The 144,179-nt window shown below is 33.6% G+C and overlaps 2 protein-coding genes across 10 annotated transcripts; one reads left to right on the top strand and one right to left on the bottom strand.

Moving 5' to 3' along the window:
- The first annotated feature begins 26,564 nt into the window (after positions 1 to 26,564).
- On the top strand, positions 26,565 to 84,896 carry GZF1 (GDNF inducible zinc finger protein 1). 7 transcript variants are annotated; one of them, XM_074287718.1, is made up of 12 exons: positions 26,565 to 26,629; positions 48,095 to 48,295; positions 49,347 to 50,633; positions 57,594 to 58,502; positions 59,961 to 60,055; positions 62,863 to 63,030; positions 65,427 to 65,584; positions 72,602 to 73,971; positions 75,251 to 75,345; positions 78,278 to 78,445; positions 80,716 to 80,873; positions 82,462 to 84,896. In XM_074287718.1, the coding sequence occupies exons 3-12, from the start codon at positions 49,348 to 49,350 to the stop codon at positions 82,810 to 82,812; spliced, it is 4,758 nt and encodes a 1,585-aa protein (XP_074143819.1). In that variant the 5' UTR covers positions 26,565 to 26,629; positions 48,095 to 48,295; position 49,347; the 3' UTR covers positions 82,813 to 84,896. The 7 variants fall into 7 exon arrangements, with proteins under 7 accessions (XP_074143819.1, XP_074143820.1, XP_074143821.1 ...); XM_074287719.1 differs by lacking the exon at positions 62,863 to 63,030; XM_074287720.1 differs by lacking the exons at positions 26,565 to 26,629; positions 48,095 to 48,295; positions 49,347 to 50,633 and having other exon boundaries at positions 57,613 to 57,724.
- A 2,592-nt stretch (positions 84,897 to 87,488) lies between these two features.
- On the bottom strand, positions 87,489 to 138,117 carry NAPB (NSF attachment protein beta). 3 transcript variants are annotated; one of them, XR_012486078.1, is made up of 12 exons: positions 137,863 to 138,117; positions 115,552 to 115,631; positions 112,020 to 112,136; positions 110,015 to 110,061; positions 109,778 to 109,855; positions 107,519 to 107,574; positions 107,218 to 107,302; positions 106,665 to 106,769; positions 105,345 to 105,413; positions 105,102 to 105,208; positions 104,460 to 104,510; positions 92,166 to 92,196 (listed from the first exon to the last, which is right to left on the bottom strand). XR_012486078.1 is itself a non-coding variant. In XM_074287725.1 (11 exons), the coding sequence occupies exons 1-11, from the start codon at positions 137,958 to 137,960 to the stop codon at positions 92,086 to 92,088; spliced, it is 897 nt and encodes a 298-aa protein (XP_074143826.1). In that variant the 5' UTR covers positions 137,961 to 138,116; the 3' UTR covers positions 87,489 to 92,085. The 3 variants fall into 3 exon arrangements, 2 of the variants coding, with proteins under 2 accessions (XP_074143826.1, XP_074143827.1); XM_074287725.1 differs by lacking the exon at positions 105,102 to 105,208 and having other exon boundaries at positions 87,489 to 92,196; positions 137,863 to 138,116; XM_074287726.1 differs by lacking the exons at positions 105,102 to 105,208; positions 110,015 to 110,061 and having other exon boundaries at positions 87,489 to 92,196.
- Positions 138,118 to 144,179: the final 6,062 nt, after the last annotated feature.

The raw sequence follows: 144,179 nt of genomic DNA, 5'->3' as shown, positions 1-144,179 counted from the left end.
TTTCTTGGTCTCTCATACCTTCATTGGCTTCCCCTTGCCCAATTCTAGCTTTCAAAATATTATTTTCAACTTTGAAACTCTCTACTTCTTTTTCTAGTTGGTTAATCTTTTTTCATGAGCTGCTTGTTTTTCTTGGATGGTTTTAATTTTTTTCTTTACTTTTTCTTCAATGTCTCTCATTTGATTTTTGTATCCTTTTTTAGTTCTTCTATAAATTCTTTCTGGGCAGGGAGACAGTTCACATTATTCTTTGGAGTAGAAGCTTTTTTTTTTTTTTTTTTTGACCAAAGTGTCCTCTTCTGAAGATGGATCCCAATCTTCCCTATTCCCACAATATATTTCAATGATGATGATGCCTCAAGCTTCCTTTCAGCTCTCCACTCTGACCAGTAACCCCAAACCAAGAGCTCCACCATCCAGCAAATTCCCACAGCCAGTTATGTCCCTGCCCCACTGCTTCTGCACTCACCAGGTTCTCTCTCTCTCTCTCTCTCTCTCTCTCTCTCTCTCTCTCTCTCTCTCTCTCTCTCTCTCTCTCTCTCTCTGTCTCTCTCTCTCTGTCTCTCTCTCTCTCTCTCTCTCTCTCTCTCTGTCTCTCTCTCTCTGTCTCTCTCTCTCTGTCTCTCTCTCTCTGTCTCTCTCTCTGTCTCTCTCTCTCTCTGTCTCTCTCTCTCTGTCTCTCTCTCTCTCTTTCTCTCTCTCCTTTTTTTTAATTAAAACTTTTTATTTACAAAACATATGCATGAGTAATTTTTAACACTGACCCTCGCAAAACCTTCTGTTCCAAATTATCCTCTCCTTCCCCCAACCCCTTCCCCTCGATGACAGGTAGTCAAATACATGTTATATATGTTAAATCCAATATATGTATACACATTTATACAGTTATCTTGTTGCACAAGAAAAATTGGATTAAGAAGGAGAAAAAAAACTGAGAAAGAAAACAAAATGCAAGCAAACAACAGAAAGAGTGAGAATGCTATGTTGTTGTACACAATCAGTTCCCATGGTTCTCTGGGTCTCTTCATCACTGAACAATTAGAACTAGTCTGAATCATGTCATTATTGAAAAGAGCCATGCCATTAGAATTGATCATCATATAGTATTTATTGTTGAAGTATATAATGATCTCCTGGTTGTAGTCATTTCACTCAGCATCAGTTCATGTAAGTCTCTCCAAGCCTTTCTGAAATCATCCTGCTGGACATTTCTTACAGAACAATAATATTCTATAACATTCATATACCACAATTTATTCAGTCATTCTCCAATTGATGGGCATCCATTCAGTTTCCAGTTTCTTACCACTACAAAAAAGGGCTTCCACAAACATTTTTGCATATGTGGGTCCCTTTCCCTCTTTTAAAATCTCTTTGGGATATAATCCCAGTAGTAACACTGCTGGGTCAAAGGATATGTACAGTTTGATAACTTTTTGAGCATAGTTCCAAATTGTTCTTCAGAATGGGTGGATCCATTCATAGTTCCACCAACAATGTATCAGTGTCCCAGTTTTCCCACATCCCTTCCAACATTCATCATTATCTTTTCCTGTTATCTTAGCCAATCTGAAAGGTGTTTAGTGGTATCTCAGGGTTGTCTTTGATCAATAGTGATTTGGAACACCTTTTCATATGGTACCAATAGTTTCAATTTCTTCATCTGAAAATTGTTTATATCCTTTGACCATTTATCATTGGAAGAATGACTTGAACTATTATACATTTGAGTCAATTCTCTATACATTTTAGAAATGAGGCTTTTAACAGAACCTTTGAATATAAAGATGTTTTCCCAATTTATTGCTTCCCTTCTAAACTTGTCTGCATTAGTTTTTTTGGTACAAAACCTTTTTAACTTCATATAATCAAAATTATCTATTTTGTGATCAATAATGATCTCTAGTTCTTCTTTGGTCACAAATTCCTTCCTCCTCCACAAGTCTGAGAGGTAATCCTATGTTCCTCTAATTTGTTTATAATATAATTCTTTTTGTCTAGATCATGAACCCATTTCGACCCTATCTTGTTATCCAGTGTTATGTGTGTGCCAATGCCTAACATCTGCCATAATAGTTTCCAATTTTCCCAGCAGTTTTTGTCAAATAGTGAATTCTTATCCCAAAAGTTGGGGTCTTTGGATTTGTCAAACGCTAGATTGCTATAACCATTAACTATTTTGTTCTGTGAAGCTAACCTGCTCTATTTATTTATTTATTTCCCTAAGGCTGGGGTTAAGTGACTTGCCCAGGGTCACACAGCTAGGAAGTGTTAAGTGTCTGAAATCACATTTGAACTCAAGTCCTCCTGAATTCAGGGCTGGTGCTCTATCCACTGCGCCACCTAGCTGCCCTTGCTAACCTGTCCTAATGATCAGCTACTCTATTTCTTAGCTTACTGGCCAATGGTTTTGATTGTTGCTTTATAGTATAATTTTAGATCTGGTACAAATAGGGCACTTTTATTTGCTTTTTTTCCCATTAATTCCCTTGAAATTCTTGAGCTTTTGTTCTTCAGATGAATTTTGTTGTTATTTTTTCTTAGTAAAATAGTTTCTTGGGAGTTTGATTGGTATAGCACTAAATAAATAGATTAGTTAAGGGAATATTGTCATCTTTGTTACATTCACTCAACCCAAGAGCACTTGAGGTTTTCCCAATTATCTAGAACTGATTTTATTTGTGAGGAAAGTGTTTTGTAGTTTTGCTCATATAGTTCCTGACTTTCCTTGGCAGATAGATTCCCAAATATTTTATACTATAAAAGTTATTTAAAATGGAATTTCTCTTTGCATCTCTTGCTGTTGAATTTCGTTAGTGATGTTATAAAAATGCTGATGATTTATGTGGATTTATTTTGTATACTGCAACTTTGCTAAAGTTGTGGATTATTTCTAATAGTTTTTTAATAGATTCCCTGGGGTTCTCTAAGTATACCTTCATATCATTTGCAAAGAGTGATAATCTGGTTTCCTCATTACCTAGTCTAATTCCTTTAATCTCTTTCTTACTTCTTATTGTCAAAGCTAGCATTTCACAAATTTTTGGTATGTTGTCTTGTTATTGTCATTCTTTTGGGTGAAATTATTGTGTCTATGATTTGCTGTTTCACCCATTCATTCCTTAGCATGAGATTATTTAATTTCCAATTACTTTTTGCTCTATTTTTCCCTGACCTTTCACTGAATGTGTTACATCATGATCTTAAAAAAATGCATTTACTGCATTTGATTTTGAGGTCTTTATGTCCTAATATATGGCCAAATTTTGCATAGATTCCATGAACTGCCAAGAAAAAAAGTGTACTCATTTCTTTCTGTATTCAATTTTCTCCAAAGAGCTATCATACCTAACTTTTCTAGTATTCTATTTACCTCTTTAACTTCTTATTTAGTTAGTTAGTTAGTTAGTTAGTTAGTTTTTGTTTTTGTTTTTGTTTTTTGAAGCTGGGGTTAAGTGACTTGCCCAGGGTCACACAGCTAGGAAGTGTTAAGTGTCTGAGACCAGATTTGAACTCCGGTCCTCCTGAATTCAGGTCTGGTGCTCTATCCAATACGCCACCTAGCTGCCCCCAACTTCTTTCTTATTTATTGTGTGATTTAATTTATCTAGTTCTGAGAGAGTAAGGTTGAGATCTCCCACTATTATAGTTTTGCTGTCTATTTCTTCTTGCAGCTCTCTTAACTTCTCCTTTACAAATTTCAATGCTATACCAATGATGCACACATGTTTAGTATTGATATTGCTTCATTATGTATGGTACCCTTTAGAAAGATATAGTTTCCTTCATTATATCTTTTACTAAGGTCAATTTTTGTTTTTGCTTGATCTGAGATAAGGATGGCTATCCCTGCTTTTTCTTTTTTTTATTTCGTCTGAAGCATAATAGATTCTGCTCCAGCCTTTTTCCTTTATTCTGTATGTATCGCTCTGCTTTAAATGTGTTTCTTGTAAACAACATATTGTAGGATTCACCAAGTTCCTTCTCACCCAGGGCCAAATCTCAGCAGCATAGCTGGGCCTGGCATTCCCAATTAGTTGAGACTGAGGTCCACTCAGCCTTCTTGAACTCCAACTCCAACTCCACAGACAATGCAAGAAATGAGTCTTTGTGCTTCCTGCTGAGACTTCAGCCATACCTAGCTAACCCAATGTTTCTGATCAGAGATCCAATGTTTCTGAGAAGCTAGTTAGCAAGTATTTACACTTCAGACAGCTTAATCCCCAGCTCAAGGTCTGTCTTCAGATCTTCTCAGGTTATTTCAAGAGGACCTCAGTTATGTCTCGAGTCTTTTTGATTTTTCAATAGTCTATGTTCACCCTGAGTTACAAATTTGTTCTATTTGTAGGGGAAATTAGGAAAGCATGAAATTTACTAACCTACTCTGCTATCTTCCCAGACTCCTTCCTGCCCCCCAATGTATTCGTATAGGACTGCGTCATTCCTTTGTAATTTTTCTTAATTATTTGCCCTTGGGGAAGCTAGATATCACAGTGAATAGAGTGCTAGCTCCAGAGTCAGGAGGGCCTGAGTTCAAATGAAGAAAAACAAGTAGAAAAAAAGAAGAGGAAAAAGAGGTGGAGGAGAAAGAAGAGGAGAAGAAGAAAAGGAAGAAGAAAAAAAGAGGATGAAGGAGAATAAGACATTATTTTGGATAGCAAGATGGTGTAGTAGATAGAGCACCAGCCCTGGAGTCAGGAGGACTTCAGCTCAAATCCAACCTTAGGTACTTCCCATTTACTTTGTTACCTTGGCAAGTCACTTAATCCCAATTATCTTGCTATAGATAGATAGATTAGATAAAATACATGTTCTCATTTCCATTTCTTTTTTTAAAATCTGAGTGGATCACTTAATTTTTTTTGCTTTATTGCTGTTATTCATTCATCTACTGATATTGATCTCTTTAGTTGTCCCTCTCTTTTCCTTTCTCATTAAAATGTTTTATGTTCCTTTAAATAGAAAAAATAGAAAGTAGCCCATGCCTTCTCTGGCCTGATCATATGATTTTAAGGAAAATATGAAAGGTAAATTAAGACAGAGGCCAGACAATTTTGTAAAATGACCATCTGGCACAATTCTGAAATGTCTGAAAAAGGTAAAGTCATGTGAATTAGAGAAGCTACTCTAAAAATTCCATGGAGATGTCACCATTGTGACCTCACTTATCAGAGAAAAAAGACAACCAATCTCCCTCTTCAAAGTTATTTTCAACTTTCCTTTATGTACTTCTTGACTACTGGTCTTGTACTTGAATTTTGTCTTATATAGAGTTTACTTTGGGTTTCATTTCCAAGCAACACAAACCTGAGAATACCCAATGCTCATATGGGAAACACTACTGGTCTCATACCCTTCATGAATATCTCTCAATAGTTTCAAGATGAATTAGTGTAGAGTAGTAGATAGAGACCTGGCTTGCAACTCAAAAAGACCTAAGTTCAAATGCCACCTCTAACACATACTGGCTTGCAATTCTGAGCAAGTCACAATATCTCAATCCTCTAGGAAATTCTTTAAGACTTTAAGTTCCAGATCTTTAAGTGGAAATTCTCTGTATCCAGGACTACTCCTTATCCCCAAGACAAAACAGGATGGGCAGCATAATCTGACTTTTTGGCTTTAGTGGGCTTATTATGTCTCATTGTCTTTTATATGGATTCCTTATACCTCCCTTAAATCTCTTAAAATTTGGCAAATAAATTCTGGATGCCTTTGTTTTTCTTTGTACATATATATATATATATATATATATATATATATATATGTGTGTGTGTGTGTGTGTGTGTGTGTGTGTGTGTGTGTGTGCCTCCAGATGTATGTCTAATCTATAATGTCTTTTTATTCGAGAAGCCCATAGTTTAGACCAGATGAACAGACATTCCATTAGAAATTGAGTCTTTAGGGTAGGGGTGTGTGTATGTGTAGGTATTTGCACACACACACATTGATGTGGAAAATAGCTTGGAAGGTTAGAAGTTTTCTGGATCACTGGAAGACAAAATTGTGAGTTCTTTCTCTGATTGAGAAGTACCATTAAAAGCTCTGCCCTCACATTCTGAGAAAGACCCTAAAATAACAGGATTGTTTCCCAATGAGATTCTGCTGTAGAGTGCCCTCAGTAATTTTCATTCACTCACCTGCCCCCCCTCTATCTTGCCTTGTGAAATCTGAACCTCGGTTTCATAGTCTTCAGGACCATGGCCAGAGCATGTAGTTTAGCTGAAGGTTGGAAGGACTGGAAGGAGGACAAGCCAAAGAATCAGAGAATAAAAAAGGAAGGAGAGGGGAAAGAAGGAAAGGGAAGAATCAGAACTTTTTCCACATTCTCCATTCCCAGATATTAATACTTTTATGTTGTTAAGAATCTAATGGTGGTATTGTTGTTCACACATGACTGTCTTTGTGACTACAAATGAAGTTTTCTTGGAAACAATACTGGAATGGTTTGCTATTTTTTTTCTGGTAGATTAAAGCAAACAGGATTAAGTGATTTGCCCAGGGTCACACAAGTAATAAGTGAACGGGTCTGGATATGAATCCAGATCTTCTTGACTCTTAGCTCAGTATTCTATCCACTGAACCTTCTAGCTTCCTCTAAAAATGTGATCATTAATTTTCAATAATTACCAAGCACAGTATTATCTGGTTTGACAGATGCTGAACTTAGAAACTTCTCACCCTACTTCATATTACATGTCCCCCAATCCCTTTGCTTACCCACAATCACATATTACTTTTTTTTCTCTCTCATAATTAATAGATGTTTAGTTTTTATTTGCTTCTTAGAAAAGTCTCAACTCTTTTAAAGCTTTACTTTCCTCCTTTTCCTTCAGAATTTAAGAGTATTCTAAGAAATAACTAATCTAATGTTCTCTTTTTTGGTTTTCTTGGGGTCTCTGGGAGCAGCCTTTGTTTCAGTTCAGTAATCACCACATGAGTAGCCAGGGGTTATAGTCCAAATTCTTTATTATCTCTTTCAAAGTCCTATCTCCTTTATTTGGGGATTGGCTAGTTTTCTTAGAGGCCTACCTCTCTCCTTGGTTCTGAGAGCTTGAGCTCTCCCCTGTCTTGCCTGTCTTCTCTGCCCTCTGAATCTCTCTGAATCCAAAGATTTGTGCTTCAGTCTTCAGCCACCACAAAGGTGGATAATGGAGTGTGCTTGTCTTCTCTGGCTCTGAGAATTTCCCCTCTAGCTCTCTGCCTCTCTGAATCAACCTAGATAAGGCTCCTAGCTTATATAGTCTACACTGAGTATAAACTAATCATTATATCACTAGGAAACCATTATTTGTTGTAAGATTAAACCATGCTAAACTAGATAAGTATTGTCTCTATCAATTCCACTGACTTAATGCCTTGTAAGAATCCTTTATTTCAAGTTCAGAGTTCTGGCCCACAACAAACTAAGAAAATAATAGTTTTGCATACAAAATTGTGTTTGTTCTATTGCACATGCTACACTGGGCTCTGCAGTGACTAAAATCAAGTTTTCTTGGAGTTGGTGGCAACTCTTGATAGATGAATCTAGAGGGTTCAGAGATTTCCACTTTTACTACTTAGAAGCAAAGAGAAAACAATTAACTGAAAAATCTTCTGAAAACATGATTAGTTGGGACTAGAGGTTGGTGGAATAAAGAAGGGTAGGAGAGCCAAGAATTTATTGGCATTGAAAAGGTCTTTTAGGTAATAGTTCCCCCTTTCCACACCCATGAATACATCAAAAGGACAGGAAGAAGGAAAAGGCATTTACAGGAAGCTAGGGTGCTATATTCTAGCCAGATGAAAATTCTCTCTTGGTTCCTTTAAATGACCTGGGTGTGGAACATCTCTTATTGGGTCCAATAGCTGAGGGGAAAAGGGGCAAAAACTGGTCAGAAACAGCAGGCAAGCCAAATATAACTAACCAGATTCTTTTTCCATTTTGAGGGAAAAAAGAGAACTGCATTTCAAATTATTTCAGAATGCAATAACAATTTCATGCCTTCCCCACCCATATCATTCAACTAGGGACTTTTACTTGCCCAATCAATATATCATTAGAAAATATGGATACCAAGAGGGAAAAGAGACCTTCCTTATTATAAATTATGCACTGATTCTTTATGGACTTTCTAAGCATAGGGCAAGATTCTTCATTTTTTGCATTTTTTTTCCTTTTTTGTTGTTGTTGTTCTAATGATAAAACTGTCCCTTTGCATCAAGTCACATTGGAACACTCAAATAAAAAATAAAAACATTTCATTAAAACACAGCTATTTTTGAGGAGGCCCCAATGAGCTTCTGAATCATTCCCAAAAGTGAAGTTTATGCTTTTTTAAAAGATGAGGAAAAAAAATGAATTTTTTTTTCAAAATTCCCTAAAACCCTCACAGGAAAAATCTATACTATTGTATGTACTCAAATACAAAGGACATCATAACTATCTTGAATTTGAAGGGCTGTCACATGAGAATATAATTAGCAGAGTTGTGATTAGGAATTTTTTTTTCACAAGGAGGCAAATGCCTTGAAGATTGAAGATAGGGAAGTGAGGAGGATGGGGAGGAAACTTGCTGAGGAACAGGTACAAGCCTTCTCAGGCTGGAACAACTGGTGAGTTGGATGGAATGGGGGACAGAACAGGGGAGGGGGAAAAGAAAACTGCCAAGATGGAGAAAGAACATCCTGCATGAGGGCAATGCTATTAGTACTCACTGAATTCCCCCTGAGCAAAAATCTCAGCATTAGACTTCTTGGCCCCAAAAGACAAATTTGGACTTGTTATACTGAAAATCTATTTGTTATTAGAGGTACTCTACAATGTAGTAGGCAGCACTATGGCTCAGTAGATAGAGCAGAAGTCCAGAATCAATAGGCCCTAACTTCCATTATCCAAAGAATCAGCCTGCTTATTCAACCATTAGCAATCTAAAATCTAGCTTCAAACACTTACTAGCTGTAAGTCATTTATAGCTAGACAAGTCACTTAACCTTGTTTGCCTTAGTTACCTCATCTGTAAATTGAGGTGGACAAAGAAATGTCAAACCACTCTAGTATCTTTGCCAAGAAAACACCAAAATAGGGACATGGAGAATTAGACAGAACTGAATAACAACAATATATATGTATACACCTATATGTGTATAAACTTGTATTGCTGGTACATATATACATTGAAAATATGTGCTATTCATGAACGCAAATATACACATGCACGTGTGTATGCTACTCATATATACATAAGTAGTATAGGGAGATAGATAAACAGACAGACTAAATGACAGATAGGCAGACAGACAAATAGATGGATGGATGATAGAAAGGAAGAAAGGAAGGAAGAAGGAAGGAAGGAAGGAAGGAAGGAAGGAAGGAAGGAAGGAAGGAAGGAAGGAAGGAAGGAAGGAAGGAAGGAAGGAAGGAAGGAAGGAAGAGAGAGAAAGAAAGAAAGTGAGAGAGAAAGAAAAAAGAAAAGAGAGAGAGAAAGAAAAGAAAGCGAGAGAAAGAAAGAAAGTGAGAGAGAAAGAAAAAAGAAAAGAGAGAGAGAAAGAAAAGAAAGAGAGAGAAAGAAAGAAAGAAAAAAGAAAGGAAGGAAGGAAGGAAGGAAAAAGAAAGAAAGGAAGGAAGGAAAAAGAGGGATGGAGAGATGAACGAAAATTCACAGATCCTAGGTTTAGAAAATATCATATAGTTCTGATTCTAAATATTTCCTGCTACAATTTTCTTTTAGGAAGTGAAGCTGACCTCATTTTTTCATAAGTCTGCAGTGGCCTCATGTGGACATATCCTGAAATAACAGCTGAGACATATTAGAGGTATTAAAAGAATTTGACTATTTTTGAATATGCAAAGAAAATACCTAGTTTCAAGAACCATAATGTGATTTCATCAACAGGTTAAAGTACCAGAAGCCAAGAAACATCAGCTCTGTTTTGGGCTCTACTTTTCAACAATGATTTTCTTGCACATTATAAATCTCTATGCTCTGAGGCCTTAGTGCCTCGATTTCCTTTACTAATTCATGTCTCAATGAATCCTGACCTTGAATATTTTATCTGTGACTTATTTTTATTGAAATGTGAGTATTGTGTTGTAATAAAGTTATATAAGCTTGACCCTTCAGAAAAGCAATACCTCTCTAGTCTCCTCCTCAGTTACCATATTAAAGTCTCTGTTCATTTTTTCATTCATTTCCACTGAATCTTGTAGGATATCAACTCCTGGGTCCTAGACATTAGTTTCTATTTGAACTTTCTGATGAAATGTCTATCATTGAGCCACACACATTTAGACACAAAACCTGAAAAAGATAAAAGAAAAAAACAATAATTTTTATTGCACAAAATTAAAGTGTTTGCACATCTTACAATTTAATTTAATTTAAATTAGAGGAGAATATCTGGGAATAAATCTTTGCATCAAGTTTCTCTTATAAAATATGACATCCAAGATAAAAATGGAACTGATTCAAAATATATAGATGTGTAAATATATAAAGGGTGTGTATGTATATATAGACATATATATGTATGTGTTTATATGTAAATAATAGATCATCAATAGAAAATGGTAAACAGATATGAACAGTCAGTTCTCCAAAGAAGTTATCAAGCTCTAAAAGCTACATGAAAAAAAATATCTAAATGATTAATAGAGAAATGCAAATTGTTATGCAAGAAATATCCCCTCTCTAAGTTCATATAGTGAGTAACTGCTGCCAAATACATATTTATCACAAAACAAATTATGAAGGTTAAAAACCTAGCTTTTATTCTTTTGTTCAAGCATAGGTTCAGGTCTCAGAGTAAATCTGAAAACTTTGAAAACTCCCACAAAGCTGCTTCTTATACATTAGATTGACAATTCTTTTACACATTGCAATCTTATATATTCCTCTTGATCAGAAAAGTTAAAGAAAAGATAAATCCATAATCCTATACTTCCTTCAATGTTATAAAAGTTGAACAAATTTAGTCAAACAATCAGAATCTCCTATGTTCCCTAAGGAAATAAACATCATCAAACATTCTATATGCAAATTAAATCAGGTTACAGATTTAACTGCATTTAGTAGAGTCACAAATATGCTGATTGAGAAATAGGATTTATATGTTGCAATCAACAACAGTTGAAATTCTTCTCTGGCTTCCTATTTAAAGAATTTTCTAAGACTCATAATAAATTTTTACATCCCATAGGATAGGTTTTGTTCAGGTGAGATTAAGATTAACCAAAAATTGCAGGAGGAATAAATGTAAATCAAAAATTAAAATTAAAACAACTGTAGTGTTTCATAGACATAAGATTGATAAAGATAACTTCAAAAAAGGAAGAAAAAAAATTTAAATTGTGCTAAAGGCTATGGGAAAACAGATGCACTTATGTGCTACTGGTAGAGCTGTAATTTGTTCCAGTCTAGAAAGCAATTTAGAATTATGTCTAAAAATTACTAAGCCTTTGACTCAATGATACTATTATCAGACCTATACACAAAAGGATCAAAGAAAGAAGAAAACGATCTATAGTTACCAAAAAAAAATGTAGAAGTCCTTTTTGTTATAGCAAGGAAAAGGAAATCATAGAAGGGCTATACCCTTTGACCCAGCAATACTACTACTGCATTGATACTCCAGGTGATTAAAAAAAAAAAAAAAAAAAAAAAAAAAAGGAAAATAATCCAATTGTACAAAGATATTTATAAAAGCTCTTTGGGAATTGAAAGGATGTTCATTAAATTGAGAATAGCTTAAATAGTTTTGGTATATGATTGAAATAGAATACTACTGTACTATAAGAAATGATGAAGGGGATAGTTTCAGAAAAACCTGGGAAGACACAAACTGATGTAAAGGGAAGACAGAACCAAGAGAAACAATGTAATAGCAATATTGTAAAGATAATCAAATGGTAATTCTTATCAATACAAAGATCCACCACAACTCCAAAAGATTAATGATAGGGAAAAAAAAAGGCTATTCCCCTCCAGATAGAAAATGATGGACTCACAGTGCAGACTGAAGCATTTTTTAAAATTTTCTTTATTTTTCTTACACTTTTTCAGAGCATATCAAATGCAAAAAATATATTTTACATGTCTTCACATGTTTAATGGGTATAGACTTGGTTTTGATCCCAGTAGGTGGAAGAGAAGTGAAGGGAGGGAGAGAATTTGGAACTGAACATAAAAAGAAAATTTAAAAAGAAAATTAAAACAACTTTAGGTGGTATACATCATGTAGGTAATAGCTAAAAATATATATTATATAAACATAACTGAATTTAGTTATAAGAAATGAGGGAAAGAGTTAGTTGTTTTTTGTTTTGTTTTGTTTTGTTTTTTAATCTGAGTGAAAGTAGATAGTTAATAGAATAAATGGGAGAAATACAGTTGGCAATAATTGTAAGGGACTGAAACTCTTGAGTCAATGCACTGAGGTCGGACAATTGAGCACTTGAGGCTAATTACCGATTGGACAATACGCTATAAGACTATGCTTGGAAAATGGCCCTTCCCACTATCCTGTGCTGGCCCAATCATTTGGTGTATATAGAGAATTGTGGGAGGGACTAGGAGGTGCAGTGAAACTAGACAGACTCAATCTGGGCAGTAGAAGAAAAGGTGAGGTTGCTTCCCTCCCTTTTACTTCTACTGCTAAAGACCAAGAATAAAGACTTTTGCTTATCCTGATTCTGGCTGATTCTAAGGTATCCAGGGTGCTAACACGGTCACCACGAATAATAACTGTAAAAAAAAAAATTTTTTTGAAGCAAGTTTCTCTGCACAGAAACAAGCCAAAGGAAAAGCAAAAAGAATAAAACAAGCAGGGGATTTGGAAAGTTACACTTTAATCTATTATGCAATTAAAAGGAAAAGTACTATGTAATAAGAGATTTGCAGTTTTATATATATGTGGTATGCAACTCACCCAATAAATCTCAGAGATCTCTCAAGGTACAAGGAGAAAATTCTCATTTTGATTTTCATGAGAAGGGGGGAGTAACTCTCACCATATGGAGAGGTGAAAATGAGGGATCTGATCATGGACAGAAGGGGCAACAAATAGGTCTCCCCCCACTCATCCTCACTGACTGAGAATGTGACTTTACATTCTAAGCGAGAAAACTACACAGCAAATGGGGAAGCAACCCATAGATTTAAATTTAAATGAGACATTCCTTTTTACTGACCCTGAGTCTACACTCTCCCTGACTTACTCTCCCTCCCCATATTCTGGGAACTATTTGCCAATGAGGAAAGGCAGGGGAAAACAGGAACCTGATCCCATAGCTTAGTTAATTTATAATTTGTCTTTTGAAGAAATATCACATTTTCCATTCATATATACTTCTCTTTTTTTCTGTTCTATTTTGTATAAGAATGGCTTCACTTGTTTTGTGTCTCCTAAGGCTGAAAGTCTATCTTACACTTCTTTTCTTTCCTTCCCAACATTTAGAAAAAGTTAGAAAACTGAGTCACACAGCAGTTATTTACCCAGACTGACCCATCTAAGACTGCAAGTTGAATGTCCACCACTTTATTCTCTACACCAGCTGGCTTCCACAAACCTTTGGTGGAAGCTGCAGAAAGGCAATTGGAGAGGTTTGGTGTCAAAAACCTCATCCTAACAATTAGAGCAATCCAAAAGTGGAATGAATGGCTCTTCCTAAACAGGTGATGGTGAAGATGGATTCTTCAGTGAGGTGATATAGAGGCCAGATTATCACTTATCCATTATGTTTTAGAAGGCATTGTCACTCAGGACTGGCTTAGACCAGATGACCTCCAAGGTATCTTCTAGCTCTGAGAGTTTGTGAGATGTTAAGTTTGATTAGACAATATGGATGGATATGAGCAATAAGGCTAGAAAATCATGTGAGATAGGTGAAATTGATTAGAAGGGTTTGCATCTCAATCTGTGACTTTCATGTGTCTTAGTTTTCTCCAAATATAAAGTGAAGAGTTTGGAAATCAAAGTATTTAGTTGATCCTGAGTTCCTGTGAGGTTACTACAACAGCCTAGGTGGAAACACAGAGAAGGTGTTAAGGTAACAGGTGTGCGTTGCAGTATTATCTTGAAAGAATTCAGTCTCCAGACTAAGCAAAGACATGTATTTGACATCAGGGACCAGGCAGACTCTTCTCTTTAGGGGAGGCAGCTGCCTAGCCAGGATGAAAGAGGTTCCTTTATAGAGCAAGTGTGCCCAGAATTGACTGATGATGAAAAAAAAAAAGAGGCAGCAAGCTAAAGACAGTGCACATACAACTTCCCATGGGACATTATGTTCCCCCTCAAAGGGGAGAAGACCAAAATGCTAATTATATGTTAATAAGGTGAGGCTCACTAAAAGATGGGGCACAGGCTTCAGTAAGGGGGAGTCCCTCCTGTGGTCAATATCTTGTTTAGCCATGTATCTATTGGTCAGCTCACTTCTCTGCGGGGATTGTACATTTATTGCTCATAGCAGAAAGCTCCTGCATATTTCATCAAAGAGCATATAACCTAACCTAAATGTGAGTAATAATTCCTTCTGCAACACTCTCAACAAGTGATCTCAGCCAGCTTTTACTTGAACACCTCTCATGAGGGTAAACCTGCTACCTCTAGAGCAGTTCACCCTACTTTTAAAGTATTCTAATTATTAGGAAGTTTTCCATCACATCACAGCTTGGTAGCACAGAAAATAATAGCTTTGGACCTGGAGTCGGGAAAATCTGAGTTTGAATCCTCCTGTATCTCCTCCCCCCAACCAGTCAGGACACTTTCTAGCTCTGTGATCCTGGGCAAATCACTGAAGCTCTGATTTACTCATCTATTAATTGAGAAATAATAGCACTTACCTCCTAATATTGTTGTGAAGATAAAGTAAGATAATATTTGTAAAGTATTTTGTAATCCTTAAGTGCTCTAGGAGAGCTTGTTGTGGTCATTGTTGCTATCACTATCATCATCTCTGCAATTTCTGCTCATTGGTCCTTGTTCTGCTGTCTGGGACAGAAGTAAAAGTCTAATCCATTTTTCAACACGACAGCTCTTCAGATACTTAAAGAATGGTGTGAGAGGGAAAGAGAGAGACAGAGGCAGAGAGAGAAAGACAGAGACAGAAATACATAGAGAAACAAAGACAGTATCAGAGACACAGAAGGACAGAGAGGGTAAGAGACAGAGACAGAGAGACTCACAGAGACAGAGAGAAACAGAGAGACAGAGGGAAGAAGACACACAGAGAGACAAAGACAGAGACAGAGAAGACATACACAGAGAAAAACAAAGAAACAGAGACAGAAAAGGAGAGATAGAAGAAGAGACAGAGACAGAAAGACACATTTATTATGTACTTACAATGTTCCAGGCACTATCCTAAATGCTGCAAATAAAAATACATGCAACAAAAAAAGCAGTACTGCCTTCAAAAAATTTACATAAAGGAAAACAACAGGTAAAAAGGGATCTGGGGGTAGGCAAGAGAGAAGGTACCAGAGGACCAAGGAGGGAAATTTTTGAGAATCAGAAAGAGAGAAATAAGCTACAGTTACCTCAAATGAAAGTGCAAGTTAAGGATTCCCTGGGATCATCATCTCCTTCCCTAAGTCTTCTCTTCATGCTCAATTCCTTCAACCAATCTTCATATTATGTAATTTCATCAATCCCTTTACCATCCTGGATGCCTTTTTATGGAAGTTTTATGCAAAGATTCCTAGCATGAGGTGCATATATTTGGTTTTTTAAAATATATTTTGATAATTATATTTCAATATAATTGGTTTCCTTTGTAATGTTATGTATTTTGTTTTCTTCATTTTAAAAAGAAGATCCTAAGAAGGGTTTCAAAGATTTCCCCAGCTTACCAAAGTCCATGGCATACCAAAAGATGAAAAAACACTTATTCTTTAGTTTTATGATATTCTGTCTCTAATGGGATGGCAGGAAGTTAATAATTATAATGTGTTCCTGAAGTAGTTTATTTTTTTATTAATTTTATAATTATAAATTTTTTGACAGTACATATGCATGAGTAATTTTTTATAACATTATCCCTTGTATTCATTTTTCCAAATTTTCCCCTCCCTCCCTCTACTCCCTCCCCTAGATGACAGGCAATCCCATACATTTTACATGTGTTACAATATAACCTAGATACAATATATGTGTGTAAATCCCATTTTCTTGTTGTACGCTAAGTATTAGATTCCGAAGGTGTAAGTAACCTGGGTAGATAGACAGTAGTGCTAACAATTTACATTCACTTCCCAGTGTTCCTTCTCTGGGTGTAGTTGTTTCTGTCAATCATTGATCAACTGCGAGTGAGTTGGATCTTCTTTATGTTGAAGATATCCACTTCCATCAGAATACAATGTTGAAGTATATAGTGATCTTCTGGTTCTGCTCATTTTACTCAGCATCAGTTCATGTAAGTCTCTCCCAAGCCTTTCTGAATTCATCCTGCTGGTCATTTCTTACAGAGCAATAATATTCCATAACATTCATATACCATAATTTACCCAACCAATCTCCAATTGATGGACATCCATTCATCTTCCAGTTTCTAGCCACTATGAAAAGAGCTGCTACAAACATTTTGGCACATACGGGGTCCCTTTCCCTTCTTTAAGATCTCTTTGGGATATAAGCCCAGTAGTAGCACTGCTGGATCAAAGGGTATGCACAGTTTAATAACTTTTTTGGGCATAATTCCAAATTGCTCTCCAGAATGGCTGGATTCTTTCACAACTCCACCAACAATGTATCAGTGTCCCAGTTTTCCCACATCCCCTCCAACATTCATCATTATTTGTTCCTGTCATCTTAGCCAATCTGACAGGTGTGTAGTGGTATCTCAGAGTTGTCTTAATTTGTATTTATCTGATCAGTAGTGATTTGGAACACTCTTTCATATGAGTGGATATAGTTTCAATTTCATCATCTGAGAATTGTCTGTTCATATCCTTTGACCATTTATCAATTGGAGAATGGTTTGATTTCTTATAAATTAGGATCAATTCTCTATATATTTTGGAAATGAGACCTTTGTCAGAACCTTTAACTGTAAAAATATTTTCCCAATTTGTTACTTCCCTTCTAATCTTGTTTGCATTAGTATTGTTTGTACAGAAACTTTTTAGTTTGATGTAATCAAAATCTTTTATTTTGTGATCAATAATGATCTCTAGTTCTCCTCTGGTCATAAATTCCTTCCTCCCTGAATTAGTTTAGTGACAGTGGCAATGCAAAGGGACAATGCAGAAATAAACTGAGACTCAGAGAATGGTTGATATGAGAAGCAAAGAAAAAAATCTCAGAAATGACAGAGGTTCTGAGCCATTACCAGAAACATAGGAGAAAAAATAGAGGGAGAAGTTACAATAAGTTTGGTTTGAGACTTACTGCATTTGAGGGATAGATAAAATATCTCAGTGGAAACTTTCAGCAGGCAACTAGAAATATGCAACTGGAATCTTGACAATATACATTGGAAGTACAGCCTGAAACATATGTATTTCACCCAAAGTCTGGTTTCTGACTAATATAGAAAACTGTACTAACAATTCTAAGATTAGCAGGGACTCTTTCAGAGATCTGGGGCACAGAACATTAGGCTCCAATTGACCTGCCTGAGTCCTGCTGTGGCAAGGGAAGTGGGCCAATATTTCAGAATCAAAACAGGATCAGTAAAAATGGTGCACCCTACCAGGAATGAAACTGGTACATTTTTATTAGGTCCTGAAGCAGCTGAGTCTTCAGTTGACCACCCTGAAATATGGCTCCATTCAATCCTGTACTTGATGCTCCTGGGATTAGAGGGAGGGTCAGCTACATCATTTAGTGTTTTGGTTATGCACTAATCCTCTGGGAGAGATTCTGTGGATTTGGCTTCTTTCTCAAAATCTGAATCTCTGGCATGTGAGAGAAAGATTTGTTTTTTTTTGTTTGTTTTGTTTTGTTGAAACCCATCAGAGCTACAACTGCTTGACTATTTGTGCCAATAGTTTGGCTCCAAAACATTAAGCTTCTCAGAGAAAACAATCACTGTTAGTTCCTGCACAGCCAAATAGCCATTGTTGATTTTAAAAATGATTAATCCTGTGTTTGCAGAATTAAAGATGCTTAAATCAGGTCTGTCTTCATGATTGCCAAAGAGTCATGGGGACTCAGTTTTTACAACCAGATGCTCATTCCATCTTTGGTCTGATACCAGCTTTGAAATGAGGCAATTGGTGCCAGGAGCTGCCTAAGCCCAGCATGATTTTCCAGAAGGTACAAATGTGGACCTATGGCTAAAATTCTACTGATATGTTAAGACTTAAGTCACTAGATCAAAAGCTAGTTATTTCTAAGCTTTTTGTTGATGAAAGATATAAAATATATGATCCATAATTGCTGAAACTCTCTAATTTACAAATATAGTTTTAGCAATAGAAATCCATTATACTTTGCACCATGTCATGGAAATATTGTGAAAAGAATTGTAATCAAAATTCAATGAAGTGAATCTTAATTTCAGTGTCCTAAGAGTTAAATCATCTTGTAATGCATGGGTTCTCAAACTATGGCCCCTGGGGGTGTTTATGCGGCCCGCCGGGTTATGGCAAATGGGCTGAGGGGCAGAGCCAGAGTATGAGTTTTTGTTTTTACCATAGTCCAACACTCCCACAGTCAGAGGGACAGTGAATTGGCCCCCTATTTTAAAAGTTTGAGGACCACTGTATGTAAAGCAACAAGTGACTCCTCCTATCTTCCTTCCCACAACTTTTCTCTATTGGTCTTTTGGTAAATCAGATGGTTATATCTTGATTTGGTTTAAAACAAGCTTTGCCTGTATCCGATTTCTTAGCCTAATCTAAAAATCTATGAGTGTAGGAGTGGGTAAGGGATAGGAGAAAGGGAGTGGGCTAGAGAGAAGTCCTTTTAAAAAGTGTACTCTCATGGATCTCTACTCTCAAGGATATCTGATAGAAGAACAAAAAAGTGTCCACTTCATTTTTAGAGAATGGGAAAGATTATCGTGGCCCTGTATATCATCCACCAATATATTTCTACAAATCTGTAAATCTGATTTGCAATTTACTTTCTTAGGCAATCCTAGTATTTTGTAATTCCATAATTCCTAAATCACTGAGAAATTAAGGGGCTTGCCCAATGTCATATTTAGAACAAGTCAGAAGGTATGACTATAAATCCAAGTGTTCCTGATTCCAGAGGCCAGCATTTTCTCCATGACATCAGGGTACCTCTTGCCTCACTTCAAGATGCCTACAATTTACTTTGTGCCTACTTCTATGCATAGCATTATATTTAATGGGAAATACATTGGAAAATTTACCTTATAATAAGAGGAGGGAACCATCTAGATGATCTCTAAAACACTTTCTAGTTCTAGAATCCTTCCTTTCCTTCTTCTCTCCTTCTTCTTTCCCTCCCTGTTCCTTCCTTCCTTCCATCTTTTGAAATTTGCGAAAATTTGTACTATGATTATATATTATGGGTTTATTTTTTTTCTAACCTTCTCAATGGGTAGAAAAGAGGAAGGGAAGGAAGAGAATGTGGAAAACAAAATAAAATATTTTGACATAGTTAAGTTGAGAAGATTTTAGTTGTGTTTTTAAGAATACTGAAATTGGATTAATAAATCCACTGAATTAGGATTGACAATCCAGTTGAAATAATTTAACTTTTAAAAATATTAGGTAGTATACCCAGAGAAGGAACACTGGGAAGTGAATGTAAATTGTTAGCACTACTGTCTATTTACTCAAGTTACTTATACCTTCGGAATCTAATACTTAATGTGCAACAAGAAAATGGTATTTACACACATATATTGTATCTAGGTTATATTGTAACACATGTAAAATGTATGGGATTGCCTGTCATGGGGGGAGGGAGTGGAGGGAGGAGGGGATAATTTGGAAAAATGAATACAAGGGATAATATTATTAAAAAAATATTCATGCATATATACTGTGGAAAAAAATTCTAAATATAAAAAATATATATTAGGTAGTAATGTAATTGGACAGAAAATTCAATTGGATGTGTCTCTGCTTCATGATTTCAGAAAGAATCTTCTCAACTATTTTTAGGTGGTACACAAGAAAAAACACCGAGCTTGGAATCAAGGAGACCTGAATTGAGATCTTGTATTAGATGTTTACTAGCTATGATACTCTTGGCAAATAACTTCTATTAACCTGAGTTTCCTCCTCTGTAAAATGAGGTAGGAAATAAGATTTGAATGTTATATAGTAGAAAGATAGCTGACATTTATATAGCACCTATTACATGATAATCACTGAGCTAAGTGCTTTATAAATATCTTATTTGATCCTTAAAACAACTCTAAGAAGCAAGTACTATTATTTTCCCCTGTTTTACAGATTAGAAAATGGAGGCACACAGGTAAAGTGACTTTCCCAGGGTCACACAGCCAGTAAGTGTTTAAGGGTGGTGAACTCAAGGCTTCATAATCCAAGATTGAATGCTCCATCAATTCTGCCATTTTGCTAACAAGTAATGGCATATGAATGTTATGGAATTCTATTGTGATATTAGAACTGACAATGAGGAAAAAACATTGAGAATTAAGTAATAAATGATTAGAAGAATTTGAAATACTTAGGAGGGAGATATTTAAGTGGACAGTATAATTAGGAAACATTTTAATAAGTAGGTAGAACTTGAAAAGAGCATTCAAATATTACATGTTGTGTCCAAGTAAGGACATAGTGAGGGGGAAGGAGGACAATTCAAAAGCTAAGCAATTAAACCAACATTTCAGAAAGCAAATTATTTAAATATTAGGATAGAATCTTTTAAAGTGAGTGGACTTTTCACAAATTACTTTTCAACAATGAATCTGGAGTTTTGTTTTTTTGGTCTTTTTTAATGCATTAAATGACAATTGATGATAATCAAAAGATAAAAACAGGTAGTTCTAAAAAAAATACAAGCTTCTTATTGTTGTAAGAGGAAGTGGGTGATAGAGGTGGTGGGAGCTAGGCTGTACAGTAGATAGAGGATTAGGCCTAAAGACAGGAGAATCTGAGTTCAAATCCAGCCTCTATACTTGACACTTCACTTACTAGCTGTGTGACACTGGGCAAGTCACCCTGCCCCCCCCCTCAAAAAAATTACATCCATATTTGTCATGTTGTACAAGAAAAATCAGATCAAAAGGGAAAAAAAAACATGAGGAAAAAAAACTAAGCAAACAAACAACAAAAGATAAAAATACAATGCTTTGAACTACCTTCAGTCTCCATAGTTCTCTCTCTGGTTACAGATGGCATTTTCCATCCTAAGTCTATTGAAATTTCTTTGAAACACAGCATTGTCGAAAAGAGCCAAGTCCATCACAGTTGATAATCATATAATCTTGTTATTACTCACTTTATCAACCTCCATTGTGAAAGATGAGAGTTGCTGATTTTCCATTCTGCTTTTGCCTTGAGAAATCTCCTTTATTTTTTTGAGCCAGTGGTCTTGTCCCACACAGGAACACAACTTTCCCTCCCATCATTTTCCTAGAGAATCTTGATCTTTTATTCATTCAAAAGAATTTTATAATTTTTTGCTAGCTTTATAAAATAATACTTTTGCAGTTCAGTTGGAATGACCTTGAATAACTAAATTAGATAGTATTATTATTACTCTATTTATACAACTTAGTTATGAGCAATTAATACTTCCAACTTTTAGGGTTATCTTTATTTATATTTATATGTTTTGTAGAACTAGGTTTATTACAAGAGAAATGAACATGCATGTAGAACCCAAAGCCAGAGCTCAAGAGTTTACAATCTATCCAGAAGTTTGCTTAACAGTAGACAAAGGGAGGAGGTAGCAGGAATCTTCTCTTAAAGAAGAATGGCATGGGAGAGGGAAAGATGTAATTAAACTGGAGAAAGGACAAAACCCCTCCCAGGAAGGAGGAGCAAGGCAATGGCAAAAAACTTGTGCACTTCTACACCAAAAAGGTAAGATGGTTTATTTGTCTACATGGGTCCCAATTGCATAAGCAGTTTCTCAGCTTAATATAGATTGATTGGTGCCTATTTTGACTTGCTAGAACATGGGATACAAAAAAACCAAATTATCTCAGGTGGGACTGATGGGGAGAGCTTCTTGCTTAACACATTGAGGGCTGCATACTCTGGGTCCAGTGTTTCTGGAAAATATGGCAATTCAAAAAGACAAATTTGAAGGACCCCTTAAGAGCAGTTCTATTTTTTGAAGAAAAATATAATAATGTATTAAGTATTTAAGACTCAAAGCTCCCAAAAACATTTTTAAATTTTTATTATTATTATTCTAAATCTAATTATTTCTAGCTTAAAGGAAGAAATAGTCAAACTGACATTATTCCTCATAACTTCATGTACATCTCTCTGGACAAATTAGGGCAATATTTATAGGACTCAAATTAGGAAAAAGTCACAAGATGATAAAACTATAGCTTTGGGTTAACATTTCAACTAAGAGAAAGAACTATTATAAGAAAATTTCTGGTTTAACTTTACCACCTTTTCCTTTAGATGAGCAGACATTTAACATGCTAGATTCTGTACAATCAATTTTGAGGCTAATTTCCTGTTTTCCTTGGCTACCTTCCTAGTTTTTCCCAGTCTGAATCTTCCTTTTCTGCCACTATTCCCTGACGTGTAACTCATTATCTTTCTGCTTTGTTAGCCAAAACTATAAGTTATCAAAGGAACCTCTTCCCTCTCATTAATAACTAATCCCTTCAGGAGGTGGGGGGGAAACGAGACTGTCTGTAGATAGGTCAGTGGCCAAGTCACTACTGAGGGATGGAAAAGGAAAAGACTTTTAGCAGACAAGAGGTGTCATCCTTTCTTTGTGGTTGTGGTTGTTGTTTAACTACCCTTAATCCCCATACTTGGGACTTTAGGTTTTGACCTTGACCTTCTGCACATTTTCCTAAAGGGGAAAACTTCAGAAAGGATTTTAGACTAAAAAAATTATTATTTCTTGATGTTTTCCAGTGAACTAAAAGTGGGGTTTTTAAGTATACTTTATACATTTAACTACTTTGCTTCTGAGCATGTATACTGATATCTTATATATTCTATAGCTGTTATAAATGGAATTTCTCTTTCTAGCTCTTTCTGCTTTGTTGGTTATATAGGTTTCTTTCTTTATATATATATGCATAAACATACACACATGTATACAAATGTATTTTTGCACATACATATATATATATATATTTACAGATAAACAATTTATAGTTTTCAAAACCACTTTATATCTATTTTTCCTATTGAGGTATCATAATGGGCAATAGGGGTTAGGTGATTTAGTGGTATAGTGCAAACCTTTTTAAAATGTAGGTCATGATCCCATTGCATAATTGAATGTGGGAGTCTTGAAAAATTTGGCAACAGTAAGAGGTATCAAATATTCCACTAAGATTTATCTTTGTGTAAAAATAAACAAGCAATCCATCTTATTAAGATGAAAATTTGCTTTTGTCTTTAATACATGGTAAAATCACATGTATAAAAAGAATTGTTTTAAAAGAAATGTTTTATGATTTATTTTCAGTAAATATTTTTCTTGCATACATATTTTATATTTCTATATGCCTGGGGTAACATAAAAATGTCTTGGGTAAAAAGAGGTTGCAAATAGAAAAAATTTAAGAAGCCATGGTATATAGAGAATTAAACTTGAAATCAATAAAACTTAAAAATTACTATATATATTTATCAGTTATTCAACTTTGGGCAAGTCAGGTAACCTTTTTGACCTAAATTTCTTCATATGAAAATAAGGACAATAATAGCATCTATCTCATAGGGTAATTATGAGGATCAATTTTTAAGCCCTTAATTCTTATATATTAATGATTATCAATAGGCTAGATCTACAATATTTTTAATGTCAATTCATCCTCAGAAAAATACTAGTTGTTATATTCATTTTAAAGATGAGGAAAAGTTATTGGAGGTTAAGGAGAGGTTAAATGTTCCCCAAATTCACACAGCTAGTCAACAATCAGTTTTTCTAACTCATAATCTAGTGTTCTTTATGTTTTCTTTGCCATTGAAAACATTCCAATTGCTCAAGTTAATGAATTGCCAGCTCAGATTGGTTTTATTCCCTTGTATTCACCCTAATTCGTACCTTAAAGCCCAGAATTTGTAAAGATTAACCCAAAATCCACAAATTACTCCAGAGAGATCTATTAAAGTCATCTAAGAAATTTAAAGCTAATCCAAAGTGTTTCATGAACCTCACTGGCTTCTTTGTCCAAATGTTGGCAAGAGTTGGCCTGCTGTGTTGAAGGCAACTGTATTCAAAATGCCCTGGTTTCTCAGCAAATAATGACAAGGTAAGAGAATGAGTGTAAAATCTAAGTTATCCAAGGGTTTGGGAGTGATCTCAGAACATCACTTTCTAATCCATTATCTGATTGCTGACCACCATGTGAAAGGTGCTGTTTCTGACTATTGCTCAGGCTTGGAAGGCAACGGGGAAAAGGAATTTCTGTTCTTGTAGAGATTAGATGAGAAAAAACTCTCAGGTTCCAGTGATTGCTAACAAAGGTCACAGAAGAGATGGCTTCTTTGCTTGTGGAATTTACTTTCTAAATTCAACAAGAATAATTTCTGAGATTTTAAAAGATATATTAACTTTTTAAAAATCACAATCTGTTCAGATTGATGTGGAAATATCCAGTATATTCTCTGACAGGTACTACTGCCAAACCAGAGACATTTTAAGAACCATTCTTTATTATATATACTTAAGGCAGACTCAATATTTCTTAAATGGTCGCCAAGTACAAAATGAACTTAATCCACAGTTTGCATACTTTCAAAAAAAGAAAAAAAAGAATAACCCAAAAGAGAAAGACATTTATTTCTTCCCCCCCCCCAGGCTGGTTAAGTGACTCACCCAGGGTCACACAGCTAAGAAGTGTTGAGTGTCTGAGATCAGATTTGAACTCGGGTCCTCCTGAGTTCAAGGCTGGTGCTCTATTCACTGAGCCACCTAGCTGTCCCTAAGGATTTATGTTTAAAGACATGCTTACAAATGTTATGAGAGAAATATCTCCCGAGTTCAAGTAGTGGATTAACTGTTGCCAAATATATATTTACCCCAAAGCAAAAATTATGAAGATTAAAAACTTAGGTTTTATTATTATGCTCGAGTATAGATTCAGGCCTCAGAATAAAGCTGAACAATCATTATAATCTTAACAAAGTTCCTTACAAGAAAATTAGGGCAGAGTGACGGAGAAATAGTTCATTTATGTATTGCAATCTTGCACTTTCCTCTTAGGTAATAAAAGTTAAGAGAAGATAGGATAGAAGTGCAATCCTATATTTCATTCAACGTATAAACGTTTAACAAAGTTAAACAGACTCAGAATCTCATACTTCTCCTCTGCAAACACGAAAATAAAAGGAAAGTCGCTGCGATTTTCTTTGCAAATAAAGTGGTCGTGCTGATGCCAAATAAAACAAAAACAAAGCAAAAGCATCAGAAGCCTCTTACTGCTAGAATGAAGTGTTCCCCCTCCCTAATGAACAAAAAAAAAAAAAAAAAAAAAAAAAAAGGGGATGGATGTTTGCAACATTCCTCACCTGTAGTCCCCAACCCTTAAGAAAAAATCAACAAGCGGGCCTACTATGTGCCAGACACTACCCTGATCTGAAGGAGCCCAGTCAAATGGGGATGACAACGTGCACGCTGTATTAAGCTGAGATTATCTCAGAGCCCCAGAAGGGGGGTAGCTAGGTAGAACAGGGAGAACGGTAAGATATAACCTTATTTATGTACTAGATATGTTTTCTCATCCTCATCTGGAAATACTTTTCATGGATGTTGTAAGAGTCAAAAGACTATCAGTGAATCTCTGTACATAGTAGGTGCTTATTTGGTTTTATGGGACGGAAAAGTTTTCTCTATCTGCTGGTCTGTTTCTTTCCCTGCAAAAGAGCGGCACTAGCCAGATGATTCACTCCTTTCCTAACACGATTCTCCCGAACCGCCCAGTGTCCACAACCACAGGACCCGGGTTCTTAGTTACTCCGCGACCAACAACCTTAGCAAGCCATGGCAACTCCTAAACCAATCGGAGCGGTAATTGTATTTTGCACAGGCGCAGTTCAAAGTGCACCCGCTCGCTAGGTCCAGACCTAAAGATGCACACATACCATCATCCTATTAAGACCAATGAGAGTAGAGAAAAGTGACAGCAGACTGATAGGAAGGGGGGGGGGGTGTTAGAGGGGATGCTTGTAACTGAATGTAGAGCCGGTCGCCGGTCATGTGACGCGAGCTCAGTGTGCCATGTGATCTGTGCTGTCGGCTGTTTCCGAGGCCCTTTCTTCAGCTGTAGCTGGAGGGACCGGAGTGATGGCGGCACGGAGGGAACTGTCAAACTACGAGATTCAGGCCCCTTCCAGCCCTATCGCCTTGGCTTTCTAGCAGCGGAAGCTAGAAAAACCAGGGGCGGGGCGGGGGCGGGACGCAAGGTGGGGGGTAGAGAGGTGGGGGAGAGCGTCTGAGCAGCCAATGAGCTGTGAGCGCGGCGAGGACGGAGCCGCCCAGTCCGCCCCGCCCCGCCCCCTCCCCTCGCCCTGCCAGGGCCGCATCCTGGCACAGAGCAGTACGTAGTAGGGTGAGTGTGTTTAACCCGGCCTACTGGAGCCCTGTGCCCGGCCTCTTGACCCTGCAACTCAAGGGGACACAGGGCGGGGCTGACCCGAAGGGCGGGGGGAGCGAGGGGTGCTGAGTGGGACTTTTGACTTTTCTGGGAAGCTCCAAGGGGAAAGGGAGGCGCGGGGCGTTATCTGAACTTCGCTGATGACTCTCGGTGGAAGCTCCCGTAAACTGGTTAGCGTATTTTATTTCATTTTATTTTTTGGTCTGCGCTGGATTTCGTCATTGCAAGATATTCCCATTTTGGGAATCTCCTTTCACCCTTGTGGTTTGAGTGCAGTTTAATGGTATTAGAGAGTTGCTAGAAGACACTTAAAGGCTTAGTGAGCTGTCCGTCAGCACGCTTAGGAGGCACTTGCCCCCAGCTCCTCCCGGCCCAGGGCTATCTCTCTAGCACTATGACTGCACTTCTCTGTGTTGTGACACGTGGTTGACATGTTAACACGCAAGACCCTCTCTAGAGTTCTGTATGAATGCCAGGTATTCTGTATGAAGGATAACAAGTATCCATGAACTGTATTCTTTGATATGTTATGCCAGTGTGGACATTGAGGTTGCACAGAAGGCATCTAGGGTGACATGGGGTGTCATGGTTACATGAGAAGGATTAACTTTCCAAATGAAACAGATCAAGCAGAGCCAGCTCAGGACGAGAAAATTTGAGGGAAATAGCATGAAGCATATTATGAAATGGAACAAAAGGAAAAGAAGATTGTTGCAAAGTGCTATTCAGGTATCCATTCCTAACATTTTCTCAGGATGCTTCAGAGCAGTCACGAAGTTCCTTAGGGAGAAGGATTTGAATTTGGACATTTTTCTTCTAGCCTTTTGAGTGATTTTTCCATAGATATTTGTCCAATTTCTTTTATGAGATGGTAAAATCACTGCCCTAGAAGAATTTACATTCAGTTGAGCACTTACAGAGAAAGGAATTTGGTTCTGGGCAGTCACAGGAATTATGAGAGGAGCATAGGACAAGTTAATAGTCATTCACTTTTGGGGAGCAGTGGCAGCCGAAAAAAGCCAGAGGCACTGTGCTGGAAGGTGGTAGAGAAGAGGAGGGGCAGGGAGAAAAATAATGTTGGTTTTCTGGTGAATACCGGGATAACATGATCTGGGGGAACTAATTGTCAGCATAGAGTGTCAAAATTGAATGGCTTACCTCCCTTTAGTATAGCCAGATAATAGAATGCTATAATTAATGGGGATCCTTCTGCTAGAAAAATTTAAGAATAAAATAGTCAGCTGTTTATCTGACTGGTTTAGGTACAATTCCATTTATAAGCAGAGGAATAAACTAGATAGATAACTTTCCTAAATCTGTGATTCTCCTTTGTTGCAAGAATATAGCCTTATGACAGTGATGCTCTACCTTGTTTTTCAACAGTTCTTAAACAGTTCCAATTGTAGGAAAGGGTGTTAAAATTTTACTTGTTTTAATTTCAAAGCCAAATTATTTTAAATTCACTTTTTAAAACTTGAAATGTGTTCTAAAGCACCTTTAGAAGGAAAGAATTGGAAAGTCAGAATGATTACAACCCCTTTATGGGATTTGGAATTAATGCTTTAACTTTTTTTTCTCAGAGATTTTAATTGGAAATGAGTGGATGAGTAGATTTTGCAATAGTGATGGTAAAAAAAAAAAAGAAGTGGGGAGACAGAGAGAGAAGGATGAGGGAGAGGGAGAGAGCTTTTGTGACATTTAAAAAATATACAGCAGTATATTGTCAAGCAATACAGATTAAAATATTAATGTGTAGAGTTTATCATATACTTTTGTTGGGAGGGAAGCAAGTGTGAAAAGCAAGAGGACATCCATAATTACTTAGTGAATTATCTTTTGTATTATACTGTGGATAGTAATGTGTTTAAAAAGGTTTTATTTTGAAAAAAAAAATATTTCTTTAAGCATCTCAGTTTTTGAGTTTAGGAACATTGCTCTTGCTTTTGATTAAGTGATATAACTGGCTTTAGTTTCTGAAATGTGCTTTTTTTTTTCTTTCTCCATTTCAAAATTTGGAGCTAGTAAAATAGATGATATATGCAGTAATCATTAGAGGATACTGTTAAATCAATCAGCGTGGCCATAAAATTGCCATACGAACATAGTGAGAGCTAAGTAAATTACTCTTTTCAAGAATGGATGTTAAACTTATTTGAAACTCTGCAACCCAGCTGCTGCTTTGTAGTGTTATTTTCAGTTTTTATTACTATTTCAATAAATTTTTCTATTGCTTTTATTTCTAGAAAAATATATCTATCTATATTATTCTAAACAGTTAAATAAGATATTGGATAAATTTAAAAAATTTTTCACAGTGCAAAGAGATGAAGATGAAACATCAAGACAAAGTCAAATTTATTTTTGAAAATTATGTTATTGGGATAGAGCACCAACCTTGATGTCAGGAGGACCTAAGGTCAAATTTGATCTCAGATACAACACTTCTTAGCTGTGTGACCCTGGGCAAATCACTAAACCCCAAAAACCTCAGGAAAAAAAATTATGTTGTTGAACTTATGTATATGTGTGTATATGTAACTTATCCATATATCTGAACTTGGCTTCTATTTGTGAACCTCATGGTGTATTTTAAAATCTTTAAGAAATGCAAAGCTTCCTCAAAATTAGGCTACATGTGTTTGCAACATTTCCATTCTTCATGAGTTATGTTTGCTTTTTTGTTTATTAATTAATAAATTCATTAAGTATCTACCGAAGATTAAACAGAACTTGACCGAAAGGAGTTTAAATGGTGATATGGGGGTGGGTAGGAAAAACAACATGTTAATGTATATGTGGATACAAATTTATATATAATAATTTGAAATGGGTAGGGGAGCTAAGCATTGATAATGATGATGATGATGATGATAGTTAGCATTTGTGTAGTGTTTTAAGTTTTGCAAACACTTGACAAATAACTGCTGATGCTCACAACCACCTTGAGAGGTAGAGGCAATTATTTCTAAGAGGTGGAGATAAGAAGTGAATACATTTCAGGCATGGGACAAAAACAGATAGGAGATGAACAACTTGTTCAAGAAATATAAAGAAGGTAATGTTGACTGGACTAACATTTTGTGTAGTATATAATAAGCCTGGAAAGTTATTGTGGAGCATATTTGTAAAAGATTTGAAATGCAAAAACATTGTGGTGGCAAGGAATTGGAATTTGAGTGGATGCCCATCAATTGATGGATGGCTGGATAAATTATGGTTTATGAATGTTAATGAAATACTATTGTTCTATAAGAAATGATGAACAGGCTGTTTTCAGAAAATCCCAGAAAGACTTACATGAACTGATGCTGAGTGAAGTGAATAGAACCAGCAGAACATTGTAAATAGTAACATTAAGATTATGTGATGATCAGTTAAGATAGACTTAGCTCTTCCCAGCAATACAGTGATTCAAGACAATTCCAAAAGACTGGGGATGGAAAATGCCATGTCCATCTAGAGAGAGAACTATGGAGACTGAATGAGGATCGATGCATACTATTTTTACTTTTGTTTTTCTTTGCTTTTCCTCTCTCATATTTTTTCTTTTGTTCTGCTTTTTCTTTTAGAACATGACTAATATTGAAATGTTTAAAATGATTGCTCATGTATAACCTATATCAGATTGCTTGCTGTCACGGGAAGAGAGAAAGTAAGAAAAGAAGAGAGAAAAATTTGGAACTCAAAATCTTACAAAAATGAATGTTGAAAAATATGTCTACATATAATTGGAAAAATAAAATTTTGTGGATTCAAATAAAAAAGCATCAGAGATCAGTTTTTATTTTATCCCAGAAGCAATGAGGCTTACTTAGCAAGGCTTACTGAACATAATCTGACTTGTCTTTTAGAAGTATCATTTCATTAGCTGTGTGAAGGGTAGGGATTAGAAAAGGGAGAAATTTATGGTAAGGACAACAATTAGAAGGGTCTGAATAAGGATAGTGGTTATATTAGTGTAGAAAAGTGGAAAGACATAAGAGATGTGGAGGTAAAAGCCTCACAGACATTTAAGAGCTAGTTTTCAATAATAGTAGTATTTCACTAAATATCAGCTTTTCCTGGTGAAATTGTATTTTTTTGGTGTGTGAGCATATGCCCAAATTGAAAAAAATTAATTTGATCTAGAAATATTGTAAAATAACCAAAAAAAGAATTCCAAAGTAAATTTTCACATCCCCATCTCTAAACTCTTCCTGTGTGCTTTAGTTAGGCATTCAGTTCTATAAATGTTGTTAAAACTAATTTGATTAAAATTTAAAAATCTGCAGCACCAAAAACATACTGCAATTCTTTATGAATAATAAAGTAAAGTAAAATCTTCTTTGACTTGTAAAATCAAGTATACGTATAAAAGCAGGATCCTCATTCCAAGGAAATTCATTATATCAAATCAAAAACTTTTCACTAATTTAAAGGTATTTATGGATCTGTATATAAAAAAGAGTGTCTCCCACTGATTATTTAGGGTTATTCAGCCATTGCTAGTTAACTTTGACCATTTTATTGACTCATGGCCTACAAAGTTTATATTTAAATGTCTCTTCTTTACTCTAGTGTTAAAGGTACTGTAGTTCTCTCTTTTTATTTGCTCCAGTCCTCTGACAGATAAAATGCTTCTGGAAAAACATCTAAATGTTAAATTTATCCCTTTCTTTTTTTGGGAGATTCTTCCTTCAATTGTCCTCCCAACTTTATGCCCAATAAGTAAATTCACTGCTTAGAGAGATTTAGACAACTGCTATTACTTAGAAATGTTTAAGAAAAAGTAAATATTTCAAACAAAGCTAAGTAAACAGATTTTCCTATGCCAAGAGAAAAAGAAAGAAGAGAAAAGAGGTACAGATTATTGTTTTAGGATATATACTGTAGGAAGAATTTCATTAGCATAGTTTCTGTCCTGATATACTTTGTGCCACTTGGCCCTCAAACTGGATGTCAGTGACCTCTATCTGGCTTTTATTACCCTAATTACACGCATATTCAGCCCTAGGTTCTTCTTCAAAAGTTTGTTTTCTGGATTTAGTGAAATGACTTTTAAATGTCTACCCTGAATTATACCTGACTGGCTGTGTTGCTCAAAAGTCAAATGGACGCTTTCCCAAAAGACTATTTTATGGAAAAGTCACACAGAGCAAGTGTTCCTGTGGTGGTCAGAAAAAGTGAAACGACACTTTCAAGGAATCTCTTAATAACTTTAGAATGATTGCACCACCTAATATAGTATGCCCTCATCAGAGAAGTGCTGTGCTTGGAGCAAAACACAACTGAAGTAGCTCAGAAGAAACCTGAGATACACAAAGTTAGAGAATCCACCCTAATTGTTCCCTTGGACTGTTTGGCCTACACCTGTGGCAGAGCATTCTGAGCTCACGGTCCTCTGATCAGCCAGTTGGACACTTTGTAACTTGACTCTAACTTTATGGATGTCATTTTGGTCTTCTTCAAGGACAAATGGCAACAACCAGCCAACCACTGTTCTTCATCCTAGACAGTTGGGGTTTTTTTCCTTCTGATTCACTGAAGGGACCATTTCTCATTTCAAAAGGATCGCCTGTTGTGATTGTATCATTTATTTTTAGCCCAACACTTCAGTGTTAGTAAATTTTTTTCCTAATGTGTGAGTAGGTTCTGGACATTTCCCCCCTCCAGTAAAATATTTGCTGTTCCTAGCAAATAAGGCAGGGTATCTGAGCATATTTATGTTTAATCCTGAATGCTGGATTTTTCTCTAGTGACTATGGTGTAAATTACCTGCAAGACATATTCTATCAGTATGTCCTATAATAACAGATGCACATTAAACAAGTATAAATATACACAAAAAGGAATGTAGTAATAATAACTGGTCTATACAGTTAGATGTATAAATAGCAATATCTGTGCAAAAAGCAAAAAGAAAATTATGTATAATAAAGTTTTTAAGATATGCAAATATACCATAATTGCCATATGCACCAATGAGCAAAAGCCACACTTTACAAGTAAATACTAGTATAGTCTAACTACATGTGTAAACAGTTCACTGGTTTTCCCTGTAATATCTTAAGTCTCTTCACAAATCAAATAAATTGTACGTCTCCTGTGACCTGCTAATCTTTCTGTCTATATGCTGCTAGTTGATGAAAATTCTTATCAGAATTATAGTTTTATATCCCTAAACCTAAATCTGTGGAGAGGTCAAAATAGCTACTCTCCAACTCTAGTCAGGAAAGATGCTACTTCTGGGGTTACTCCCCATTTTGACTAATGGATGTCATCCAGGGCCATCTCCAGCCATCTTAATCTATATCTGGCCACTGGACCCAGATGGCTCTGGACAGGAAAGTGAGGCAGGTGACCTTGCACAGCCCTCCCTCACTTAAATCAAATTCACTTGCATGTTAAGGCATCATCTCACTGATGTCTTGGTCCTCTTTGAGAATAAAGGACAAACAACAGCCTCTGTTATGGATTACAGTACTCTAAATCTTTTTCACTTGAAAAGTCTACTTCTGAGCCATTTTCTGGTTCACAGAGTCTTTGAAAAATTAGAGACAGAATAGTTTTCTATTAATTCTTTGTCATGAGAACTCTAAATTTCTTAGTAAAATTTTTTCATGTTGAGGGGCTGAATAATGAATTCAGATATCACACCACCATTTATTTCAGTCAGTGTATTTGAGAGCTGAAGTTGGAGCTACATGATGAGTTTCTTTCAGCTTTTTTCTGGGCTGAGAATAAAATTGTGAAGATTTTCAGTTTTTACATTTTCAAGGTCTGAGAAATACAAATTGAGAGGAAGGCACAATACTTAACCAAACATCAGTAGGTATTGTGCAAATCCTGTGGTTTCATTTATGATTGAGTTGTCTATGTTTACTAGGTATGCCTTGTGTTGCCTCTACCAAAATTCCTGTTATGGTATTGGGTGTTTTGAATATGTGGTGTAATTGAATTGTTTAATTTAAATGACAAGTGGGGTGGAGCCAAGATGGCAGAGAAGATATACGCAAATTTGTAAGCTCCCTTCTTCCCTCAATACCAACTAGTTAAATCAGCCTCAAAAATAACTCTGGATTGATAAAAACCACAAGGATTAGAAGCACAACTTACCAGCTGAAGAGAATTGGAAATTTCAACAGAAAAGGTCGGTTCTGAGGGGAGGAAAAAAAAGATCAGCATGGACAGTGCCAAACGGGGTGGGGAGAACTCTGGGATCAGAGAAGCCACTGAGATAGAGGAATCTGGCACAGGCTAATAGCTCTACTCTGCTTATAAAACAGCAGATCAGAAGAGAAATCAAGCTACTTTAAAATATAAAGCCAGATCCTAGAACCACCCCAAACTGGAAGTGACCTAATACCAATCTCCACACGGCTGTACAGCTGCCTTCTGCTGTCCGGGGCTTTTCCTTGGGGCAATTAAGAACTTGAACAGCAGGGGACACAGCCTGGGGCAGCCTCTACTCCACATAGTGCTGGGCTCAGCCTGAGGCAGTGGAATTCTAGCAGCAGCAGAACTCTCAGAGAAGCAGAACTTCCGCAACAGGGACCGTGGTTTCCAGGCAGACACTTCCTGTTTGAGTGCAGGGGCTTTTTGAGTCAGCTGCTGATATCCACAACCCCACGGGAGGCTTTGGCTGGGGTTTGTGACTCTTTCACTGTTCAGTCTTAAAACTCAGGGCAGTCGCTAGGCCACATAGTGGGGTTCCTCACTGGGCACTCCTCATAGTGTAGCCGTGCTAAACACCTCTGAGGCATTTCCGGGGAGGGGAGAGGGGAACTCTCTCCCAGAGCTCTCTCTTAGCCCAGACACAGGACTGATGCATCCATCCGGTCTTGGAGGAAGCTGATAAATTTCTTACCCCAAGGGCAGACCCCCCACAGAGTGTTAACAATGAGTAAGAAGCTGAAGAGAAGGAGTGACACCTTCTATATAGAGAAACAGCAGGTATTCAACCCCTAGGAGGCTAACAGCAGAGAGTCTCCAGATAACACCCTTAAGGGGAATGATATCTGCCCCCCATCACATAACTCTGCCCTAGAAGAGACTATTAAAAAGTTAAGAGAGTTTGAAGAAAAATGGGGAAAGGAAAGAGAAGCTATGATAGAGAATAACAATGTCCTGAAATTTGAGTTGGAAAAATTAAAGAATTCACAGGAAGTGCAGGGAAACAAAATTTGTGAATTAGAAAAGGTTAAAAAATCGCAGGAAAGTAGGATTTCTGAATTGGAAAAGATAAAAAATTCCCAAGAAAGTAGGATTTGTGATTTGGAAAAAGAAAATAACTCACTAAAAAAAAATTAGTAAAATGGAAAAAAATTCAACAGAGCAAAATAATTGATTTAAAAACTCAATTGGACATATACAAAAATAACTAGAAAATGGGAATGAAGAAAATAACTCATTAAAAATCAGGACTGACCAAATAGAAATGAATGATTCATTGAGAAACCAAGAATCAGTCAAACAAAACAAAACAAAACAAAAAAAATCTGGAGAATAGCGTCAAATATTTACTGGGAAAATCCATAGATCTAGGAGAGATAATCTGAGGATCATTGGATTTCCCAAAAATTATGATGAAATAAAGAGCCTAGATTCTATTTTACAGGAAATCATCAAAGAGAACTGTCCAGAGATAATAGAAACAGAAGGGAAAATAGGCATTGAAAGAATTCATCAAACACCTTCTGAATAAGACCCTAAAAAAAGAACTCCACATGGAGTGGCTGCCTCCACATTAAAGGATTGAAGGGCCTGGAACCTGATATTTCAAAAGGCAAAAGAACAAGGATTGCAACCAAGAATAAACTACCCAGCTAAATTTAGCATTTTTTCCATGGAAGAAGATGGTCATTTAATGAAACAGAGGAATTTCATTTGTTTCTTAAAAAAAAAAACCCAGACTTAAACAAAAAATTTGATCTACATCCACAAGACTGAAGAGAAGCAGAAAAAGATAAAAAGAACTCTTGAGAACTGTATCTCTGTTGTGGATATACAGAAAGTCAACATGGATAATTTGATTTTACTGATATAACATAAAAAAAGAAGTAGTAAAGAGAAGGGGATAGTATCAGAAGAAGGGAAAGGAGAGATAAAAAGAGGGAAACTACATCCCAGGAAGAGGCATAGAAAATCTACTACATCTGAGGAAATTTAGAGAGGGGGAGAAACATTGTGTGAATCTTACTCTCATCAGAGTAGGCTCAAAGAGTAAATAATTGGCATATTTGTTTTTCAGAGAATTCTCTCACCTCATTATAAGGGGGGAAGAGGAAAAGGGAAAAGAAAAGGGGAATAAGGGAAGGGCACAAGAAAGGGGAAGGGACTTAAAAGGAGGGGGGAGGGATACTAAAAAGGGAGGGCTGTGCAATACAAGTGGGGTCCATAAATTAAATACTGGGGAAGGGGTTCAGGGGGGACAAGGGGAAAAAAAGCATAATCAGGGGATAATATGATGGCAGGAAATACAAAATTAGTAATTTTAACTGTAAATGTGAATGGAATGAACACTCCCATTAAAGGGAGGCAGATAGCAGACTGGATCAAAAGTCAGAACCCTACAATATGTTGTTTACAGGAAACACACTTAAAGCAGAGAGATACATACAGAGTAAAGGTAAAAGGTTGGAGCAGAATCTATTATGCTTCAGGTGAAGCCAAAAAAGCAAGGGTAGCCAACCTTATCTCAGATCAAGCAAAAGCAGAAATTGATCTAATTAAAAGAGATAATGAAGGAAACTATATCCTGCTAAAAGGTAGCATAGACAATGAATCTATATCAATACTAAACATATATGCACCAAGTGGTATAGCATCTAACTTCCTAAAGGAAAAGTTAAGAGAGTTGCAAGAAGAAATAGGCAGCAAAACTATAATAGTGGGAGATCTCAACCTTGCACTCTCAGAATTAGATAAATCAAAGCACAAAACGAATAAGAAAGAAATTAAAGAGGTAAATAGAACATTATAAAAACTAGGTATGATAGATCTTTGGAGAAAACTGAATGGTGATAGAAAGGAGTATTCTTTCTTCTCAGCAGTTCATGGATCCTATACAAAAATTGACCATATATTGGGACATAAAGATCTCAAAATTAAATGCAGGAAGGCAGAAATAGTAAATGCCTTCTTCTCAGATCACAATGCAATAAAAACTACATCCAATAAGAAGTTAGGGATAAATAGGCCAAAAAGTAATTGGAAACTAAATAATCTCATCTTAAAGAATGACTGGGTGAAACAGCAAATTAAAGAAACAATTAATAATTTCACCCAAGATAATGACAATGATGAGACATCATACCAAAATTTGTGGGATGCAGCTAAAACAGTAATAGGGGAAATTTTATATCTTTAGAGGCTTACTTGAATAAAATAGAAAAAGAGAAGATTAATGAATTGGGCCTGCAACTTAAAAAGCTAGAAAAAGACCACATTTAAAAACCCGCAACCAAAAACTAAACTTGAAATTCTAAAATTAAAAGGAGAAATCAATAATATTGAAAGTTAAAAAAAAAAAAAACTATTGAATTAATAAAACTAAGAGTTGGTTTTATGAAAAAGCCAATAAAATAGATAAACCTTTGGTAAATCTGATCAGAAAAAGGAAAGAGGAAAATAAAATTGTTAGTCTTAAAAATGAAAAGGGGGATCTTTCTACCAATGAAGAGGAAATTAGAGAAATAATAAGGAGTTACTTTGCCCAACTTTATGCCAATAAATTTGATAACTTAAGTGAAATGGATGACTACATCCAAAAATATAGGCTTCCTAGATTAACAGAGGAGAAGGTAAACTGCTTAAATAGTCCCATTTCAGAAAAAGAAATAGAACAAGCTATTAATCAACTCCCCAGGAAAAAATCCCCAGAACCAGATGGATTTACATGTGAATTCTACCAAACATTTAAAAAACAATTAGCCCCAATGTTATATAAACTATTTGAAAAAATAGGGGATGAAGGAGTTCTACCAAACTCCTTTTATGACACAGACATGGTAGTGATACCTAAATCTGTTGAAAACTGAGAAAGAAAACTATAGACCAATCTCCTTAATGAATATTGATGCTAAAATCTTAAATAAGATATTAGCAAAAAGACTTCAGAAAATCATCCCCAGGATAATACACTATGATCAAGTAGGACTTATACCAGGAATGCAGGGCTAGTTTAATATTAGGAAAACTATTAGTATAATTGACCATATTAATAATCAAATTAATAAAAACTATATGATAATATCAATAGATGCAGAAAAAGCATTTGATAAAAATACAACATCCATTCCTACTAAAAACGCTTGAGTATAGGAATAAATGGACTATTCCTTAAAATAGTCTGGAGCATATATTTAAGACCATCCGTAAGCATAATATGTAATTGAGATAAACTGGAACCTTTCCCAGTAAGATCAGGGGTGAAACAAGGTTGCCCACTGTCACCATTACTATTCAATATTGTATTAGAAATGCTAGCCTCGGCAATAAGAGTGGAGGAAGAGATTAAAGGAATAAGAGTAGATAATGAGGAAATCAAACTGTCACTCTTTGCAGATGATAGGATGGTATACTTAGAGAACCCCAGAGATTCTAATAAAAAGTTATTAGAAATAATTCACAACTTTAGCAAAGAGGCAGGATACAAAATAAATCCACATAAATCCTCAGCATTTTTATACATCATCAACAAAATGCAACAGCAAGAGATACAAAGAGAAATTCCATTCCAAATACATGTCAAGAGTATAAAATATCTGGGAATCCATCTACCAAAGAAAAGGCAGGAATTATATGAGCAAAATTACAAAACACTTGCCATAAAAATAAAGTCAGATTTAAATAATTAGAATGACATTCAGTGCTCATGAATAGGCCGAGCGAATATAATAAAGATGACAATACTCCCCAAACTAATCTATTTATTTAGTGCTATACCAATCAGACTCCCAAGAAACTATTTTAATGAGCTAGAAAAAATAACAAAATTCATATGGAAGAATAAAAGGTTGAGAATTTCAAGGGAATTAATGAAAAAAAAAAGTCAGATGAAGGTGGTCTAGCTGTACCTGATCTAAAGCTATATTATAAAGCAGCAGTCACCAAAACCATTTGGTATCGGCTAAGAAATAGACTAATTGATCAGTGGAACAGATTAGGTACAGAGGACATAATAGGATATAACTATAGCAATCTAGTGTTTGACAAATCCAAAGATACCAACATTTGGGATAAGAATTCATTATTTGAAAAAAACTGTTGGGAAAACTGGAAATTAGTATGGCAGAAATTAGATATGGACCCACACTTAACACCATATACCAAGATAAGATCAAAATGGGTCTATAATTTAGGCATAAAGAATGAGATCATAAATAGATTAGAGGAACAAAGGATAGTCTACCTCTCAGACCTGTGGAGGAGGAAGGAATTTATGACCAAAGGAGAACTAGAGATCATTATCAATCACAAAATAGAAGATTTTGATTACATCAAATTAAAAAGTTTGTGTACAAACAATACTAATGCAAACAAGATTAGAAGGGAAGTAACAGATTGGGAAAAAATCTTTACAGTTAAAGGTTCCGATAAAGGCCTCATTTACAAAATCTATTAGAGAACTTCTAATTTATATTCCTAATTTATAAGAAATCAAACCATTCTCCAATTGATAAATGGTGAAAGGATAGACAATTTTCAGATGATGAAATAGAAACTATATCCACTCATATGAAAGAGTGTTCCAAATCACTACTGATCAGAGAAATGCAAATTAAGACAATTCTGAGATACAACTACACACCTGTCAGATTGGCTAAGATGACAGGAACAAATAATGATGAATGTTGGAGAGGATGTGGGAAAACTGGGACACTAATACATTGTTGGTGGAGTTGTGAAAGAATCCAGCCATTCTGGAGAGCAATTTGGAACTATGCCCCAAAAGTTATCAAACTGTGCATACCCTTTTATCCAGCAGTGCTACTACTGGGCTTATATCCCAAAGAAGTACTAAAGTTGAGAAAGGGACATGTATGTGCCAAAATTTTTGTGGCAGCTCTTTTCCTAGTGGCTAGAAATTGGAAAATGAATGTATGTCCATCAATTAGAGAATGGTTGGGTAAATTATGGTATATGAATGTTATAGAATATTATTGCTCTGTAAGAAATGACCAGCAGGATGAATACAGAGAGGTTTGGAGAGACTTACATGAACTGATGCTGAGTGAAATGAGCAGAACCAGAAGATCATTATACACCTCAACAACAATGCTGTATGAAGATATATTCTGATGGAAGTGGATATCTTCAACATAAAGAAGATCCAACTCACTTCCAGTTGATCAATGATGGACAGAAACAACTAAACCCAGAGAAGGAACACTGGGAATTGAATGTAAACTGTTAGCACTACTGTCTTTCTACCCAGGTTACTTATACCTTCGGAAACCAATTCTTAATGTGCAACAAAAAAATTAGATTTACACACATATATTGTTTCTAGGTTATAATGTAACACATTTAATATGTATGGGATTGCCTGTCATCTAGGGGAGGGAGTAGAGGGAGGGAGGGGAAAATTTGGAAAAGTGAATACAAGGGATAAGGTTATAGAAAAAATTACTCATGCATATGTACTGTCAAAAAAATTATAATTACAAAATTAATAAAAAAAATTTAAATGACAAGCATGCAACAAGGTATGTGACTAGCCAAGTCAATTACTATTTCTCATTTCAGTTTTCTCATCTATAAAATGGGAAACTACAATAGCACTTCAAAAAGTTGCTGTGAGAATAAAATCTAATGATATGATGATGAATGCAAAATGATTTCTTTGCAAATCACAAAATATAATATAAATGTTACCTATTAGTTATATATATATATATATATTTTTATATATATATATATATGTATCATTATTATTGATGAAGGGAAAAAATCTACACCAAATACATATGCTATTTAAAAACACTGAGATCCAATCTTTATCAGAATCCAAACTTTATCAATGGATACTATTGAATTTTTTAGCATACAAAACTCCTAGAAATAATAGAACATTCAGTTTGAAGGAGATAAAGAAGATATATCTGTTAGTAAGTGGAATTCTGTTAACAATGAAATTCTTTAGCACTTTTAGAGCAATAAAAGAATGATTCAAAAAGGGTTTATCAATTTTTTTTAATTTCAGGACCCTTTGAACTCTTAAAACTTCCTGAAGAGTTTGTGGGTTATATCTATTAGTATTTGCTGAATTAGAAATTAAAATGTTTTAATATTATTATGAAGTAGTTTTGACCTTGCAGATTTCCTGAAAGTTTATAAAGGACTTCTAGGAGTTCCTGGAGTACTTTCTGAAGACTGAGATGCTAAAGGAATGGTGAAAAAGCTAGGAATTTTTTTTGTTTTGCTTTATAATAAGATTCTTTAGAAATCTTTGCCATCAATCACCACTATAATACGCAGGGAACTATAAGTTACAGCAGTTGGAGAAATTTGGAATGCTGTGGATAAACTCACTTAGGACATACTTTCCAGGGATGTCCATGATCATTAGGTTGGTGTTAGCTCAGTGTTTGAGAAGCTATGAATAAAAGTGTAGAAGAGAGGTATTAGACTGCCTATCAAACTGAAGAGCTTTGTGCTGACCTCATTGTTGTATACCTGTGAAACCTAGAAAGTCTATCAGCACTATGCCAAGAAATAGAATCACTTCCATTTGAGTTATCTTACAAAGATTCTGAAGATCACCTGGCAAGATAAAGTACAAGCTAAACTGCCAAGCATTCAAACTTTACTGCAAAGAGCACATATCTCATGGGCTGGCTGCACTGTACAAATGTCAAATCTATGTTTACCTCAAAGTTTGTTTTATGGAGAACTCACACAAGGCAAGCACACACATGGAGGTCAAAAGGAGATCTTTTTCAAAGACACCCGTCAAAGTGTCTCTGAAGAATTTTGGGAGTGTGAGATATGGGAAATAATAACAAAGGAGACAAACTCAGCATGACGTGCCTGCATCAAAGAAAGCATGTGCTTCACAAGCAAAGCAGAGTTGTAGTCGTTCAAAAGAAGTTTGGCAAATTTAGGGATGTCTCTGTGTCAGTTGTTCATGTGGACTATTTGTACCTGACCTGTGGTACAGCCTTCCAAAATTGAATGTTCTGATCAGGCACAATTGGATACACTGTACTTTGACCCCAGCATAGGGGTGTTGTTTAGACTAAATAGTCACTAAAGTTCCTTTCAGTCAAAATTCTTTGGCTTTATGATGTTGTGGTTCAGTTGTGTCAAATTCATATAAAAGTAAGGATCCCTGTAGACTACATATTGATTTAGAAAACCACATACCGACATTATCTGTGTTCTACTGTATTTTTGTTAAACATTTCCTAATTACACTTTAGTCTGGTTCTGCAAGTTTGATATCTCTGCAATGATTGATATCAAATCTAACGTTATCAATAAAATTTGAGTTGAAATTGGTAAATAAGATCATAAGATAACTGTTCATAATTTTATTTGATTTGTTCTTTTGATTACCTCTAATAAAACATGTAAATAATTTGCTTAATTCACTTTGTCTTAAAGATGTGTATCATTAAAGGTACAATAAATATACCAGCAGCTCCTATTAAGAAAAAAAATGTTCAAAAAGTTTGAAGATTTTTACTAAAATTTTTATATTTTTCCTAAAGAAAACTAAGGTCATATCAATCTCTCAAGCAAATCTTATGTAAAAAACCAAGTTGACCATTGATAGTAGAAAATAACAGTACTTTTATATAACAGGTTATATAATAGCTATATATACCCTTCCTTGAAATTTCCCTATTTCTGTTGAGAACATCATCATCCACCCAACTAGGTTTATAACCTCAAAGTCATCCTTGAATCCTCCCTCTCTTTCATCCTCATAGCTAATCAGTCTATCTTAACCCCATAAGATTTCTCACATTCATCCTATTCTCTCTGAATATATAATTATTACCATAGGCTATTTCTTTATTATTTCTTTATAAATGATTGCAATGGCATTTTATTTTATCTCTCTGATTTGAGTTTCTCCCATTTCTATGCAGAAACCAAATATAATTTGAATGAAACACAGATCTGATGATTCTGTTTTGATTGCAGAGAATATTAAAATTCCTCAATCTACTACTTAAAAGTCCCACATCTTTCCAATGACAATGGGAGTAAAAGAAGACAAAAGATCTAGAGTTGGTTTGGTTTTGTTGGTTGTGGAAGAAAAAAAAAAGGGAGGAAAATAGGCATACTCTATTAACCTCAATTTTAAAATCCTTTATTTGGTAGAATGGCTTGTTTATTCCTTCTTTCCTCTCACATCACAGCCATTCTAGTGCAGAGCCTTATCACCTTACACCTGGTCACAACCTTTTGGTTGAGTTTCCTGCTTCCAGTTTTTCTCCACACAAGTCCATTGTCCATTTATCTGTCAAAGTGATTTCCCTAAAATTAAAAGCAAATTAAGAATAAGGTAGTTATTCCTCTCAGTTCTTGTTTATAATGCCATCCACCATGAGCAATGGTTCTTTGTCTTTTTTTTTTTACTTTTTTTTTCTCAGTATTACTAAAAAACAATGAAATAAAAACAAAAAAAATCTGAATGTACCTTTTGTTGTTTTTAACTTTCTTTGTCAACTGTAGTTCATTCTGAATTGTAATGTTCTTAATAGCATTCTTCCAGGATTTTGCTACACTTTTATATTCATAATTATTATTCATCTTTATGTTTGCTATATGTGATTCTTAAAACTAATGTTATTCTGTATGTATATGTTGTTCTTCCCTGTTTTTTAAAGATAAGTTTCTTGGAAGAAGGAATTGTTTTATTTTTGTCTATTTACCTTTTGTATGTTTGTGTGGCATATGTGTGTGTGTGTGTGTGTGTGTGTGTATCCAGTGAACTCACAGAATATGAACTCTACCAACAATGCATTAGTGTCCCAAGTTTCCCACATCCCCTCAAACATTTATCATTATCTTTTCCTGTCATCTTAGCCAGTCTGAGAGATGTGAAGTGGTTCCTCAGATTAGTTTTAATTTGCATTTCTCTAATCAATACTGATTTGGAACAATTTTTATATGACTATATATAGCTTTAATTTCATTATCTGAAAATTGAAAATTGGGGAATAACTTGTATTCTTATAAATTTGACATAGTTCTTTAAATATTTTAGAAATAAAACCTTTACCAGAAACACTATAAAGATTTTCCCCAACTTTATATTTCTCTTTTAATCTTGTTTGTGTTGGTTTTATTTGTGCAGAATCTTTTTAATTTAATATAATAAAAGTTGTCCATTTTGCCTTTCATAATGTTCTCTAATTCTTCTTTGCTCATAAATTCCTTCCTTCTCCAAATATATGAGAGGTAAATTATCTCTTGTTCTCCAAATTTGTTTATGTTATCATTCTTTATGCCCAAATCATGTATCCATTTTGGCCTTATTTTGGTATGGGATGTGAGATGTAGGTCTAGGTAGAGTTTCTGACATACTATTTTCCAGCCCAGTTTTCCTACCAATTTTTGTCAAATTCCAGAAGCTGGAGTTTGGGACTTTATCTAATCCTGAATTGTTATAGGCCTTGATTATTGTGTGGTGTGTATTTAATCTATTCTCTTGATCCACAACTCTATTTCTTAGCCAGTACCAAATGATTTTGATGACTGTAGCTTTATAATATTGGTTTAGGTTTGTTACTGTTACCATCCTTTGTTTTGTTTTGTTTTATTTTTTTAATTAATTTCCTTGATATCCTTGACTTTTTGTTTTTGCTATAATTTTTTCTAGTTCTGTTAAATAATTTTTGGCAGTTTAATTGGTATGGCACTGAACAAGTAGATTAATGTAGGCAGAATTGTCATTTTTATTATATTAGCTTCACTCACCCATGAGCAATTGATATTTTAACAATTGTTTAGATCTGACTTTGTGTGAGAAGTGTTTCATAATTGTATTCATATAGTTCTTTGGTGGTGCAGCAGTTTTCCATTCTTCCGGTGTTGATCTTTCTGGGTAGCTTTGCTCAGAACTTGACACATTCAGCTCTGCTGAGTCCTTCATCTCACCTCCTGATAAATGTGACACCTATTACCTTCATACCAGAACAAATGGTAGTTTTTGTTTCACCCCTGATGTTATTGGGAATGTGTCCAGCATTTCTCCATTACAAATAATGCTTGCTGTTAGTTTTAAATAGATATTACTCATTATTCTAAGGAAAGCTCCTTTTATCCCTATACTCTCTAGTGTTTTTAATACAAATGAGTGATGTATTTTGTGAAAAGCTTTTTATGCATCTATTGAGATTACAATATGATTTCTGTTGGTTTTGTTATTGATATGATTGATTATGATTATATTGATTTATATACACACATATGATTATATTGATATGATATATAATTCCTCATATTAAACCAGTCTTGCATTTCTGGTATAAATCCCACTTGGTCATATTATATTTTCCTGGTGATAAGTTGCTGTAATCTCTTTGCTAATATTTTATTTAAAAATTTTGCATCAGTATTCATTAGTGATATTGATCTGTAATTTTCTTTATATTTTGCCTCTTCCTGGTTTAAGTGTCAGTACCATATTTGTGTCATAGAAGGAATTTGACAAGACTCCTTCTTTACCTCTTTCTCCAAATAGTTTATGTAGCATTGGAATTGTTTTTTTTTTTTTTAATATTTGGTAGAATTCATTTGTGAATCCATCTGGCCCTGGAGATTTTTTTCTTAGGGAGTTCATTAATGGCTTAGTCAATTTCTTTTTCTAAAATGGCTATTTAAACAATCTACTTCTTCTGTTAATCAGAGCAATTTATATTTTTGTAAATATTCATCCATTTCTGTTAGATGGAATTGTTGGATTTGCTCCCATAGAATTGGGCAAAATAGCTCCTAACTGTTGCTTTAATTTCTTTTTCATTAAGTTTACCCTTTTTATTTTTGATGTTGGTGATTTGTTTGTTTGCTTTTTTCTTTCTTTTTTCTAATCAAATTAATCAAAGGTTTACCTATTTTGCTGACTTTTTCATGAAAACAACTCATAGTTTTATTAATTAATTTCAATTTTATAAATCTCTCCTTTGAGTTTCAGAATTTCTAATTTGTTATTTAGTTGGGTGGTAATTTGTTCTTTTTTTTAATTGCATGCTCAATTCATTTATCTCCACTTTCTTTATTTTATTCATGTAGCTATTTAGAGATATAAAATTTCCCCTAAGAACTACTTTGGCTGCTTCCCATAAATTTTGGTATGTTGTCTCATTATTGTTATTGTCTTGATAGAATTATGCCTTGTTTCTGTGATTTGTTGTTTGACCCATTCATTCTTTAAAATTAGATTGTTTAATTTCCAATTGGTTTTTAGTCTATCTTTCCCTAGCCTTTTATTGAAAATAATTTTTATTTCATCATGGTCTCAACAGGAAGTATTTATTATTTCTCTGCCTTTCTGCACTTGATTATGAATTTTTATTCCCTAATACGTGGTCAGTTTTTGTGTAGGTGCTATATACTGCTAAGAAAAAGGTATATTCCTTTCTGCACTTTAAAAGTTTCTGCCTGCTGGACCTAGAGTCAGGCAAACTGATCTGCCTCTTCCTGAATTTGAATCCAATCTCAAATATTTACTAGCTATGTGACTCTGGGCAAGTCGTTTATTTGCCTCAATTTCCTTATATATTAAAAAATGACCTAGAGATGGAAATGGTGAACCACTCCAGTATCTTGCCAAGAAAACCCCAAATGGGGTCACAAAGAGTCTGACACTATTGAAATAACTCAACATTACTAACTCAGATCTTTGTTATTGCTAGTTCTAAAATATTATAAACCCTTAATCTTCTTTCTCAGTTTTCATCTAATAACTTCTATATTTCTAATTATAGATAGCAATTATGGCTCTATAGTTGGATTAATCAGGTTTTTCCCCACAGGTTTGTTTTATATTTGTTGATAATCCTGAGCTAAACCTTATTCCTGCATTCTGATTACAGTGTGTGTGTGTGTGTGTGTGTGTGTGTGTGTGTGTGTGTAGATAGATAGATAGATAGATAGATCCATCTACAATGTGCTACCTAACATAGGGTCATATACCTTGAACTAGAAGGAATGGTAGAAACTATCAAGTCCAACTCCCTCACCTTACTGAGGAAACAGAAGCTCAGAGAGAAGATAAGTGATTTTTCTAGCATCACACAACTGGCAATTGAAATCAGGTTCAAACTTGGATTTTCCTAACTCCAAGTTTAGCCTTTTCTTCATTATATCACTTAACAGCCTCAGTCTGGTGCAGAAATTTCATCAGATTTCAAAAGAAGCTGAAGATGAAAAAAAGCAAAATTGCTCTTCAATCTCCTATTTAATAAGAGTTTTGTATTTATTTTAGGTATGGTTACCTTTGGACCATATTAATAACTCCATGAGCTATTTTTAGCAGCAATTGTTAGCAACAAAATGATTGACTAATTGTGGGGGAACAAAGTCCTCCATTGTTAAAATTAAGCTTTTATGAATTCTACTGAGCTAATATAAAAACAGACAACAGAAGAATTTGTTGGTATGCCTACTAAGAGTTGGGGATTACTTGTTTTTAGTGAAAAATCTTTATTTTGGGAAGCAAAAAGACTTCCTGAGTGGGGTCAAAGAATAGATTCTCTATTCATGGGAGCCTAGTTCTTGTTTTTGTTTTTGTTTTTGTTTTTTTAGCAACATTTGTATGCATAAGTCATAATGCTGCATTGAGTAGCAAATCTCAGTGTGAAAATACTTAGAAAAAGTAATTTAAAGAATATTTATTTATGAGAGAGTTTAGAAAAGTAGTTATAATTCAAGAGTATAGCTCAGCTTGATTGGATGGAATGGGCCATGGTTATTCTGTAACCCTGGGAAAAATATGTGCAGAAGTTGAAGTATTTTAGAGGATTCTAAAAGAAATTTGAAAGTAAACAATTTTTAGAAACATATTTTATTTGGATTTTCTATTTCTCTATGGTGATTTTTGTCCTAAAAATGATCATATTGATTGTTTATCTGCTACTTTGGTTTGAAACAGAAGATAATTATTTCCAAATTAATAAATTCGGAGATGTTCTGTGGATAAATCACCTGATTTATGTTTGTTTTGCTTTTCTCACATGAAAATGAGAATAATTATAGGATCTGCTTCTCAGGCAAATCTGATCTTCTCAGAATTTACTTAAAGTTATAAAGTCACTGCAAAAAACTTAGACCTTTAGTTTTTCTTTTACTATTTATAATATGGCAGTTACATAGTATTTTACAATTTTCAAAGAACTTTGTATCATTCTTTGATTTTCTCTTTTGATTTTTCTGTGCTGTTTTATTTTTATAATGATGTATTATTTTCACTTTCTTAATCAGGAAACTAAGGAACAGAAATGAAGAATACAGTACTTGTCTAAGATATAAACTAACAGTGACACAGAAGGTATTGCAATTTTGGAAGATCCAGTGTTCTGTATTCCTTGTCCAACTACCATTCTGTTCTGGAAACCTACTTTAATAAGTGTCTGGATTTCAAAATTTTGTTCCTCCTGCCCCCAAGCCGAAAGAAAATAAATAGTGAGTAGAGATGTCAACATAGCAATTAACTCTGGCAATTGTGACTATCCTAATAAAAATTTCCTTTTTTTCCCAGATTCTTTATTTTATCCATATATAGCTTGTAGTAGTGTTGTGGCTGTTACTTAAAACTTGGCTAAATTCCTTCCAATTAAACTGATACAGTTGTAGGTGAAACAGTGTGCACTTAGTCATTCACTTATCTACATTTTCTCTTCTCTTTCCTTATTTCCTATGTGCTATATGCCACTCCTCACACATAGCTGTCTTCATTTTACTTAGTTAGACCTTCTCTTTTTTTCTTTATAATTTCTCTCTCTTAGTAAATTTATCAGGCTATATAGGTTTAATTATCATATCTAAGCTAATAATTCCTTGTTCTATAGATATCTGAGCTCCAGCCCAAAACACTATTATACATCTCAAACTATATGTTCTATGGAGTTCTCAAATTCATTATATCCAAAGAACTTAAGTACAGCCTTCTTCTAAACATGCCAGTTTCTGTTGAGGTGGCTCACCTCTACCTCTTGGAATCTCTCATTCCTTTAAGGCTCAGTTTAAGTTCTACTTTTTATGTAAAGCCCTTCCTGATTCCCTAATCTCTTGATCTACTAATGCTCACTCAAATTATTGTGTATTTATTTCATAAATTTATTTCGTAAATATTTATGTATGTACATGGATTTTTCCTTGTTCTCTTATATTTCACTTAAATCTTTGTAACTATATTTGTAACCTAGTTTCATAAATGCTTGTTGATCAGTGAATGCTTTTGCCCATTCCTTAATGGAATGTTGATACATGCCAAAAATATGATCAACCATCAATTTAATAAATATTTCTAAATAACATTAATAATGTTTATAGAAAAACTATATAAGCTACTAGTAAGGTACTAAAGGCTTAGTGTTTTTGAATATACTTAACAATGGAAAAGTAATTAGTATCAATCTCATGAGTTATCTGGCTCCTAAAAAGGGACAGTGAAACAGATATTATTGTGGTTAAAAAGCTTTTTCTAATTGTTTTATCTTTCTCTTAATAACAGAATGGAGAAAAAGAAAATCTTGATGAGATCCAAAGTGGCTGCTTCAAACCTTCTGAGTGCCTTACATTCTCTCTATCAATTTGGTCATTTCTGTGATGTAACTGTTCATACAGTACATCTTGGAATCCAGGAAGAGTTTTTGGTACATAAAGCAGTCTTGGCTGCTTCAAGCAACTATTTTAAAGGTCTTTTTCTAAGTGATGAGATGTCAGACATTAAGAGGTGCACTGTTGTTTTAGATGACATTTACACAGAGGAATTCACATGCTTTCTGGAATTCATCTACACTGCAAAAATTGAGATTGAACCAGAAAAACTACATCGAATGAGAGAGGTGGCAGAGAGACTTGAATGCAAGGACCTGCTTGACATTTGTGAGGAAATGAAAGCAGAAAATAAAATGGATAGCTTGGATTTAAGTCTCCATTTGAAAACTCTGGTATGTGAAAATGGTGGAGCTTCATGGGTCTGTGATCAGCATGCTCATCAGACCAAACTCAGTGATTCTCCACCAATAGTAGTGGCACCTGTGAAAAGAAAACTCTGGGATATGCAGAAACACAGAACATTGTTAAAAGGCAGTTCAGAACAAGCTTGCATGGTTGTAACTGATGTGAAAACTGGAATAGCTAAGATAGTGAAGCAAAAAAGAATAAAGCCCACTGAGAATTATACCACAGAAGTAATCAATTCAGAAGGGCAAAAAAGCAACTCTTCTTTGTGTGGGTTGGAGGCCAAAGAATCTTGTTTAGTCATCAGGAATGTATTATCTGAGCAAGATGAGGATGAGAATTCTCATATTTCCCAGCCTCTGAGCTCAAATGAATGCAGCAACACACAGCAGGATTTGTCTGAGGTGTCTACAGAAACCTATGAGTGTGAAAAATGTGAACAATCTTTCCCTTTCATCAAATCATATCAATCACACATGGATATTGAACATGGGATTAATGTTGTCATCAAGTACAGCTGCAATGTGTGTGACCAGCTTTTTTCCAATCGTCAGAACCTCCGGCAACACCAACTCACAGTTCATAATGATGAACGGCGTTTTCCTTGCACATTTTGTGACAAGAAGTTTAAACGTCAAAAGGACATAAAATGTCATGTACGAAGAGTGCATGAAAAGAAAAGGAATCCTCAGGCTTGTCCCTACTGTGACAAGGTCATCTCTTCCAAATGTGGCCTGACTGTTCACATTAGAACCCACACAGGAGAAAAACCTTATAAATGTGGCTATTGCCCTGCAAGTTTTGCTCAGAGGTCTGCTTACAATACTCATGTAAGGTACATTTTGTGTATGTATGTCTGGAAACAGGTATTGACATGTGTGCCCAAGATTATTTAGTTATCTTTATTTTCAATTTATTGCATTATTTGTCTTGATCATGAGAGATCTCAGGTGGGAAAGATAAAGAAAGAATTAAATATCAGATATACATTTTTAGAGTTAGGGAAAAGCCTATGATAATTGTCTTCAGTATATATTCATTGTAGTCTTAGGAAAAGATTTAAATAAAGATGTATGTTTAATCATATAAGATAAAAAAATAATAAATTTTATTTTAGCCTCTGTACATTGAAATTATCTATTGATACTGCAAATAGTAGGATAACTTAAACCAGAGCAAAGTATATTGGATATATCACCATTAGACTTAGACACTTCTTAAATGTAAGCTATTCTGCACGTCACATTCAATTCATATTGAGTTTGTAATTCATAAATAATACATAAAATCCCTCAGATCTTTTCCAAACTATCAAAACATACATCTTTAATTTTTTGAACCCAAGGGTTAAGACTTTATGAAGATAGAAGAGCTTGGCATGCTATGGTCCATGAGATTATGTTTAGTTGTGATTGAATGACTGAACAACAAGAAGTTAGATTTTACCCATACTCATCTTCTCATATTTGGCCCAAATGTTATTTTAACATTTTCAAATCTTTCTGAATTCTGAGTTATCTAGTGTATTAGCATTCCTTATTGGCTTTATTTCATTGGTATGTCTGACAGACATATTATCTGTGCCTTTAAGTTACTCATAAAAACATGGTAAACAGTACAGGGACAAACATATCCCTCAGGCACTCCACTAGAGACCATAATCCAATATGAATTGAACAATTAGTAATTATCGTTTGGAAATTGAACTAATTTTGAATCCAATAATATTCTCTACTTCTTCCACAAGCATAGTCAAAGAAGCTTTACCAAATGTTTATTAAAATCTATATAAACTATAGCACTTTCCTGATCAAAAGGAAATAAGGTAGTCTGGCATGATCTAGAATTTTATCAAGGAAAAAGTCAAGGTCACTGGCCTAAGTTTTGTAGACTTTACTTTGTTTTGAAAATTGGGGAAATATTTACCCTTGTCCAGTTTTCTAATCTCTTTTCCATTTTTCTTGATTTTTTAAAGATCACTTTTAAAAATCATATTTACCAACACTTTTAGCACAATAAGGTGGCATGAAGCAAGAAATAGAGATTCAGATTTTTGTTCTTCTCTCTGCACCACTCTTCCTGATACATTAAGTAGCTCTCCTTTCTTTCCATAGTGGCAGGGAGGTAGCACAGTGAAGCTGGGCTTGGAGTCAGGAAGATCTGAGGTCAGATACACTCTCACATACTTACTGGTTCTATGACTTTGGGCAAGTCACTCAGCTTCAGTCTTTTTCAGTTTCTTCATCTATAAATGGATATGACAGTAACACTGACCTCCTAGGGCTATTGTAAGAATAAGATATTTGTAAAGCATTTAAAAAACCTTTAAACATTATATAAATATAGATGTTGATATTTTTACTGTAGAGTTTATCTGGACTACCATATCCTGATCCATTAGTATTCTTCTCTGATTATTCACATCCTTTATTTTCATATTGAACCTCTTATTTTTTATTAATGGAACACTTCCTTTGCTCGCTCTCTCTCTTTTTTTCTCCTTGAGGCAATTGGGGTTAAGTGACTTGCCCAGGGACACACGGCTAGGAAGTGTTAAGTGTTGGAAGTCAGATTTGAACTCAGGTCCTCCTGACTTAAGGGCTGGTGCTCTATCTACTGTGTCACCTAGCTGTGCCTGGAACACTTCCTTTTTCACTTGATAACCTTCAGAGTAAAGAGGCTTCCCCTTACTTTCTGAGAGAGGCTAGGCTGCACTTTGAGCTTAGATAGCCAGTGCCTTGGCCTTGGCAGATTCATAGAATTTGAGTTGAGAAGCAGAAGCCATATAGTCTAAACTCCAAATCATACTCAAAAGTGATTCATTTTATAACATGTATGATATATGATTATCTACTCTCTACTTGAAGAACTCTATTGAGGAGGAAAACTCATTATTTCCCAAGGCATCCTATTTCATTTTGGAACTGTGCAACAGTTTTTGACTTCAGGCCTCGCTGACCAGGTAAAATTAAAGGGTCTGTTACTTTCTTATTCTTAGAATGATTTAATTCAGCCTAGAATTATATTAGCTTTATTGTCTGCCTCGTTGTACTGCTAATTCACACTGAGTTTGAAGTCCACTAAACTCTCAGATCTTTTTTAGACAAACTGCTGTTTAAACATATCTCCTTCATCCTATACTTGAGATGTTTATTGTTTGAAATCAAGGGTAAGACTTCACATTTATCCCTATTGGATTTCTTATTAGATTCAGTTTACTGCTTCAGCCCATCAAGATCTTTTTGGATTCCTAATGTCACTTAGTATGTTAGCCATCCCTCCCACCTTTGAGTCACTTGCAAATTTAATGAGCATATTATCTACAATTTTATATGTAATTAATAAAAAATAGCACAGGGCCAAGAGCAGATGCTCTTCCCAAGAGACATCCTGATATCTTGACACTGAACCATTAACAGCTAATCTTTGAGTCTAGTCATCCAATTGATTCTTAATCTATTTAAATATACCATTATGATATAACTGGCTAAAAAGCTAATGTGATATTAATATAATATGAACCCTCAGTTAGGTGATGTGATGGATCAGTCCTGAGCCTAAAGTAAGGAAGACTTGAGTTCAAATCCTGCCTCAGATACTTATTAGCTGTATGACCCTGTTCAGAGGACTAATTTTTTTATAACTTTTTATTGACAGAACATATGCCTGGGTAATTTTTTACAAAATTATCCCTTGCACTCACTTCTGTCCCGACTTTTTCCTTCCCTCACTCCACCCCCTCCCCTAGATTTATACATGTTAAATATGTTATAGTATATCCTAGATACAATATATATGTGCAGAACCGTACAGTTCTCTTGTTGTATAAGAAGAATTGGATTCAGAAGGTAAAAATAACCTGGGAAGAAAAACAAAAATGCAAGTGGTCCACATTCATTTCCCAGTGTTCCTTCTCCGGGTGTAGCTGATTCTGTCCATCATTGATCAATTGGAACTGAATTGAATCTTCTCTTTGTCGAAGATATCCACTTCCATTAGAATACATCCTCATACAGTATTGTTGAAGTGTATCTCCTGGTTCTGCTCATTTCACTCAGCATCAGTTCATTTAAGTCTTTCCAAGCCAGAGGACTAATTTTTAAGAAGGACATTAGTGAGTTAAAGATTGTCCAAAGAAGGGTAGCTAGGATGGCACAGAGCCTTTAAATCTCAACATCAGCTGGACAATTACTTGTTGGAGAGTCAAATAAGGGAACTCTTGGATATCAGTTAAGACTGCTGTTTCTAGGGTCCCTTCAAAATCCAAGATTCTGTGATAGTTCTCAAAAGTTTTTAACATAGCACAAATGAAATAGAGAGGAAAGTAGTATAAGTATTATTCCTATTTCATTGGTGAGGAAACTGAGACTCTGAAAGGTCCAATACCATGTCTGAGATCACATGCCTTATAAATATCAGTTCTGGAACTCAAAATCATGTCAGACAACATGTTATTTCCACATACTATTTTTGTAATCTTAATTATTCTATTAACGGGTTTTGCTTTAACTTTTTCTCAGAAAAATGTTTTCTCTAAACTGAGTTGAAATAAGAGAAGGTGAGTTCAAAAAACATCTGGTAATCTTTATTCAGCCTTAGGCTTCCAGCTAAACTTTCCTCTCTTTTATTTCACTTCTTGCTTGAAACAGGTCAACTCCATACTCTTATATACTCTTGAAATAATAGCTGTGTCCTACTGCCACTCAAGCACAGCCAAATCCCAGCCCCTGACTAACTCCCACCATCTATTTCTTTGTTCTATTCATGTGCTACTGAATGGAAATGGAAAAAAAATCACAAAACTTTGCTAATTGTATTCATTAACATTTTTAATCTAATTTCAAACTAGCCCTCATTAAAGCAAGATATTAGTTTTGTTCTTCCCTTAATTTGCTTCCTTGATTGCTATAGTAGTTGTTTCAAACATTCTTCTCTTTCCTCAAACCTCCCACTGTATCTTCTTTTTACATCCTCTAAGCTGAGGAACTCAACTCATTTTTAGCACTTAAAAATGTGAGGTCTTGGGAAAGAATTCCTTCTTCTTCCTCATTCACCTCCTATAATACTCACATACTCCATTATTTTCTCTTTCACTCCTGTTTCATGCCATTCATCTCCTCTTGGCTTCTCCCAGAGACTGCTTCTATTAGCATTCCTACTTCATTTAATATTTAGTCTCTCCCTATTTAATAGCTTCTTCCCTTTTGCCTATCAGCATATTTATGTTTCTCCCATCCTTAAGAAAAAACAAAACAAAACAAAAACAACTCTCTTGATCTGTTTCCACTAGTCATTATTCTCTTGCTGCTACTGCTTCTCCTCCTTTTCTTCTTTTTCTTCTCTTCTTTCTTCTCCTTTTCTTCCCCCTCCTTTTATGCCTCGCCCTTCTCTCTTCTCCTTCTTCCTCTTCCTCTTTTTCTCTTCGTTCTCTTCTTCCTCCTCTTCCTCTTCTTTCTTCTTCTCCTCCTCTTCCTCCTTCTCTTCCTTTTTTCTTCTTCACTAGATTCCTTAAATCATCTAAATTTGCTGCTCTACGTCCTCTCTTTTTTTTTTCTAATTTCACTGCTTTCCAGCTTCCAACATCCTCATGTAATGAAAACTATTCTCTCCGAAGTTACCAATGCTCTCAGAATTAATTATTAAATCTAAAAGCCTTTTCTCAATGTTCATCCCTTTGGATCTCTCTGCATCTTTGACACTGCTGATCACCTCTGTTCTTGTAGAATCCATATGTCTAGGTTTCCATGACACTGCTCCTTCTGGTTTTCCTCCCACCTTTCTCACTAACCCTTACTCTCCTTTACTGGATTTTCATCTGTGTCATGGCTGGGTGGCTCTCAGAACTCTGTCCTGTCCTCTTTTTCATTTGTACTATTTCAGTTATTGAGTTCATTACCTTTCATGGGTTCAATTATCATCTTTATGCTGACAATATCTACATTTCTACCCCAGTTTTCTCCAGAGCTCCAAATCCAATTGAAGCTGTTCCATAGACATCTTAATCTTAACATGTCTAAAAGAGAACAGATTATCACCCCAAACTCCTTTCTTCTTGACTTTTTCACAAGGAGGGGAAAAAAACCCTAGCAAAATCTTTTCATACAATAAAAATATCTGATATTATAAAAATGTTCCACACTTGTGGATTTCTCATCTCTGCAAAGATTTATAGGAGGAAAGTAAATAATTTCTTAACTCCTCTTTGGGGCCAAAGTCATTCTTTATACTTTAATAATATTACATTTTGACTGCCTTGTGATTGGTCTTTCCATTTGCATTGCTTTGGTCACTGTGTATAGTTTTCCCTCAATATTAGGGTTTCACATTTGTGGTTTTGGTCACTTGTGGGCTGGCTATAATTGTGAATTTTTGGATATCTATGGCATACTAGGGAAAATCACAGATGACATAAGTATGTAAAGAAAACTAAAAAAAGTAAGTCATAAATTCATTAATACTGTTTATTAATCTGTTTCAGTCATGTATTACCATAAGTATACATACATAAATTTATTATATTAAATTTTGTTAAAAACTTTCAGCACACTAAAGAACTATAAGCTGCACACTTTCTTTGGGAATGCTTCCTTTTTGTCTCTGCTATTTAGACTCAGTCATGTGATTTTCTCCTGCAGTGACAGTTATATCTTGTACTTTTTAAAAAAGGAAATTTGTGAAGCACTTGCTGCAGTTATGCTGGGGGCTCCATATGTAGTATATAAGATACTAATCTGCATAGTATATGAGATACTAATGTGTCTTGAGACAGTAGAAATTACAACTTTTTAATGGGTGCATTGTGTTATTTTACTTGTTTTTTTGTATTAAATAAAATGATCAGAATTATTAAAAATAAAAGTTGGGGTGGGACCTAGAATTATTTGTGATTTTTCACATTCGTGGGAGTTTTGTATCCCAACCTCTGCAAATGCTGAGGGATGACTGTATATTGTTTTCCTGGTTCTACTTACTTTATTTTGCATCATCATATAAATTTCTACATAAATCTGTGTTCATCATGTTAATTATTTCTTACAAAACAACAATTTCCCATTCAATTAATGTACCACAATTTATTGAGCCATTCTCTCGTTGATGGGCATCTATTTTGTTTCTAGTTCTGTGCATTACAAAAAGTGCTGTTATAAATACTTTGGTATGCAACCCTATTTTTGTCAGTGACTCCTTGGAGTATATGTTTAGCAGTGGGTCAAAGGTTATAGATATTTTAATCCCCATAATGTTTTATATCAGTTGACAACTTCATAAAGATCAGTCTTACTGATTTCAAGCCTAGTATTCTATCCACTGTGTATAGCTATTCACCTGGTTATACAAGATTACTGGGATTTGAACCCAACTTGCCTTATCCTAAATGTAACTCTTTCGCTATGCAGTTATCCAAAATAACACACTTCATCAGTATTTTAGAATCCATGTGACCAGACTTCTAGTCCATAGTTTTCACTACAAAAGATTTTTGTAGAGGAATATTGCCATATTAGTCCAATATTCCTACTAGTTTTCTGAGATCACTCACTTTCCTATTATTTCATTGTTATGGATAAATGGAAGACCATTAAGAAAAGAGATATTCTCTTTTAAAGTAGGAGGAAATCATTTTAACTTTGTAGGGCACTGTATGCTAGGTTAGAATAAAAAATGTTTTAAAACAGTCTCTTCAACTATTACAGAATTACTTCCATAAGTTAAGAGATAGCTACTTACAAGATATTCATGTAAATGTGTTTTATCTACTATAAGTTGCATTTTGTTGTGTTCTTTTCCCTTACAGAAAAATACATGAATCAAAACAAGATAGAAAAACTATGCCAGTATACTGGATGGTTGTTCCACCTCCTAGCAGATCAAAGACAGCAGACTATGAAATAGATTTCACTAAAGAAACATGGGAACAGTCTTCAGGTAATAGTGTACCACTGGGAACCAGCAACAAAGACACCCTCAACTATGAAGGTGTTGGCAAGTCATCTAATGCAATTGATTCTAGTAATGAAGCAGAAAAAAAGGAAAATGAAAAAAATGACAGAGAAACTGAAGTGAATAAAAGAGATGAAGATGAAAAATCAAGTGTTAAAGGAGAAGAGGAAGGAGATTATGATGCTGGTTTTTCTGAAGTAGAAATGAATGATAGCAAAGATAATGAAGTTGTCTGCACAGATGATGACTTTTCAAATGAAAAAGATGCAGAAGATAATGAATCAGATGAAGATTTTAAGATAAAGAAAGTAAATAATATGACAGTAATGAAGAAGACAACTTATGTTATAACTTGTGATAAGTGTGATCAACAGTTTGTATCCCGGAAAAAATATGTGGATCACTGTAAAGATGTACATCAGTCCCTTCCTGGGAAAGTCTATCAGTGTGAAATCTGTAGCAAGTCCTTTGCTAGTTATAATAGTTGTAAAGAGCATCGAGCTTGTGTGCATACAGAAGAGAGGCAGTTTGCTTGCACTCTCTGTAATGCTACTTTCAAACGAAAGCGAGATGTTAGAACGCATTACATGCGAAAGCATGAAGGAAGAGTAAAACGACCACTTTGTTCAGTGTGTGGCAAAATTTTGAGTTCTAGAACAGCACTGGTATTCCATATGAGAACCCACACAGGAGAGAAACCTTATGAATGTGGTGTCTGCCATGCTAAATTTGCTCAACCATCCCAACTTAAAATTCACACAAGGTTAGCCTTTGCAAACCCTTCTTTTCTTTAGTCACCTGTTCCTGCCTCCATTTTTCATGATTGTTTTTCTTGAGTTAACTTGCAATATTGGTATAATATTTTTATCAGTGCTGATGAATTAAAAATAATTCTTTTTTTTTCCCTGAGGCAGTTGGGGTTAAGTGACTTGCCCAGGGTCACACAGCTAGGAAGTATTAAGTGTCTAAGGTCAGATTTGAATTCAGCTCCTCCTGACTTCAGGGCTAGTGTTCTATCCACTACACCACCTAGCTGCCCCCAAATAATTCATTTTTAGTTGCCAAATATAACTATAAAATTAGTTTGTTAAAATGGGAAATTTAATAAATGAACGCTTTTTAGCCAAAGTTGGAATCAAACAATTTAAAGCATATAATTTTAAATTGTTATTCTATCCTTCTTAAAAATTCAACTTTATGATATATTCCTGAAAAGTTACATTTAAAGAGATAATTTTTTGGATGTTCTGTATGCAGTATCTGTTTTTCTGCCTGTAATCTTCAAGAGAACATTCTGTGGAATGCAAAGATAGGAAATAATCCGTTTTTAGATTTAATTAAATGTGGTATAGCAGATTTGTTTTTTGTTTCTTAAAATTTGGCACTCAATATTATCTAGCATTAGTTTTTAACTTCCAGTTGCTTTAAAAGAAAAGTATAAAAAATCAAATAAGAATGTATTTTCTAATATAGGCATACTGGGGTTATGATAATATTACATTAAACCTTTGTCCATATCTAAACATCCTCATTTGATTCATTCTTAATTTTCTCAGTCTGCATAATCAAATGTAGGACCCAAATTCTAAATTACTAAGGATGATGGAGGTGTACTTAGTCATAGGATTTAGATCTTTAAAGAATCTTAGATGTCTTCTAGTTTTTCTTAAGATGTACATGAGGAACTGAGGCCCACAGAGGTGAAGTACCTCATCTAAAATGAGATAAATCATAATCAACAAAGGTCCTCTAATTTCAGTTTTGCATATTGGCAATTATATCATGTTGCTTTCCTTAAGAGTTAGATGTAATGGTTGAAATTTGAAATATGCATCAACACCTAAATAGGATAATCTGTGGATTGTATTTTATTTTCTTTTATGTTTATTTTTATTTTCTTTTACATCAGAATCATATCTAGATAATTCCTTCTCCTACCCAGGAAGCCATAATTTGTAAAAATAAATTAGTAAAAAAAAAAAAATCAAGTCAACAAAACTAATCAATCTATTATCAACAAAATTTGAAATACAACATGCCAAACAATAGTTATATTCACAAATTAGGAAGAAGGGATATAAATTATTTTTATAAATCCATTATAAATTATTTCTACATATAATATGTTTTGCTCAATAAAATAAGTTCAATATAAAATAATTTATAAGTTTTATGCAACTATTGAAATCTGCATACTTTTTTCTTTACTTCTTGGATATAGGTCTCATACTGGAGAAAAGCCATATATTTGTGAGGATTGTGGAGCTAGCTTTGCAGATAAAGGAAAATTAAATGGTCACAAGCGGACTCATACAGGTTTGTATTTAAAACCATAGGCTTATAATATCTTCATGTATAGCAAGAACCCTAACTTGATATCTGAAAATATTCCTCTAGGTATTCAGGTGATGAGATTAGAAGTGATTTTCACCACATATAAAAATTGACATACTGGGATTTATCAAAAGCAATATGTTATTTACAATAAAAATTCTGCCTTACAAGTTGAAAATTTATATACAATTTAGGACTAAAAGCTAGGCCTGGCATATGTTTTTATGAACTACTTTTTGGTTGATTCAGGAAGTTTATGCCAGAATTGGTAAGATGTGATAATTTTCTTGAGCTTTCCATCATTACTTTTTATTTGAAGTAGAGAAGTATAAAAAATTTAGAAAATTAAATAGGATACATTCTAGATTAATCAAATATAAACCTTTTTTAGTAATTTAAAATACTGTCTAAAAGGCACAACTATTTCAATTATGCAAAAATTATCCAACATTTTAAATGCAGGAAATCTTATAATATAAGCCATGATTAGAATAAGCTGAATTAAGTTCTATATTGTCTTCAAAAAAATTTCAAAACTCCTGAAATGTTATTAAAAATTAATCCAGAAACAAATGTGTCTTCTGAATATCACCAATTTTTTTTTTTTTTTTTTTTTTTTTTTTTTTTTGCTGAGGTGATTGGGATTAAGTGACTTGCCCAGGGTCACACAGCTAGGAAATATTAAGTGTCTAAGACCACATTCGAACTAAGGTCCTCCTGACTTCAGGGCTGGTGCTCTATCCATTGCGCCACCTAGCTGCCGCATGAATATCAGCATTTTACTAAAGTTGTATAGGGGCAAGCCATGAAGCAAGTTGATGAATTCACAATGAATAACAAAACGGAGTAGTTAAGAAGGACATTTTGGGTGTGAGCAGAATATAACACATAACAGGTGAACCAAAAAAAACCCCCAAAAACACAAGTAAAGAATTTAAGAGATAATTTAATTAAATGTGATAGAAAAAAAAACATAAATTAGTTATTAGTAACAAAGATAATGGATGACATGTGAACAGTTTAAGTATTCCACTGAGATGCTTGTACTATGTAGAAAAATAATAAAGGCTTCCAGCACATTGAGAATGGTGGTGAATTTATAAGGGGACACTTGAAAAATGGTAGCATTTGTGATATATCCACTTTTCTAGTTTCAGATAATGATTTCAAAACATTTCAGCTATTGGCATATGCCTCAGTGCTCCTTTAAAAAGTGGTCATATGTATACATATATTGTATTTAATTTATACTTTAACATGTAACATGTATTGGTCAACCTGCCATCTGGGGGAGCAGATAGAGGAAGGAGGGGAAAAATTGGAACAAAAGGCTTGGCAATGGTTAATGCTGTAAAATTACCTATGCATATATCTTGTAAATAAAAAGCTATAATAAAAAAATTTTTAAAAATAAAAAGTGATTAAAAATGTATATGCTATTTATCTTACTTAGACATTTATTGTGATACTTTATAATCACAATTAATGGCCTTGAGAAAGTGTTTTATCAATAAAGGATTTGTGATCTGTAATGAAAACAAATAATTTTTATTGATTACTGAAAATGTTGTGATTACATAAATAAGTGATCAGAATTTAATTTTTCTTAAAAAATAAGTAGAAATTAATGTTTGTAAATGACAGTGACCATTCAATCAATTAACACTTATTAAGCCTCTGTTATATTCCAGGCACTGTTAAGCACTGAGGATACAAGAGGCAGGCAAAATACAATCCATGATGTGCTCATGGAGCTTACTATTTTGATGAGAAAAACATGTATAAACAAGATATAAACAGGATCAATTAAAGATAACCAACAGAAAGAAAACACTAGCATTAAGAGGGATCAGGGAGGACTTCTTATAAAAGCAGGGGTTTTTTGGGGACTTGAAGGAAACTAAAAAGTGAAGATAAGGAGGAATGTTGGGATATGAAATATCTTGTGGAAGGACTAGCAGGGAGGCCAATGTCACTACATCACACACTATTGAAATGAGAAAAATCCTATGAACATTGGAAAAATAGGAGGGGGGAGGTTATGATGGACTTGGTGGCAAAACGAGGATTTTATATTTGATCTTGGAGATAGGGAGCTATTGGTGTTTACTGAACAGTAGGTGACATGGTAGACCTGTGTTTCTAGAAGCTCAATTTGATAGCTAAGTAGAGGATGGACTGTGGTGGTGAGATGTGAAATGGAGATAAACCAATAGCTGTTTCAGGTAGCAAGTACTAATAGGTGCCAAGTGTTTATCCCAGGGTAACAGCAGTCAGATGAGAGGTAGGGGCTTATGCAAAAAATGGCAGTAGGACTTCGCAAGAGATTGGATTTAGGAATGAGATACATAGAATAAAGATGATGCCTTGATTCTAAACTTGGATGATTTATAAGATGGTGGTAAGCTTGATAGTCACAAGTAAGAGGAAGATGACCAGATAAGACATTTCTCTTCCAAGCACAGTATGTGCTTTACAATATTAAAAAAAAAATCTTTGAAGGAACATTTAGTATATCATTCCAGATTCTGCAAAAAATGTCTTAGGAATGCATAAATAAAAGTGATTAGTTATCCTCATGCCTAAATGGAGAATAAGAGAAACATGAACAAAATTGCAGTATGAAAATTTTACAGTAAAAGAGCACAGTAATTTAAAAGCCAGAGAAATGCTATTTAATATATGAAGGTTAAAGATACATTTCAGCTCCTGAATTATGATGAAATATACAATGACAGAACTGTTTATAAACACATTTGCAAGTCCTTGACTTTATTTTATAATTTTAGGAGAACGGCTCTTTAAATGTGATGTCTGTGGAAAACATTTTGCCACCAATGAATACTTAAAATGCCACAAACGATGTCATATGGGAGCTAAGCCTTATAAATGTGATGTGTGTGGAAAAACATTTGGATTGAGAGCCTCCTTAGCTCAACATAGCAATGTTCATGCAGGTAAAGATATACTTAAAGAAAAAAGCAAATAAGGTATTTCTTTTAGAAATCAAGTTTTGATATTTACTAAAGCATTAACATTTTTCTTATACAGGGTATTCTAAGAGTTTTTGTACAGTTTAAATTTTTTTTTAATTTAAAACTGTACTGACATCTTTAAAGGAACTTTTAGCTAATGTAACTTAATAGTTCTAGTAACTTAAAACTCCACTAAACTTTTGAAACATCTTATCTTCCTTAATAAAAGCACACATTTTCACACATTTATGTAAATTGTAATGTACTTAGAAATGCTTTTGTTTTAATTACTTGATTACAATCTGCATCAGGAGAGGGACTAAGTCTATAATCTAAACTTTGAAATACTTCCAATGCCTAGTCAGACACTTTCTACAAAGTTTGTACTTTAAAAAATTTACTTTATTGAATTTTCATGGCTGATAGATAATCGTAGTCCTCATTCTACAGGTGAGTAAACAGAAGCTTTGAAAGATGCAATGAGCTGTCCTATTTCATAACAAGGCTCACAACCTAAAGTTTCTGATTGAACCATGATCTTTCTACTACTGTATTGTAATACACTCACACTACCTAAATTCCTAGTTTCCAAATTATTAGAGCCAATGCTTAGAAGGGAAAGTATTTAAAACTAAAGAGGGAGGCCTATTTAAGATAACTGGAAAAATATTTATTGAACATATATTAAGTGAATATGAAAGAAATATAATGCTTGGCCCCTGTCCTCTAATAACTTACAATCAATTTGTAGTGACAATATATGATCATAAACAGTCAAAATGCAAAATACCATATGATTGGTGTTTTAATACTTTACCACTTATATGTTGCAGAAATTGAAATAGGAACATCAATGTGGGGGCATTATATCGCATTTGTATCATTTTTCAGGAATTCAGGACACCTGAGTTTTAGACAAGTAACATAGCATCACATTTTAATTCATCATTTTAAAAATAAAGAGGGCTAATGATTAAATTACTTCCAAAAGCTCTCCTACTTCTAAAATCCTATAATTACTAATTTAAGCTAGATCAGATGTAGCATTTCTTAGTTCGAAGCTATTTCAATGTAGATTTAAACTTACCCCTCCCACACACAAACACAATTTTCTATTAACATCCTTTTCTAAGTCCTGTAATTTAATATTTTTGATATAAATGTACATCATATATATAAATTTGAATAAACAAAATTATTAAGTTATTCACACTAATTTCAAGCAAATGAATATACATTCAAACTATGAAGAATCAACTTACCGACACATGTCTCAACATTGACTTGTCTGTAAAGGTTATATTCAAAATTACACTAAATTTTTATTGTCTCATAACAAAATCTTTAAAATTATCACATTAAACTTTAAAATAAAATGAAAAGGAGTGAATAATAGGCTATACTCTTGAGCTGAAAATGATGGTGACAGAAGCTTAGTAAACATGGTTTCAAATCCAAGATTACAACTTGTATGCCAGATTTTGAGAGTCAGAAATTATTCAAAGTGGGAAAAAAATTTTATCTACTGAATTCATAGGATTATTTGGAGTAAAGGGCTTATTGTTTGCTACACAGAGAAGAGTTGGTACTTTAACTCTGTTCTTAGTTGTTGGTTTTGAACAAGGCACAAGAAAAAAAAAATGACCATATTTTAAAATGTGTTTTTATTTCAGTCCTGTCTGTACAGTCATTCCTAATCATGCATATCTTCATTCATAAAATGAAACTTAAGCCACTTCCCCTGATATAAACAAAAACTAAAACTAGAAATAAGTTATTAAAATTGTTAAACTTTATGCTACATTATTAATAATACAATTGACAGCATTGTGGTGCACAGGAAAGGATGTATAATTTAGAATCAAGTTTTAAATTCTACACAAATCTAGAATAAAAATTATCTTTGAAAATTATTTTCCATTTACTAGTTTTTTGGGGAAAAGTGTTTCAAGAATAACAATTTTCCATAGCTCAGGTCAATAAAACAAGTTTTCATACCTTTTTTTTTGTCATAGTTATTTCTCTACCCTTTCCCTTTCTGGACTGATGATCATGTCAGACAGTTAAGCAAAGATCACAAATACAAAATAATACATTAGGCATGACCTGTAATCCCCTACCTCACTAATGAAAACAGGGAATAGATTTCATTATCTATATTACAGGAACTATTCTGCATCAATTTATAGGAGATTTTTCAGATTTAAATTTCTCTTGTTATTTCTTACTATGTAACAATATATAATGTATAGCACATTGATATATCAATATGGTTAGCCATTAGCCAAATAATGGGCATCCAGTTTGTTTGCAGTATTTTTCTGGCAGTGCCAAGTATTTCTTTCATTTTTTTTTTTTTTTTGGACATTTGTTTCCAGAGACTCGTCCATATTTCTGTGAACAATGTGGGAAAACTTTCACTCAGCAAGGAGCTCTCAGACGCCATCAGCGCATTCACACAGGAGAAAAACCATATAAATGTCGAGCTTGTGAGAGAACATTTACAGACATGTCGACATTGAGGAGGCACGTATCGGTAAGTTGATTCTCCGTAATTTAAATATATATTCATTTGCTTGAAATTAGTGTAAACAGCTATTTTAGTTTTATCTAAATTCATCAATTTATTTTTATTTTTGGCCTTATCTAAATATGAAGACAACAGAACTGGAGTAATATGTGCTCTGGATTGTTTTTTCTAGATATGTCTTATAGAATTGTGCTCCTTTGCCATTCTTTATGATGAACAGCATACATTTATTAAGTGGCTTCTGTCAATGAAACAGAACAAAATTACTGTTCCACCTAGCAATCATATTTCATTAGGACATGCTTAATAATAGGGGTAACTGGTCTTGCGATTCTGGATAGCAGTGTTTTCTTGCGTATTATTTCTACAGGGTTTTTAGATAATAAGTGCAAAAAATCAATTTTTTGTCTTTTGACAATGCTAGTTAAAGTGGAAGATGGCATAAATCAAATAAAAAGTATTATTACTGGGAAGTCAATAGACTTGTTACCCTCCCAATCTTTCATGTAATATTGCCAATTGTATAACTTTTGAGTTTCCCTATTTGCAAAATGAAAGTATTTAAAGAAAATAAAATCCTGTCCCCTACATTCCATACTGGGATGTTTTCAGGAGAAAATGGAGAATATCTGTGCAAACATTTCTAATAGTTACAGCCAATAGTTGTCAATAAACTTGACAATAACCAGGAATTATTATTATAGGTATCCAATCTGTTTTATAGGTGAATTTGATATTTAGAAATTATGATTTGCCCATGAAGCTAGTAAGCATTAGAAATGTGATGATCACTCTATGCAAATCACTCTGTCCCTTATTTCATGCTGCCTCGATGTATTTATAGTCTTATCTTTTACTGTTTATATTTTTATTAAATAGGTATATTTTGCTATATAACCTTAAGTATTTCATTGACTTGCACTTCAATGGTCTTTCCCTAGCATTATAAAGCATACAAGGAACACAATTCTATTAGTCCAAAGCTAAATCTGGATTGATTATATAGAATATAATGGGTATTATATGCACAAGTATGTCCTGGGTTTTTTTTTTGTTTTGTTTTGTTTTGTTTTGTTTTGGAGATATGAGGTATATCATAAGTGTAGAGGACTGAAACTTTGAACAGGTGTACTTGAATCTGAGAATGCAGAGCACTTAAGGCTAATTACCTATTCAATGCGAGACAATGGCTTTATTAGAATATATTTGGATCATGGCTCTCCTCACTTTTGGTACTTGCTCAGTGTTTGGTAGTAAGATAATTGTAGGCAAGGATTGGGGGGGTGGGGTGAGAGAAGTGAGAGGCACTTGGCGGCAGGACAAGGAGGAGAGAGGTTGGTGACTCCAGACTCCAGAATCCAGGATAGATCTTTGGCAAGCCTCATGGCAGCTTGCCTGCCTCTTTTACTTCTCCCCCTAAAGACCAAAGCCTTTGATTTATCCTGACTCTGGCTGACCCTAAAACCTTCCAGGGATCTAGCCCATACTCTACAATAAGAACTACAAATTAACAAATATTTCTGAATGCCTAGAAGGGCTTTTATATTAAATTCTACATATCATTTACATAAACTATTACATTTATGTTTATACTTATATTAATCTAATTCTAGGGGACATGATATATTATTAGTCAGTGACTAATTTTTTTGTATTTATTATCATCATAACTTTATTAGGATAAGACCATGGAGACACTTTTTAAACTCTAAGAAGGGATGGCAGAGATAGTATAGTTCAGTTTCATCATTTGACAGATGATAAAATTGTAGCCAAGAAGAGTTAAATAATTTAACAAAGTCATAAGGCTAATATCAGAGATAAGACTAGATTTCCTTACTTTCAGTCCAGTAAATTGTAATAAAATCTAATTTAAATGATTCTTTAAAATATTTCAAGTAAAATAATTAAATAATGAAATTTATTCAGATTGTAATCAACATTTTTCAAAACTTAATACTAGAGGCAACTGAATGGGTATTATTAGCCCATGGGGTGTCAGCAGTAGTAGTAAACAGTAAAAATCAGTTTCATAGCATGGATCGAATTTTAGTTAGCATTTTGATATTAATATGTCACTGCTAATTTTAAAAATCTATTACCATGATTTGGGATACTTATGATTTCTACATACTGGTTTTTCTCAAGAGCATTTTTAACCAATGCTCTTTTTTTTTTTTTTTTTTCTTCTCCCATTTCTGTTAGATCCATGATCGAAATGCACATTGGAGAAGTTTCCTGATAGATCTTACTACTAAAAAAGACCACAACTGGTCAAAAATTGAGACCTTATCTGATATGTGTATGGGTGAGGAGCCAACACCTGAAATTTGGTCAGTTGACCAAGGTAGACTATATAAACCAGAGGATGCAGTTGTGAAAACTGCTAATGTTATAGCCACTAACATAACTACTAGTGCCAATAACCACTCCTTGATATATACATAAAAATAATACCTATCTTGATAAAGCTGTTTACATGGTACAATCACATAATATGATCAAGAATTTAAATCTTAGTTCAACTATAGATATTTCATTTTGATTACATAGCAAGCCATCTGATTTTTTTAGAAGTGATATATGACTTATCAGTAAAAACAAGTTTGTTTTAATAGATTTTAGTTCCTAGAACTTTTATTCACATATTATAAATGCATTATGCCATTAGAAATCCTTTATATTAAATTCTACATATCATTTACATAAACTATTACATTTATGTTTATACTTATATTAATCTAATTCTAGGGGACATGATATATTATTAGTTACACAGTGACTAATTTATTTGTATTTATTTATAGAATAGTTTTTAGAAGCTTTCTGAGTATAAAAATATGAAATCATTCACGCAATGGTAGGATTTAAAGGGTTTTTTGAAATGAATAAAAATGGGAAATGAAATTTTACCTTTTACTTGACTGATATTGATGTGGCTGTTTTATATTTTATAAACATCTTATTTGATTCTTTAAAATAAGCAAATAGTATGGTCCAATTATTATGTATATTAGACTACCTCTTGCAATGCAAACTGATGCTATATTATAGAAATTCATGAATCTGTAGTTTTGTAAAACTTACCAGCAGTTTAGGAAATCACAAAAGAAAATACAATTTTAATGTCACATTTGTATTTTACCATTTCTTTAACATAATCTGAATCATATATTAAGGTTTATCTAAATTCAACAGGGAAACTGCAGCTTAGAGCCTTGCCAAAGGTCATAGAACATTGAAACACATATGCAATCTACAAACATTTAGATTGCCAATAGTGTTCATTTATTTTTATGAAATCTTTCTGCTCTGATTGAATACCTGTTTTAGAGCTTTGGGAATGACTATTTTCTTCTTTACTGAATAAGATGTTTTTCTTTAAGGTTACAAGCCAGTAGCATTCTTTGAATATAGTAATGACTTCAGGACAGCATGACAGTAGCAAATGCCTTCATTTTTTAGCTAGGTGATATTTCTTGAAGTTGTATTGCTAACTGTCAAAGGATCAGGCAAATGATAGTTATTGCTTATGTCTAGAGGAAACACTTGAAGCAAAATGAATTTCATCCTTTTATATAGGTAAGACTAATCCACTGCTTAACTTTAAACAATAACTTTTCTAAGCTGTTAACTATGGGAATCAGCATTTAAAGCAAATACTTAGGTAAGATGCAAAGCCATTGACAAAGTTTGTCATTCAATCATTTCAATCCTGTCTGACTTCATGACATCATTTGGGATTTTCCTGGTGAAGATTCTGGAGTGATTTTCCATTTCCTTCTCCAGCTCATTTTACAGATGGGGAAACTGAGGTGAACCGGGCTAAGTGCCTTGCCCAGTGTCTGAGGCTGGATTTGAACTCAGGAAGGTGAGTCTTCCTGACTCTGTTACTCTATCCACCGCGCCACCTAGCGGCTTCTATTGATAACGATGTGGTGCTAAATTATAAATTTTTTTTCTATTAAAAAAATGGAGTTAGCACCAATTTAAATGCAATGACATCCTACAAGCACTGAAAACAAAGCAAGTGATTAAATGAAAGCAGTGTGGAGTACGGTGCTGGTCTCCAAAGTTCCAAGGGCCCAAGATCTCAGTCCATTGCCAAAGGTCAGGACACTACCATTTTTCCCTTTGTAGCCCAAGAACCTAGCACAGCTCTCTGGCCTTACACTTGAACAATGATTTTTCCCCACACTTTACTCCGGGGTTCTATTTCCATGCCTCAGAGACCTTTTAGTACTTGGCATTTACACTCCTGCTCCTTGATTTTGACTTACTTTTAACTTTTTGCATTTCCTTGTTATCTTAGAATTAGTCTAATATTCCCTTCCTATTAGAGAACAGTCTTCACATGCAGAGAGAAACCTTTAAGTAACTAAGGCTGGATTTGAACCTAGCATTCTCTCCACTTTCCCAAGATGTCGCACACTTACACTGTGGATGTGGAATAAAGATTGGATTACGTATTAAAAGGGACCCGATGAAGTGATATTTGAAGGACTTTGAGGATGGTTATCAAATTAGGGAGCAGCCCGCACGGAGTGTTCGGCGTTTCGGCAGGGGCGGGGTTTGGTGACTCGGGGATTATGGGCGCCCGGACTAGAAGAGAGCGTTAGTTTGGAAGACAAGACTTTGCAGAAATGAGAAATGAGGCTAGAAGACATTTAGTAAAATATCATGTTTGCGCATTTGAGAGCTCCTCCGGGATCGCCGCGGGGCCGAAGGAAAGGAAGCCCATCTGACCTCTTCTGTTAACCGCATCCTGTACCTGCCTCTTGGGCAGGCTAGAAGGGAGCTGTAATGGGAGCTCCCGCCACAGAGGCAACTACTCGGACATCACCCAGAAAGCCATTCGAGGTAGCAAAGTACAACCTAAGCTAGTGATTCTGCTGGGTACCCGTGACGTAATGAAGTGCACGTCCGCCACGTGACCCAAGCGTGGTCGTGCCATATGACCCAAGATGGCGGTCCCGAAATCGCTCTGGTAGTTGCTGTGGGCGGGCGCCGTAGGAAAAGGACTGGGAAAGCGCGCCCCCCAACCCCCTCCTCCCTGAGAGGAGTGGGGAGAGGCTGGGGCAACGGCCGGTGAGGGAGGGGCGCGTGCAGTGGAGCTGGGGGTGGGGGGTGGGGAGGGAGGGAGCGCCCCAGCAGCCAATGAGCTGCGAGCAGAAGAGAGGCGAACTACCCGGGTGGCCGCCTCCTCCTTCTGCCCCTTTCCCTTCTCCCCACATCCGTACTACCCGGACCTCGTCCAAGCAGATGTTCGGCGCCGGGTGAGTGTCCCGGCCCCGACCTCTAGAGCAGCGTCCCAGCCGGTTCCGAGCTTCCCCGTAGCCGTGGCTGCCCCTGATCCTTCTTGGCCCGACTGTGTGGTGGAGGCGCCCCCGCGGGCCTAGGTGAAGGGGCTTGCGACTTGGGGGCCCGGGGAGCCGGCTAGTGAAACCGTCGGACGGGGGTGGGAGGGGCCCCAATAAGGACGCGCGGCACCCAGTGAGGGCAAATTACCCGGGCTTGGGGCAGTGCCCTCCCCTCGCCCTGCTCGCGGCTACCCTATTCCGACCAGTTTGGGCTGGGCAGCTCCTTGGCCCATCCTTGGGCTTCATGCGGTCCGGGATGCGAGTCAGATGGCCGGCCCCCTTCTGTAGGCAGGTGCAAAACCTGTCCTTAAGTAAGGGAGAAGAACTGCATGGTGTGCCGTCTTCCAACTTTGGGAAATCAGAAGTCCCTTTCTCCCCTCTCTTTTCTCTGCTATGGTGACAGGAGACAAGTACATATGTGATCGATTTAGTTTTCTTTCCGAGATTCTAATAAGCTTGTTAAAAACCCTGAAATCAGGTGGCCCAGCCAAGTCTTAATTAGAAGGATTTCGTGATGATTGTTGTATTTACATTAGATCCACTGATTGATTTTCTTACCTAATATCAACAAATAACTTTTGTTTTTTGTACCTACTGTATGTAAGGTGATACAAAGATAAGTAAGAGAGGTTCCTGCTCTCAGGGACCTTAAAATCTTACTCTGGAGGTCAACATACACATACACAAATAACAATAAAGTATCTTAAGCTAAGTGACTTGAGTGAGGCTAATTATAGGGCTATCTGGGAATACGTCTTTGAAGGTGTAAGACTTGAATTGGAATTGGAAAAATAATAACACATGAAGAACTGAAAAAGAACTAGAGGAGCATTCTACAAAGAGCAAAGAAATGTTATAGCATGTTACCGGAGGTAGACACTGATGGGCTATTTATTACGAAAGTAATAGAAGAGAAATATTGACATCAGATTTATGAATTACAGAGTTATGGGTAACCATGAACAACAGATTAAGGATTTTAATTCATTAGTATTTAGAAACCAGTGAAAGTTGTCATAGGAACATTATTCTGATATTTTAAAATTGTAAGTAACTAGGAAAACAATTATAATTTAATAACTTGAAAGTAGAAAATAATTTGGGTAGAAGGAATATTATTTTCTTCAAGGTATTTGAAATACATACCTGGAATTCAGTTTCCATTGATTCAAATAATTCAAGTGATAATATTGTAGATTAAAACATTTGTTTCAGAAATTTATGCTCTAATAGGGAAACACAACATAAAGGGATGATAGAAAGCACGGGTCAGGTGCAGGAATTTTGGTATGCTCTAAAGATGGCCTGGGGAATGAAGGTCTGAATCAAGACAAAACAGAAGCCCACCTATCAGAGCCTGCTATAGTTATAATGTAGTTATAGTTCCAGGGGTGGGGATGAAGTGTTTATTGGGATTGAAGCTCATGGGAGTCATCTACACATTGAAATCCTTTAGATGAGTTCTTATAGAGAATAGAGAAAAGAGTAGATGGGGCTAATCAACCAGGCTTTAGAGTTATGCCTATATTTAAGGGAGCAGGAGAAGGCATGACTAAACATTGAACTTTTTATATTTCCCCAAAATTAAAATAATACATTTAATTGTTTAGTATTTCAGTATCAATAGTTGATGTTATTTTTAACTAACTTTTTCTTTTCAAAGCTGTTTTCAGAAAGAAAAAAGATGGAAAGTGGTGCAGTTCTACTACAGTCCAAATCATCGCCAATTAATCTTTTGAATGAAATGCATCAATTACGTCTTCTTGGTCACTTGTGTGATGTGACTGTTAGTGTGGAATATCAAGGTGTACGAGAAGAATTTGTGGCTCATAAAGCTGTACTGGCAGCCACAAGCAAGTTTTTTAAGGAGATGTTCCTTAATGAATCGAACATGGATGGAACAAGGACAAATGTATATTTAAATGAAGTACAAGTTGTTGACTTTGCTTCTTTCCTTGAGTTTGTCTATACTGCAAAGGTCCAGGTAGAAGAAGACCGGGTACAGAGAATGTTGGAAATGGCTGAAAAACTTAAATGTTTAGACTTATCTGAAACTTGTTTTCAATTAAAGAAACAGATGTTAGAATCTGTACTTTTAGAGCTTCAGAACTTTTCAGAGTCTCAAGAGCCAGGAGAGAATAATAACTCTCAAACAAATGATGTTCTACTTGATTCTAAGGCTAGTATAATGGTAGAAGTCCCTAACACTGATAGCCTTTCTGATTCTTCAGATTTTCCTGTTGAAAGAAATAGCAATGGTTTAATACCACAGACACCACTGAGAAAGTCAAAGGACAAAGTAGAGAAGAAAAAAGAAGTTATGAAACCTCCCTATCCTAAAATTAGAAGGGCTAGTGGAAGGCTGGCTGGTAGGAAGGTATTTGTGGAGATACCTAAGAAAAAGTATACAAGAAGACTCAGAGAACAGCAAAAAAGTGCTACAGATGATGTTAGGGAGAACAAATCCCCAGAAGACCAAAGCATACTGGATGTGGAAATGGTGATAGAACCAGTGTCAAAAAATGTGGAGCCAAAGAATGAGGAATGTGATGCTGGCTTTGAGTTAGAGGAAGTTTTGAAAAAAGCTGAGGAAGAGGATGATAAGAAAAAGAGCAATTTTAAGTGCACCACTTGTGAAAAGGAGTTTCTCTATGAGAAGAGTTTCCTAAAACACATCAAACACAATCATGGCATTGCTGCTGAAATAATTTATCGCTGTGATACGTGCAGCCAGACATTTGCCAACCGCTGTAATTTGAAGAGTCATCAGCGTCATGTTCATAGCAGTGAGCGCCATTTCCCTTGTGAACTCTGTGGGAAAAAATTCAAGAGGAAGAAAGATGTTAAAAGGCATATTCTTCAGGTTCATGAAGGTGGTGGGGAGCGCCATCAGTGCCAACAATGTGGCAAAGGCTTGAGCTCCAAAACAGCTCTGAGGCTTCATGAACGAACTCATACAGGGGACAAACCATATGGGTGCACTGAGTGTGAAGCTAAGTTTTCTCAGCCTTCTGCCCTGAAAACACACATGAGGTATGAATAGACTTCTCTGTACTTGTAGAAAATGGAGACTCACATAACACTTTGAGACTTTAGAAGGAAACATCCTTGTAAAGTGCAGTCTTTTATTTGCAGAATAGTGTTTTCATGCTTTAAACCATGACTTTGGCCAGATGGTTTATTTTTTGTTTTGTTTTGTTTTGTTTTGTTTTTGCCTATATGAATTAAGACTTTTTTTTAAAGGCTGAAAGAATAGACTTCTTCTGGAATGGAATATTCACCTAGAAATTGCAGGACTTAATTTGTCATTTTTACAAGTTTAAAGCAGAATTTCTTAAAGTAGGATCCATGAATTTGAAAAATATATATTTTGATATAGTTTTCTTAGTACTCTTGTGTATATTAAGCATTTAAAAACATTATTCTGAGAAGTGGTCCATCGACTTAAGCCAACTTCCAAAGTGGTTCATGACAATATAAAGTTAAGAATTCCTGATGTAATTGGTTAAATTTAAACTAGTTGCTCCTATCTGATCTGAAGAACTTATCCGTGTTGGCTGCAAGCTACAGTAAAGGGCTTGGATAGTTCTCAGAACACTTGTTTGTAATACAGCACTATATAACTAGAAGATCTGTGGCTTAAGGGTTGCTTCTCCCTTGTTTTCTAAAGTAGAGTTGAAATTTATTCTTCTAAAATTATTAACAATCAAGTATGAAGAGATTGCAATGGGATACTTCATCCACGAGGGGGCCCCCCAGCCCGTATACCTGAAAACTTTTTAACAATTCCATTTTTGAATTTTAAAATACTATTAGCTCAGTGCCTACACTTAGGAAGCAATTAATAAAGATTTGTTACTTGCTTAATTATGCAAGCTCTTGTACTAGGAAGGGAAATGGGATAGGTTTTTCTTTGTTTTTTTAATGTCATCTAGTTGAGTTTGTTAAAAGTCACTTAATAAATTATCATAGCAATCCCTTTAAGCATTTTTTAAAATAATCTGAAGTTTTTCTAATGCATTATATCTGGAGGTGAATTTATAACAATCAGAACTCTTGTAAATTATCAGGGTCTCCATGAATCTACCTCTGAGGCAAAAAGAATTTACAGAGTCGTGTTAGTTCTTGAGGTTTTATTTTGTGAAGATGATAACTCCATTTATTTTAAACTTTTCATTGGTCTGTTAAAGATGGTTTTGATCAAGATTAATTGATTTCAAGAAAATTAGAATGGAGGGCACTTTTCCTGGAGAGAGTCAGGCCTGAAAAATTGAAGTTAAAAGCATTCTGAATTTTACTGTTGTAATTTCAGAATTCATACTGGTGAAAAACCTTTTGTCTGTGATGAGTGTGGTGCAAGATTCACTCAAAACCACATGCTGATATATCATAAAAGGTGTCATACAGGTAAGTATGTTGTTATCATACCTCTAAAAGAAAAAGTCACAGAATTATTAATGCTAGAACTTAAAAGAAATTTAGAAATGTATAACATCCCTTAGTTTTACAGATGGCCAAAAGAGGCCAACATAATTAAATGAATTTCCTAAAACTTGCACTAAGATTCAAATTTATTTTAATGACAGTAATAACTTTTAAAAACAGGACTCATTTGATATATATGTTGGTTTAGTTTTATTTGGTTTTGGAATTTCATTTGGTTTATGATATCTCTTTGGCTATAAAAATGAGATTCTTAGTGCGAATTTTTTTTTTTTAATGTATAGTTTTAACTTTATTTTCAAATTCTATGAAGTGTTTACCTAAGCTTCCTTCTAGCCTGTCTTCTGTTCCCAATAAATTACCAAATATTTTAATATTCTGAAGTTACTTGTGATGGAATTCTATCTTTTCCAGCTAGGTTTTATTGGTAGTATACAGAAATGCAGATGTTTATGTTTTTAAAATGTTTCTGTCTCTCTTTCTTTGTTTGTTTTGAGAGATGTGTGGAGGCTGTCCAGATTATCGCCTCATTCCCTCTTTTCCTCAAGAATAAAAGAAAAATTCCTTCTCTTCCCTTCTTCCCTTCCTTCCCTTTTTTTTCCCCTTTAAATCTAGAGATAGTGGATTAGATTCTCTGCTGTCTACCTGCATTCCTCAAGGATAGCAGATTCTCCTTGAGGATAGAATACAACAGTGATGACTATACCAGAATTGAATTCCTAAACTTAACTCATTACAAGCCAGCTAAATTTTTGAATTAAGTTCAGAGATAAAACTATGACATAAGGTAGTTATAGAACAAAATCAACTGATTTTGAGTAGGATCAGTTTAAAAATGATATGGAATCAGTTTAATTTCTTTTGCCATTTTACTTCTTTCTCAATTTGATGGTGTGAAATGGAACCTTAGGATTATTTTAATCCTCATTTCCCAAATTAGTAGTGATTTTGGAGCACTTTTTCCAGTGTGACTTGATTTTTTTTGGATTACTTCCTTTGAAACTTATCATTTGGAGAATAGCTTTTGTTTTTACAAATTTGAACCAGTTACTTGTATATCTTGGATATGATACCTTTAGCAGAGAAATTAGCTGCGAATATATTTTGCCACTTAATATTTTTACATGACAAAATAAATTTTATATAATCTAAAATTCCATTTTTCTTTTATCACTTGTTTGGTCATAAATTTTTCTTCTATCCACAATTGTAAAAAACATTTTCTTCCTTTCTCCTTTAATTTGCTTAAGATATCATCTATTATGACTTAAGTTATGTATAGCTTTAACACTCCTTGATAAGCATTTGTTTTTCTAATGAGATATTTCAATATTTTTTCCCATTCTTTTAATTTTATTATTTCTTGGTATCTTATGAAGTCACTAGCTTCCCCTTGCCCAATTCTAAATTTTAAGGAGTTATTTTCTTTGGTAAGTTTTAGGTTCTCCTTTTTCAATTGGTTGACATTATTTTCTTGATTTTTTTGCATTACTTTTTTTTTTTTTTTTTTTCTTAACCTCTTTTACTTGACTTAAAAATTACTTTTTGAGTTCTTCCAAGAATGCTTTTTTGGGTGTGTGACCATCTTATATTTTTCTTTGTAGCATCCAAAGTAATTGTTTTTGACTTCATTGTATTCTGAGCTTAAACCCTGTTCTTTATCACCTAGTTATCTGTGGTTGGGCTCTCTCTTTTGCTTACTTATTATTTTTGGCAGCTTATTTCTTGGCTTATAATTTTATTTTTAAATCAGCCTCTAAACCCAGGGGAAATAATGTCTCAGGCTTCAAGTTTTTCATGCTCTTGTTTTCTGAACTCTACTTGGGCTCCTGATCTCACTTACTCCTTTTTAGCTGTGATCAGTGTCCCTAGCAATATTGTCACTCCAAGTGCTATTGCTTCCCCTGGTCTCTCTTCAAGGGCTACAAACTGCAACTCACACCCTTGCCCTGGAAGTAGGGACTCTACTGTCTTGAAAGTGACCACAAATAAGAGAGTCCTTCACCATCACATTCCACCTCTGATCACCATATCTGGGCTCCAATGTTAGTTTAGTCACTTCGTTCTTTTCTCAGTCAATTGTCTGACTCCTACACTGTGAGGCAAAAATTTCTGAAGCTGAGACTGCCACCCATAGTTCCCCTTCCTCCCCATTCCTTGTTATTTGGGGATAGGGATATAGCTTCACTTCATTCAGGCCAGACTCTTACTCAGGTCAGGTATTTCTTAATTTCCTTTCAATTTGTCTTAGACTGGAAGCTGTTTTACTTCAACTTTTAATTATTTCTGCCACTCTGCTCTAAAGTTCACTTTAAGGCATAAAATATTTTAAATTGTTTGTAGGGGAATTTGGGAGAGTCAGATAAATACCTGTGTTATTCTGTCATCTTTCCAGAATCTTTTTTTTTTTTTTTTTATAATTCTTTTATTCAAGGGAATACATAAAAAGTTAAGAAATTAAAACTATCTAAAGCAGTACTTCTACTTGAAGTGCAGGAGTGCTTAATCCAAAGTCTGTGAACTTATTTTTTTCTATAATACTTGATAATTGAATTTCAAGATCATTAGTTTCCTTTTTTTTTTTTTTTTTTTTTTTTTTTTATATATTTTATTCCTTTTAAAACATTTGGAGAAGTCCATAAATCTTCAGACTGCTAAGGGAGTCCATGACAAAAAAGGCTCTTTAACTATAGAATCTTAAATAGGTATGGAAAATTTTTACACTCTAGCCTTACCATGTATCAGCTCATTTACTTTTAATTGTTGTTATTGAATTGATAATAGGTTATTGGCAGTGATGATTTACCAATATACATGTTGATATTGATACCATTTGTTTCTGTTGCTACTTTATATTAGTATACGTTTTTGTTTAAATTTGTTTTGTTTCATTTAGGGGAAAGACCTTTTATGTGTGAAACATGTGGCAAAAGTTTTGCTTCTAAAGAGTATTTGAAACATCATAATCGGATTCACACAGGATCCAAACCCTTTAAATGTGAAGTTTGCTTCAGAACATTTGCACAGAGGAATTCACTTTACCAGCATATTAAAGTCCATACAGGTATGACTTGAACTATTATGGAGAAGGCACTCATTTTGCAAGCAAAGTATCCTCAATTTACAAATAGGTTACATCCCAAAATATGTGTGGAAATCTTTTTGTGTGTGTGTGTGTATGCCTTAGAACATTTTCTCACACGAACAACAATGTTCTTTTTTGTGTTGTGGTTCTCAGTGCATCTACTCTTAAGTGAGCTCCAGGTGAGCAAGCATACTTCTATTCTTTCCCCCTCAATAGGGGCAGACATAACTTTTTCTTTAGTCCTTTTTATCTATTAAACAGTCCAAGGCTCAGTCTAAGGTTGTGGGAGGATGGGGAATGTGAAATCCCCAAAGATTTTCCTTTCTTTTTTGTTCCATTGGTGCTACTTCTCCTGCACTGTCACTAGAGTTTGAATCAGCATTTCTTTAAGCTACACAGAGTTGGAAAATGGTATCTCTTGGGTTTTACTGCCTCAGCAAAGGTTTTGATCCTTTACTATTTCAAAACAATTTGATTTATTACTAAATAAGTAACTGTGCATGAAGAGTGGAATTTTCTGGAGATGGTGGTGGGATACTAGAACCTAAACTTCATCATCATTGCCATAGCCAGGCTTATCAGTCATACTTAATATTTAAAAATTACGTTTATGTGAGTTTTTAGCTAATGGAATAGCCTGTCTTATTTGTAACCTGAAAAAATACTGTATTATTTCAGTAGGAGTATTGATTATGGTTTCGGGTCTAACCAATGACTTCATCAGTCTAAAAAATTCCCAGTGTGAAAACTCTCTCCACCAATACAGATTAACAACTTATTGGAAACTGAAAGCTTTCAAGGGTTTTGGGGGGGCATTGAGAGGTTGTGGTTGTGTTCATACTAAGCTAGGATCTCTCAGAGACAGGACTTTAACCTTTGTCTTCCTGACTCCACAGTTGACTCTGTTCACTAAGGACAAAGGGTATTAAAATGTTCTTTTTTTTTTTTTTTCATTTAATGTTTCCTGGCTGCTAATGTAGCTGGATGGAAATGGAAGAATCAAACAAAATAGCAACTAATTAAACCTGAAAATGGAAATTAAGCATTTTTTTTTTTTCTAGTCATCATGATGAGAGACTATGCCCTTATGTGTTTAAAGTTGGTTTTTGGTTTTGTTTTGTTTTTTTGGCTAAGGCAATTGGGGTTAAGTGACTTGCCCAGGGTCACACAGCTAGTAAGTGTTAAGTGTCTGAGGTCATTTTTGAACTCAGGTCCTCCTAACTTCAGGAGGAGACTGCAAGGAGACTTGGCAGTGTTTGAAGTTTTTACCAAGTATCAAAATAATGAGATTTTTTTAGTAGACAGAGGCCTATAGAAAAGAAAATGTTAAAATTATAGGTATATCCATCTGTTTTCTATCTTTCTGTCCTTCTGTCCATCCATCTATCTAGGGTTTGGACCTGTGATTGTACCAGGCAACACCCTGATGAGTAACCTCTTCTACAGATTGGCACAAAGTCCTTGGGTGTTGCCTAGAACACGAAAGGTTTGAATTCCCCAGAGTCACACAATTAATATGGGTGGGGAGGAAAGGGACAACTTAAAAAAAAAAAAAAAAAATATATATATATATATATATATATATATATATATATATATATGTATATATATATATAAAATAACCTTTTTTTTTTTTTTTTTTTTTTTTTTTTTTTTTTTTTTTTTTTGCTAAATATGTAAATATTCATGGTATAGGGAGGGAAGAACTACTCTTGGACCTTCCAAGTCTTGGATTCCTGCAAACTCTTAACGATGATTTGGTTGATAGAGATAATGTTACCTGCAAGTATGCCATCTTATGGCATCTGTGGCCCTGGTTCAATTGGTATAATTTTATTTAGAAATTGGAATGGGTCAAAAACCTGTCTTTATTCAGTGTCCCTTCTGGACTCCCATAAATCCCTTTCATTCTGTTCATCCTCCTTCACTGTGTTGTGTTGGCTTTGGATTTAGAAAATAACTTCCATGTTGGGAATTAAGTGCAAACTTCTCTCCTTCTCCCACCATGAACTGGAATTCAGGCTTTCTAAATTTACCCTGGACCAACAAGTGCCTGACCAAGATGGCTTGGACCCTAGGACTTGGGCCTTGGTGTGACTGAGGAGGCCAATACCAACAGGCCCCTTTCACTTGCCCTTTCTCTTCTTAATGGTGTCCTAGAAAACGGCATAGTTAAGAGAATGCTTATGAAATTGTGGCTGTATTTGGCAGCAGAAATCTTACCAATAAGTAATATTTCTTTTTTTCAGGTGAACGTCCATATTGTTGTGATCAGTGCGGTAAGCAGTTTACACAGCTTAATGCCTTGCAGCGTCATCATCGAATCCACACAGGAGAGAAGCCATTTATGTGCAATGCATGTGGACGCACCTTCACTGACAAGTCCACTCTCCGGCGGCACACTTCTGTAAGGGGGAATCCATGGTTTACATGTTCTCTTTCACGTGTTCTCTTCCCCTTTGAAATGTATTTTTTACAGTTCAGTGAGCCAGTGCATTAGAACTATAAGTAAAGTCAGATAGTTTTGTTAAGTACCAGAAGTCTTTTTTCAATTTTTTTATTTTTGTGAGAGGAATAGTGGTGTGATAATTCCTAGGGCAGGAATTGGTCCAGTATAAACTCCACCCCTGAAAAGAAATCACTTTGAAAGAAAAAATATATAAATACATATATATTTATGTGTGTGTATATGTGTGTATGCTCAGAGAAATTACATAAAAGCACCACATAAAAGTATTGGCCTATTTGAACTCTTTGTTTTTCTAGATTGCACTGGGGCAATTTAGAATAGTGAACAACAGAAATTGAGAGTGAAAATATGAGAAGTATTTAAAATCTTAAAACATCTAACACAAAAACAAGTTATTGACTTTAGTTTTTAAGTTGCAATTTATATTTAATGCAGTTTTATGTAATATATTACAGTTGTTAGATTCCTCTGTAGTTTGCATTTGTATTTCAAATGAGAGCCTTTTAACAACTAGTAAAATAGGTCTGTTTGAAATTTTCTTAATTCTATTGTTTTCTATTCTATTTTGATCAATGTTCTACCTCAAGAACAGTCTGTTCAGATTAAGTAACAATTATTAACAATTATTTCTCATCAAGCCAAGGGGATGCTAATATCATGAGCTTTTGGAAAGAAGTATCATACCAGTTGTCTCTCTTATGGCCTCCACATGTGATAGCAATGAAATAAACAGATGGTACTCTCTTCCTCCTTTCCCCTCCTCTGCTCTCCAAATCCCTTTGACAATTCCATGCCATCTATTATTCTATTCATCTATTATCACTATTTTATGTTGGCTATAAGTTTAGAAGGTATTTTCATTCTGGGATTTAGGCATAACTTATATCTCCTCCATCTTGAACTGGAATTCAGACTTTCTGAAGTCTAATCTGAACTAAAAACTTTCTAAGATTACTTAACGTTAGAGGATGCCTACATAGATAGGTTACTCTCATTCTCCCTTTCTCCCTAATATTACCTCTTGCCTCTTATCACCAATTTGTGTGTTCTATGATACTAAATTACAATTTCTCTCCCTCTCCAGCTTCTAATAGCAGCTTCAGGACCTATAAGTAGGAAAAAAAAGATATAGCTTCTTTGAGTAAGAGTATGCCATGGGTTTCCTCCCATCATCTTTCCCTACCAAACTTTAGAAATATAATGATGTTTATGGTTGATACGATCTTTTAAATTTATACTTATGGTTCTTGGCTTATATTTTAATGTAATTTCATTTAAATTTCTGTTACCCTTTTTCTTATGACAGATGAATTTGGATAATTAATTTCATTTCAGTTCCCAAGCAAGTTAACCATTTTCTTTTCAAGGATTCTTAAGCATTTTCCAATTATCTTAGTACTAGATCCAGTTTTGTAGAGATAAAGCCTAAAGTACATAGAACCCCAGTTTAAGCAGAAGATACACTACTAATTTAAATCAAGAGTTCTTGAATCATTTAATGATGACATTTGTCTTTTATTTGTAGATACATGATAAGAATACACCATGGAAATCTTTCCTTGTTATTGTAGAAGGTTCACCCAAGAATGAAGATAGCCATAAAACTGAACAAATGGATGAAGACTATCCATCACCCAAAATATCTGAAAAACTGCTCTCATTTACAGAAAATGGCCACTTTCAAAATTTGACTGCAGTCCAAGGAGCTCTGACTGCTTTACATGAAAACAGTCCTACCGATTTAGACTGTAAATCAGATGATCCTGTAGTCCCCCAGGAAGCCCTCATAGCTACCACATTAAGTGATCTTACAGTACTTCATACACAGACAGACTCAATTCAACCATCACTTCATGCTTTGTCAAACATAGAATGATTGCTTCAAGTGTTTGCTAAGAAAAATCCAATATAGGAGAGATTTCATTGAATACACATTGCCTGTGCTCAGAACCATGCCAATAGCATAGATGTAAAATTTCCAGTGGGCACAAAAGAAAAAATGGGCTTTTATGAATGATATCCTCAGATTTTTCCTGAAATCCATGGTACTTGAACATCTTTAGCGAATTTAAAAATCTGTTTCCAGAACCTGATCTGCATGATGTTGTTGGCTACACCTTCCTCAACAATTAGAATCCTACTTTGAGTAGATCTATTGTTTTTATTGTAAGGCTTGATTATTTTTTAAAAACATTCAGATAAGCTCTTTTGAACCTAGTTTTTTTACCCATTATCAATTCACTCTAATTTTTTGTGAATATACCCTTTGCAATCTTCTCATTGCCTCAATCCATACCAGCCTTCTGTAAAGTTGTATTTATGTGATAATCTTAGGATATTTTTCCAGTTGAGTTGATTATGTTGGGACCATATTTTGCCAAGTGTCTTCCCTTATTAATCAAGCCAAGTAATTGAAGCTTTAGGATCATTATAATGAGACCCTTTTTCATATTGAAAAAGTTTATTATTGAGCTCATTTTTAGTATCACTTAGGCACAAAAAAAGGACCAATTAAGAATTTTTAATCATAAATCCAATAATAATCTCAGTAGCTCTACAAATAAGATTACACATATCTTAGTCATTTCTGAAATTCCAAGCCTAATTGTTACCAAAGAATCCAGCAGTAGTAGTTCAGTTTTTGTGATAAGGTGCTAAAAGATTATGCAAGAATTTGAGAATTTGTAGATGGGTGCAGTAGCTTTATTCCTCTGGCAAAATGTAATGACTATGTAAATATTTGGAGTTCATTGTAATAGCTTTGGCTACTACTAAATTTTCCTGCCTTCTGATTTATTGCTACTTTTGGATAGAGGCATAATTATCCAGAGTTTATTATTTAAAAACAGAATTTTATTGTGACAAGCATATATTATTATAGAATTCCAAATATATGTTTACTTGAGATGTTCTAAATGGTCACAACTCTAAATTTTTAGTACCAGGTTGTATTTTGATAATTAAAAGATTTCAGCAGATATTTAAAATTCCTAGTATAATTATATTCATTGAACTTCAAAGAATATTGCTTGTTTTTATCTTGTGGTATCCCTTGAAAAGTCTCTTTTGTGGCACATGCTGCTGGTATTCTTTTAACTAACAAAACAAACGTACTTACTTTTGCCAAATTTGAGCTCTGATGAAAGTTTGTTTTTTGAACTTGCTGTATTTTGGTGAAAAGCTTTGGTTCAAATATGGTCCTTAGTGAAAATCCATATGTTCATGTCAAATATTTTAACCTATCACTTGTGCTTCCTCTAAATTTTATTTTGCTAAATTTTCTATGAACAAAAATTGTGTGGGGTAGATTGTATTTTGTTTTTAAGAAATCACTGGAAAGTGCTTTATGAAAGGTTTCTCTGAGGGAAAAAAAAGTCTGTTTTACTCTTTTGGGCAGTAATTTGACCATTTCCTATAATAGTTCACACATTTAACCTATTTTTAGTAAATTCATAGTGACTTGAGTTTCACCATTACAATTGCAATTTTAAAAAATTACATTCTAGCTCTGTATCCAGAGTAAAAAAATGCAGGCTGTTTTCTCTCCTCCTGAAGGGTTTCAGCTTTTTTTAAAATCTTTTTTTTCGCAAGAGGAAAAACCTATATTTAATCTGCTTTTTCTTGAAAAAACCAGTCACTCGGAAAGAATTTGGATGCTAGATTTTTATTTAATAATTAGTTTGATGGTCTTAGATTTTTGTAACTTTTCAAGGAACAATAAAATTTTACCTGTTCAATCTTTTGATGAATGAATGTTTACTTTAAGTTCACAGTGCTATTAACTATTAAGTTCTTTATATTTAATATTTTAATGAAATCTAGACTCAGATAAAACCTGAGTTGTTATTATGACTAAAGCACAATCAACTATCTTTAATCGTGTAAACAATTTATAAAATCAATGATATGTAAGCTATTTTGTGGTATACTGTTGAAATTAAAATACTTTTAAAATATATATTTAAAATGTTAAAATAGTGTTTTTTTTAAATAACTTGATTCCTCAACTGTATAAATTTTTAATCTATTTTAATACTGATAAATAACAGTATTGTCAGAGAAATTTATCTTGGTTATAACTATCATAAGTTTGGAAAATGCCAAATTTGCAGAATGATCACTTCACCCTCAGTACTGATATAGCTGTTGGAAGTTTGTGGGAATTGTATATAAAAAACAGGGAGTATGCTATATCTGTTAATTTAGCAAATTCTTATAGTGAGTTTTCCTCTGTTCTATGGGATGTAGTTGAGAACTGAGGAATCTTTAGTGTTCTATGGGAATCTCAAACTCAACATTTCCAAAACTGATGTTATCAGTTTGCCTCACCTCCAACATTATTTCATCAGGGTACTACCCACCATCTTCCACTTAACTGAGTTCAAAACCTTGATAGAATTATCAGACATGATGAGGGAGGAAAAGACAAGTTGTCAACTCTTTATCAACTTTCACATTTTTTGCATCCTTTCCTTTTTATACTACTATTCATCTGGAGTACCAATTTCAATGTTTCTGCATTCTGCCTTGCCTTCTAGTCTTTCCCTTCATGAATCCTAACAAGATAACTAACTGCCTGTGTTGATTTTAAAAGGTTTAGTTTGTCAATTTTAGGGAAGGAGAGCCTAAGGACTAAATTATTTTTAGGACCTTTATTTAAAGAAAACAGTTTTAAGTAGCCAACCAAAAGTACATGGACATAACTTTAGGATGGCATTTGGGGCTGTCATAGGAAGAAAGATACTGAAGAAACAGGATGAAACAGGGCATTAGTTATATTCAAGTATCTGAAAAAGCTATAATTAGAAAGATTAGATCAATTGGACCTATCCAAAAAGGATTCTTGGCTTCCATGAGAGATAATAGATATTATTCCCCCCCCTCACTAGTTTTCACGCAATGTTGCTTATTAAGGCATGGGTTGGACCAAATGGCCATTAGCAGCTAGGTGGCACAGTGGACAGAAAGAATGCTGAGCAAGCAAGTCAGAAATAATGGAGTTCAACATTTATTTAGCAGTATGACTGAGCAATTCATCTAACCCTATTTATCTTATTCCTCACCTGTAAAATGACATGGAAATCACAAACCATTCTGGTTTCTTTGCCAAGAAAACTCCAAATGGGGTTACACAGAATCAGAACTAAAAACTTTTCTAATGATGATCTTGAAAATCTGTCATGTAATCAATTCCTAGAAATGAGGTATCTGCACTTTGACCTGAAAATAGTGAAATCTCAGGATAAATTCTGTCCAACATTCTCATTGGGGCATCCTTTCATTGAAAATTGTCAGAAGACATTCATTCCCAATGTATATCTAAAGGTTGATGTGCAATTGCTACCTTGCAAGGAATACTGTAAATTTACTCTATATATGTCCAACAAGTCAGACATATTTGACCTAAAATTTTGGTTGGCAGTATATCTTGTATAAATCAATGATGCCATTTAGTTTTGTGTTAACATTTTATAACTTGTACCCTAAATATCCCCAGGTAGCTAAAAGATACCTCCATAACTATCTGGCTTGAGTTACAGCTTTCAAAAAGCCAAGTTATTCCCTGCACTAATACGCCATATATGTCCCTGTGATATAGGTCTGAAGAAAATTTGAGAACTTGAATGCCTTGGCAACCTTTTTTGGTCAAATCCTACTCAAAGTACTTGAGTTTACTATATAGTGAAAAAGTATTAGTAACTTAATAGTAAAGACAAATGCCACCTTGGGCATGTATGAGATCTAGTTGTAGGACATTAGATATGTGACTACCGTATCTCTAAAAGTTTCTTATTCATAAAATTATATTTGCATTATATACTTCAGTTTTATGGAGAAAGTACTTTGTAAGCCCTAAAGCCCTATGAAAACATGAATTAGAAATCACAAAACACCATACAAATAAACTAATTCACACAAGTACTGATTGCTTCTCTCTTTGATTCAAACTAAAATCATGTGTTCAAAATATGATGATATCAGGATCATTTTATTTATAATGTTCATAAAAATGTATAAAACAGTATAATTTAAAACCCTTAGTGAAACCTGGATGTATCACATTTATTTTGAGGAGAGAGGAAAGATGACTTATGATCTTAGACTAAATGAGCAGTATGATAGTAAAGTGCAATTAATCTAGAAGTAAAACGGCAACATAGAAAAAAAGTTACTATAGTTATCCCAAAATAAAATGATTTGTGAAGGTTTCATGAATCAAATGTGTGAAACTACAAATGGCAAACTGGGAAAAAGCAAAATGGAATCTCCTGTACTTTCTGTTTCTAATTCCCTAAGAAGGAAAGTTATTTAGAAAGATTCTAGAGATTTAACTGACTATATAAATCTCAGCTAACTATTAAATTCATCGCACATTTTTAGATAGGAGAAATTTCATTATATTAAATTACCACTGAAGCCTCAGTAACCTAACTATAAGAAATCAACTTGGCACCTTAATTTATAATTTCAGGTTTTAAACTTAATGGGTAGATTATGTATGGTAAGGAATCTATCTCTTGTAAACAACAGTAAGAATTATTAATCATAACATTAATCATAATTTTGACTTTATTACTATACAAGTTCACACAAAACATACACAATCTGTTCCTGCTAAGGCAGAGTTGTTACTAATAGTTTTCATGATGAGTTTTCTGACTTAAGAAACTGATAGGAGGAATTATCAGCAGCTTTATTATCTGTATTTTACATGATATGAAAACTGCTACTATCACCATTTATAACACAAGCAAATTACATTATAGTTGACATGCTAGCCTGCCAAATCTACAAAAATCACAATGTTTCACATTTAGACAAATATATGTGCACAACAGCAGAGAAAACACTGTGAAATACCACAAAAGCTAGGGCATATAGTTGGCAATACTATCAGAGTCATTTATGCATATCACAATTGTGCAAAAATACTATTTTCATATCATTGGATAAATAAAAAAGTAACCACAAAAAGGAAATTAAGAGACAAGTTGTAAAAACATTTCCACAAAAGCAATGCTTTTCTGTAAGAAATTTTACCTGTTACTGTCATCTCTGATCATGAATAACCAAGTGCAAGCTTTCTCAAATAACTTGGTTGGTCCATGGAAAAATATTTATCATAAATAAATATCAGAATTACTAAAATACAAAAATTTTAACATAACTTTCACAATTATTAAGTGTCCTTTGTAAAGAAAATTTTGTGAGCCTTGAAAACCTAACTCCTTAGCTTGTTGAAAGAAATATGGCACTATTCCATTATATTGGGATAGCAATTAAATTTATATTCACTCTATTTTTTGTTTTGTTTTGATTTGGTTTGGTTTTGGATGAATATTTTTGTTTTGTTTTGATTTGGTTTGGTTTTGGATGAATATATGTCTTTGTCCTCTGGTTAGTTTGTTACATCAATAAGAATTGTTATTTTCCTATGTTTCTGGGCAACAAATAGCTATTAGTTCTTAACAAACACTGATTAAAAAAAATAAAAAAAAATAAAAAAAAACAAACACTGATAATGTGTTAAAACAATATTTGTTGCAAACACAGATTGTGATACTGACCATTTAACATACCTGAATACTTAAAGCAAAGTTATCATGTCACTTAAATAGTTTGTGGTGAACTGACAGTGTTGGGTCTTAATAAAGAAAAATAAACAGAACTTTCTTAAAAGAAAAAATCAGTAATCAAAATCATCTTTACCACATATTTTTCCTCTTGAGGCAATTGGGGTTAAGAGACTTGCCCAGAGTCACACAGCTAGGAATTTTAAGTGTCTGAGACCAGATCTGAACTCGGGTCCTCCTGACTTCAGGGCTGGTGCTCTCTCCACTGTGCCATCTAGCTGCCCCATCTTTACCACATCTTGAGGAACGGAAGATTGGAGAAAAATGTGTATATTAGCAAGCAAGGGGGAAGGAAGCACAGTCCCTTTGATAAAATTCTATAAGGACAAAAAAGTATTATTCATACTGGCAAATGGATAATAACCTAATTCTGATAATTTTTTGGTAAATACAGTAATATCAGACCATCACAAAAAGTGTTTATGTAAATTGTCTGATTTATGGAAGTTTATTTTCCTGCACAACCAGGCATTACAATAAGCTGACTTTCTTCTTTGGTTACCTTGCCTATAGCCCAATGAAGTTTGAGGAAAGATCATTTTTAAAAGTTATTGCAAAGGAAAGTGACAGTAGCTTCTTGAAATATTGTTTTGTGTTCTATTTCAATTTCTAATTTATATTATACTGCTCTAAAAAATATTCTGGTTTCATAGCCCACCTAAGTAAAATTTTCTCTTCCTCAGCCCTTACAAGACATTTTGTTTTCCAACTGCAGGTACTTATCATGTAATATTGCATATTATATTTATCTGCCATATCCCCAGCATCGACTACAGAGTTCTGCCCACAGAAGGTACTTACTAAATGTTGATTTTAGATTTAACTGTTAATTGTATTTGCAGAATTTTAGAACTAAAATACTCAATCAAGGTTTATCAATCAGTCCAGAGATGTGACTTCTTCCTTTCTAGCCCAACATCCTATTTGCAATATTTTGATATTACCAGCTTAAATTACTGCAACAACCTTAAACCAAATTCTCACAATAATCTGTAAACAAAATTCTTGATGTTTCTGGGCATGTGATTTCAACACTCATTACATACACATTTCATGATGACATCATGTAGCTTTCTAAAAACTGAAAGAGAACTGCCAAAACAATATTTGAAAAACTTCTAAATCAGGGTTTATTTTTCTCATTTTCTCCAGTGTATTTTGGAAAGGGCAGTCCACTGGATTTTCTGACTCCAGATTCCCTGTGATACAACCCAATTATAGGTGTAGACTAAAGGTTTATATAAACCAAAAAAACAAAACAAAACAAACAAACAACAACAACAACAAAATCAAAACCCAGAAATAGTATACAACCGTGTAAACCTAAAATTATGTCAAAATCAATTAACTTTGTTCTTTACTTAATTACCATGTGGATAGAAAATAGGCAGGAAAAAAACATACCAAGTAAACACACTTAATATTGCTTTGTATAGAAGAGACACCTGTTTACTACCATTATTTATAACCAATTCTACTAGCTCTTACATCTCCATTTTTTGACATTATGAGGCTAATGTACTATTCTAAAATACATCATTATTTTAGTCCAAAAAATGATTCAGATAACTTTTAAAAAAAACAGTGATTATAAAGGGATCTTTTAAATTAGGAATATCCACAAAACAGCATATAATACATTTATTAGTACTTGTGATTGCTCCATTGTCACCCAAAACATCTGTCTTTAATAGGGCAAAATAGTTTAAAACAAGATATCAGATACCTCTTTATTTTTATTCTTAATGTCTAAAAAATATAAACATGACCATTTCAGTCTATTATTAATAGCAGCACAGTGATAGGCTAGTCTACCTACAGCATCTGTTTAGTAACCTAGAACTAAGATTAGTTGCATATGAAGACTGAAAATGCCAACCTTTCAAATATACAATCATCTGCTGAGAGATTCTTAATGGTCCCCCTACTTAGTAAGTAAACTTCCTAACCAAAAGAATAAGCATGGGGGAAAAAGAGCAACATACAACTAATTAAAAACAAATGAATTCATATACTCACTGCCAACAGTCTTTAAAGACTACCTTTTCCTGACACAGAAAAGAGTACAACATCTTAGCAGAGTTAAGTGATATAGAAAAAGTCAGAAAAACATATTTTCTAATCAAACCCTTTTTCTGTGATTCCGGAGATGGAAATAATTTCTACCAAAAATTAAGAATGAGAAGAATTTCCTAATGAAAGAACTATTTCATATAGCATTATACACATACTTTATGTGTATACAAAGTGAGGAAATGGAAATATATTATCTACATTTAGTAATTTATATAATAAATAACAGCTAGGAGTGTGAAATATTTTTCTGTGTCTATTATATAAACATTTGTTTAGAAGTTATAGAATATTTCAATTATTATCACATTGTAAGTACAGTGCACTTACTTTATTATCTGAAAAATGTATTAATACTTCAAATTAGAAAAAAATGAAAAAAGATATACTGTAACAAGTTTTGTAAATGCTTATATAGTTGCATGGGAATAAATAATAATAATTGATATTTTAAAATGTAATTAAAAATTTGCAAAATAATTCATGAACATTATCTCATTTTAAGGGTTCACAAGAAACAGTGTGAGGAAGTACCACTGGTAGTATCACTGTTTTACAGGTAAGGAAACAAATTCAAAGATTAATTTAAGCTACTTGACCATAGTCATCAACTAATTAGGTGCCAGAAACTGGGTTTGAACTGAAATTTTTCTGACTTTTAAATAATTTAGCCCATAATGCCAATCTCTAAAAATCTTTGCTCTATGTTCTGTTCCTCATTAAATTTTTCATTAATATATATGTGTATATGATAATGATTGAATTTGATTTTAATTTCCTGGCATGAAAAAAATAAACTGTTAGCTGTCCCCATAGTCATAACAAGTAACAGCAACAGACCCAGATCACTATACAAATTCTTTTTATGACCATAAACAGGGTATAAAACAAAGGAGCTAATCACTAGCATCAATAAGATAGTTTGTAATAACTAAAATAAAAAGCATAATTTCTAACAAAAGGATAAACTCATTCCCAACAACTGCCAATTATACACATATGTTTAAATTTAATATAGATTAAAATGCTATTATGTGTATTCCATATGCATAAAGCATATATTTACATAATTGAATTGGTGCTAAAGCCTAAGGCACCATACAAAAACAAGCAAAAATAAAATGTCAGTTCTTAAACATTGAAAAGGAATGAAAAATATATTATTTTATGAAGTATTTTTTCCAGAGATCTTAGAAATCTGACAAATATATACTATTTCCAAATCACATACAAACAACATTGGAGGACCCTTATTCATCCATTTCATCATAACATAGACACAAGGATCTTAAAACAATATGTAATCATCTGGTTTATATGCAACAAAAATGAAGCCAGTAATGGGAAATGGGATATCCCGTAATGGTCACTGACTATTAACATATATATATGTATATATATAAATAGGAGTTAGGCTGCATGCCACAAAGATTATAGGCAATTCACTTCAGGTCTCCGTCCACTTCTCCATCTCCTTGAATTGACTTTTTGATACGAAGTAACATAGTAGTAAGCCACTGATCCAGGCGAGATATTGAGTCAAATTCTTTAACCTAATTTAAAGGAGTTAAAAAGAATTAAATTGGTACAAGTTAAAATGAAAACATACGATATACATTCTATAAAGCATTTTAATACATAGTGTACCATCTATTGATTTGGAAAAGTATCTACACAGTGTTTACAAAGAACCAGGCAGATGAGGATACTCTGATAATTTATTAGCAAAGTGCCATCTCTGTCAAGTTCTACCATTCAAGAAAGTTTCACACACAGTCCTAATTAAAAAGCATATCACCAGAGGCTGGACATTAAATGAATTCTCTGAATTGACAATCCATGAAAGCCAAAATTATACTGCAGTTCTATTTGGCTCTTTCCACTTCTGCAATGATGGAAGCAAAGTGTTCTAAATTGGTACAGAGGATTCTAATTTGCTTATTTAGAGCATATTATTGTTTTTAGATTATCTAGAAATAAAACAACTTGATATTCTAAATGTGAGATCTAATGTCTAATGATTAATAGAAATACATATTATTGGAGAAATATTAATTACTTTTATATCAATGAAACCAAAAGCAAAGAAATATACAGCTCTTTATATTTCTCCCTCTTTTTTTAATTAAAGCTTTTTATTTCTCAAAACATATGCATGGATAATTCTTCTACATTAACCCTTACAAAACTAAAACTGCATGTTCTAATTTTCTCCCCTTCTCCCAACCCCTCCCCTAGATGGCAAGTAGTCCAATATTATGTTCAACATGATAGAAATATGTTAAATCCAATATATGCATACATATTTATATAATTATCTTGCTGCACAAGAAAAATCAAATCAAACTGGAAAAAAAATCACCTTAGCCAATCTGAGAGGTGTGTAGTAGTATCTCAGAGTTGTCTTAATTTGGATTTTTCTGATCAATAATAATTTAGAGAACCCTTTCCATATAACTAGAAATGGCTTCATTTGTTTATCTGAAAATTGTCTATTCATATCCTGTGACCATTTATCAACTGGAGAATGGCTTGAATTCTTATAAATTTGAATCAATTTTCAATACATTTTAGAAATGAGGACATTATCAGAACTTTTGAATGTAAAAATGTTTTCCCAGTTTATTGCTTCCCTTCTAATCTTGTCTGCATTAGTTTTGTTTGTACAAAAACTTTAACTTAATATTATCAAAATTATCTATTTTGTGATCAATTATTATCTTCAGTTCTTCTTTGATCACAAATTCCTTCCTCTTCCACAGATCTAAAGGGTAAACTATCCTATGTTCTCCTAATTTGTTTATATCATTCTTTATATCTAGATCATGAACCCATTTCGACCTTATTTTGGTGTATAGTGTTAAGTGTGGGTCTATGCTTACTTTCTGCCATATTAGTTTCCAATTTTCCCAGCAGTTTTTGCCAAATAATGAATTCTTATCCCAAAACCTGGAGTCTTTGGGTTTGTCAAACACTAGATTACTATAGTCATTGACTATTTTGTCCTGTGAACCTAAGCTATTCCACTGATCAACTTCTCTATTTCTTAGCCAGTCCCAAATGTTTTGATGACCATTGCTTTATGTTATAGTTTTAGGTCTGGTATAGCTAAACCACTTTCATTTGCCTTTTTAAATTTTTTTTCATTAATTTCCTTGAAATTCTTGACCTTTTGTTCCTCCAGATGAATTTTGTTATTTTTTCTAGGTCAGTAAAATAGTTTCTTGGGAGTTTGATTGGTATAGCACTAAATAAATAGATTAGTTTAGGTAGTATTGTCATCTTTATTATATTTGCTCAACCTATCCATGAGCACTTGATATTTTTCCAATTACTTAGATCTGACTTTGTGTCTAAAGTGTTTTGTAGGTTTACTTATACAGTTCCTAACTTTTCCTTGGCAGACAGATTCCCAAATACTTTATAACATCGAGAGTTATTTTAAATTGAATTTCTCTTTGTATCTCTTGCTGTAAAATTTTGTTAGTGATGTATAAAAATGCTGATGATTTATGTGGATTTATTTTGTATCCTGCAACTTTGCTAAAGTTGTGAATTGTTTCTAGTAGTTTTTTATTTGATTCCCTAGGGTTCTCTAAGAATACCATCATATCATCTGCAAACAGTAATAATTTGGTTTCCTCATTACCTACTCTAATTCCCTTAATCTCTTTTTCTTCTCTTATTGTCAAAGCTAGCATTTATAATACAATATTGAATAGTAATGATGATAGTGGGCAACGGTGTTGCACCCCAATCTTACTGGGAATGGTTCTAGTTTGTCCCTGTTACATATGATGCTCAATGATGGTTTTAAATAGATGCTACTGATCATTTTAAGAAAAAGTCTTTTTATTGCTATACTCTCTCGTGTTTTTAATAGGAATGAGTGTTGGATTTTATCAAATGCTTTTTCTACATCTATTGAGATAATGATATAGTTTTTGTTAATTTGGTTATTGATATAGTCAATTATGCTAATAGTTTTCCATTATTGAACCAGCCCTGATATAAATCTTACTTGGTTATGGTGTTTTCCTGAGGATGACTTTCTAGAATATTTTTGTTAATTTTTATTTAAGATTTTTGCATCAATATTCATTAGGGAAATTGGTCTATAATTTTCTTTTTCTGTTTTCATCCTACCTGGTTTAAATATCATTACCATGTCTATGTCATAAAAGGAATTTGGTAGGAATCCTTCTTTCCCTATTTTTTTCAAATAGCTTATATAATGTTGGAATTAATTGTTTTTTAAATGTTTGGTAGAATTGACATGTAAGTCCATCTGGCCCTGATGATTTTTTCTTAGGGAGTTAATTAATAACTTGTTCTATTTCTTTTTCTAAAATGGGACTATTTAAATAATTTATATCCTCTTCTGTTAATCTGGCAACCTATATTTTTGTAGATATGCCTCCATTTCACTTAGGTTATTAAATTTACTGACATAGAGTTGGGCAAAATAACTCCTAATTATAGCTCTAATTTTCTCTTCATTGATAGAAAATTCTCCCTTTTCATTTTTGAGACTAACAACTTGGTTTTCCTCTTTCCTTCTAATTCAATTAACTTTTAAAGATTTATCTATTTTGTTTTTGTTTTTTTCCTTAAAACCAACTCTTAGTTTTATTTATTAATTCAATAGTTTTTTAAACTTTCAATTTTATTAATCGCCCTCTTATTTTTAGAATTTCAAGTTTGGCATTTAATTGGGTTTTTAAAAATTTGTCCTTTTTCTAGGTTTTTTGTTGTTGCAAGCCCAATTCATTAATCTTCTCTTTCTCTATTTTATGCAATTAAGTATCTAGAGATAGAAAATTTTCCCTTATTACTGCTTTGAGTATATACCATAAATTTTGATTATGTTGTCTCATTATTGTCATTCTCTTGGATGAAATTATTGATTATGTCTATGATTTGCTGTTTCTTCCATTCATTTTTTAGGGTTATAGTATTTAGCTTCCAATTAATTTTTGTTCTATTTTCCTCCGGCCTTTTATTGAATGTAATTTTTATTGTATTGTGATGTGAAAAAAAATGCATTTACTATTTCTGCCTTTTTGCATTTGATTTTTGGGATCTTTATGCCATAATATATTGTCAGTTTTTGTATAGGTTTCATGAATCATTGAGAAAAAAAAAAAATGTACTCTTTTCTATCCCCATTCAATTTTCTCCAAAGATCTATCATACTTAACTTTTCTAATATTCTACTTATGTACTTAACTTCTTTCTTATTTATTTCATGGTTAGATTTATCTAGTTCTGAGAGCAAGGTTGAAATCCCCCACAAGCATAGTTTTGCTGTCTATTTCTTTTTGCAGCTCTCAACTTCTCCTTTAGGAATTTAGATGCTATACTAGTTGGTGCATATGTGTTTAGTATTGATATTACTTCATTATCTCTGGTATCCTTTAACAAGATATAGTTTCCTTTCTTGTCTCTTTAGATCTATTTTGCTTTTGCTTATTCTGAAATTGCTACCCTACTTTTTTTTACTTCACCTGAAGCATAACAGATTTTGCTCCAGCCTTTTACTTTTACTCTGTATGTATTACTCTGCTTTAAATGTGGTTTTTTTTTTTTTGTAAACATTATTTGCCTTAAATTATGCTTTTCTATTTCCTTTCCCCCTTTCTCTCCTCCTCTGTATTTTGCTTCTGACCACTGCTTTCCTTAAGCAGTCCTCCTCTTTTATAGCCCCTCTTCCTTTCTGATACCTTTCCCCTATGATTTCTATTTTCCCTTCCATTAACCTCCCCCTCCCTGGTTTTTTTTCCCCTTTCCCCTCCCACTTTCTTATAAGGTCAGACAAGTTTCTCTGTGAATCCAAATATGTCTGATATTCTCTCTTTGAACCAAATCTGAAGAGAGCAAGAGTCACACAATGTTCATCCCCCTCCCTATTTTTCCTCAATTATGATGGGTTTTCTTTGCCTTTTCATGAGATGTTTTTCTTTCATTTTACCTCCATTTTCCCCTTTTTTCCAGTACAATCCCCTTTCCACCTCTATTTTTTTATATATTATGACAACAAAATCAAATGATAGCTAAACTCTCTATGTATACCATATTTCTTAAGAGTTCTTTCCCTTTAACCTTTTTATGATTGAGTTCTATATTTAGAGATCAAATTTTTTGTTCAGCTGTGGTCTTTTCATCAGAAATAAATGAAAATCACCTGTATCATTGAATGTCCATCTTCTTTCCTGAAAGAAAATGCTCAATTTAACTGGTTTATTCTTGGCTGCACTCAAAGTTTCTTTGCCTTCGGAATGTCAGATTCCAGGCCCTTTAATTCTTTGAATGTTGGAAGTTGTTAGGTCCTGGGTAATCCTCATTATGGCTCCTTGATATTTGAATTATTTCTTTCTGGCTGCTTCCAATATTTTTCCTTAGTCCAATAGTTCTGAAATTTAGGCATGATATTCTTTGAAGTTTTCATTTTAGGGGTCTCTTTCAGGAGATTGGTGAATTCTTTCAATCACTATTTTACCTTCTGATTCTAGGACATCAGAGCAGATTTCTTTGATGATTTCCTGAAGGATAACGTCTAGGCTCTTTTTTTCATATGATTTTCAAGAAGTCCAATAAATAATCCTTAGATTGTCTCCCCTAGATCTATTTTCCATGTCAGTTGTTTTCCCAAGTAGGTATTTTACATTTCTTCTTTTTGGTTTTGCTTGACTGATTCTTGATTTATCATTGAGTTATTCATTTTCATTTGTTCAGTTCTGATTTTTAGTGAATTATTTTCTTCAATTACCTTTTTTTAAATTTATTTTGTACTTGCCCAATTGAATTTTTAAATGAGTTGTTTTGTTCTATGGATTTTTTTTTTCCATTTCACAAATTCTGTTTTTAAGGAAGTTGTTTTCTTTTTCCATTTTGTCAAATCTATTTTGTAAGGAGTTATGTGCTTTTCCCATTTCACGAAATCTAATTTGTAAGGAGTTTTCTCCAGATAACTTCTGAATTTCCTTTTCCAAACCTTCTTGGCAAAGTTCTCATTTTCTTTCCCCATTTTTCTTCTAGCCGTCTTTTAGGATTCTTTTTAATTTCTTCCAAGAGAGCTTTGTGAGATGGGGACCAATTTATATCACTCTTTGGGGTTTCATCTAAAGATGATCTGCTTTTAGTGACCTTAGGATTTGAAATCTTTTCTTATCTTTCACCATAAAAACTATCTATGGTTAGAGTTCTTTTTTGCTTATTTATTTACTTTTAAAGTTGAGGGCTACTTCTAGTGAAGGGGGCAGACTGACCAAGCTTCCTCTACAGGCAACAGCGCCTGCTCTGGGTCAGTGCTGACTGACTTCCAGTGTTGGTTGACGTGGCCAGGTCCCATGAAATTTTGGCATTTGGGGGTTCAATATCTGTCTTTTGGTGCACAGAGTTCACATTGCCCTGGGAATGTAGTGGCCTGAATTCAGCATCTGTGCTTGGCCTATCTGTGCTTGGCCTACCTCCCTCCATGCCCAATTTGAAACAGAGCTTTTTTGGAGATTTTTGAAATTATCTTTTGCTGGTAACTTGTTACACTCCCAATATTCATGGATTCTGTCACCCCAAAACCAGTTCAGAGGCAGGATTTACTGTTAATGTGTCATGAGGAGAGCTCAGAAAAAGATGTGTCTTCTCTCCACCACTTTGGCTCTACCTCCCAAGTTCCTACATTTCAATAACTTAAAATTGAACTAAGACTTCTGAGACATCTTGTATAAAACTGGAAAAGGAAGTGGTGGTAATATTATATAGGAAGAACAAAGGTTCACAAATGCGAAATTTTCATCTTCCACTTACACTCACCCAATAGCAACAGATCTAGAAGAAGGCCTTCCCCTTCCGTGCACTGAGTAGAACCTCTGAGGAGGACATGAACAAGAATCATCAAAATGAATAGCTATTTCTGGAATGGAATTATAAATCATTATCCACGTGGATCAAATAAATTATGACATGAGGAAAGTATGTCTCTGACAATAACTTGTCTTACTTTCATAAAAAGCCATGTAATGTGTTCCTTTTCCCATTCCTTCTCATGACATGAAGGTATCTCTGAGCTGTTGAAGTTTCTAATAGCAGAAAAGTATATTCTGGTAAATCCAACTGGAAAGGCTTTTGTGTATAGATTTCATAGTGACTATTATTGTAATCTTGAAGACCAACATACACATTTTAGATAAGTTAATCACAATTGCTGCCACCAAGTTTTAAATATTTTTAGTCACAGAAACCATTTACCAAAACAAGGAAAACTTATAATTTTTAGTGAAGGGATCACTCGAGATAAAACAAAGGGTTTTTGATCTACTAAAATATAAAAGTACATCCTAATTATTTGGGAGGGTAATCAATATTACATTCTTAACATTTGGTGGAATCTATTTGTTTTCTAGCTTATTAGAATATTTGATGAATATAATAATAATAATCAGGGCATAATAAATTTTGTCAATTAGAATTCACAACACATTTCATTATTTTCTCTACTACTTCTCTTAAGGGAAGTAGGTTTCACCATCAGTTCATGAACCAAGATTGAGTATTATATATATTCTGAATTCTGCTATCATTTAACATTATTTTAATTTACAATACAGTAGAGACAGTGTATGTTATTCTTCTAGTTTTGGCTTCTTTAGTCTCCCTCAATTCACACATATCTCCCTTTTTTGTTTCTTAATATTCATATATGACAAAATAGTATTTCATAGCATTCACATGAAATAATTTGTTCAGCTACTCTAAAATTCAAGAGTACTTCCTTCCTTGAGTTTATTTTGCTATTACAAAAAGGATTATAATGGTTATCTGGATATATACAAGTTTGTTTTTTTTTTTTTCCAATCAACAAACACTTATTCAACGTCCACTGTATGTCAGATATTTTCTAGCATTAATCTCCTTGGAAGTTTCCAGGGTTGGTATTATTGGTCAAAGAATAAGCATCCTTTAATCCTTTCCCTCACAAAATTCTAAATTATTTTCCAAATTGACTCCAACAATAACATATTATAGTATCTCACTACCCAGAGACAGTTGAAGACAATAACCTTTTCTGCCATAGCTAAGTTCCAGAGAGGTTGTTGATTTGCATTAGCAGAGGGAGTTTACTCATACAAGAGTTCTTTATATCAATGAAATAATAGGTTTGGTTCTGATCTGATTTCATGTATTTTTGTTATTTTAAATATATTTATGTACATATTATTTGCCCCAAGAGAATATAAGCTTCTTGAAAGCACTGTTTTGCTTTTATCTTTTTATTCCCAGAACCCAGTATAGTCAGTGCTCAATAAATGTTTCCTTATTAATAACTCTGCTTTTCTTTTTTATTTTTATTTATTTGGAGCATTTTCTACATGGTTATCAATAATTTACATTTCTGAAAGCTGCTCATGTCCTTAGAACACTTGCTTTTGAAGAATGGCTCTTACTTATATATCTATATCTACTCCATATATATGCATGTATATGTGTATGTATATCTGTATGTGTGTTTGTAGGTATAAATATATATATATATATATATATATATATATATACATATATATATATATATATATATATATATATATATATTTTCAGAGATATTTGAGGCAGAAGTTTTGTGCCCTAATTGATAGTTTCTTTTTTTTTGGGAAGGCAATAAAAGTGGCCAAGGAAATGGGTTTTTGCTGCAGAGAAGGCATGTAGAGCATAAGTAAAAATTTTTCATAGATCATATTATAAAACACTTATATAGCACAAATAAATCTCTTCTGGATGCTGCTTCAGTTTCTTTATCAATGAATAGGCTGGACTAGAGGGAGTAAGATCTTTTTCAATTCTACATTTATGATCATATAATCTATAATATTATAAATTAGAGTTGGGTAATGGAGAACAATGGCATTACCTTTTTAGCTTTTATTAACATATTGAAAGAGAAAAGAGTGTAATCCCAGGTCAGATCTTTAATTCTGAGGGCTGAAATATGAACCCAGACACAGGATTGAAAAGACATTCTTAAGAGGGCACTCTGGCCTTTTCTGGATAAGACTCTATTGGCTAAATCCTAGTGGAGATGGCAGGTGGGCAGCCCTGAATAAATAAGCATAGAAGCTAGAGGGAAGAAACAATACCTCAAAAGTAATAGTTATCAGTCACCAAAATACATTGGAAAACAATAGAACGGGAGCCCCGCAGAGACTGCTCAACTGAGCAGCCACCACAAGACCAAAAAACAAAGACCCAACACTAGTGGGGGACCTATGGATATAGGTGAGATATCAGTGATCCTTTTGCCCTTCTTTGTGTGTTTCTATGTAATAATTATGCATTCCCACTTTTCCAACTTATGGTTTATACAATAATCGAAGAATATACTCTGGTAGGGGATTTAAGTAAAGAATGTGATACTGCATACTTTTCTTATTATTTCATTAAATCCTCTAGTTTTGAGGAACTCACTTTGATCTAAAGTATAACTTGCCAATCTAAAACTATTTTAAGCCAAACTGCTTTACAGTTTTCCCAGTAGTTGTCAAATAGGGAATCCTTTTACTATCGTTTCTCTTCTTGGATTTACTGAACACTAAAATACTTACTGAGTTCAACTGTTTCCATGTTTTTCTTATGTAGTCTTTTCCACCAACTTACTGCTCTATTTTTTGACCAGTATCATATAGGTCTGATTACTGTTTTACAATATAGTTTTGAGATTTGGTAATGTTAGATGTACTTTATTCTGACTTTTAAAAAAATTGATTTTTGCCTTTTATTCCTCTAATTGAGTTTAGTTATTATTTTGTTTAGCTCCATAATGTAATACTCGGTAAAGTTAACTGTAATACACTAAGTCTATTCATTAATTTAGCATCATTTTTATTAATATGGCATTATCTAACCACAAAAAAAAATTACTACGTTTACAATGACTTAAATTTCCCCTTATTTCAGTAATGAGTGCTTTATACTTGTATTTATGTCATAATTGTGTCTTCATTATTAACTCTTAAATGACATTATACATTTTATAGCTATTTGAATAGGATTGTGCTGTCTCTTTTTAAAAATGAATAGTGAGTTTAATTTAATGAAATGTCATGAATTTCATTAAAATGAATTAATGAATTTCATTACAAATGAAAAAGGAGCACAGATGATTTTTGTGCCAAGTTTCTTTCTGAAGAAGATATTCATGTTAAATTCTTGAACCCCAGGTAATTATTTTCCAGTTTAATTTTCATTGCCCTCCCTTCTATCTACCTTTGTATTAAAGATATCAAGTATAAAAGAATATATAGATTTAATCTGGATGGCCTTATAAGCTCTTCATGGAATTTCTCTATATCCTTATCCTCGCCAATAAATAATATATAAATTGTAATTATTATCATGGTGGTTCTTCATTTGTATAACACAGCCATTTAACATTTTCCTATATAGTTTTTTGGAATCACATCATAAACAGTTCTATACCAATCTTTCTCTTAAAATTACCTAATTACTAATAACAACCTTAGAATACAGTTTACGTTTCCACATATAAAAAAATAAGTTTTTAGTTACTGAGTCCCTTGTAATTAATTTAATCTTTGATGTTTACCTTATATTTCTTTTGGATTTTGTATGTCAAATCTTTTTAAGTTCAGGTCTTTCTGCAAAAAAAAAAATCCTGAAAGCTGGAAATTCACTGAATGTCCACCTTTTTTTCTCATTCAAGATTTGCTGCATATGTATGACATGTTTGGCTGCAACTCCAGTTCTTTTGCTCTTCATTATATAGTGTTCCAACACTTATGGTCTTTTAATGTAATCACTGCTAGGTCATGTGTAATTCTAATTGTGGTTCATGGTATTTTCTCCTAAAGCTGAGGATTTCAGAATTTGATTATATCACTGTAGATTTTCTTCATAAGTTTTTGGTGGACTTTTTCTATTCCTACTTTCCTCTTTGAATACTTCAAGGCAATTTAATTATTTCTTCTATTATTGTATTCTTTTCTCTTTTTTTGAACATAGCTTTTAAGAGTCTGATGATTATTGTTTCCTTTTCTTGATGTGTTATCCATATCAGTTGTTTTGCTTATGAGATGTTTCATATTCTCTATTTTTCATTCTTTATATTTTAATTACTTCTTGATCTCTCATAAATTTGTTGGCTTTCACTTTTTCAATTCTAATTTTCAAGATTTCCTTCAAATTCTGGATCTCCTTTTCCAATTGGTTGAGTTTCTTTTCATAATCTTGTTTTTCTTGGACTTTTTTTTAATTTTTCCTCAATCACTTTTATTTGATTTTTAAAGTCTTTTAACTTCTTCTATGCATTCTTTTTTGGGCTGGTGATCATTTGACATTACTCTTTGGGGTAGGGAGAGGCTTTATGTTTCAGTATCCTCCTGTGAAGATGAAACCCAGTCTTCCATAGTAACTTTCTACATTTGGGTTCTTTCTCCCCCCCCCACCCTTTTTTTTTTTTTTTTTTTTAATTATAGAAATTTGTTAGTGCAATCACTTCTAGAGTGTGAGAAATGGTGCCTCCAGCCTCAAATTCTCCTTCAGTTCAGCCCCAGAACTGAAACCAAGAATTCTGCCGTCTTGTAAGTGCCTGCAGCCAACAGCTACTCCACCCAGGGCCATATCTCAGATGTGTCCATTATTCTTTAGCAGCAGAGATTCCCTCAATCTTCCCCAACTCAGATGCCTACGTTATTTGGGAGATAAGAATTCTTGTGGCTGGGCCCAAAGGTACCTCCCAAAAGAGTCAGCCTCAGGGTTAGCAGCTAGAAGTTTCAGGAGAGATAAGCTAGAGGTATTTACAATTCAAATGACTCAAACCTCTTTAATGCTATCTTTATTTAGATCTTCTTTGGTTGTCCCAGGAAGAACACCATTCTGCCCCAATTCTTGTGGATTTTTACAGCTTCTACATTTGCCTTGAGGTGCTATTTTGTTTTGTTTGTGGGGGAATCTGGAGAAATTGGAATTTTCTCACTTATTCTTATCAGAATACTTTCCTTTGCTGGGTTGTTTGTTTGTTTGGTTTGGTTTGGTTTTTGGTTTGACCCATATTATGAGTATTCCAATCAGAGATGAAATGTTTTTTGGTTCTTTTAGAAACACAGTAAATCCAAGACTACCAATTTCTCTTATTTCTTTTGTTAAGAACTTGTGAGATAGTTTTCTATTTAGCTACAACTTTTATCTCTTGATTTCATTTACAGCAAGAATGTCACTATTGACATGATTCAATTCACTTAGCAATACATTCACTTCTTACTGGGCAAAAATCATAATTTAGAATAGCAACATTTAGGTTAATAATGGTCATAAACAGACCAAAGTATTTTTTGATTTTTTTGTATTTTTCTTGATTCTTTGCCATGGTGCCATTATTATTGCAGAAGTAGAAAGGGTTTGAAAAAAATGAGTAAAAAAACTTTATCTTCATAGGTCAAAGAATTAATTATCTAGAATCACTCTAGTAGTGAAGAGCTTCTTTCTTTCTAAATTAGGCTGTCCTCAAACAACAGAACTAGTCTGTCACTAAGATTGTATTTTAAGACTGACTTTCTTGGTAGAATTTCAGTAAAACTAGATCATTACATTCAGTTGGCATCACCCTAAAAATATGAGTGACTTCTGTGCCTTAAATCTAACATTTATTGAACCTAACTAGATATTTCTACTAATATCACATGATGCATATATACTTTGGGAAAATAGACACATTTACAATCTAAAAATATGAAAAAAAATTATGCAAAATAAATCTTCAAAAATTCTATTAGAGTTATGTAAGTATAAAATGGCATGTGCTACTTACTGCTTCAGTATAAGCTTCACTGTTCTGTTCTTCATGAGCTTCTAGCAGTTTCTGACAATATAAAAATATATATAAAAAGTATTGGATTATCCCAGAGTAGAAAAGCAAATCACTTGTCACTAACCTTGGGCAATCTTTCTGGGGCTCAATTCTTTCATCTATGAAGTGGAGGGACATTATTAAGTAATCTTAGAGGTTGGTTCTTAGAGATTCTATATATGCTAACATACTATGTAAAGCAGCTTCAAACTCTTTACTTTGTAACTAAGTCACACAGATATAACTTTAAGAAACAATCACTTAATATTGTTGCTGTTTCTGAATTATTCTCAGAAAATGTCAATATCTCCATAAATTAGAAAACTTCTCTTCAGTAAATCTGCAATATTCAGGTCAACATTCATCTATAATCTTGGTTCCAGTATTTTCATTTTCTGATGTCTTAGGAGTCCATGATATTTCTGTTTACTACATTATGGCCAATATAAATGACTATAAAGTTCACAAAGTGTCATGTCTCAAATAGCCTGATAAATTCCATACTGATATCTGACACTAAAGGATCAATGTGCTATGTGAAAAAGAAAATATATATTCTCTAAAGTGTGCATTACATACATACACATCTTAGAGGATATTTACCTGGCATTCTAAACTCAGACTCAGACAAAATCTGAGATCAAATCTCACTCAATAATTACAGGCTTTGTAAATTAGGCAAATCACTCTCCTTAAGCCTGATTCCTCATCTGTAAAAAGGGAATAATACATATTAATATCTAGATCATATGAGTGTTTTGAGGATCAAATAAAAGAAACTGCCTTAAAGTGATATATATGAGATTAGCTAATATTGTTGTTGATAAAAGTGCCAATTTTACTTACTTTTAATAATTTGCATTCCCTAGAATCAGTAAATGCTGGAAACATTTCTTCATATTTTTCGAGAGCAAGCTAAAATTGAAAGATCATTTTATGCTTTAGTCATGAAAATGTTCATTTTTCTATAAAATTTAATACCATTAATAAGTTTCCACTCTTGATATATACAGTTAAGAAACATTGCAAAACCTAAAACTTATCAGATGAAACCTTATTTGTTTATTTTTATAATATGATCTTGGAAATAAATAAAAATACATAAAAATGAGAAGTCCTGTAAGAAGGATGAAATGAGAGCTAATACAAAATTAACTTGAAAGTTCTCAAGCTAAATCATTTTTGCTCTACCTTCCCAGACACAAAGCTGAGGGAGAATTAATTAGCTACAACATTCATCCTTTGCTATTTTTTGGTTATAACCATGAAAAGAGAAAAGATAAATGTTCTTTCTCAGAGTACAGTAGTGGCAGCAAACTCAAATAGAAAAAGGACCTTGCATGCTTCATGTTGACTTAGAAGACCACAAATTAACACTATGAATATCACATTGTATTTCTGCAATGTTATAGCATATTTTAAAATATATTTTGTTAAACCATTTTCCAATTATTATTATTATTTTTTTTTTACCTGAGGCAATTGGGGTTAAGTGCTTGCCCAGAATCACACAGTTAGGAAGGGTTAAGTGTCTGAGGCCACATTTGAACTCAGATTTTCCTGACTTCAGGGCTGGTGCTCTATCCACTGCACCACCTAGCTGCACCCCACCCCAACCTCGGCCAATTTTTAGTCTGGTTCTTGACTTACTTAAGAGTACATCTCTACAGTACAGAATCAAAATGAACTTAATTTAGGATTGATATATGAATTTAGAAGACAGGGATATTCTGTGTGTAGCTTACTTACCTTTGTTTCCCAAATCTGAGATGGTACAAACCTATCTAAAATTGTTCTAATATTCTGTTCTTAGCCAATTCCTTTTCTTTCTTATGGATTCCCCTCTTCAACTTCCCCTCAATTTTTATTCTCTACAAAATTCAAACATTTCAATTAACCAGGTATGGATCCTGGTCAGGATTCAAGAGATAGGTATTTAGTCTGGTTCCTTTTTGTTTTCTATGAAAGTCCAGACATAATAAAACCTTACTTTATTTTTTAGTAGCCAAGAATAAAATGGAATAACTTATGAAATTCAGTTGTAGTAGGTCTTTTTTGGTAATTTGTCCACAGGCCTAGAGATTATCTATATTAATTAGGTTGGGAGTGGCAAAAGTTTGTTTTGGTTATCATATCAGAAAAAAATGTCCCTTTAAAACTACTAACCTTAGCATTCAATTCATCAACTATGAAGTGACAAAGGGCTGCTTTAAAGAAGTAATCTTTTGCACTGTACTTCAACAAAGGATTGTCCATAGTGTTTGCCCCAACCTAGTAACAGAAATTATTTGGTTAGTAATGTTGATACTACCATAATCCATGAAGGTAAAAAGGAGTATCTGTTTTACGTTACCCAATATACAGTACTCACAGGATCATAAATCTACAGCAGGAAAGGACTTCAAAAGCCTACTTCATCTCACATAGAGGCCCATGAAGATTAGGTGACTTGCCCAAAAGTCACACAAGTCTTCTAACTCTAGTGACAATGGCATATTAAGTTTTGAAAACATTTCAATTAAGTAATCTTTCCTCCTTAGTCTCGTGTAAAGAAATAATAATAGAAAGAGAGACCAATATCATTGATTTATAGCAAATTACACATGTAACTACAGAAAAAAAAATCAATAAAACTTCACTGATTGAAAGAATCAACAATTAATTTTAAATTGATCCAGAAAGGCTTATATTGTAAAGTAATGTCTATAAATGTACTAACCTGCTCATAGATTTCAATTGCTTTCTGGTACTGTTCTAGTTGAGCAGCATAAGCTGCAACTTTCAGAAGACACTTGTTGGCTGAACTAAAAATCAAAAATCAGAGTTAAAAAAAAATTTTTCAAAAAGAAAAAGGGATAAGCTGTAGTTATATTTCCTAAATAAATGTTTTATTTCATTTCAACTTATAAAACTGACCAAAACCCGAACAACTATAAATTTTGGAACATGCATCAAAGACAAAATACAAATTAAAAAAACAAACAAACAAACAAAACAAAAACAAAAACAAAAAAACTTGCCTGTTTGATTCTTCTCCTTTATAATAGTCAGCTGATTGTTCATAATGTGCAATAGCCTGAAAGCAAAACAAATAAACTTTCCTCTTAAAGAGCAATGTTTAACTGTGACATTTTCATTTAACAATCTTCCTCCCCTTAATTTATTTTTCATAACCTTAAGATACCTCTTCAGACATTAACTTGTAGTACTATCAATGAAATAATATATTCTGGTTCCATTAAAAAAAGTACATGTTATCATGTCAATACTACAATTTCCAGAAAGAACAAACATATTTTTTAAATGTTATATATTGTTGGCTTTTGCTTTAACACCACTATTATTTCTTAATAACTATTCCCTCACCATCTTCCATAAATAATCATTTTATCCAAAAGAAAGTTTAAAAAAAAAAAAAGATATAGACAAAATTCTCTATTGGGATGCTTAAATATTTCATCACAGATCTAAGTGGATGTTAAACTTCTTTATGGAATATATCCTATCCAGGATATCTGTCTTTTGCCTACTACTATATTGTCTTGATGCCATTTGTCTGTGCTGCTTCCTTCCATTTGGAATATTTCCTAACTCCATTCCAGGACTATATAAGATATGGTTTCTAAGATCTTGCCCATTCTATAGTAGTTTATGCCAAAGTAAATATTGAAGATCAAAAGTTGTATCATCATTCTCATTTACTCTTCTATTAAGCTGAATTGGTTTTTTGAAGACATCAAAATGTTATTTCATATTGAGCTAGTAATCAAAGCCTCTAGATTTTTTCATATAAACTATTGTCAAATATGTTCTCAATCTCTTAAAATTGATTATTCCAGATCCAGGTATATTTCACATTAATCCTTATAAAATTTCACCTTGTTAATTTTGACATCTCTTTCCAATATAATCTTTTTGAATCCTAATTTTGTCATTTAATATATTAATACATTAGTTCTCTTCAAGCTTTGTATTTCCCACAAACTTGATAAACATTCCTTCTATGTATTCCCTCGAATTACTGAATAAAAGATGTGGAATAGAATGTTACCAATGGTAGAGCACTATGGCACACCATTGGAGATCTCCCTCTAGCAATGATTTGTAGTCAATGCCTTCCTGGCACTGAAAATAACTATTCAGTATATATGATAGTCACTTGCTCTACTTATCTAAGGAAGTTAGATTAGTTTAGCATAACTGGTTTTTAATGACTTCAAGATAGCTCCTAGTAACAGTGATTTTGAGAATGCTCACAAAACATACTTAATAATCTGTTCTAGAATTTTGCTTATTTTTAGTCTCTATAATCTACTCTCTTGCTTGTCTGAAACTCAGAAACTATATCTACCCATTCCTAGTCTTCTGGCAATTTTCTAATTAACTATGATTTCTCAAAGACAATGATTCTTTATGTAATAATCTCCACATTCTTATGCATGAAAAAGTATAAATATTAGATATGAATCATTCATACCTAAAGAATAGAAAAATATTTTAAACATCTATGTATTCCCAACAGATTTCAATTCCTCTTAACCATACTACATCTATAACTTTACAGTGTGCAGATCATGTTGTTTAATAAAGACAGAAGTAAAATGAAATGGGTTTCTCTTTTGAAGGCTATGATGACCCCTGAAATTAATTTCATATTCAAATGATTATCTAATCTAAAATGACATTTTCAAGGAAAGCTAGAATGGAGTTTATAACCTAGCTGTCCTTGAAAGCAACACCTGTTGCTTTCCCACATACTGCTGTCCCATGTCTATGGAAGCTTTAATGAAGTAGTTATCTCCAGGTCTCAATGTCCCATCATCAAAGCACTCCTGGGAACATGGCTTTATGCTACCTCCTTGAAGAGAGTTTGATATAAGTTAATAAGATAGAGTTTTTCCCTTCTGGGATTTTCTATCAAAAACAGATATGTTGATAATAGTCATCTACATTCCATATTCTTTTGTAGCACTTTTCATTTTCACTGATAAAATGAGTTACAAGAAAATTTTGACAGACTTCAGGATTAAATTCAATAAATTATCACTTAGATGGCTATACATTAAAAGATAATAAAATAATAAAAGACATTTATAATAATACTCCGTGAAAGACCTTATGAAAAACAAATAACTACCACCAAAAGGTAAATCAGCTTGAAAAATGCTGGCTTCCTTTAGTAAAATTTTAATGGGCTAGTAAAATGCTCTCTTGAAAAAGCTAATCTTATCTATCATTCTTTAGATCAAAATTTTACACAAAAGCTATCAAAAGCTTACCTTTTCAATATCTACCAGCTCAGTTTCATATATTTCAGCAATAGTAATGTGATGCTTGGCTGCAATTGTAAATCTTCCCTGAGAACAAAAGAAAAAAAAAAAAAAAAAAAACCAAACTGATTTATCATATCTATTTTTCTACCAAATCAGTATGGTTGAAAATGTGAAAAAAGAGTAACACTTCAACACATCTCAATGGTAACACCCCAAAGACGCTTAAGCAATGCAATTTCTTACCATGTCTGTGTAAATATCGATGGCTGCATTTAAGCAGTTGATAGCCTCTGAAGCGTAGGCATTTAAGAAAAACAATGAGAAATCCTTTCAGTCAAATAAGATTAAAGTGAAATTTTCTTAACGGCTCTTATTAAACTATTAATTAGATATAATTTGGGGATGGAAGGTGGACAGGGAAGTTAGTAAAAAGCAAACACAATCATGCAAAAAGTCCAGTTGTAATAGCTTGGCTTTGTTCCCAGCAACTACAATGTAAATTAGGGAATTATAGCTTGTGCTAGCGTATTTGGCTTATTTACTTATAACCTTTAAATGAGGATTCCATCCAGATGAAAGACTGCATCACAAAGAAAAAAAAAAAGCATGGGGCCATTAATATTAAGTTGGGTGAAATATAATTTAAAACCGCAAGCAGAGTAGAAAGACTGTCCTCTTTTGCTCTCATATGGATCATAACTAGAAGACACAGCATCATCCCTGCCATTGAGACACAAAAAAAGTAGGCACTACAAGTTCCATTCTTACAGCTCAACTCAAAAAAGATTTTAATGAAATTCTTTAGACAAGTAAAGCCAATATTTTCTAGCATTCTAAAGAAAGAGCATTGCTGTAATTCTATTAAACATATCTACACAAATAAGCTATGGAAATGTGCTTAAAAAGTACACAACTTCACTAATAAAGGCTATTAAAAAAAACTCTTCCATGTCATAAAAGTGGTTCAGCATGAAAAAATACCCTAAGAATAAAAAGTTAACTCCATTCTAGACTCTTATTTTAGTTATCTAAAATGTACATTTCTAAGTGAGACATTTATTTCCCAATTAATTTGGTAATGACTTTTTTTTTTTTTAAACTTCAAGTATATATCGATGGAATGCATACATAAATACTGATGAAGAGGACATACTAGATAGGGGACATTCCATACAAGAAGAAAAATTAGAATCAGGGAACTTTTGAAGAATAAAATACAAATTTAAAAATTTTTCACATGTAATAGGTATCTCTGGCTGCATAATATATGTATATATGTTCATATATGTATAGATTTATATATGCACACATGAGTATGTACACATATGCTTCACACATGGTTATGTTATTAAAGATTTTGAGATTTTTCTAATATTTTAGAGGAAAAAACTATAACTAGCATTTAAAATATTCTCAATAAATCTACTCCCTTCCTGTAAAACAGTTTTGAGAAGCAATGCTCTAAAGAAGTAGAGGAAATTACATCCATTAAAAGCACTATGAAGACTTTAAAGTAGTGAAAGTGAAAGTATTTACTATTAGTAATAGTATTAAAAGTTAATAAAAGGACAAGAGTAATAATAATTAATACTTTTATTTGCCAAGAGCATTAGTAACTTTTAAAAAGGCCTTTCTTATCTCAAGAGTACATTAATTTTAAAATATTTCACCATGTGCACCAAATAGAAAAATCAAAATATCTTGAAAACTCTTTTTTCCAAATCTCTACCCTGCCATTTTACAATCTCATTTTATAACTAGAAGAATTTTTATAAGAATTACAAATGAATTTTAAAATGTTTCAACCTTATGTAAAATGTAATCTAGAAGAAAGGACAATTTAAAGATGAAGTTAAAGCCCAAAATAAACTACTTATATATTCAAAATGTAAACAGATTAAAGCACCTATAAAAAGACAGTAAGAACAGACAATACATATATACAATCAATATCACTAATAACTATGGATAGTTGCAGCAACCTTGTTCATAATTATACAGTAAAATTCATTTACTCTTTATATATATACTACTACTTGTATAAGTAAATAAGCATCTCCTAAACCAAACTATGAAAAACAATTCAAATATTCTAAATTAGGTTATAATATTTCCTTTCTGTTAAATTGATCAAAATAAAATATTGCAGCAGCCTATAAAAGATCTACATAAACAAAAATCTGAAAATATGTAAACATTCACCACAGTTAAACAGATTGTGCTGACTACATAGCATTCTGGATCTTACCTTGTGGATCAGCCTTTTTGTAAGCATTTCCAGCATCCACAAAACTTGTAGCAGAGTCATGTTTGCTCTGTAGCTGCATATGCAGCTTAGCCGCCTGACAAAATGCATTTCCTGCAGCTAGGGGAAAAAAATGGTATTTTTTTAGATCTACTTTCATCAAAGCATAATTTCTAGTCTGGTCTATTTGTTTAAATCATAATTTCAATGAAAAATAGCATTCCAAGTCAGAAACAAATAGATTCAAGAATAAATATGCCCTGGCAAAATTACTTAATTCTTTGCACAAAAGAATGTTAAATGAAGCAAAAACAATGTTTTAGTATGGCAGTTAGTTCTATAAGCAACACCGCTAGCTGGAATAGAGGCATATGCTATTATAGTGGGGAATGTACAGAAATTGCTAGGAAAGGAAAGCCAGGATTTCTCCATATCTGCGGAGGTGTTCCTCTGGGATGTTGTTATGTTGTCCTTCATTCTCGAAGAGATCCATGAAGATATCAGGGAGAGTGACACCATGACATGCAAGTGAATTAAATTTAAGTGAGGGAGGGCTATGCAAGGTCACCTGCTTCACTTTGCAGGGTCAGCTGGGTCAAGTGGCCATGTATAAATCAAGATGTCTGCAGATGGCCCTGGATGCAGTGGGAGACCTTGCCTTTTTAAATCTAAAGTCTAGGGTACAAAAGAAATCAAGGAATAGGGTAACTGGATCAAAAGCTAGTGATGCTGATGTCAGAAGAACTGCACTGAATTGTTATAGTGAGGTTTGATCACAAAAAAACTTCACACAGTTGTGGGGATCAAGCAGAAATAAAATGCATGTAAAGTGTTATTAACTTTAATTTATTAACTTTAAAATGCCATAAAAGTTATTATGCTATAGTGGAAATAGCACTGAATTTGGAGTCAGAGATAATGGGTTTAAATTCTTGCTTGGCTATTTACTTACTACCTGTATGAAGATGGGCAAGAAAACTCTGCATTCATATTCATTGTTTGTAAAGGGAAAAGATTGTCTCAAAAAAAAAAAAAAAAGGTGGGGGAGGTCGAGGATTTTTAAAGTCTTTTCCAATTCCACATCAAAAATTTTATAATTCCTATAAAACCTATAAAATACTAAAAAAGTATTATTTTAAAATATATGCATTGTTTATCATACACCTATACTAATTTTTAGTTTTGAAGGGCACCTGTCCCTTTAAGTATGGCAGCTCACAAGTAGCAACATTTATTTTAAAAAATTAATACTCACTATAGCTCAACTCCTTTGAATTCAACTTTTTTTTTTTTTTAAATAATGGAGTACTAGAGAGCCCAGACACTAGAGAGGACACAAAAATAGTACAAGATATTTACAATCCCTGTACTCAAGAAGTATTTTTAAATGATTTTATGACTATAGCAGAAGTAATAGAATTCACAATACGTGATATTACTCAAGAGGACAATAAGGATGATTATATTTATGTGCCCCAATAGCACACAGGTGCTATGGTATACCAGAAAGAAAAAGTTTCGTTTAATTAATACATACAGAAATTGCTAAGAAAAGTTTTCAGGTAAAAGGTTGGATTTGAGATTGGTCTGAGAGGATGAATAAGATTTATACATACAAGAAGAATTGGGAAAAGCACTTCCTAAAGGGGCAGAACATACCATAAATTCATGCAGATTGAAAAAAAAAAACTGACAATCTAGAATCAATGTAAAAAATATCTGGATTATAAAGGTATTTATTATATGGGAATGCAAAAGAAGATAGCTGCTTCTTTCAAAAAAGTTGTATTATACTTATAACTTCTTTATGTAGATTTTCAATTATTTGGCTACCCATTTTTTATTTAATAGGCTCCCTCGTTAAGGATAACAAAGAAAAACATTCAAATAAAAGAACTTAAACAATTAAAAGTACTAATGACAAACATCTACAGAATGTTTTCGATCTATGAATAATATGTTCAATAATAAATGTCTCAATACACCTCAGATATATGGGATTTTTCCATTTGTCTCTGTTTCTCCAAAAACCCATAATGTACAGACTCTTAAATTCTGCATATTTGCCTTTCTACATTTAAAAAATTATTTATTAAATTATATTATTTGTAATCATTGCCATATAAATCCAAGTGCAATCTATCTAAAATTCTACAGAGTCAGAGTATGTAATTTATAATTAATCAACTTAACTAATTTCTTTAAATATAAATCAACATAGGCTTTAAACAACTGAACTTTATTTTCTCTTATTATGCTATTATCTTTTCAGGCTCATAATGCACTAATATTCTGAAATGAGCAATTCATAATATTCAGTACTTTTATTATCTATGTCTATTTCTTTTTGGAGGCAGCAGTCCAAAAAAGTATCAGAACTTAGGTAAATGGACACAGAAATCACCAGTTTGGATACCTATAAAGTATGTAATATGCATCTAATGTTAGTTATTCTTTGTTAAATAACTTTATTTAAATAAATTTAAATAACTTTTGTTAAATAAAAATAATTTTTAAGTTTAAAAAAAATTTTAGATTTAGAAAATAAAATTAATTTTGTGGACAAATAAATTTTAAAAGCTTGGTTTCACATACATCCATATTTTGAGAGTATAGGAAACCAAAGTATGCAGTCTATGTGAACTGAATTTAAAAGCCTTCCCAAATCCAAAATATGGTACTAATATTATTTAAGAGAAATTATATTTAATAAAAAGTTACAGTACTACCTAGTTCAAAAACAATAATCATTTTGTTTCTACTTTTTAAAAAATGCCTAATCTCCTTTAATATGGAGATGATCTTAAAGAATATCTTCTTTAATATGAAGATACTAAATCCTTCTTTAGGAGAGAAAAATTAGGGTTCCTTATCATTATTTCCCTTTAATGCTAATTAATAAAAAGAGGCATTTATTTAGAAAGAGTAATTCATTTTTAGCAAAAGAAATAAAAGTTAATTTTATTTATTAACTTCACTATTTTTGAAACTATCAATGAAGAAGTGTTTTAAGGAAAAAATTAGGGCTGATGATTACATTTAATTAATTTTACCACAATTATAATTCCCAAAGAATTCTTACCTAATGGGAATTAATAGTGATCAGAGAGAGACTACTGCTGTTTCATAGTAAGTAGACATTCTTTAAACTGTTAACATAAATGTTTACATTTCTTTAAAGTATTTTAAAATACTTTTTATTACCTCTGTTCATACCATTTTCTGATATTCAGTGATAATATGTTATTCTTTCTTAGCTTAATTTTTATTATAATAATCATCAGTTAACATTTAATGAATGCCCATTATATTAAATGGTTTGGAGAAAAACTGAGTTTACTTTTTGGTTATGTTTATTTCTTCACAAGGACAAGATTGTTATATTTGTATAGGGCAATTTACTATCTATGTGCTTTATGGTGTTTACAATGTGGAATTTAAGTGGACAAACAGTTCTTTTCTCTCAACAGTCTTAAGGCAATGCATCATTTTTTGCTTTGAAAATGCTAACATAAAACAAAAAGCCCATACATACCACTCCAATTTTTGGCCATCTTGAACATGTTTGCAGCTCTCGTATACATTTCACAAGCCTCTTCTATTCTTGTATTTCCTCTAAGGAAATAATTTTTAAAAAATAGAATTAAAATCATCATTCTTACTTAAGTCTTTCCTGACAATTCTCTTCCTCTCCACTCTATCCCTAATATATTTTCATTTTTGGAAACATTGAATAGCAGTGGATGAGCAGGAATGGATGCATATGATATCACATTATCTTCCCCCTCTTCCTTCTCTCCCCACCCTGCCCCTCCCAGCCCAAACTACCCTTTCTTCCACATTTCCCCGTCGTTTATCCAGTCTCTTGGGGGCTATAATATTACTCCTGACTCCTCACTGCATTGAAAAGCTTCTCCTTTCAAAGTTACTTGTGATCTCTTTGTTGGCAAATCAAATAGCCTGTTCTCAATTTTCATTCTTTTTAATTACTCTGCAGAATTATATACTATTTATTATTGTCTTTTCCTAGATAATTATTCGTTCCTGACTTATGAAAGGGTTTTCTTGGTTCTCTTATCTCTGTGACCATTCCTCCTTATTTCCTTTTTCTGGATAATCATCTAATCATGCTCTGTACTTGGATCTCTTCTCTTTTCCCTGAACACCCTTTAACATGGTAACTTTTTTTTTCATAAAACAAATTCAGAGTCTCTTTTTTAATCCAATGATTTTCTTACATTAAAAAAAGACCCTACATCCTATATTTTCTAAATCAGTTTTTTTTAATGGCATATTTAAATTTTTCTTCTATTTTTCATTCTTTTAATTTTTATTTCTTTTTGTTCTTAGATGAATTTTGAAGGCATTAGCTTCTCCTTGTTAAATATTAGCTTTAAGAAGTTACTTTTTTGGTAAGTCTTTTGATGTCCTTTTCTCATTTGCAGATTTTCTTTTCATGCTTTTCTTGCTTTTTTTATATTATTCATTTCTTTTTCCAATTTTTCCTCAACCTCTCATTTTATTTTAAAGTCTTTTTAAAGCTCTTCCAGGAATTCTTTTTATGCTTGTGATCATTTTTCACTCTTCTTTGAAGCTTTACAGGAAACTATTATATTTTCTTCTGAGTTTCAAACCTGACTGTCTCTATGTTTGGTTGTGTTCTTTCTCTGTTTTTTACTCATTAAAAAAATACAATTAATTCTTGATTGTTGTTGTTAACATTAAGATATGATCCAAAAATGTGGGGGATAACATCTAAGGCTTCAGGTTTAATTTATCCGCAATCACCTTATTACACATTCTTTGACACTGTGGTTCATTAAATTTTGACATATTCTTTAATTCATCATGAATCATTTTCATCAATTGGAGAACCTTTGATGAATAAGTATTGATTTTAGCACATATGTTTTCAAAGGGATTTAAAATAGGTGAGCTATTAGATGATTAAAGCATTTTATCTCTATCACTCGCACACATTTCTTGAACCTCCGTATAAAAATAGTGCAACATCATGTTGCAAGATTCCCACTCTTTGTGAATTTATTTCCAGAACAACTTTGCATCTCAGTATATCAACATATTAATCAGTGTTTATCATTACCTAATGAAAGCAAGACTAGCAGACTTGCTCAAAGTGAAAATCCACAAAGGAGATGGGAGATGTTTTACATCTTAAAAGATTTACCTGGAATTCTTTCAACAATAGTTTTAGTATACTCTGAATGAAAAAGTGAGTTTTCATTAGTCTTCAGTATTCCATATCTTTATACTATCTTGCTAATAGCAAAAAATTTTTATTCTTAGTCATGGTCAACAGCTTTTTTTCTTTTTTTTTTAAACTAACCTTCACACTGTCAACTTCAAGAAGCCTATGCTATACTGCAAAAAAACATTAATTCCTCTACCTCCTTGATCCTTCTGCAGAACTTTGGAAGTTTTCTGAAAATTAATTTAGCTATTCTGCAGCAAGTTTGTTGTGGGTGTTTTTGTTTTAACCTGGACTTTCATTTGCTTTTTTGGTATAACTGATTCTATTTCATCATGGGAATGAATGATCCTTGAAATGCTTGACTTTCCTAAATCTCTATCCCAAAATATCTCTAAATAGTCATTCAAATGTGCTCTTTAAGAGCTACATATTTTTTCAATTTCCTTGAAATAATATCCATTCCTAAACTCAAAATTAAAAGCACAACAAATGAGACTAATAAAATGGGTCTAAATGAAAGATAATGAAAGCTACTCAATTTGGTTTTGTATTGTCAAGACTAATATTTTGAGTTAGCCTATTGAGAGTAGAAGCACGTATATATTTATCAAAATAAAAACATATCAAAAGTATTGTTTTTTTCCAACTAATTCACCGAGCCTTGTAATAAGTAATTAAATCCTTTTATATTTTCTTATAAGGAAACTTTTTTAAACCAAATTTCATGTTCACAAGTATTTCCTTGTGTTCAAATACTGAGCCTAAATCACTGCACTGACATGAGTTAGTTCTGACTTAGAGGAGAATCTTGTCTCTTTTTTTTCCTTCCCAAAGGAAATCAGTTAGCATTCAAATTTAAAATCCCAAGGAAAAATTTGTAAAAACTTCAAAAGATATTTATTTTTTCAACTAAGAAAACCAGTGGAGCACAATCTCTTGTCAACAGGTCAAGTAATTAAGAGATGTAGACTCAGGGGTTCTCAAACTAAGGCCTGCAGGCCAGATGCAGCCCACTGAGGGTGTTTATGTGGCCCACCAAGTTATGGTAAATGGGCTGAGGGGTGGAGACAGAGTGTGAGTTTTTGTTTTTACTATAGTCTGGCCCTCCCACAGTCTGAGAGACAGTGAACTGGCCCTCTATTTAAAAAGTTTGAGGACCACTGAGTAGATCATTCTGAGAATACTAATTTCAAAAATAATTGTTCACTGACCTTGTATATGTATATTGCTTTAATTACTTCTCAATATTTTTTCTAATATTACTAAACTGAAACCAATGACAATTTCTGTTCCCAGAATTAATAAGTTAATGGAAATGTGATCATTTGGCCCAAAGACCATTATTGTGGTACCTGAGATCATATGCAATACCTTCTCATCTCATCTCAATCGATTACAAGATCCCACAAATATATCCCACATATAGCTCCAGAAAAAAAATAACACTTTGATTCCTTATCAATCACTGTCCTGGAGTCCCTTAAAAGTATGGGATCATACCAAACATATTTCAGAAATAGAACTTTTCTTGTACAAAAGGAGAAAGCTAAGAAGACATATACAGACCTATGACCTCAATCTAGACAAAAACTTGGGAAGATCATAGCAAGTTTGCTACCTCCAGCTAATGATGAAGTGTAGAAGATGGAACTTTGGAGAAGTATACTTCTTTCAAATATCTTAGAATATCTAATTTAGACATTCAAGTTTTGTGAATGGGTTTTCTCTCCCCCCCCTTCCAACTAGGAATGTTGATTTAAAATATAATCGCCATTTGGAGGGACCTGTACCACTGTACCACTAAGTATAGGCATTCAAATAACTAAAAAAAAAAAAAAAAAAAAAAAAAGGTGTTCAAGCCCATTTAAAAATGTGTAGAATTCAAAGAAATATTTCTCATTCAAATTGCTGCAGGAAGTGACATAGCCAAGGGACAGATATACATAAAGCCCATGAACTGGAAGGAAGAATTCAAATTAGACTAAAAGAAAAAAGAAATAATAAGAACAAAAGGAAAAAAAAAAAAAAAACTTGGAAAAGGATACAAAGTACATTACTTATAAAAAAGTGAGGTTTGAATAAAAAGAATTTGAACCACATGTTTATCTGGATACTGAAAAAACAAAGGTGAAAAGAGAAAAATAAAAAAGATAATTAAAAATTTTAAGCGAAATGAACAACTTATTCAACATGGGGCACAGTGGACCTGAATTCAAAGCTGACCTCAGACACTTAAAACTTCCTAACTGTGTGACCCTGGACAAGTCACTTAACCCCAATTGCCTCAGAAAAGAAAAATAAAAAAAGAAAGAAAGAAAATAGATTGACATAAGAGTAAAATATAAGAAAAACTGAACACTGCAGAAAAAAGCACTGATTTCAAAGGGAAAATGAATAGAAATCAATACAAAAGATCTAGTAAAACAGAAGCCTACCTTTGATAACCTTAAATGTGAATGAATTCAACAATAAAACAGTTCTAGAATGAATAAACAAAATCTTTTTAAAAAATATATATAAAAAATAAACAGATACTGGAAAAAATTTTGCTACTATGCATAAGGTAATTCAAAAAAATTAGAAGCTGCAATCAAATAAAATAAAAATTCACAATTATCAAGAGATAAATAAGGAAACTACATCAAGCATAAAAGAGCTATAAACAATAACAATATTAATTATATATGCACATATATCATCTATATAAGGGATAATAGGAATAATAAAAAGGAAAAAAGTGAACTATTAGAGACGTTAAATCTGAAAGACATGGCATTTGATAAATGGAAATATTAAAGAACATACATATGCATATATATTTTTTTTCAGCACCACATGAATTATGGAAATAAACCATAAGCTAGGGAACATAAAAATAATAAATGTACAAAATTTAAAATTTCAAATATCTTTTACACACAATAATTTGATGAAAATAGTGATTAATAGTGATTTCCTGTGATTAACACAGGAAATACAAACTAAATCATAATGCTGATAGAACTATTAAAAATGCAATTTGGAATTATGTTTAAAAGTTACTAAAATGTCACTTTTGACCTAATATGCCATTTCTAAATATAAATCCTATATATATATATACAAATATACAAATAAGAATACCATATCCAACAAAATGTTCAATAGGGCTTTCTGTGGTAATAAAAAATAGGAAATAAAGTAATTGTACATCAATTGAGAAATGCCTAAACAAAACTGTGGTAGATGAATATAATGGAAGATTGTTTTGTTTTATGAAATGATTCTGAAGAATTTAGAAACGAATGGAAATTGACATGAAGCAATGTAGAGTCAAGAAAACAACATAACATTTACAATTATGCCAAATAAATGGAAATCACAAAAATATAAACCTAAATTTATTATAATTACATTGTCCAAGCTTGGCCCTAGAGAAGAGTTAAAAACACAGCAGAAATAGAGGGCTATAGTAACAAAAAAAGCATCTAGATGGTTCAGTGGATAGGCACCTGAGCCTAAACTCAAGAAAATAAGTTCAAATCAACTCTCAAAACACTAGCTGTGTAACTGTGGGCAAGTGCCTTAATCTCTGTTGCCTTAATTTACTGGAGAAGGAAACTGAAACCAGTATCTTTACCAAGAAAACCCTACAGACAGTATAGTCATGAAGAGGTAGATATGACACAAAAACAATAATTACAGAATCTATACTCTCTCAAGAAAAACATTTTTGGTTTTTTTTTTACCTAGGGGAGATGAATAAGAATAAAAAGTAAGAATGATGGAACTAAATTAAGGCTCTGCAGAGTTTTCCCAAAAAATATAGTAATAAAGTATGAATATTCCCCCCAATAGGAATACATAAAATTTATATGGCACTTTAAGTTTATAAAGAACATTAGAAATAATAGCTCATTTGATCTTCACACCAATTCTGTGAGAAAAGTGCCACTGTTATCCTCATTAGGAAACAAAGCCTGATAAAGGTTAATTATTTTAAAGCTGTACATTGGGAGGAGCAAATAGGTGGCACTGGCTTTGGAATCAGAAGGACCTAAGTTCAAATGAGCCTCATATACTTGACACTAGCTGTGTGACACTGGGCAAAACACTTGATCCTGTTTACATAAATTTATGTAGCTCTTTAAGGTTTGCAATTTCCTCATTAAATCTCACAACAACTTGGTCATGTAAACACCCCAGATATTAATACTGCCCATTTTACAAATAAGAAAACTGAGGTTCAGAATAGTTGTGACTGTTCCCATGACCATCACCCAAAGCTAGCACATATGAGGGAAAAAGATTTTAACCCATTACCCTCCTAGATTCTGAAGCTCTTGAGGGCAAGCAATAATGCTTAGTGATCTTTGTAAACCCCAAAACACTTTAGCTTGGGCATAGTGATTTAGAAGAAAAGATGCCGTCATTGAAGGAAGAAAGGCAGAAATAGTAAATGCTTCCTTTTCAGATCACAATGCAATAAAAATAATATTCAATAAAGGGGCAGGGATAGACTAAAAACTAATTGTAAATTAAATAATCTAATTTTACAAAGTGAGTGGGTCAAACAACAAAACACAGAAACAATCCATAATTTCATCCAAGAGGATGACAATGAGACAATATACCCAAACCTATTGGATATAGCCAAAGCAGTTATAAGGGGAAATTTTATATCTCTAAATAGTTACATGAATAAAACACAGAAAGAAGAGATAAACTGAGCATGCAACTAAAAAAAAAAAGCTAGAAAAAGAACAAATTTTAATAACCCCAATACCAAATTAGAAATTCTGAAACTCAAAGGAGAGATTAATAAAAATGAAACTAAGAAAACAATCAAACTAATAAATAAAACAGATTTGATCTTATGAAAAAAAAAATCCAACAAAATAGATAAACCTTTAGCTAGCTGTATTAGAAAAAGAAAAAACCAAATCACTAGCATCAAAAATAAAAAACCAAATCATCAGCATAAAAAATAAAAAAGATGAACAAAGAAATAATTAGGAGCAATTTCCCCAACTGTACAGTAGCAAGTCTGAAAATCTAACCAAAATGGATGAATATTTACAAAAATACAAATTGCCCAGATTAACAGAAGAGGAAATAAATTACTTAAATAGTCCCATTTTTGAAAAAGAAATTTAACAAGCCATTAATGAACCCCTTAAGAAAAAATCTCCAGGGCCAGATGGACTCATAAATGAATTCTCTTAAACATTTAAAGAACAATTAAATTCAATATTATGTAAGCTATTTGGAAAAATAGGTAAAGAAAGAAAACTCCTAAATTCTTTTTATGACACAAATATACTGATACCTAAACCAGGAAAGGCCAAAACAGAGAAAGAAAATTATAGATCAATATCCCTAATGAATATCAATGCAAAATTTCATAAATATTAACAAAGACATTATAGAAACTTATTAGCAGGATAATATACTATGATCAAGTAGGATTTATATCAGGAATGCAGAGCTGGTTTAATATAGGAAAACTATTACCATAATTGACCATATCGATAATAAAACCAACAGAAATTATATGATAATCTCAATGAATGCAGAAAAAGCTTTTGACAAAATATAGTACCTATTACTATTAAAAATACTAGACAGTATAGGGATAAGAGAGATTTCCTTAAAATAATAAGCATTTTTAATGGAGAGAAGCTGGAAACATTCCCAACAGGGGTGAAACAAGGATGCCCACTATTATCACTATTATTCAGCATTGTATTAGAAATGTTGCCTTTAGCAATAAGAAAAAGAAATTAAAGGAATTAGAACAGGCATGAGGAAATAAAACTATCACTCTTTAAAGATGATATGATATACCTAAGAGAATCCTAGAAAATCATCCAAAAATCTACTCAAAACAATTAACAGCTTTTTGCAGGATATAAAATATCAGCATTTCTATATAATACTGACAAAGTCCATTAGAAGAGATGGAAAGAGAAATTCCATTTAAAATTACCACAGACAAAATACTTGGGGGAGGGTCTACCTGCCAAGGCAAACCCAACAATTATATGAACACAATTACAAAACATTTCTCACACAAATAAAGTCAGATCTAAACAACTGGAAAAATATCAACTTTCATGGACAGGCCAAGCTAATATAATAAAAATGATAATTCTGCCTAAATCGATCTACTTTTTCAGTGTCGTACCAATCAAACTGCCAAAAGATTATTTTATAGAACTAGAAAAAATAACAAAATTCATCTGAAAGAACAAAAGGTCAACAATATCAAGGGAATTAATGAGAAAAAAAAAAAAAAAAGACAAAGAATGGTGTCTTAGCAACACCAAACTCTTATAAAAAAGCAGTAGTTATCAAAAGCATTTGGTATTGGCTGAGAAATAGAGCTGTGGATCAGTGGACTAGATTAAATACATAAGACACAATAATCAAGATCTATAGTAATCTATTATTTGATGAACCCCCAAACTCCAGTTTCTGGAATAAGAATTAACTATTGGACAAAAATTTCTGGGAAAACTAGAAAGAAAATATGCCAGAAACTTGGCATAGATCCACATCTCAAAGCACATAACAAAATAAGGTCAAAATGAGTACATGATTTGGGCAGAAAGGATACCATAAACAAATTAGGAGAGAGGGAAAATTTACCAATCAGTTCTTTGGAGAAGGGAGGAATTTATGACTAAAAATGAACTAGAGAACATTATGAAAAGTAAAATCAACAACTTTGATGATATTAAATTAAAAAGGTTTTGCACAAACAAAACCAACAGAAACAAGATTAAAAGGCAAGTACAAGCCTGGGGAAAAAATCTTTACTGCCAGTGTTTCTGATAAAGGTCTTATTTCTAAAATATATAAAGAACTCTGTCAGATTATAAAAAATATAAGTAATTCCTTGATTGATAAATGGTCAAAGGATATGACCAGACAATTTTCAGATGACAAATTAAAGCTATCTATAGTTAAAAGGAATCACTAGGGATTAGAAAAATGAAAATTAAAACAACTCTGAACCATCTCACATCTTTCAAATTGGCTATGATGAAAGAAAAAGATAACAATAAATGTTGGAGGAGATGTGAGAAAACTGGGACACTAATGTATTATTGGTAGAATTGTGAAATAATCCAACCATTCTGTAGAGCAATTTGGAAACATGCACAGAGTGCTATAAAACTCTGCATGCATACCCTTTAACTCAACAGTGCCATTACAGGGTCTGTATCTCAAGGAAATCTTGAAGGAGGGAAAAGGACCCACACAATAACAGTAAGAATGTTCAATGATCAACTATGAAAGACTTGGTTCTTTCTCAGTGATTCGGTGAACCAAAGTAATTCCAATTGAATTTGGACAGAAAATGGCATTTGCATTCAGAAAAAGAAATGAGACTGAACATAAATCAGTATATATTATGTTCACTTCTTTTTTGTTTTTTCTCTCTCCTATGTTTTTTCCCTTCCAACATGATTCATAAAGCAATGTGTATTAAAAATAAATAAATTTACTAGATGCAAAAAAACAAAACAAAAAACCCAACAACCCATATATGGGATTACTTGCTGTCTGGGGAAGGGGTGGGGAGAAAGGAGGGAGAAAAATATTTGGAAAACAAAGTTTTGCAAGGGTAAAACTATCCATGCATATATTTTAAAAATAAATACATATGTATTTTTCCCCACCAAAAACATATAAAGACATTTTTAACATGTTTTTTTCTTCTTTAAGTTTTGAATTCCAAATTCTATGTCTCCCTGAGACAATAAGCAATTAGATATACATTATATGTATACAATCATGTAAAACATTTCCATGTTAGTCATTTTGTACAGGAAGACTTGAATAAATGAAAAAGAATGAAAGAAAGTGAAAAATAGCATGCTTCAGTCTGTATTCAAGCAGTTCTTTCTCTGGAGGTATGCAGTATGCTAAAATCCTCTGGGATTTTCTTGGATTATAACATTGCTGAAAAAAGTTAAGTCATTCACAATTCTTCATAGAACAATATCACTGTTACTGTGTATAATCTCCTGATTCTGTTCACTTTGCATCATTTCACATAAGTCTTTCCAGGTTTTTCTGATATCATCCTGCTTTGTCATTTCTTATAGGACAATAATATTCCATTACAATTCCCTTACAGCTTTTTAGTCATTCCCAAATTGATGGGCAGCCCTTCAGTTTCCCATTCTTAGTCAGCAACTACAATAAATATTTTTGTACAAATAGGTCTTTTCTCCTTTTTTGTTTTGTTTTGTTTTGATATCTGGGAGAAGACTTAACAAGGATCTTGTGGGATCAAAGGAGATAACATAGTTTTATAGCTCTTTGGGCATAGTTTTAAAATGCTCTCCAGAATGGCTGGATCAATTCTCATTTCCACCAATAGTGCATTAATGTTCCAATTTTCCCACAACTCCAGTTCAATAATTTTCCTTTTGTGTCATATCTGCCACTCTGCTAGGTGTAAAGTGGACTTTAGAGTGACTTTAATCAGAATTTCTCTAATCAATAGTGATTTAGAGCATTTTTTTCATATGAACATAGATAAACTTGTGTTTTCTTTGTCTAAAAATTTTCAATCTTATCTTGAAGAAATGAAAGTCTCAACTACTATGAAGATAATGTTAATAGGTCTCATAGAAAACCCAAATCTGAAAATGAAAGATTTACTATATTCTAAGTCTAATGCAAGCTCATTCTTCTTGCTGTATTATAGTTGGTGATCTATACATTCACACTACTTGAAGGAATCAGTGTGAATGAATCACATAAATTCAACTAGATCTATAAGCAGATGAGTTATTCCTTTCTTGTATTCTATCTCCAAATATGCATTATTTCCAAATAGTGGGAAAATTTTTAATATCCCCAAAATATCGCATATTATTTTTATATTAACACATAATAGATATTTGCCAGAAAGGTGACAATAAATGAAACAGAAATCAAAGTGTCACTAAAGTCACAGGACATTTAAGACATCTAACCAGAAGCTGAAAATGTCAAAAATAACACTGATAGTGCTGAAACAGAAAAGAAAGAAAATTACAAGAAATAATGGAATAGAAAAAATCCATTGCAGACAATCATAAACTTGGTTAAAGTCAAAGCTCTCCTATTTATTACTTGTGTTACTCTGGGTAAGTCATTTAGCTTGTCTGAAATAATTTTGCATATTTTCCAAAGTAAAGTAATAAATTTCAATTTGAAATCAAACAATTTGAGGAATATGAAGAAATAGATAATACACATTAATGATCATTATATTTTAAAAAATAAAGAATGGACATAAAATCCTAACAAGAGATTTAGAGGGAATGTGTAATGTTCAGACTAGCTTTCTGGAGGATCTCTGGAGGAGCTTTAGTCTGAGGTGGAGGAGGGATGGAGGAGGGATGAAGGCAGGAGAGCAGAAGGATCTGTTTCTGTCTCAGTCTTCTGTGTCTCCTCAGTGAGTCTCTCCTCTATGTGTCAGAGTTTGAGATCTCTCTTCAGTCCTCTCAGCCCTTAAATACATCAGTATGATTATACCATTACATCACACTAAAGTATATGCCAACTAGAATGATTACATCACTTTATCACACTAAGTATATGTGAACTAAAGAACCATTATCTCATCAATCACACTGATTAAGTGCTTACTATAAGCACCCTGTGTAAGTATCCTTGCTTCAAATAGAATGTTCTCTTGGTTCTACTCACTGATTCACTTAGCATCAGTTCAAGTAAATGTCTCCAGGCCTTTCTGAAATCACCTTGCTGATTATTTCTTATAGAACAATAATATTCCATTCCATTCATATATCATAACTTGTTCAGCCATTCTCCCACTAATGGACATCCACTCAGTTTCCAGTTTCCAGCCACTACAAAAAGTTCTGCTACAAACATTTTTGCACACTTTTGCCTTTTATGATCTCTTTGGGATATAAGCCCAGTAGAGACAGTTGGATCAATATTTATTTTCCAAGTTTACTGCTTCCCTTCTAATCTTGTCTGCATTGGTTTTGTTTGTACAAAAACTTTTAACTTAATATAATCAAATGTATCCACTTTGTACTCTATAATGTATTCTTTGTTCTTCTTCGGCCACAAATTTCTTCCTTTTCCATTCATCTGAGAAGTAAATATTCTCTGTTATTCTAACTTGTTTGTAATATCACTCTTTATGTCTAAAACATGAACCCATTTTGACCTTATCTTGGTATAGGGCATTAGGTGTGGGTCAATACCTAATTTCTGCCATACTAATTTCCAATTTTTCTAACAATTTTTGTCAAATAGTAAGTTCTTATCCCAGAAACTGAGGATTTTGGGTTTATCAAACATTAGATTATAATCACTAACTAGGTTCCTGTGTCTGGTGAACCTAACCTATTCCATTGATTAACTACTCTATTTCTTAGCTAGTGCCAAATGGTTTTGGTGAGCACTGCTTTATAATATAGTTTTAGATCTGATAGGCCACCTTCATTTGCATTTTTCATTAATTCTCTTGAAAAAAAATTTTTTTCCCTGAGGCTGGGGTTAAGTGACTTGCCCAGGGTCACATAGCTAGGAAGTGTTAAGTGTCTGAGACCACATTTGAACTCCAGTCCTGAATTCAGGGCTGGTGCTCTATCCACTGTGCCACCTAGCTGCCCCCAATTCTCTTGAAATTTATGACCTTTTGTTCTTTCAGATGAACGTTATTATTTTTTCTAGCTCTATAAAATAGTACTTTATGGTTTTTTTCTTTAACTCATATTAAATCTCCCCATGTTTTTATGTACTCATCATATCTGTACAATGCATTTGTAATATCCTATTAATTCATGTATCACAATTTGTTTAGCAATTTCCCATCTATGGGCACCTAATTTGTTTTAAGTTCTATGCTATTATAAATATTTTGATGTGTGTGTGTGTGTGTGTGTGTGTATACACACACACACACCAAAATTTTTATATATATATATATATGCCTGTATTTTTTATCATTGACTTCTGAGTAAAAATATCAATGGAATCTCTGCGAAACAAAGTTCAGTTCCTATCCCTAACATGATCCTGTCATATTATGGATTTATTTTAAGGTTCAAGATACCAAAATTCAGAACACGGAATCATAAAGCACATCAATGCAGAAAAAGTCAAGCTAGGTTTACTGAGGGAACATACAAAAAGGTAGTCATAGTGGATATAAACAGATCAATTCTATTAGGCCTAGTGAAAATGGTATCATGTTGGGAGTCCTGGATGAAAATGTACCAAAACCAAAAAAGATTAATGTGTTTTTAATGGGTTCTTATCTGAATCAAATAGGACCTGGCACTGGGGAAAAGAAACTGGGATCTGGTGCTAATTCATGCTAGTTGGGGGAATAAAAAGAAAGCAGAGAAAAGAAGACTCCTAGGGAATTGGTAGCCTAGTTAATATTCAAAATTCTCACTGGTTAGGGAAGGGGCTCCTTGCCTTATTTTGAATGTTGAGCTTCCCAGGTATTTCTTCATTCAATGGACTGGGGAGGTTAATGAGGTCTTTACATTTTCCCTATAATTCTAAATTGATTTCCATATTGGTTGGAAATATTAATAGTTCCATCAACTGTATATAATTTCTCTTTTTGCAACTCCTCAAATACTAATCATTACCTTCTTTGGTCATCTTCATCTTTTTAAGGTGTAAGATAAAGTTTTTGAATTGTTTTATTTCTATTAGAGATTTGGAGTCTTCACCAACTTTAAAAGTGTTAGCTGAATCCTCAGAATTAGTTAGTTGTTTCTCTTATTATTTTGAAGCTTTTCAGATGGCTAATAAATGAAAAAAATAAAATTATTTTATATCATGTAATAATTGATTCTAGTATATAATTGGTCCTATTTTGCATATTTCTCGGGTTTTGGCTTAAGCCCAGGAATGCAGTTTTCCCTCTGTATCAGCTTAAAGGTGTGTGACAAATTTGCCCATCTAAAGTATAAGCATGAAGCATGAAGCTTATAAAAACAAGAGCTGGCCTGACTTAAGAAAACCTGGGCTTAAATACCACAAAGCACACCAGCTATGTGACTATAATAAGTAAATCTCCAAATCTCAATGTCCTCAATTTACTATAAGTAAATCACTAAATCTCAAAAGCTATTAGTTTACAAAGATGTTAATTTACATTAATAAAGGAAATTCCTTACAGAGAGTACTATTTACATTAATGAAATCACACATATCCCCCCAAAAAGGAAAGAAAAGAAAAAAATCAAAAACATTTTTGTGACCATTTGGAATAATCTTATAACATTTTAGTCACCTAGATGTTTACCCATCTGCATTTCCTGATTTTTTCATTTCTGGATCTAGTTTTCTCATTTCTAGTTCTAAAATGTTATGTCTTGTTTACATGGAAATGGAAAATAAAACTGTCTTGCCAAACAGAAGAAAAAATGTTTATTCACTTTTGAAAAGGATTCTCACCTTTCTTCAGTATAAAGAATTATTCCTTCCAGTGCTGCAAACCAGTGCTTACTTTGTGACTTAGACTTGGTTGTTTCCCTGAGTCACTAAGAAGTGACTACTTCCTCATGGTCAGACAGCTAGAGTACTTCAATTCCAAGACTCCAATTCCTGCTATCTTTCTCTGGTCAATATTATTTTCTTGAAACTAGCCACAGTATTTGAAATGTTACTTATGGTCACAGAAAACTAATAAACGACAAATTAATAATTTATTGCTGAGAGCCAAATTAAATGAGTTTTATTCTTTCTATCTATTGTTCTTCTAGGCTTAGAGAATGTAATGAAACAGGGCAATTAATATCAGGAGCATTATTATTTCATCATTATTTCTAAAAAGCAACTTACTTGGAGTGTACTATGTCTGTACAAAGTGCAGTGCAGTTAAAAAAAAAAGTGCAGTGCAATTGTGGTATTCTAGCAACTCAATAACTATGGAGAGAAATCTCTATGGCTCAAAAGCCACTATAATGAAGAGAGTCTGCATCAAGCCAAAATTCCCGATTTTTAAAGAAAAATTTAAATATATTTTCTATACTTAACTTCTAATAAGCTAAAGGCACTTTAAATGAACTCTCCACAGACATATGCATATATACAAATATATATTACAATTATTATATGATCAAGAAGGTACTTTATTTAAAAATTCACCAACTTAATCAATATGTAGTTCTTTATATTGGAAGTCAGAGAAACACTGCAATAATATTATTTAACACAGATCCAACCTGTTAGGTTCTTACTAAGTGCTAATGAGATAATGAGATGATAAGTTCTTACTAAGTGCTGAGTCGGTACTTGACAATTCTCTAGTTCTGGCCTTTACTGGGAGTTTTACTTCTGTGACCTCCTGGGGAGGAGCTTGCATGCTTAGGAGGAACAAGTTCATTGGTTGAAGTAATTTTCCCCAGAAGCCCATTCTCTGGGAGGATAAAAAAGGGCGGCACTCAAGAGATAGAGAGAGTCTTGTCTGGACCAGACTTGAGGCGGCTCTCTGGAGGAAAGAGTCTCTGCTCTAGACCAGAGAGCCATTGGCAGTTTCTGAAGACAACAGCACATTACACCAACCCAACAGTTATTTATCAAGCATTCACTTCATGCAAGACGGGCAAGGAATGCTACAAATATGACCACAAAATGAAAAACTGTCTTTCCCCTTCAGTAGGTTATATTCTTCTGGCATGAAACATGTAAATATGTCAATAATTCATCACTATTTGAAAGTGAAGATAGCAAGAAAGTGTACATAGAAAGTGACATGAGCTGAATCTTCACATTACAAACACATTCTACAAGGCAGAATGAGGAGAAAATCCTTTGCAGCCATAAATGAAAGTCTGTGGAAAGACATAGAAGCTAGAATTAAGAATGCCAAGTTTGGAGAATAGTAATTAAGCCACTTAACCTGTGATAAGCAAATGTGGAGGAAATTAATATGAAATAAACCCAAGGAAGTAAGCTAGCATCAGTTTGTGAAGGGTTGAGGAGTTAGTCTTTTATATTTGATGAACTGAACAGGGAGCCCCTGAAGATTCTTAAGAAAGTGACATTATTAGGTTTGTGCTTTTAATAACATTATTTTTGTATATGCAAATACGTGATATGTACAGATGAATTACAGAAGGTAAAAATTGGCAGTTAGGAAGTCCAAATGGTAGACTGCAACAATAAGCCAGGAAAGAGGTAGTAATAAGAGTGTAGCCATATGAGTAAAAAGATAAGAATGACACTGAGGCAGAACTGATAGCTGGCAATGGCTGAATAAGGGGGTGAGTAGAACATGAAATAGGGAAAGAAAAACAATTATGCTGAGGTTCTAAATTCGAATAATTAAGGTAGTGATGGCGTGCAATAATAATGAAGATGTGTGAAGGAGGGGTGCTCTCCCTTCCTAAGCACTTCTTATGTATTTACTCTATTTATTCTATATAAACAGAAAAAAACAAGTCTTTGTGCAGTTTTATTCTCTTAAAGCTTCTTGAAGCTAATAAAGTTATTAAAAACTTTTGAAAGAACTTGTACTTATATGCTTATATACCTGTACTTATATACCCCAATAGAATATAAGTGCTTTGAAATCTTAAAGAAGGGAAAGAATGTGCAAGAATGTTTGTGGCAGCCCTTTTTGTAGTGGCCAGAAACTGGAAACTACATGGATGCCCATCAATTGGATTATGGCTGAATAAATTGTGATATATGAATATTATGGAATAATATTGTTCTGTAAGAAATGACCAACAGGATGATTTCAGAAAGGCCTGGAGAGACTTACATGAACTGATGCTGAGTGAAATGAGCAGGACCAGGAGATCATTATATACTTCAACAACAATTCTATATGAAGATCAATTCTGATGGATGTGGCCATCTTCAACAATGAGATGAACCAAATCAGTTCCAATAGAGCAGTAATGAACTGAACCAGCTACACCCAGTGAAAGAACTCTGGGAGATGACTATGAACCACAACATAGAATTCCCAATCCCTCTGTTTTTGTCTGCCTGCATTTTTTATTTCCTTCACAGGCTAATTGTACACTATCTCAAAGTCCTATTCTTTTTATACAGCAAAACAACTGTTTGGACAAGTATACATATATTGTACTTAATTTATACTTTAACATATTTAACATGTATTAGTCAACCTGACATGGGAGGGGGGGGGAGAGAAGGGGAAAAATTGGAAAAAAAGGTTTGCCAATTGTCAATGCTGTAAAATTACCCACACATATATCTGGTAAATAAAAACTATAAGTAAATTAGGGGAAAAAAAAAAAAAGAATATAAGTGCTTTGGAAGTAAGGATTTTATTCTCTTTTTTTGCCTTTTGACATTATATGCCAAGGTGTAGCAGAGTGCCTGGCACCTACATGCTTAAAAAATGTCTGATCATAAAAAAAATTATTTTAGGACATAAACCAGACAATTCTGTTATACCTTGTTTAACTTAATGGAATAGGATAGGTGATTTAATGAAGACATTGAACCACCAATAGATGAAACTTCTTTTACCAATGCAGATTAGCACATTCTCTGCATTACTAGTCTTATACAGCATGAAAGAGCCCTGAAAATTTAAGCAACATTCCCAGGGCCAAATAACCAGCATTTTTCAGAGGCTTAAAACAAAAACAAATGAAAAAAATTATTTGTCACATTGGAGTTTTCATTTTGTCAATACTGTATAGTGACTATTACATTCTTAATTAAAGAAACTCAAAATGCTATATTCTCTGTCTTCATAATGAATGATCCATTAAAGAGTTATTAAAATTCCTGAACTTTACTCAGTACCCATATTTTAACAGCTATTATATAACTGAATGATGTAATTTCCTGTGTATTAAAAAGAGAACTGGCATAAAGATGTCATCAAAGAGATTTAATATTTAAAAAGGTGTGTCAGGCAGGTAGTAAGTGGGAGATATCAATGGACAGCCCACATGTTCCAGTGATAGCCACATAATGCCAAGAGATTTAGAACAAAGTTCCAAGACACTGGATGAACCCTCTGTGAAAGTATTATGGAAAGACTCACAGAAAAGAGTAACAAAACAAAAAAGGCATGCTGTATCTTTGATGTGATTACACACATCAATTAGATCACAGATTCTTCTAAATAATTAAAGTAAATCTATTATAATGTAATTTTAATTATTTATACTGTCTTACTCAAATTCCTCATAATATGGAGTGATAGTGTGAAAAATTTGGCTGCAGATTTGGTAGATCTGCCTTAGTTTGATTATCACTTCCAAGAACAGGTCCAGTAATGAAGTATGTATCTATCACCTGAAGATACATTTACTTCTAGAAAGCTGACTTGAAAGGGTTCAACTGAGGGTAGTGAAGTAAGCAAATTCATAGCATCTCATGAAACTAAGTAACTCAAGTGGTTTGCAATCTGCAATAATAGCAAGCCCTTAAAAACCAGCATCAGAAATTCAGCTACTTTCTTAATATATTTTCAGTAGCTTCTGGTGGGAAATTTAATTTGGCTAGAAGGATAACAATATGTGCTGTTTCCTGAATTCAACTGCTTTTGAATTTGTGAATGATTCAACTATTTAAGGTTTAAAAAAAAAAAAGGATAAAATTTCCTCACTCTTGTTAAAAAGGAAAACTCACTTTCCTTTAATGAAGAAGCAATGACCTCAGTGTTTTTTAATTCTAACAAACTTTTTAAAAATTCACAGGAATATTTGGAATATTGGAATATTTTATAGTACGTGGTGGTAGGCTAGTAGTTACATAGCAGACTTTACAAAATTATGAATAATACCTTAAAACTATTCATTAGTTTTTATTTAGCGCTTATTACAAAGTCCAGTCCTACACAGTAAAGAAAATAGAGAATTATGGCACTGTTATTGATCTTTATTAAGCTAAAAATCTAGCAGGAACTAGGTATGAGTGACCAAAGTAATATAAAATATATAATAAATTAAATAAAATAAAATACGATTAAAGAGGTACAAACTAAAAGCAAGGATGAAGAAGAGAAAGAACATTTCTGGAGGTGAGATAAGAGGGAGGGCTTCAGAGATGATTTCAAGGAACAGTTATCACCTAAGTTGCATTTTGAAGGATGGCTAGCAGCAAAGGGAATAAAGATTGGGAGAAGCAAGAATTCTTTCATAAGTAAATGTAGAAACAAAAAAATCATTGGACTGTACAAATAACAGCAAGTTGTCAAGTTCAGCTGAAGCATACCACATGCAGTAAGCAGAAGTAACAAAGTGTAAAGAAGCAGGAAGGTATCAGGTGTAGAAAATATTGAATTCTATGCTAAGGAGTCAACTTGAATCAAGATTAGTTAGACTTGTGCCTTTTGGATCTACACAGAATGACTGCCTCTATAAATCTTCAGATAATTCAACAGAAGCCAGTTATCAAGCTTGTGTTCTTCAAATCTTCAGTTTTTCAAATCAAATATTCAACTTCTCCTAATTATTCAAATTCAGCAATTGAACTAAAAAAATTTAACAATTACTTATTGCACACAAGAAAAATACTCAAAACCATTCCTCATGAAAAAATGAGCCCTTCACTAGATAAATGATTATGTTCTTCTACCTCTGATCCAACTTATTAATGTCCCTCAAAATGTAAATCCCTGAAACAAACATGGTGCTCCAGAAGTGGTCTCTCTGGAGAATATAGTGGAACAGTTTCATAGTTATGGGCAGTATACTTTTATTTATACTGGCTAAGGTTGCATTAGGGGTTTTTGGAAGCCAAGTGATTCTGCTGACTTAAACTGAGGTTATATAGTGTATAAAAACTTCCAAAGTATTTCTCACATGAACTGCTATCAACTTATATTCCTCAAATCTCCATTTGTGTTAAAAATAATCAACTGCATTCCTATTTAATTTTATCTTTTTAGAGTTAACCCACCTTTTGGGGTTCCTAAATTTCCTTCAAAGTTTCCACATTAATGTCGTCTTTAAGATTTATGACATACCATATGTTTTTTAAAGAAAATTAGTGGTTCAATCCAAAATACTGTATGTTCACTTAATTAGGTGATCTCAGGAAAGTCATTCTAATCTTTCTAGCCTTCATTTACTTTATCTGCAAAATAACTATCTTAGTTTCCTGAAGTAATGGGATCAGACTCTAGGAACTCTTGGGAGTTTTCTCATTCAGATATATGATCCTACTGTTTACTGACAGAGGAAACTTTAGGAAGATTTATAATTGTTACTGGTTTTTTTTGTTTTTGTTTTTTTCCCTCATGAGATCTGTGATCTTCTGAATATGTATGTGAATTAAATAGGGTCAACAGAATTCGATAAAAATTAAAAATGTGAACTTAATCTTACTTTAAAACAAAAACAATCCCTCTATTTTGGGAGGGATATCTTGAGAAAGGAAAAAACCAAAACAAATGAATCTCCAAATGTCCTTTCAGGACAATGATTTATATGTCATTCAAGAGTTAGCCTAGCTCTTTTGGGGGAAAAAAAGTATATTAAGAAAAAAAATTCTTAAAAAAATCCTTAATAATAACATTTTTCTTGAAAAGAATTCTTATGCTTTTAAAATTAGATATATAGATTTGATATATCATAAAAATGATTTCTCCTACATTGGGTGATATTTGAAATTGAAAATGATCTTAATATTTCTTTTAAATAAATTTTATTACATTAAATAAAATTAACCTGAGGTTAAGAAAAAAGGTCTAGTAGTATATCATAAAAGAATAATTCTAGATCACAAGGTACTCCACAATTATAAAATATTTGTATGCATATTACATACAGACATACATTTATATACTTTGTACATAAGATCACATGAACATCATAAGGCTTACTTGCTAGATAATCAAAGTATTATCTTCATTTTATAGATGAATAAACTGTCTTAAAGTTCTTCTAGTTCTATTCTAATGCTACTTTTATTACAGTAGGCTGCTTTTTAAAGTATACTATTAGAGCCAGCTAAATATCAATAATTATTAAAAAGAAAACCCTAGAAGATAGTCACTAGAATTTCAAATTCTGTGTCAAAAAAAAAAAAAAATGGCAGTAAATGATAAATCTACTAGCAATGGGTAAACTCCCAGAGGCAAGAGCAGTGTCTAAGTCAATTTGGTTTCTTCTAAAAGCACTCTCTCCTAGGTCCCTTTTCATCATTGAAATTCTATGACTATTAATTTAGAATGACCTAATTAAAGAAAATAAAAAGTTGGCTTAACAAAAAATAAACCTGTTACATGCATATTTTTTTTTACTAAGATTCCAGACTAAAACTACAGAAAGAAAACTGTATAACAATAAAGTACTATAAAATATACCTGTAAATTTTAATATACCTGTAAAATTTTTTAAAAGTTTGTTAGAATTAAAAAACACTGAGGTCACTGCTTCTTCATTAAAGGAAAGTGAGTTTTCCCTTTTAACAAAAGTGAGGAAATTTCATCCTTTTTTAAAAAACCTTAAATAGCTGAATCATTCACAAATTCAAAAGCAGTTGAATTCAGGAAACAGCAACATATTGTTTTCCTTCTAGCCAAATTAAATTTCCCACCAGAAGCTACTGAAAATGTATTAAGAAAGTAGCTGAATTTCTGATGCTGGTTTTTAAGGGCTTGCTATTATTAAAGAAATGAGCTACTTTTGGCTTATAGAACAGGTTTTTGGAAAAAGAAATGAAACTTATTTAAGCAATTTATTCAATTCGTCAAAGTTGAGTGCCTTAAAATGGTTGTTATGCAGTAACTCTGTAGCCACAAAGCACTAAGCAAATGACTAAAATCCGGGAAGAATTCATCCATTCTTCCTTCCTAAATCTCTAGTGATAATATGGCCACAAGCCAGAGCCAAAGGATTAATAACAGCTAAAGCTCTGCATCATATTCATACTATATTTATTACATCAGTAAAAAAAAAAAAAAAAAAAAAAAAAAACACTACCATTGTCCTCAGACACAGGAAGACGTAAATTCGTTATCTGAGCTCCCAAATGGAGATTTAATGACTTTTAAAATTCAAAACAAAAGTCAAGATGGTCCCTAAATTAGCATCCATCAGAGAGAGCTCCCAATCGACAAGAAACAAACGCGGGCATGGGTGTTCTGCGGTTAGCAAACGGCAGGTGGGGAAATGACAATCTGTTGCTTGTCTGTGTGCTTCGGTGTTTGAGGGGTGAGTCCTGAACAGGGGCTAGGGCATGTTAATATCGCTCCATAATTAGGAAATGCTAGATCCACGGGAGGCTGGGGAGGCTGGAGAGATGGATGGGAGGGTGGGTGGATGGGTTAGTAGATAGGATGGCGGATGGGGGGCGGACGACTTGTTTGTCCTTAACCACCCTGCAGAGGTGACAGTCACCAGGAGGCCCGGGGATTGGAAATCCGGTAGCCTCCCGAGAGGCCTGCAGTTTTCTCCCCGGGGCAGTAGGAGAGCTAAGGGGGCAGGAAGCTCGCTATCCCACCGCCCAATCTCCATCTCGCTCCCGTGGGGAGCTGGAGGTTAGGGAGGGTCCGGGTTTCTCGCTACCGCCCACGCGGGGCGCCAGGCCCACTCCGAGGCCAGAGGGACGCAGGGAGAGCAGGGGCGGACGGCAGCTGAGCCCCGGGAAGAGCACAGCAGGGGGTGGGGAGGGAGGAAGAAGAAGCTACCCCGCAGGACTGGCACTCACCCAAACAACCCTCTCAAGAACGAGTGGGAGGACTTCACGCGTTTCTCGGCCTCCGCCATCAGCTGAACAGCCTCCCGTTCCTTGCCAGCGTTATCCATGTCCGTGGCCTTTACGCTTTTCGGATCCGGGATGGAGAATAAGGAAGTAACGGGGGCGGAGGACGACTTCCAAGCTTAACGGAATCGCCAACCACCGGCTAGCGAACGCGCCTCTAGAGTTTCTCCACCGCGGAGGTGGGGGGAAGAAGGAGGAGTGAAGGAGGGCAAAATCTTGGGTCAGATCACAAGGCATTTCGGGATATGTAGTCCATCTTCTCACTTCAGTCTCAGAGTCAGAAGAGATAGAAACTACATTTCCCAGAAGAAAGCAGAGACCGGTGCAGTGCGCGGACTCTCTCCCTTCCGCCCCCTGGTGGGTCAAACCTGTAAACTGAAGATACTGCATTTGGGGGTGTGACCCGATATGGGAGGGGTTAGGAGTCTGCAAGTTAAGGAGTCGCCCGAACCTGGCAAGAGTAAGGGGCTACATTATGATTAGCGATTTAGTTTGTTCGCCAAACCTTTATCAAGGGACTATTCTGATAGAGATCTCTGTATTAAGACATGGACAAAATAATAAAATTTAATTAAGGTGATGCCCTCATGAAGCTTGAAGTCTAATGGGGAGAAACAGGGCATATACGCAGATAATAGGATACAATGTTACATTCCTGGCTCCCCAGATGCAAGCTTTGTTTTCTCTTCATGGTCCCCTGAAGCTTCCACGAGATCGCGGGATTCTGCTTGTAATTGTCATTGACAGGTCATTAATCACAGGTTGGGGCGGGGAGGGCTGCAAGGTGCAAAAGAGAAAGTCCTGCAGTCAGGAGATGGGAGGTGTCAGAGCTACAGTTTGACACTAGCTTTGTGTGAGCCTATGCAGCTCAGCGCTGACAGCACTGAGAAGTGGAACTCTGCTCACCTGTGATCTAAGTCTCAGTTTCCTCATCTAAAAACCAAAACAAATTTTAAAAAATAATAAAAAAAACCAGACTATTCAACTAACTGAATAACTCCTAAAGTTCCGTCTAAATGTAGATTTATAGCCTGATTTCCATCTACAAAAGAGAGATCCTGGCTCTGGCTCCTGATTCTGTTCAGCTCTTCTTCCACCAGGCTGCAGCAGTCTTTTCATCTTGGACATTCACCTCCGTCCCACCTGACACCCTGCTTTTTAGCTCTTTTTAGGTGTCTTCCTCGAATTAATATGTAAGCTTCCTTAGAGCAAAGACTATGTTTTTTACTTACTTGTACTCCCAAATTTAGCGCAGTGCTTGGTTTATAATAAGAGCTTAATAAATGCTTGTTGACTTCATTTGATTTAACTTGATACCTATTTCTCAGAGTCTTTGTGAGGAAATCACTTTATAGATCTTAATGCACTATGTTTTAAATGTGAGTATACAAGATGTCCCAAAAATCCTAATGCAGTTTTAGGCTATTGAGACTTAAAACTGCACTAACCCTTTTGAAGTACTATATATGTAGACTACAAATACGTTATCTGAATCAACATCTCATACATATACACATACACATATGTTGTATATATACATGTTATACATACATATGCATCATACATATATACATATAATTTCAGCGGGGCATTTTTCCCCTTGGAAATACCTAGACCTCAACTGTACGCTGCTCTAACTCTTCAATCCCTTGACCAGCTATTTAAATAGTGATTAGAGAAACAATATTCATGTCAGTCCCTGAGTTTCTCACTCAGAGTATTGCCATAGACTTTTCTATTATGTAGAATTAAGTAGAAGAGTAAGACTAGTCCAAGGTCATACAGTATTCTTACTATATGTCTCTAGCTAATTAGTGCAGCTAGTACAATATATGTTAAACAATTATAAACACTTTTGGCTATAGATTGAAATGATAGCCAATGTGACTGGTTAAAAAAGGAGAGAGTAGTCTCCTGGACATTCATTGTTAATGTTTTTTGTTGATATAAAAGTCCTGCCTGAAACTTTAGGATAAAAATCTAATGAATGTCATTACAGTGGAGAGGGTAGCACATCTGGAATCTCAGCTTGCTAGCAAATCAAAAGTACATCTGATTTCTATCCTCACCATCTCTTCCAAGAATCATTTGATATTCACCCATCTTTCAAAAGAAAAGCAATAACTAAGAAGTCATTTAAATTATTTCTTAAGAACAATATAATTTGATGGAATATGAAAAATGAATCACTATTTCCTCTCTATCCACAAGCCAAATTCATTTTATTTATTTTTTAAATAGTCTTTTATTTTCAAAATACATGCAAAAATTGTTGACATTCACCTTCGAAAAATCTTGTTTCAAATTTTTCTCCCTCCCCCCCCAAACTCTTCCCCTAGAGAACAGCAAGTAATACAATATAAGTTAAACATATGCAATTCTTCTAAACATAAATCCACACTTGTCATGCTGCACAAAGAAAACCAGATCAAAAAAGGCAAAATGAAAAAAAAAAAAAAAAGATGAAGATACTATGATGTGATCCACATTCATTCCCCATATTTCTCTTTCTGGGGCATTGTATTTTTTTAAATTTTATTTAACATTTTATTTTTCCTAATTATATGTAGAAACAATCTTTATTTTCAAATTTTGAGTTCCAAATTTTTTTCTTCCCTTTCCCCATTGGATGATTGTAACTGTAGATCTTTTGTCCTCTTGAATATTATATTCCAAGCTCACTGCTTCTTTAATATAGAAACTGATAAAACTTGTGTTATTCTGAAAGTGGCTTCACAATATTTCAGTTGTTTATTTTTGGCTGCTAGTATTTTCCCATTGACCTGAGAGGTCTGGAATTTTTCCTATTGTTTGCTTGTTTTCCAGCCTACTTTTTTATTTTTAACTCTATGCTAAAGTGGGGCTCTGCTCTACAAGTTGAGGGGGCACCATCCCAAGCTTCACAGTTTTTTTACAGCTGTAATAATTCTGGAAGTTTTCATTTAGAAATCTCTTTCAAGAAGTGATTGGTGAATTCTTTAAATTTCTATTTTACCTTCTGGTACTAGAATATCAGATTAGTTTTACTTGATGATTTTCTAAAAAGATGATATCTAGAGTCTTTTTTTTTTATCATAATTTCTAGGTAATCCAATAATTCTTAAATGATCACTCCTGGATCAGTTTGCCTGGTCATTTGTTTTTCAAATGAGATATTTCACCTTTTCTTATATATATATTTTTTTCATTTTCTCATTTGAGATCTCACAAGAATCTCATATGAATCTTATAAGGATATCTCATTAGCTTCCATTTGCGAATGTAAACTTTTTTTTTTCCCTGAGGCAATTGCGGTAAGTGACTTGCCCAGGGTCATACAGCTAGGAAGTATTAAGTATCTGAAGTTGGATTTGAACTCAAGATCTAATTCAAATTTTTAAGAAATTATTTTTCTTCAGTGAGCTTTTATGCCTTCTTTTCCATTTGGCCACTTCTATCTTTAAGAAGATCTTCAGTGATTTTTTGTATATCTTTTTCCATTTGGCTAATTCAGCTTTTCAATGCATTTTTGTCTTCATTTGATTTTTAAACCTCCTTTAGCATTTAGTCTAATCTGTTTTTAAAAGTGTTATTTTCTTCAGTGTTTTTTTGGTGATTCTTTACCAAATTGATTACTTTTGGGGGGTGATTTCCTTGCATCAATCTCATTTCTCTTTTCAAATTTCCCTCTACCTCTCTTAATTTTTAAAATTCTTTTTTGAACTCTTCCATTGCCTAAGATTAATTCATATATTTCTTGGAGGCTTCTGATACAGGAATTTTGACTTCTGAATATGTATTTGATCTTCCTTGTCACTATAGTAACTTTCTGTGATCAGAATTTTTTCCTGTTATTTTCTTATTTTCCAGCTTATTTCTTGACTTTTAACTCTATAGTAAAGTGGGACTCTGCTTCCCAATTTGAGGGAGCACCATTCCAAGCTTCAGGTTTTTTGTGCAGCTGTTTTCAGAAATAATTCTGAGAACCTGTAAGTTTTTGCCTCTTCCATTGTGGTATGACAAAGAAGAAATGTTTACTCCTCCTGTACTGTGCATTGGTTTGTGAATGACAATAAGAACTCTTTTCAGCCTTGATACTGTAATCAGGGTCCCTGTTCACCTGTGGCTCCAAACTCTATTCTGCTAGTATTTCTCCTCACAGTGGGACTTACAGCCAATTATGCAACCCAGATCCAAGGATAAAAAGTGCAACAGAGTACTGCCTTTGGGGTCACTAAATGAGCCTTGTAAATCTCCCTCTATCCCTTTATTGTATGTGGGCTGAGAGGCATAGAAATTTATACTGCTGCTGCTGATCCAGTCACTCCAAGGTTTGGCCCTAGTTTTCTGGAGCCTGATCTTCATGGCTTACACTGGACTGCTTTCTCTTTCACCCTGGTACAACAGATCTTTCCTGCTGAACTCCTAAGTTGTCTTGGGCTAGAAAATTGTTCCATTTCTTTTTGTGGGTTTTGCCACTCTAGAATTTGTTTAAAGTCACTATTTAATAGTATCTGGAGTGGTTTGGAGAATTCCTTCATTTACTATGACATATTGACTCTGTCTCCTGAATCAACAGCAATGATGTCAAAGGTTATATTTACCCATTTCAGTCTTACTTTCCATGCTCCAACTTTTTTTTTTCCTCTTGCTTACACATGGAAATAAGTTATTATTTAATAACACTAATCAGCCTTTTTATGGATTGGTTTATGTTTCATTCACAAAGCAGCCAGGTACTATATTGGACTATTCACCAAATAAGTGTATCTATTATAGAAACCTTTGAACTTTCTGCCAGGGGAAATTCAACTTGCCTGAGTGATATATCCTAAAGTCTATTGTTCCTTATTTCAGGGCATTTCCAGGCCAATTTTAGAGGGAGTTATTTTTGAATGCTACTTAAGGACTATTTACACTTGGCAATACTAAAATCCAGTTAGTGAAACAAATATGTAATCAATGTCAAAACATAATTTTCAATAACTCTTAATATTCCTGAGATACTGGCACACAAACTAAATTCCACAGACTATGAAAATAAAACCTATCTTTAGAGGCAGGTATGAGAATGGCCAAATTCTTTGAAATTAATTGAGCAGGAAGTTAGCCAAGAGAGCTTAGCTGAATTGTTGTTGACATACTAAACTTTCGATTCACTAAATACATTAATATATGTTGTTTCATATGATCTGCATGATAGCACTATAAGGTATGTTATGTGTGAATATCTCCATTTTGCAAGTAAAAAACTTTAGACTCAGGAAAGTAAAATGATTTATGAGGGGAAAGACCAAAGGTCTAATGCACAAAATTATTAATAGAATGCTTTTTGGAAGAACTAAAAATACAGTTGGCATCCATCAACTGATGAATAACTAGATAAACTGTGGTACATTATTATTATTCAGAAAAAAGTGGTAAATATAAGGAATTTAGAGAAACCTGGGAGGACATATGGACAGATGTAGAATTGAATAAATTTAATTATGAAATGATTTAGATATCTAAAACAATGTAAATGAAAACAGAATAAAAATTAATTTGAACCCTGACTAACTGAAAGATAGTAGTTATTCTGGAGAACAGATAATGGAATATATTTTCCTCTTTTCAGAGAAGAAACAGCACTATTTCAACAGAATGTTGCATACTTTATCAGACACAGTCATTATAAAGGATCTTTTTGCTTGGGGTAGGGTGGGGGAGATATAAATAAAACTTATATTTTTAAATGTTGTGAAGAAATCAGAATGACACTTTGCTAGATCAGTTGTTTTTTTGTTTGTTTGTTTGTTTGTTTGTTTTTTTTAAGAACAGAAACAGAACACCATACTCAGGTGATAAACTATACATGTGGTTTTTTGATAGTGAACAAATTGATCTGGGCAATATAGAATCCACCAAGAATCTCTTGAAACCCCACCATATAGTGTTCACTGTGTTCATCCCCCTCCCTTTTTTCCCTCAGATATAATAGGTTTCCTTTGACTCTTCATGAGATACAGTACTCCCACTTTTTTTTGTACTCTGGTACAATTTCCTTTCCACTTCTAGTTTCTTTTTTATATTATAACTGTAAAACCAAATTATACACGTGTTCTTTATGTGTATTCATAACAGAAATATAGTTCCCAAGATTTCTTTTTTTACCTTTTTATGTTTCTCTTGAGTCTCATATTTGGAGATCAAACTTTTATTTCTGATTTTTCATAAGAAATAGATGAAATTCACCTATTTCCTTGAGTGTCCATCTTCTTCCCTGGAAAAAATGCCCATTTTGG

This window comes from Sminthopsis crassicaudata, chromosome 2 (genome assembly GCF_048593235.1).
Source record: "Sminthopsis crassicaudata isolate SCR6 chromosome 2, ASM4859323v1, whole genome shotgun sequence".
Classification (NCBI taxonomy): domain Eukaryota; kingdom Metazoa; phylum Chordata; class Mammalia; order Dasyuromorphia; family Dasyuridae; genus Sminthopsis; species Sminthopsis crassicaudata.
This window is presented reverse-complemented; position numbering and strand designations above follow the sequence as displayed.

Excerpts from the sequence above, each read along its gene's own strand:
- NAPB (XM_074287725.1), bottom strand. The coding sequence starts at position 137,960 with ATGGATAACGCTGGCAAGGAACGGGAGGCTGTTCAGCTGATGGCGGAG. Across the intron at positions 105,414-106,664 it reads TTGATGAATTGAATGCTAAG|CTTGCTCTCGAAAAATATGA; the intron begins GTTAGTAGTTTT and ends TTTCAATTTTAG. Across the intron at positions 92,197-104,459 it reads GTGAAGCTTATACTGAAGCA|GTTAAAGAATTTGACTCAAT; the intron begins GTAAGTAGCACA and ends CCTTTAAATTAG.
- GZF1 (XM_074287718.1), top strand. The coding sequence starts at position 49,348 with ATGGAGAAAAAGAAAATCTTGATGAGATCCAAAGTGGCTGCTTCAAAC. Across the intron at positions 58,503-59,960 it reads CAACTTAAAATTCACACAAG|GTCTCATACTGGAGAAAAGC; the intron begins GTTAGCCTTTGC and ends TCTTGGATATAG. Across the intron at positions 80,874-82,461 it reads CTCTCCGGCGGCACACTTCT|ATACATGATAAGAATACACC; the intron begins GTAAGGGGGAAT and ends TTTTATTTGTAG.